The following is a 144179-nucleotide window of genomic DNA, read 5'->3' on the forward strand; positions in this document are numbered from 1 at the left end:
CCTAGGTGTGTGGTCTGGTGTAATTGGTGGAGTAGAATCCTTCCAAGGGCCCAAGAGAACCCGATTTTTCCATCTGGGGTCGTCTACCACCCCTGTTGGTTCCTAGTGGCTCCCTTGCCCTGAAAATATATGTCCTTTTCCGCTATATAGGTTGGAGACGGAGGCAGTTCTGGGTAAGGGGCAACAGTCAGTAGACGTGGTGGGGGCCCCACTGGCCTTGTGGCCGCTGTTCTTCCCTCTGCATCAGCTCCTCGGTTTCCCTCAGCCTCAGGACTATTCCCTTTTACAATGAACAATAGCCAGATCCTTAGGCATCCATATGGCTTTGAGTAAGGCTAAGATCTCCCCCTTGTTCTTGATGTCCTTCGCAGCTGAAGTCAGAAGCCCTCTTTCTTTGTAGATAGCTCCATGTACATGTGCAGGGCAAAGGCGTATCAGCTGTCTGTGTATATTGTGACTGCCTTATCCTTTCCCCATCTTAGTGCCTCAATGAGGGCGACGAGTTCGGCCTTTAGAGCAGAAGTCCCATGGGAAAGAGCCTATGACCATCTGATAGTGCCAGTTAGAGTAACGACTGCTGCCCCAGCGTACCTCCTTCCTTCTCGCATGAAGCTGCTCCCATCCATGAACAGAACTTCATCGGCTTCAGGCAGAGGGGAGTCCTTGAGGTCTGGCCGCGAGGAACACACAGCATCAGTGAAGTCTATGCAGTCATGAATGGGGGTCTGGGGGTCTGGGTCTGGCAACAGGTTGGCTGGGTTGTTGACAGTAGCTTTGGAGAAGCTGATCCTTGGCTGGTCGAGGAGGAGAGCCTGGTATTGAGTGATTCTGGAGTTAGTCATCCATCGTTCAGGGCTACTGCGGAAAAGGGCCTCTACTGCATGAGGGGCAGTAATGTTTAGACTCTGCCCAAGGGTGAGTTTGTCAGCTTCTTTGACTAGGAGAGCTGTCGCTGCTATGGCTCATAGGCAGGGTGACCATCCAGAGGCCATCAGGTCTAATCTCTTTGATAGATAGGCTACTGGTCGGCGCCACAGGCCTAGCGTTTGGGTTAGGACCTCTTTGGTGATTCCCTTGGTCTCGCTCACAAAAATATGAAATCCCTTAGTGATGTCTGGAAGAGCAAGGGCTGGGGCTGATATGAGTGCCTGCTTGAGAAGGTCAAAGGCCTTCTGTTCTGTCTCTGTCCAATTGAGGGGCTGACTTCCTCCCGTAGCCGAGTACAGGGGCTTTGCGATCTCTGCGAACCCAGGAATCCAAAGTCTGTAATAGCCCGCCGCCCCACAGAATTCTCTTACCTGTCTCTTGGTGGTGGATACCGGAATCTGGAGAATGGCTTCAATCCTCTGCCGGGAGACAGTCTATTTTCCTCCTTTGAGGGCATACCTGAGGTAGGCCACCAACTGGGTGCACAGCTGGGCTTTCTTAGCCAAGACCCGGTACCCATATGCCTCTAGGGTGCCAAGTAAGTCCCTGGTTGCTGCGAGACAGATCTCCTCGGTTTCAGCTGCTAATAGTAAATCATCAACATACTGGAGTAACGTACAGTCAAGATTATGTTCACGGAAGGGATGGCCCCGCACTTAGGGCCTCATCAAATAGGGTAGGAGAATTTTTGAATCCCTCCGGTAAACGTGTCCAGGTTAGTTGGCTTGAGAATCTCCCCTCTGGGTCTTTCCACTCAAAGGCAAAGATAGGCTGGCTGCTGGGGGCTAAGGGAATGCTGAAAAAAGCATCTTTTAAATCTAATACAGTATAAACAGTTTTCTCAGGAGGTAGCAAGCTTAAAAGAGTGTACAGGTTGAATACAGTCGAGTGGATGGTTTCAACCCTCTTCTTCACTTCTCTTAAGTCTTGTACTGGCCGGTAATCCTGGGTACCAGGCTTCTGGACTGGGAGCAAGGGAGTGTTCTATGGTTGATTGGCATGGCACGAGAATCTCCGCTTCCCACAGCCACTGGATATGCTTCCTTATACTGATTTTGGCATCTTGGGCAATCGGGTATTGCTTAACCCAGACAGGGTTTGTGGTAGCAGTTAAACTCACTACTACCAGGGCTTGGTGCCTAGCCAACCCTGGGGCATTGTTTTCAGCCCATACCCCTGGATATTCTATCAGGAGTCTGTCTAGTAAAGGCCCTGTGGACGGGTCTACATTTTCTTCCTTCTCGTAGAGGAGGTACTCTTCAGATAGGGGACGGGTAATTAAGATAGTTGACGGGGCAGACATGGACATCTGAGGTGTATTATCTCCGAATGTAATAGTAGCCCTTAGTTTTTGGAGTAGGTCTCTACCAAGAAGTGGGGCTGGACATTCTGTAATTACGAGGAAAGAATGGGTCGCTATCCTTCGCCCCAGATCTACAGTCCTTTCAGTGGTCCATGGGTATTCTCGTACTTTACTCGTGGCCCCTTGGACAGTAGTCTTTCGTTTGTAGATTGATCCCCCGAGTCGAGTAACACTGAGTGGGCAGCCCCTGTGTCCACCAGGAAGTTAACAGTTTTGCCCCCAATTTTTAAGGCTACCCTGGGCTCCTGGGGGCTTAGTGTGTAGGAGCTCCGGCCCCGTCAGTCCTCTTCCTCACTGACAAGGATTTTAGTCTTGTGGTCTTTCGTGTTTTTCTCAGGACATTCATTCTTCCAATGGCCTTCTTTCTTGCAGTAGGCACATTGATTTTTTTTCCTAGGAGTGTGCAACCCTTACGTGGGCCTCTTTCTGATCTCCCTTGTCGTGCTCTAGTCTTTCCTGATCTCTCCTCCTGTATGGCAGCTACCATTATTTTAGCCATACCTTTGGGGTCATCTGGTGCCTCCCTGTTGTTGAACACCTTCTGGGCTATCTTAACAAGTTGGGACAGGTTCATCCCTGCAAAACCCTCTAATTTCTGCAATTTACGCTGGATATCAGGGGCTGCCTGAGTAGCAAAGGCTACATTAATTGCCTGCTGGTTCTCAGGGGCCTCAGGATCAATGGGAGTGTATACCCGGAATGCCTCCTGTAGTCATTCAAGAAACGCTCCGGGCAACTCCTGAGGTCCCTGTATAACTTCAGTTACCTTAGGAAGGTTGGTTGGCTGGCGAGCAGTCATCCTAATTCCCCCAATTAGAATCTGGTGGTACCCGTCTAGTGCCTCCCTGCCTGAGAATTGTGTCCCCAGTCTGGGCGGGTGGAGGGAAATTCCTCCTCAATCTGTTCCCCTGCTTCCTCAACTCTCCTCCCTCCCACAGCTATCTTTTGTGCTTCCGTCCATATGCGTCCATGTTCTTCCACGGTGAAGAGGGTAACTAAAAGCCATTGACAATCGTCCCAAGTGGGGTGGTGAGTCTGAAAGACACTTTCTAAGAGTCCCATTAATGCCTGGGGTTTCTCAGAGAAAGGCGGATTCTGTGCCTTCCAGTTGTACAGGTCACTAGTCAAGAAAGGCACGTAAACCATAAAGGGCCTGTCAGTGTGATGCCCCTGGGGTGGGCTTCTCAGAAGGGGAGAATGGCCGGGGTGGTGGTATTGGCCGGTGCCCGCCCCCGGAGCGAGATCAGGAGGCCCATAAGGGTTATCTGCCCGCATCCAAGGAGGTGAAGTGGTGCTATTGGGCCTCTGCTGTCCTGAATTATAGAGTGGGGGAAGGTCACTGTCCTCTGGTGGAGATTGGAGGACTGAGGGACTGGGCTGTCTTGGAGATTCAGTTGCTGCATGTTTAGGGGTACCCACAACTAAAACTCGCACCCCTAGAGAGAGGGCACACTGGCAGAGCCAAGGAGGGGTTTCTGAACAAAATTTAACCATTGATTGATGTAGGGAAACTGATCAGGATGTCCCGGGTCTCCCGTGACAATTTTCCAAACATTCCTCACCAAACCCTTGTCAAAGGAGCCCTCCGGAGGCCAGTTTACACCAAAAGACGGCCACTCAACTTCACACAATGTCCTTAGTCTCCCTGGAGAAAACTTTATGCCATAGTCAGCTCCCTCTACAAATTCTTTGAAATGTCACAGGGTGTCTTCGGTGAACTCTGGTTTCCCCTCATCGCTTGCGCAGAGAACACAAAACAAACACTCAGACAAGAACAATTACTGGGGTGTAGGTGGACTCAGAGAAGTTCGCCACCTACAACCTAGACAAGACCAAAGACAATAAACAGAACCTGTCAACAAGGCACAGGAGGCGGTGTCCCACGGCCTGGCCACAGTCCGGGAGATATGACTGCGTCCAGTCTCTCCCTGGACCCCCGTGACCTGTCAACGGAAACAGGAACAGAAAGGTACCTTTTATCCAGACGTCGAGGCCTCAGAGATTCCCGTCGGGACCAGGAACAAAGAGTATGTCCTAAAGGTTGCATCCTTGACGATTATACTGACCCCGTCACAGTATTCAAGGGCCCTGGAACATCTCAGGTTGGCCACCCCTTTGAATCCGCAGCAGGGACAGCAACTGCTTTGGAGGCCAGTCCGGTCTTAGATCCCAAGGCCACTCCCTGAGATCTCGCTGGGGCCTCCAAATGTTGTAGCCGCCAGCCTCCGAAAGACACACAGACCACCAAAAATCAGTGAGTTATAGGAAACACACTTTTTATTCAGCCAGCTGGGTCTGCCAGGGGCGCGTAGACCCCAAATTAAGCAGCAGCGAAATGTAGAAGTACAGGGTTTTTAAGCCCTAAATCCCATAATTAATAGCCTATGTTCTCATGGCAATAGCCAAACAGTAATTTCCAGCAAGTAATAAATTTTAAGCAGTAATCTTCCAGCCAACACATACTACATTGACTCAGTTGTTACGTGCTGTCGTTGCCACTTGCCCGTTTTTGAAGTTCTCTTACAGTTCCCTGTTTATCACCACTATCTGCATCTTTTTACTACTTCTGCCAAATATTCATCTCAGAGGAAGCTTTTTGTCTTACCTCTTCCCACTACGTCATTGTTTTCTGACCACAAAGACCAAGACCAAAGCTAAGTACAGTAATACCAATGGCAGTACTTGTTCACAGGTAGAAGGTTATCAGACTCACCTGATTGATGAATTGAAATAACTGCATCTTAAAATGTCTCTCTGTAGGCCTCAAATATTTAAAAATCTCAGAAGAATGAATAATTCATGGTGGAAGAACCAGTCTCACAATTTGGAATCATAAGATTATAGAATTTTAGAGGCGCACACTAGTGCGCATTTCAGGAATTATATTATCCAGCTCCTTACCGATAAAGCAACGGAAGCCTAAGAATATAACATAGTGACTGCGTGACCTCAGGCAATTTACTTATTTTCTCTTTGCCTTACTTTTCTTACTTATTAAATTGATCTTAGCAGTACCTATAACTCAAAGGATTATTGTAAGGAATAAAAGAGGTAATGCAAGTGAAGAACTTAGAGCAGCGCTTAGCCCAAATATATCATTCAATAAATGTTTGTTGTTATGGCTATGGATACAATAATGAACAAAGAGCCCTGAATCTGCTGTTAATTTGCAAAGAACTCAGAAAGTTCCTCAGGTTTACTAATCTGTGAAATGAGGTTGCACTACATCAGTTGTTTAAATTGTACCGTAGAGACCTAGGGCTCCCCTGAAGGACTGGAGGGAGGGCTTGGGGAGATTAGCAAGCAGGCATCAAAGGCCCGCCCTCCTTCAGGCAAAACTGTTTAGCTTTCATTTTACTTCTTATATTTTTGCTTGAATAAAGGAGTTTGCTAAAAAAAAACAAAAACAACAACTACATAAGGAGATAATCTTTAAGGTTCTTTCAGCTCAAGATTCTGTACTTTTGCAATGATAATGCTGTGTGCTGTGTCTCTCTGTTATTCTGGTTTCAAAATAAAGACAAGGGTTTTAAAATTTTAAAGGCACAGGGCCAGGACAGAGCTCTAGGTCTTCTGACAGTAAGGAAGAGACATGATAATCTCCTGAGGTTAATGAGAAGGAGATCCTCAAATGATTAATGCTTGGTAATGGTTATGGACATTCTTGTGTCCTGCTTATGGGGAAACAAATCCTGCATTTTTGCTTCTTAGTTTCCTCTTGAATTGTTCAAGGGGTGCATATTCTTTTGGACAGTGCTGATGACTATCTATGATTACCACATTTATTACTCAATCCTTTTCTGGGTAACTGAAGATTAAAAATTGCTGAATTATAGTCTATTGAGAAAGAGGACCTTAAGGAAAGATTTCACCATCACTTCTACTCAGATTTATTTTTTAGAAGGTCATAGGGTAGTTATTGCTGTACTATTGAAACATCTAGGTGAATATTTGTATATTCCAGATGCAATTCTCTGATATAGTTCTAATTTTCAGTGAACTCTCCCTCCCTACTTTCAAAGCTCTAATCAAAGAAGAGGTATAAGTATGTCAAAGTATTAAACGAGTAAAATTTTTTGGCACACAATAAGCGTACGGTATATTTTCTACTGGGTTATTACAGTAGTCTCGTTTTTGGACTTTCTCGGGATAAAAAAATCTTTAGATTTACAAGTACTACATCAGATTCTAGTATATAAATTCCATACTGTTCTTTCTTTCTTGCCCTTTCAAGTGTCTGTGAGCTAATGTTTCCATTGTATGAAATAGTTTAAAGAAATTGATTTTCATCAGACAAGAAATGTAACCCTAAAAGATATGCAGCTTTCTACTATGTAATTTTAATTCTCACATAGAACACGCCTGGTTCACACTTGCAGTCAGCATAACAGATATGAATATAAACAAAATAACATGCTTCTGCATTTTCATGAAGTTTTATTAAGCCTAAATTTCATATTAAATATTCTTAGATATTCACTTTTTTCACAAAACGGTTGAAGGTATGGTATATACAATGAAAAGGAAATGTTTTGCCTAGCAGGACCCCTGTCTCTTGGTTCTCCTGCCCAGACATGACCCAGTTTCTCATCTATCCTTTCAGAGATATATAATGAATTTCTCTGATATAAGAGAGCAGATCTTCAATGCACATTATTTGATTTGATCCTCACAAAAATTATGTAAGGTAGGCAAAAGAGGTGAAAATAAAGGCTCAGAGAAGTGAATCGATCATTATAACTGTTGTACAACTCATAAGTTGATCACGCAGTCAATTTATGTCTTTATTAAGTACCCCTTGCATCCAGGCATTGGGTAGAGAGACAGGACGCTAAGTCCAAATATATTATACCTCAATGCTATTTCTATTACTTGGAGTGATTCTTGAATGCTTCTGTTTAAAAGATTAAATGTTTTAAATTTTGGGGAGGCCTTCTTACAATGTAAACATGTTTAATAGAGAAATCTTAAGTCACAGAGTATAAAACACTCAACACCATCCTGTAATAGCCGAGGACAGTAGAAAGAGAAAAGGTTGGCTTTTCTAACTATTGTATTTGCCTACCTAGGCATCCAGATTTTTATTTTAAAGATTTCTTAGGAAACCCCAACTGTTACAAGGAAGTGTTGCTTTTGGTTTAATGTTTATCCTGCTAATGCACTCCACCCTTAAATGATCTTAGTGACTAATAGGACTGGCACCAGTTCTCACTTACCAGATGTGAGTTCTACTTACCAGCTTATTTTTTATGCCTTCTGCTGATTTGCAGTCATAGACAAAACTAGATTAAAGAAGTCTTAAAATAAATGGGAATAGGCAATGTTGCAGTTGCTCTTTAATTTTTAAATTGGCCCAGCATAGTGGCCTCCCCTAAAAGTCATATGGTCAGTCAGTCTGTCTTCTGTTCCCTGGCAGTTAGAGGGCCCTCCCCTGCCATCCACAGTGACTCAGAAGGCAGCTGCAGATAACAGGAAGGCCGGAGATTCATGTCACAAGCCATCAGGTTTCACCAGGGCAAACAAAGCTGGTGGGTTATCTTCTTGCCCCCCAGCTATATGCGGCATTGCAGGGATTTTTTTTTTTCTCTCCTCAAACTGCTCTGAATTTTCTCTTTGACCTAATTTCATCGATGAAAAAATGCTATTCGGAAAGGCCTGCTGAGATTTTTGTCTGAGCCTGCCTCACTGAAGAAGGCCAACAGTCTGTTTGCACACCAAGAATGGAAAAAATATTTCAGTGCTTCAGAGATTACTGAACACACTCTTTCAAAAATGAATCAGTTCCTTCCAGCAGGGATCATTTTCACTAGTTGGGAAAATGAAGCTGTCAATATTCAGTTGCCAACCTCTGGATTTCAAGAGACTACACATCCTCAAGGTTTCTTGTAGTTTTTCTTTGCCAGGTTCAAGTCCTTGTTTCCCAAAGTGTAGCCTAAGGGCCACCTATATTAGAATAAAGATTAAGGAATCATTATCTCTAGAGAAGAACCCAGTCTAATTTGTGATTTTAACTAGCACTACAACTCATTTTTACACAAAATTTTACACAAAATTAACTCAGCTAAATCAGAGTTCACAAGCCTGCATTGGTAACACCAAAGGAGACAGTCCTGGGACAGAGAAGGGTTAAAGTCTTCCCTTGTCTTCACTTCTCCTTTTCCCCTTTTCTCCTCCCTAACCCCCCCCCGCCCCCAAATTGTCATTCCTGAGACTGTCGTGTGGTCCCTATAGAAGGAAATAGAATAAAGAGTAAGAGCTAAGGAAAGAGCAATGTTCTTTCTTGATTGTACTGGCGTGGGAATGATTCTCTGGCCCGTGCTGGGAAACTGAGAGGTCAGACTCCCAAGGTGATCACACAGGAAAAGAGGAAGACAGACCAGGTCAGGTGGCCTATGTAGTACACATGGCACTTCATCGATGTTCATAGCTATATCAGAGCAATAATAATTCCCTAGCTATGTAGCTTTGGGTAATTCATTTCTCTCTGGAAGTAAATTTGCTCATTGATAGCATGAATTGCTTGGATACTGGTCTAAGTTCTCTTCTAATTCTAACATTGTTTCACTACCATATCATTCAATACACCGAACCAAACAAATTAATTTTTGTTCAGTTTTCCTCTCTGTTCACAGGGGAAAAGATTGTTTTTCTGTAAGTCTGTAAATAAACTTTTTTATTGTGCTTATGTTGCTACAAGGGATTTTTCCTTGAAAATAAAATATTGAAAATATAGACTTTTTTCTATTTGGCCATTAGATGTCGCTCAACATCCAGGAAGTGTAAGAAAGAAGGCATGAATTACAAAACTCCCATTTGGTCCTCCAGAGCCCGCCATTCCCACTGTCTGAAGCTGTGGTTTGCTTAGTCATGCATACAAATTTGAGTCAGTGTCTTGCCCTATGTAGCGCAAAATCCCCTCAGCCACCCAGATTGTCTTAATTTTGCCATTTAGGTCAACACATAGTTACTGAGCATTTGGCTTACTACATACTAGGATTAAGGCACTTCATGGCAGAATTCCCACTCATTCTTTGAGGCCTAGCTCAAATACCACCTACTCTGTTGGAGTCTTATCATATCCTTCTTCCTAATCCAGAACACTGTAGAAAAATCTTTGTCACAGGAATTTTGTATTGTGTTTATTTACAAATCTGCCCCTTTAAATTCTGGAAAAGATTCCAAATCTCCATAATAAGGGAAATATACACTAAAACTATGAAGAGAGGCATTTGCACTTAGGAGTTTGGCAAATATTACATTTTAAAATTACATATTTGGTTTAGAGTAACAGGCATTCTCATACCTTCTTGGGAATGTACACTGGTTTGTGCTTACTGGAAGACAATTTGGCAATATCCCTCAAAATTTTAAACAGCAATTTTTTAGATATTTTTTTTCTAAAGATATATAGTATTTGTACAGATGCACAAATATCTATGTAAGGAGTTATTTATTGAACAATTATCTGTGGTAGAAAAAGAAGTGACCTAAATGTCCATGAACAGGGGCCTGGTTAAATTGTGCATCTTACAGTGAATTACCATACAGCTCTTAAAAGGAGTACATTTACAGGTACCAATATAAAATGATCTGCAAAATATATTATTAGAAAATGGCAGGATGTCAGAATCATGGAGGAGAGACGTCCCTAGATCTCGCCCCTTGAAACAACAATAAACTGAACATCTAAAACTCAACAGAAAACACTCAAACTCCACACCAGCACATCTGAGTGTGGAATCTGCATATAAGAGCTACCACAGGTTAGAACCCCAGATGTCGGGTGGTGGACTGGGAGAAACAAAGAAGCTGCCTCTTGCAGCTGGAGCTCCCTGTAGGCAGAGGGGGAGGGGAGAAGGTGTGGTGAGTTCCTTGAACAGCCCTGCCTGAGAGAGCTGTGAGCTCCATGTGGCTGCCCAGTAGTGATCAGGGTAGAAGACAGAGAAACGGGGATAGCAGAAAAGCAGGTACAGCAGAGAAACAACAGTTGATTTTTACCAACCACGGTTGCAAAACAGGCTGAGCCGCAGCCCCCATCTCCCAACCCAGAGGGCCCCTCTCCCCATACCATCCGAGATGGAACACTGCGGAGTGCAGGGGAATCTGAGCAAATGCTACCAAAACTGTCACTAACATTGACAGGAACAGAGGGTAGCGAACATGATTAAACATCTATAAGAAAAAGAAAGACATTATTAAGACTTCATATAAGCAGAGATCCAAGAAGCTTAGACGCCACCTACTGGAAACCAAAAGAAAAACACCTTTGCAACAGGCTAGGGACCATTATATAATAAATCTTTCTGGGGCGGGGTGGTGGGGAAGCAGAATACACTTCCATTAATGTCCAGGTGGAGAAATAGTCCATTTAACACCATGAACAACCAAGGTGACGAGACATCTCAGAAAGAAAGAGAAAAATCTCCAGAAAATAAGTTTACATAGAAATATGAGACTTAAATGACAGAGAATTCAGGATGGCACTTCTGAAAAAACTCAATGAGATCTGAAACAAATCATATCAACAATTTCAGGAATTGAAAAAACAACTAGATGAGCAGAATGAGTTCTTTAGTAAGGAGATCGAAACCCTCAAAAAGAACAGAATAGACCTTCTGGAGATAAAGAAGAGTTGAAAAAATGAAATAACAAGCTTGGGAAATGGAGGAAAGGATCAATGATATCGAAGACAAATCTAGAAATAAATCAGAAGGAGGAAGAGAGAAACCGAAGAATGAAAAATAATGAAAGAGAAATACAAGAACTAGCTGATACCATCAGGAGAGTTAATATAAGAATAATAGGAATTCCCGAAGGGAAGGAAAAGGAACAGGGATTGGAAAGCATTTTCGGACAAATAGTTGACGAGAATTTCCCAAATCTAAAGAATGAGCTGGAGCTTGGAATTAAAGAAGTCAATAGAGCGCACAATTATCTCAACCCAGAAAGGCCTTTACCAAGACACATCGTATTAAAATGATCAAAAATCAACAACAAAGACAGAATTCTCAGAGCAGCCAGGGAATAGAAGACAGTAACCTATAAAGAAAAACCCTTTAGATTATTTTCAGACTTCTCAGCGCAAACCTTACAAGCCAGAAAGGAGTGGAATGAAATATTCAAACTATTAAATGAAAGGAACTACCAGCCAAGAATAATGCATCCAGCTAAGCTCTCCTTTAGATATGAAAGAGAAATAAAGACCTTTCCAGACATACAAAAATTGAGGGAATTCTCCACTACGAGGCCTGCATTACAGGATATACTGAAAGGGGTCAGCTTACCTAAAACAAAATGACAAAAAAATACATAATTATGAGGAAGGCGACTAGTAGGCAGATAGAAGCAAAGGAATGCAACCCTTATTAAGAACAGGGCATTATAAGATTAAACAATAAGAGATTTGCTATTGCAAGATAGTAATGAACATTCAGCATATATAGGGACAAATTGAGACAACAATAACAGAAAAGGGGGAAGATTCAAAGATCCAAATTCTCAAAGGGGAATGGAGATAAGTCACACTCAGAAGAAAATGGACGACTGTATTTATATATATAACTATCCTCTACATATTCGTAATAGTAACCACATGCCAAAGATTCAGTACTGAAGTATATAACATAAAACAAGAAGGACCACAGGAAAAATTCACAAAACCCAACCAAGATAGAAAAAAACAAAAACAGAAAACAGAAACACATGGACAAGGAAGTATTGGAAACACCAATCTACCAGAAAGCAAAAGATAAAATGGCTACAGGAAAACCTCATTTCAATAATCACCCTAAATGTAAATGGACTGAACTTACCAATAAAAAGGCACAGAGTTGCAGAGTGGATCAAAAAACAGAACTCAACCATATGCTGTCTCCAGGAAACACATCTCATTTCCAGAGACAAATATAGGCTCAAAGTGAAAGGGTGGAAAATGATATTTCAAGCAAATGGCATTCAGAGAAAAGCAGGAGTATCAACGGTACTGATATCAGACGAAATAGACTTCAAAATAAAAAAGATAAAGAAAGATACTGAGGGACACTTCATAATGATAAAGAGAATCATACACCAAGAAGGCATAACACTTGTTAATACTATGCTCAGGGAGCCCCGAAATATGTAAAGCAATTACTAACAGAACTAAAGGGAGAAACAGATCAAAACACTATCATAGTAGGGGACCTAAATACCCCACTGTCAGATATGGACAGATCATCCAAACAGAAAATCAATGAGGAAGTAACATCCTTAAATGACAAATTAGACCAACTGGACATAATTGACATTTACAGAGCCTTTCATCCCCAAACAGTTGCTTATATATTCTTCTCTAGTACACATGGAACATTCTCAAGACTCAACTATATACAGGGACACAGAGATAGCCTCAACAAATACAAGAGGGTTGAAATCATACCAACCATATTCTCTGATCATAATGCTTTGAAGCTGGAGATCAACTGTAAAAAGAAAGCATGAAGAACCATAACACATGGAGATTAAACAACATACTACTGAAGAACAAATGAGTCAGAGAAGAAATAAAAAGATCAAGAAATACATAGAAATGAATAATAATAATAGTACGACATATGAAAACTTTTGGGACACGGCAAAAGCAGTCATAAGAAGAAAGTTCATATCATTACATCTCAAAAAATAAGAATGAGCCCAAATTAACAACCTAATGCTTCATCTTAAAAAACTAGAAAAGGAAGAACAAATGAAGCCTAAAATCAGCAGAAAGAAATCATCAAAATTAGAGCAGAATTAAAGAAATTGAAAACACAAAAACAATAGAAAAAAATAAATGCAACAAAATGCTAGTTCTTTGAGAAGATTAATAAAATTGACAACCCCCTGGCTAGACTCACTAAAGAAAAAGGAGAAAAGACACAAACAAAATTAGGAATAAAGAGGAGAAACTATGACAGACACCACAGAAATACAAAGGATTATACAAGAATACTATGAAAAAGTATATAACACCAAATTTAATAACCTAGAAGAAATGGACAAGTATTGAGAAAGATACAACTTTCCTAGACTGAATCAAGAACTGGAAAATCTAAATAGACTGATCAGAAGTAAAGAAATTGAAACAAGCATCAAAAACCTACCAAAAGATAAAAGTCCAGGACCAGATGGCTTCATCAGTGAATTCTACCAAACAAAGAAGATTTAAAACCTATTCTCCTCAAACTCTTCCAAAGAATCGAAGAGGAGGTAATACCTTCTAACTCATTTTATGAGGCCAATATTACTCTGATACATAACCTGGTACAGATAATACCAAAAAAGAAAACTACAGACCGATACCTCTCATGAACACGGATGCAAAAATCCTAAATAAGATACTAGCGAACCAAATACAGCAATATATTAAAAGATTACACACCACAATCAAAGGGGCTTCATCCCAGGGACACGGTGATGGTTCAACATATGCAAATCGATTAATGGGCATTCCAGAAAACTCCAGCGAAAGCTTTACTATGGGTAAAGTAGGACACACACTATGAAACCCAGGAGAAGAAAAGTTCATGCCAGGTCAATGATTAATAGGTCCTAAGTTAATAGTCTGATAAAATTTGGAATAAGGAAGAATAACAGTAGCACGAATTCATTTTTGGTAGACCTGAGGAGGGGAAAGGTAATGTTGGCCTAAAGGAGGAGGGGTGCTCTGTTTATACTTGAAGAGTGCTTTAAAATCATTTTAGTTACTTGTACATTTTACAACCTGCACAGGGAAACTGAGACACAGTTGGAGACTTTCCTATGAAGTAGGCGTTCCAGCCTACTATCACATTTCTAAACAGAACCTTGAGTGTAATCATGGTTTCATGATGAGCTTTTCTTTCCTCAGGTGAAGACTGAATTTCAGCAATGCAGTTTTTCTTCAGCCACAAGTGAGTTACTTAATAGTTGTCCTCATTTTTATAAATTGAAAAAGCCCTTAAGTAAGAGGCCCTCATTTGCTTCTCATGCGGTTCTTGCCACAAAAGGAGAAACACGGTAAGATCCTGAATATTCCTTGCTGCCTCATATATAGATCTAATACAACAGTGGGCAGTAAGTAAAAATAGAATTATGAAAAAAAAACCCCACAATACTTATTTAGCATAGAACACTTAGAACCAATTTATTTTAGATGTCTCCAAAGCAGCTAGATATTTATTAAATAAACAGTTATTGAATACCTGACCTTTTAATTTTCCTCCTGATTTATAGTTAATAAATATATTTTGATACTCTGTGTTCCATGTGCAGGCACTTTTTTAGGCTCTGTATACATCAACTCATTTAAGCATTTTTCTAGCTTCCCACTTGTATTCCCCTGCTTCTCTCTTTTTCCTTTTGTAGCTGACGTTTTGCTTCTGATTCCTACTCCTTTCTTCTGTTATTTACTCTGTTCCCATTATTTTTCTCTCTGTTTAACCACTGTCCTTGGCATACTTCTGTTTTTTCTCTGTGACGCGCCACCCGCCCCACCACCACCTTTTTCCTCTTTGCTTGCCCTCTATGTATGTTGAAGAAAATTCAGAGGAAAATATTTTCTTAAAATACTGTTAAGCTCTAATTACCACTGAAGGAGATGTAAGTTTTTTCACCCTGAAACTGCCTTTTGGGATATTGATTTTAATCTGATTTTTAAGAAATGAAACACTTAGAACCTTTGACCCTTTCCCTTCCTAAGAAATTAAAAAAAAAAAAAAAATTTTTTTCAGATGGAAAAGGCTACTCCAGGAAGGGAATTTTAGCCTAATTAGAATTAAGTATGGTAAACAGGAAAGCTCCAGACACTTTTATATGTTTTCCTTCAGGGGCCTGTTAGCTAGATACCCTCTGTGTTATATTGTTTCTGAGCTATCTGGCAAGAATTTGTCTGCCATGTGTGTTAAACTCTTCCTCAACTATCTGTAAATCATCTATTCTCACTTCTAAAGTCTAATAGCCCAAGCCCCCCACCCTTTTCACCTTTGTCCAAAATGTCATATATACCCAATGTTGTCTCACTGTCTTAGGAATTTTCATGCATATGTGAATTTCCTATGTGCATGTATTAAAATTTGAATTTCTCCTGCTAATTTGTCTCTGTTAATTTGATTATTAGTCCCGTTAGAAGAACTTAGAAGGTGGGAGAATAAGTATTTATTTTTTTTAGCCCCCACACCACTAACAATGTATTAGTTTTTGGTGCTCATATCCTCACCATTTAAAAATTTTTTAGCTATTCTGGTAGGTGTGTGGTGGTATCTCATTTGGTTTTAGGTTGCATTTCCCCATCACTAATGATATTGAGCCTCTTTTCCTGTGCTGCAGACAACTTACTTATCTTCTTTGGGGAAATGTCTATTCAATTCATTTGCCCATTTTTAAAAATGAGCTGTCTTTTTATTATTGAGTTATAGGAAGTTCTTATATATCTCGGATACCAGACCTTTATCTTGTATAAGCTGTGTTAATTTTTTTTTTTTTTTTTTGGTCCAGTATATGGCTTGCCTCTTCATTTTCTTAAGGGTGACATTTGATGATCAGAAGTTTTTAGTTTTGATGAAGTCTACTTTATCAATTTTTCTTTTGTGGTCATTGCTTTCTGTGTCCTATCTAAGAAGCCTTTGTCTAATCCCAAATCATCCAGACACTTTTATATGTTTTCCTCTAAAAGTTTTATGGGTTTAGCTTTTACATTTAGGTTTATCGTCCATCTCAAAATAATTTTTGTATATGTTGTACATGTTGTTAATGGTTAAAATTTATTTTTTCCATATGAACATTTTCTTTTTCAGCATAATTTATTGAAATGACTTTCCTCTATTCATTGGGTTGCTTTGGTGCCTTGTTTGAAATCAAAAGGCCACATAAGGATGTTTTATACCTTAACCCTCAGCTCCCAGCCCTCAGTGTGGCCACTCCTGAACGCTTCTTAAGTTCATAAACAATCTCCTCAGGGGAATGTACTCTGGAGACCTCGTCTACACTCACAAGACCCTGATGACAAAGTCTAGAAAAGGGGAATAATAAACTCGAAGAGCTTGAGAAAGCTTTTCTTTACTTATTGGTTTAAGGTAAATGTACTTTGTAAAGTAACCCAGAGGGTAAAGGTGTCTAGGGCAAATGGAAAACTTTTTCTAGAATGAAACGATGTTCTGACTCCTACAAAGACTGACTGCATATCGGTATCTTAAGCAATATATCACTGCATCATGCATGACACTTAACACTCATCAGTTTCGTCTTGCACAACTTTTCATTGTACGTGGAACTACTTTGTTCTAGGTTTGAGTAATTTCCTGTTAAATTTTACATCTACTTTGTAGTGCTAAAGGTTCCCTGGTCTTATGATAAGATAAATGAATAGTTTAGCAATTCTATCTAGCTCTGAACTTTGATCTAGTTTGTGTTGTAATGATACATACTCCCTCTGTGAACTTTCACCTAGATATTTGATTCTCTGAAATTATTAATAGTTCTTCAAATGGGTGTAATCCTTTTAAAATCTATTAATATTTGAGATATCTAACTAATACATAAACATTATTAGCACATACATTTAAAGTTAAAACCGGTCTTTCATCTCAGTCATAGAAAATAGTACTTGCTTATTTTTTCCATCCTCTAGTAATAATAATTAATACTTATTGAGCCCTCACTACAAGCTAGGTATTGTTGTAAACCCTTTAGGTTAGGTAATACTCACAAGAGGTGGGTTCTGTTATTATTATTATCTCCATTTTATAAGCGGAGAAACTGAAGCACAGAGAAGTTAAGTAATTTGCTTGAGGTAATACTAGATAGCTACTAGAAAAAGAAAACTGGGATTTGGACCCCCTGCAGTCTGGTTTTGGAGCCCATACTGTCATTATGCCATACTGTCATTATACATGTCACTATGCCATGAACTTGTTAGGACACAAAGCCCTCCAGCTATTTTATTGCTACTACCATTTCCTAACTGCTCTTCTTGTCTTTTTGCCCTACATACAACAACCTCTGCCTTCTACTGTCTTAGCCAAACACTGGCAAAGCTGAGTTGGGGAACTAGCTATCAGAACACAGTAACCCAATTTCATGATGTACCAGAGTGTCATGATTCTCTGGCTGGGAAGTGGTAATATTACCTATGACTCTGTAATAGTTGAAAACATTTTGAGAAGTACGATAGGCCTTATGGAGAGGCCAAAATGCTGGTGAGGGAATTCAATACACATCCTGGAATAGGTTTGTGATATAGGGAGGGTCCAAGTATCAACCATGACCCTCAATGTGAGGTGGTGGTAGACCAGCTTTAGAACACTTGTTTTCCACCCCTGTCTTCTTGAGATTTCACATTTTTTCAGGGTTTCCATGGGAGCCAGGCAAACTAGTCTTTCTTCTTTTCAAAATAACTGTCCTTCCTATTTCTTGAATCCTCTATTGATTTCTCTCCAATCCATCCTCCGTGCTGCTGCCAGAGACCACATAATCCCAGTGTAAACTCTCCAAGGATTTACGAACATCACTTTCAGAATAAAGTTTAACCCCCTGAGCTCATCACACCAAACCTTAGTGATCTGATGGTCTCTACTTCTTTGTCTGCTACTCCCTCACACATACCCTTCATTTCACTCCCTTCCACACTGCAGTGGGTCACCCTTTTTCTAGCTTAGCCCCTTAGCATGCATTTCAAGGACATCTCAGAGCTACCTTTCTATCCTCGTCTCCTACCATCTTTAAATGTACCCTCTCTCTCAGACTCCCCAGACTAAGCTTTCCCCAAGTATGTCATGTACTTCATTAATACGGTTTTCTTCCCTATTCCTCACTTGTTCTTGGAAAACCTGCTCCAAAGCCACCTTCTTTATGAGAACAACTTTGCAACACTGCCTTAATTCCCTCCCCCACAACCCCAATCTTTGGAAAGAGCTGTTTTTTCAGCTATGTCCTCAGGGCATGATGCTCAGACTACACTGCATCTTCGATATGCTGCATTTAGTTGTTTACATTTTCTCCTTGAGATTGGTGACCAACACCGTATCCATTTCATTTCTGTATCCCTTTGCAAGTTCTAGTACAGTACCTGCCACATAGATAGTGTTCATTAAAAATGCCCTGAATAGTCTATAAAGGAAATACCAGGCAACATTCACTAAATAATATGTTTATAAGGTAAGTCAAAGCAAAAGGTGATGCTACTCTCTTCATTTTAGTAAATGAAGTTGTATGTTTCAGATATGCCTGAAAGAATCTAGAATGGTGCCACCCAGTATGGTAACCATAGCCATTTAAAAAATTTTGTAATCATTTAAAAAATTATTTAAAATTCCATTTCTTAGTCATCCACATTTTAAGTGCTCAGTAGCCACATGTGGCTCATGGATGTTATATGAGTAGAACAGATATAGAACATTTCTATCATTCCAGAAAGTTCTACTGGACAGTATTGATCCAGAAAGATTATTGACACAGATCAGCGAAGTTAAAATAAAGTTTATATACTATTAAGAAGCCATTCTTGTGAGCACAGGAGGATGACACTGATAAGAAAATCATCTTGGAGAATACCTGTGAATGCTTTACACTTGGAATATCCAACACTTGTTCAATGGACTCAGGCTTACAGTAGAGAAAGAAGAAAAAAAATCATTGGCAGAATATATATTAGAAAATGCTTTGAGGAAAACCTCAGCAATCGGAATGCTCTATCTTAAAAGTAACTAACGACTGTCAAAACCAGATCTCTGTATGTCTTTTGCAAGATATACAGAGAAAAAAGTAGGCATATATAAAGGCTGGGAATGTGAAAGGGTGTTCATTCATTTGTGAGTTTTTATTGTAATTCTCCTGACATGTATGTCAACTCAAAAAGTTGACATATGCCTCATTGACATATGACAAATGATATGCCTTTAAATAAGAGAAGGAATTTACCATATGTTCCAGTATATATAGGGACATTGTATACAGTGAAAAGCAAGAGGATATACATCCTTTTAAAATTCTGTTCCTTAATCACATAAATGTCATTTGCCCTGATTCCTAAGATGTGAACTTTTTAAGGCATTTGGAGAAGAGAGAAACATTTCAGAATGTTTGATTGAAAAATATAGAAAGGCTTTCAATGTGTCATAATTTACTATTACTAATGAGAACTGGTACTTTTCCCAGTCATTTCTCCTGACTCTTTCAGCCTACTCTCTAAATCTAGGTATTTCTCATGGTTTTCTTAGCCCCTCCTTTCTTTTCTTTTCAAACTCTCTCCCTTGTCCCCTAGCCATATCACACAATTCCTAACTCCAATTATCCCCTCCAAGGTAATGACTCCTAAATCAACCTTCCCCACCCTGAGCTCTCTGTGTACATAGGGACAATGTGTGGAGTCCGGCACAGCTGGTCTATGGACCATCTTTGAATAGCCAGGCTCTAGATGAGGCATTGACAAACCTTTTTTGTAAAGGACCATACAGTAAAATCTTTTACATTTTGAAGGCCATTCACTTTCTGTCTCAATTATTCAGCTCTGTCATTGTAGCGTGAAAACAGCCACAGAAAATAGGTCATCGAATGCGTATGGCTGTGTTCTAATAGGATTTTATTTGCAAAAACAGGTTGCAGGCAGCATTTAGTTATAGTTTGCCAGTCCCTGTTGATCACTGATTTTTGAGCAAGAAGCCCCTTCAGGATCCACTTGGAGAGAAAGAAGGGAATAAGAGGGAAAGAAGAACTGAATGCTTTCCTCCTATTCACTCCAATCAGTGCAATTTAACTTTAATCCATTTTGTTTACACAGCTGAGTAAAATTTCATTTGCATGAATGGCCCAAAAGTTTGAAAATCTCTCATCGACATGTTCTCTAAGGTTCATTCTATGTGTGATTCTGTCCTTCGATCCATCTTCCCAGCCAAAGTCGTAATACAATTGCCCACTTCTAACCATATCACTTCTCAACCTTCGGTGGTTCCATGAACCATTTCCAACCTACCTCCTTAATCTCCCTCTATTGTAGATCGGCCACATGGGACTCTGTATGACACTCCTTAAAGATGCTTTTACTTCTGTCTTTCTGCATGTTCTCCCCTTGCCTAGGATGCCTGGTTCCTCCCAGCCACGCCTCCCTTCAGTGATTTCCTCAAATGTTACTTGCTCCATGAAATCATCTATGATTTCGACACCTAGTAGCATTCTCTTCTATGTTCCTGTGTATTTTTTTATGGGGTTTTATGTGTCCAGGTCTCAACTTTCTTGCTAGATTAATGTTCCTTATGGGCAGGAATCAAATTTACAGCTCTTTCTATCCAGCATAGGCGCAGCTCAGTACCATATCTATAGCAGCCATTTAAACTCTTTACTTGGTTGAAAACAGTGCATGCCCTGGCAGAGTGCATCCTACCTGTCCAAATATGTCTTCACCTGCCTGCCATCTTCTCACTTACCCCTCCCTCACTGCCTGCAGAAGGCCACAGTTAGAATGCACAGGTATTTCTCATTGTTCTCAGAAGATAAGGGCACCTGGTTGATGCTTGGGAGCTGAGAGAGTAAGATCTGGCAAACAAGCAGTGAAAGGGACATGAGAAAGGGACTGAGAGGGCTAAATAAGTCTAGAAGCCTTGGGTGACAGACAAACATAAGGCCTTTGGCCCAGGTGGGTAAAGTCTAGGCTGGGGCATTTGCCAGGGTTTTCAGACCTAGTGTCATGCAGCGGGAAGAGAGCAGCAGGCTTTGGAAAGGGACACACCTATGCTTAAAATTTATAGCTCTTTGACTTTGGGTGGATTTCTAACTCTCTGAGCCTCATCTACACATTAAGACTAAATATATCTTTTGATATGCTCTGAGGGTTAGAAATGTCTCTGGTACAGAGGAGGGGCTCAACAGGTGGTATTACAGGTTGTGAAGAGGGAAAGGAGATCTAAAAAAATAAAGAGAGGAAACGGTAGTTCTTAACATAAATGTCATTAATTGCTCTTTTTTTTTCATCTGGGATTTCACTGACCTCCTTTTTAACCATGGCTGAAGTAAAAATGTAGTTGTCTGGCATGTGCATAGGAATCACATGCGGATCTATTAAAATGAAGATTCTCATTCAGTGTGTCTGGGTGGACCTGAGATTGGACACTTGTGACGTCACGCTGCTAACTGTGAAAGTGTTGTTGATGCTGCTGGTCCATGAACCACACTGTGCGTAGCAAGGTGGTTGTCCATGTAGACTATTGAGATAAAGAAAGGTATATGTGTCTGCTAGGCTGTCTGGTCTGCTTCTCTCACGTGTCTAAAAACTCCTGATCTTTTGAGGAGAATGAGGTCAGCTAAGGGAGGTGAAAGTGTGTCCGGGAGAGAAGCACCCCGTGGGATGACGGGCCAAAGGGCAGTTCTCTGGGGCTTATCTACAGTCCATATTTGGACACAACAAACTAGATTTAAATTCTACTCAGGGAACTTTGATCTCTTTGGACCTTGCTTGAAATGCTGGAATAGAAAATGAGTAAATGGGAGGCAAGATGTGGCTTTTGCAACAAAAGCCACCTTTTATCACCTAGCAAAGTAGTATGATGAGTCGGAAAAAGCACCAACACACAGTGCCAACTGAGTGAATTTAGTTAAACTATCTAGACCATCTTACACAGTTTCTCCAGCAATAAAATGGGACTAATAACTAAAGCTAATACAGCAAATGATTAACTGTCCAATTTAGGTGATGATTGTATGGGTAGTCACTGAACAATTCTTTCAATTTTCCTGCATGTTCGAAAATCTTTATAATAAGGTAGAAATGAGAGAAATAGAGCACAGTAGATGTATCTAAATAACATTAGCCTAAAATGGTGTCTGAGGTGAATAACACCAAAGTTTTGAAGCATTAAGGCAGCAGAAGTGGGGTACCCCTTTGGGGGGGAGGCAGCAGAAGTGGGGTACCCCTTTGGGGGGGAGGCAGGATGCCAATAAAAAGTTCAGAGATTATTGAAAAAGAAAATAGAAAAATAACATTAGCTTAGTCTGAACAGTGGATACTCTCTGAGGGACTTTCTGTTAGCAGTTTTCGAAGTTACTTTGTAGGTATAAATATACATAAAATATCTCTGGAAGGATACACTAGAAAATGATAACATTGGTTCCCTCCAGGGAAGGAGAACTTTGTGGATAGAGGGCAAGAATGACAGGGAGACTTTCACTGTGTTTCCTTTGGTAAGTTTTGAATATCAGATGAAAAGTACATAATATCTATTTGAAAATAAATAAAATAAAAAACACAGAGCTCTCAAAGTCTAACAGTCTGCCTCTTTTCCAAGTAGTATAATAAGTGTTATGTTGCAGAACTTGCCGGGCATGGTTCTTGTTTAGCAAAGAATTCACTGTCCACCTTCATGAAATGGGGCTGGACCAACCCATCAACAATCAGCTGGCTCCATCTAGTTGAGGATGTTTTTAGCAAGGAGCCAAAGGACAGCATTGTCCATTTCTGCCTTCCAGACAGGGCTGGGCTCAGGAAATAACTCAGTTGGGAAGCCCAGAAGAATGAGGGATACAGAGGTAGACTAGAGGTCTGGTCTACTGCTGTAGGCTTTCACTAAAGGAGGCAGACAGAGATAGGGAGTGAGGAACTATACCTCATAACTGGGGCAATAATAGTTTACATACTCCATACTTTAGAGTTTACAAAGTATTCATAAACATCACCTCCTCTGAGCCACACAACTGCCCTAGGAGTTAAGTGGGCATGGATATTGTCCTGTTTTACTGAAGAGGAAACTAAGTGTGGTGGCCCTGACATATGCCTTTCAGATAACCTCCAACTGCAGGAAACAATCGACCAGGGGCCCCTGCTGCGTTCTGAAGTCCATCGATGTGTTTTAGCTGCGGTCATGCTACCTGTGGGCTGCTCCCAGCTAGTGGCAGGCTGTTGGAGGCGTGGGACTCTGATGGCTTGAATGCTCCCCCACAGCCTTGGTGAACTTGTTAGAGTACACTGCAATCAAACATGCTTCCACCCAACCGCCTTTCCTTCCCTCTCTTCTTCACTCCTGATGAGGCCAATGTCACAGTCTGATGGCTCTCCCAGCCTCTCCTGGCTCCCTCCCATTTCCTCTTAGAGGAATTTCCTGCAAGTTTAATACTGTTTGGGCATAAAACAGATCTGGGTGATTCCAGGCTGTACTTCTAATCAATGCACTATATTGACTTTCTTTTCATGAACTTCATGTCAACTTGAATCACCCGATGGGCGCTTCCTTTTTCCTATCATTTTAAATATTTTATTATTAAAAATACTTATGTGTATGTGATTGTGTCTGGTGTATTACATAGACATATAAATGAAAATTATTTTAATCTTGTCAAAAATGTAATTGTGCATTATTAAATTATGTAAACTTTTTAGATTGAGTTCACAAAGCTATCTGTTTAGTTTATATGCAGATTTTGAGGTTTCTTTTATTGTTGTTTTTTGTTTAATAATTTGTACTCTACCATTCTCTAGCTCCATTTTTTATTGTCCTTTAGAGTGTACTAGGGTTTATAATTATCTGGCCAACCTAGAGATTTTAGGAATTTATGTAGGCCAAACAAACTAACATTTGCAGGTAGCCCTTATGGTCTGGCAGGGAATATCAAAAACCCAAAAATGCTAGTCTAAGGAGGAAGCTATTGAATTGGTTATCACCAGAAGAATGAGGACACTGTAAGCTGTGAACAGGATACATTTTAACCTAAAGTGGAGAGGAGGCAGAGGAATCAGCAGGCTCTTACTTCTAGATTCTTCCTGGAATTGACTGGCAGCAATCTGGCTGGCTGTTTGCATGAGTTCCTGGGACTGCATGAGGAGATCATTATGAACTCATAGAATTATTTTCTCAGAACAATTAGGTCTTCATTTCTAAAGTGTGTTTGGCTGGGAAAGAAAGCAGGGACCTCTCAAGGGCCAGTTGGAGTGATGCATGAAAGAAGGACTACAGAGTGACAGTGGAGAGGATTTTGAAACAACTCGAATAAATTGAATCTTGTGGAAGCAATCCTCATTGGCAGCAGACCAAATCATTATAATGCTTACCTCCTGCTCATCTGTCCTTATGGAGACAAGAAGTATGGCTGGAGAGTAGGAGGAGAGTGCCAAAGTCAGAAAGGCCTAAGGAAAGCGAGACCTTGAGCAACAGTACTTGATTTGGTGAAGAAATAAAGAATATCTTTAAAGAACTGTATATGTAAACAGACTGGTGATTAGCAGGAATCAGTAGGAGGGGGGATGGGGACAGGGAGAGAAAGAAAACAATATTATTTTGCCTGTTTACAACAGTTAGAATGCTCAGATATTAATTATATTTTGGGCTCTTCAAGAGCAGGAGTTGTGAATTTTCTCTCTGTTGTGTCCCAGTGTTTCCTAGTACAAAGCAGCATGCATGGCAGGGCCTCCTTGAATACAGCATCTTGTTCTTTGGGATGTCATAGAAAATGGGTCCTTGGCTCACTGTCAATACGCATACCCAGGAGAACAGAAGTTCCCCACTTCAACTCCAACAGTCTTCCTTCACATATTTTGAGGTCTCTACCTAACAGTCTAGTTCTAACACAAGTCTTTGACTAAACATGAGATTTGTTGTTGCCAGCAGCCAATGCTAGGTTAAACCCCTATGGCCATTAGCCACTTTCTAAACAAAAGGTGTGGTGTGGAGAGTGGGAATAGGTGATTGGGGGTGGTGGTGGGCAAGGACCTGAAGGGAAATTGTTCTTTCTGACAGGCGAAGACAGTGCCTGCAGACCCAAGAGAATGAGTCACAGGAAAAGGAAGCCCTGGGGCTTGTACTTTTTATAAGATTGGTATCCTTATAATTTCCTACCTATTCAGAGAATTAGTAAAGAGATGCCAGATTTTCTCAGGGACTCCCACAGCTGCTTGAAGATTGTACTAGGGATTCCTAAAAATAGGCAGGAATATCACAAGAATATCTAGCATAAAGTTAATGATGGGAATATGTGATCCATTGCTAAGGGATATGCAAGCTGCCTTTTGTATGTTAACCTTGTATCCTGTGTATGTGAGGAGAACAAACTTTCCTCTGCCCTCAAGGTTCTTATGGCTCATCTAATAATCAAATAGACATGAGACAGATTAGCAAGAGAAAATAACCAAACCTAATTCATACATATGTACGGGAACACCATACACGTAAGGGAATCAGAGACCTCATATACATGAGCGGTTCAAAGATAGAAGCTGGGGTTGAGGAGTATAAGACATTCTGAGCTAGGGATGAGCTAATGTGCCTTGGGGGCTTCAAAGGGTCATCACAGAATGATAAGAAGAGCAGATATTTAGAAAATAGAAATTTGCCCTGCCATATAGGTGAGTCAAAAAGAGATTATCGCTGATAATCTCTTTTTATGGGCAAGGCCCCTAATTCAAGTTCTTCTAGGTAGTTAAAGGAAGGAGAAGTTTCTCTTAACCCTGAAGCTAAAACTACTCTTAGCTCAAAACAATCTCCATGCTACAGAAGCACATTTTAGGGTAACTAGCTCTGAATCCCTGCATTTGCATTAATCTTTGCTATAATCTCTTATTAGTTGCAGAAATTCTTTTGTCCATTCTTTTGAATTTTCTATATAAACTGTCATGTCATCTGTGAACAGAGACAGTTTTATTTCTTTATTCCCAATCTATATATCTTTTATTTCCTTTTGTTGTCTTTTAGCCAAAACTGCCAGTATGATGTTGAAAAGGAATGGTGAGAGGGAACATCCTTACCTTGCACCTGATCATACTGGGTAAGCTTTAAGTTTCTCACATGGCGATGCTTTTTGTTCTTAAATTTTCTCTGTTATGCTTTCTGCTTACAAAAGGAGAAATATGGGCTCATTAAACATTTGCAAATGTTTTAAGAAATATATATTATGAAAAGTGGAAGGTTTTTACAATCTATGCCTGCCTATCCCAAATTGCCAGTTATATGGTATGTCTCTCAAGTGGTATATTTTGTGATTTTGAAGCAGATAGTGTCTTAACACACAATATCTCTGACCCCCCCACACACAAAAAAATAATTGTACCACAAACTGAGATTCCTTGGCAGTTTAAAATTTATGTATCAAGTCGTGTGTATATTCGTGTGTAAAAGAGAAAAAGACAGAATAAATGTGATGAAATCACCCCTACTTCTTTTCTGGGAAATGTTCTTCAGTTCTTGATTTTTATCTTTCATGGGAAATTGTGTTTTGTATTAAGTATTCAGATCATTTCTTTACCATGAATGTGTAAAATTTAGTTAAATCCCAGAATGTTCTAATCAGAATTATCCAAAAAATAAAAAATAAATAAAAATAAAGGACTGTTTAAGAGTTATGAGCCACATGTGCACTCATCGGTTGGACAGCTGTCAAGAACATAGTGGCCTGAGTGTAGTTTCTGCCCAAGGACCTCCAAAGTTCTTATGAGCACATGAAGGGAAGGAGCCATGTTTTATTAGATGCCCAGCAAGGATATCCTGGAATGGTGGTTTGAAAATTCCATTTATGAATGAATGAGAATCTGTCATTTAAACTTGGATCTCATATGGAAGCAAAACCTTTGGGGATGTATCACCACCAAGCAGTTTCAACGACTGATGCTGGCTAGTTGGGAATGTGTGTTGCTTAGAGAAGGCAGGTGTAGAAGCCCAGCAGGTATCTAGGAATAAGTCCTGTAACACTATAGCTGCCTCTGCTTAGCTTAGTCTCCCATACTCACACTCATGCTTTTTCAGAACATTAGAGAGACTATGTCTTGATTCATGAATTAGGCTTGAAATTTTGAGACCCCCTAACTGGCCATCTCTAAGCAGCTGTGGGACTTCCTGACTCAGGTTCATGTGTGGAAGTTCACAGTTGAATTTTCTAGAACAGGTGAGCCACGCCCAGTTACATGCTTTCTGTAATCGAGCTGCTAGGTAGAAATCAGCAATCATCAGTGACTCCTCTGGCTAATTGTTTAGTTTTTGAGCATTAATTACAATCTAATAAAAATCTTCATTAAAAAAAAAAACCTTTTTATTCTGTCACAAGTAATGTATGTTTGTCTTAGAGAATGGAGATAAACAACAAGAAAAATGAGCTGTAATTTTTCTACCAAATGGTAACTATAATTAATATTTTGGTATAGGTCCTTTTAAAATCTTCATATTTTAATAAGCTTTTAATAAATAGATATTTTATAGTTACACGAGAAAGTTTCGCTTTTATTTCAACTTAGGGATAGCTATTATGTTTCTTGTCTCTTTTTTTCTTTTCAGAAATACGTTATTACTTGCATTTTTCAAAAACATTTGACCATGAATTATTTTTATTCAATCCTTAAGGCAACCTCAGAAGTTTTAGATATCTGTGTCCTTATCTTCTGGACACTGAGAGCTACTAAGATTTCATTTCAAAAGTATGACAATGCATTCTATTAACTGCAGATTGAGAAGCAGTTAAATTTGTTTACTTTGGGTATTTCAGTACACATTCTGTCAAATGGCATTCTTTTTTACTTACATTTTTGGAAGAAGGCCATGTTTGAAAAAGCTTTATATTGATTCACAGAGCAAAGTTCTTGGACCTTGGTTAGTGTTGCTTTAGTTTCATCCTTAACAGGACTATAACATTTCTATCCTCCTTGATTATAAGTCTTTTGTCTTAAGAGGTATATTCAAATAGTCACGCTGCTTAGACTGGAGTTATGTGGGTGACTGTCAACCTGAACACACAATTGCAGAATATTTACTGTTCATGACACATTTAGCGAAAAAAACCTCATTTTTATGAAAATATAAAATTAGTTGGAAACATTGTCTTAGAAAAAATATGGGAATGCTATAATCCAAAATATCAGCAGCATAGTTATGGGTGATGATTATTATTTCATTCATGGTTGTTTTTAATTTTTTTCTTCCATATACGTGTTATACTTTTCATATATTATTTATATAATCAAATAAAATGTTGTTTTCTGTCTTTACTGATCAAAATCAAAATGATACTTCAATAAAGAAAATTCCATTTATCTCAACTTTCTCTCCCTCCCAGTGTCTCTCCTACTTATCTAAAACATTTGTCAAGCTAAGTGCTATATATTTTCCTCTGAACTCTGAGAGGATGATTTTGAGAAGCAAAAATTATGTAAGAAGAGTAGGTGGGAGGAGGAATAAAAAACCAGCATATATTATGGGTATGATGTTCAATTTAATTCACTTCTGCATTACCTAGGTACATATAGATCTAGTTATTGGTCTGCTTTTCCCAGATAATATCTTGCAACCTGTAAGGCTAGCCTGAAGCTCCTTAATGTAGGAAGAGGGGAGTGTTTTTGAGTCCATATCTTAATACCTCTCTATTAGTAATATCTAATCAAATTCTAAGTGATCAATGTAAATGAGGGCAGTAGCTAGCTGTGCCCTAGGCCATTTTATGCACACAGAAGCACATAGGGACTCACTGGGTTAAATAATCAGTAGAGTCTCTTCCTGCTCTAAAATTCTAGGTTTATCATCTGGGCTTTTTGGCCCTAAATTAAAATGACCTGACAAGGATTCTTAATTCTTGAGAACAAGAGGGAAAAAGACATAAACGTGTTATTCACGGGCCTTTGAAAACGGATCAAGCCTTGGAACTCACACATAGGTAGCATATGAGAGACGGTGTGTGCTTGTGTGCTTATTTGGGGCAGACTTGCTTAACTTCACATAAGCCTTCTTCCCTATCTACCAAGCACAATTCTCTTCTGGTGTCCTAAGGAAATGCCTCTCACTTTTTTTTTTCTTCTGTTTATTTCATACTACTTCACATCCCCTTGCTCTTTATTTTAACATTGATTCAACAAACATTTACTAGGGACCATTAGACTTTACCCTTTAGAGACAGCATGATATAGCTGAAAAAACTTTGTCTTCAAGATTGTAGGCCCAGCTCTATCACTTACAAGATGGGTAACCTTGAACAAGAGATTTTGAATCAGAGCACAGAATAAGAATAGCATGTTTTTCCTACTTCGCATATGTATTTTGTAAACTGTTTTGAAAATTTCTTTTTATTAACTTCTAAAATGCCCCTAGGAGAAGTAAAAGCTAAAATAAATGAATGGGACTACATCAAACTAAAAAGCTTCTGCTCAACAAAAGAAACCATCAACAAGGTAAAGAGACAAACATCAGAATGGGAAAATATATTTGCAAGCAATGCCTCTGCTAAGGGCCTAATATTCAAAATATACAAAAAACTCATACAACTCAATAACAACAAAAAAAAACAAATGATTCAATCAAAAAATGGGCAGAGGACCTGAACAGACATTTCTCCCTAGAGGACATACAAATGGCTAACAAATATATGAAAAGATGCTCAACACGCTAGCTATTAGGGAAATGCAAATCGAAACCACTATAAGATACCATCTCACACCTGTTAGAACAGCTATAATCAACAGGACAAGTGATAACAAATGTTGGAGAGGATGCGGAGAAAAAGGAACCCTCATACACTGCTGGTGAGACTGCAAATTGGTACAGCCGCTATGGAAAACAGTATGGAGGTTCCTCAAAAAATTGAGAATTGATCTACCTTTGATCCAGCAATCTCTCTACTGGGTATTTACCCCATATCCAAAAAGATACTTGCACACTGATGTTCGTAGGAGCATTATTCACAGTGGCCAGGACATGAAAGCAACCGAAATGTCCTACGATAGATGATTGGCTAAAGAAGCTGTGGTACATATATACGATGGAATATTACTCAGCCATAAGAAGAGATGAAATAATGCCATTTACAGCAACATGGATGGACCTCAAGATAATCATACTAAGCAAAATAAGCCAGACAGAAAAAGTTGAAAATCACATGATATCACTTATATGTTGGATATAAACCTAAAAGCAACAAATGAGCAAGACAAACAAACAGACTCATGGGCATAGAATATAGGCTAATGGTTACCAGAGGACTATAGACTAGTGGTTACTAATGGGGTGAGGGAAGAGAGGGGAGGTAGACAGGGTAAAGGGGGTCAAATATAGGGTTTAGGGGGAGGGTGAAGTGGGTAAAGGGGATCAAATATATGGTAGCTGAAGGAAACTGGACTTTGGGTGGTAAACACACTCTAGAATATACAGTTGTCAAATGATAATAATGTACACCTGAAAATTATATAATTGTATTAACCAGTGTTACCCCAATAAACTTAATTTAAAAATTTTAAATAAATAAATAAATAAATAAAATGCCTCTAGGAGAGATGACTTAATAAACTAGTCTTTAGCATTTTGGTTTAAATTCATTTATAAAGTGAATTTGACTTTTTAGTTGAGAGCACAAGCTTGTTAGGATTGGAGTGTGTTGGGGACGATACTGTAACAGGGAGACTCAAAGCAGGCACAAAACATTAATGCACCTAGGGAAAGGAGGATTCTATAAGGAGGAGAAAAGGAGCTAAAAAAGTGAGGTTCCCTCAGATAATACTTTGCCTGCTTTGAATTTCCCGTGGTCAGGCCCTGATTGTCAGTGTGACTTGGATACATAGTAGACTGTAGCCCCTAAGCAGAGCTTTGTAGGTTACCTAGGACAAATGCCATTTATTCTACAAAGCGAACTGCCATGCTCCAGTAACTGCTGGTGAGGTTCTTAGGCCTTAAAGTTGGAAATTTCTCTTTCTATTGTTAGGGCTGGCCAGTACGCTTGAGTTAGAGTGTAGGTTATAAAGGGCAATTCTTTAGGCCAAAATGATTTGATGAAACAGACTAATTGTTGAGTTGTTTTGTTGTATACATTGTAGAAAGGCCATAGAGTCAGGTCAGGCATCTCAGATTCTGGTTTCAGCTCTGCCAGCTGTGATGCCTTAGGCAAATCACTCAGCAGCTTTGTTCCTCAGAAGAGTCTGGTGAATACAGTGTTTCTTAAAGTGTAGTTCTTTGTTTACCTGCATCAGAATGTCCTAGGCTAGTTTTTAAACATTTCTGGACTTCATAAATCTGCATTTTAACAAGTGTCCTTAGGCCAATATCGTGTACACAGAAAACCACTGGATGGGACCATCTATAGGATCTCTTTTCTTAGTTAGCTTTAGTTTTTTATGAACAAAGCAAGATTAAAAGAAGAAAGAAAATGACATTTGCTAATAACCTACTGTTTGCCTGGTGCTGTGTTTGGGACCTTATACACATTATCTGATTTTTCTTCACAATAACCCTTTGAGGTAGGTATTACCATTACCACCATAGTATGCATACATTCGAAGTTGAGTCTCTGAAAACTTCTAGTTAAAGGATGAATAAGTTCTGGAAATGTAATATATAGCATGATAACTGTAGTTAACAATAATGTATATTTGAAAGTTACTAAGAGAGTAGATTTTAAAAGTTCTCATCACAAACACAAAAATTGTAACTGTGAGGTGATTGATGTGTTAACCTTATTGTGGCAATCCTTTTTCAATACATACATATATAACATCACTACATCGTACACCTTAAATTTATACAATATTATATGTCTATTGTATCTCAATAATGCTGGAAACAAAAAGTTGGGACTCTGATTTTAAAGTTAATGTTTTTTTTTACCCCCACAGTATCAAGTGTAATAAGAAACTACACTTGATCTTAGCCGAAAGACCAAGAAAACAAAGTAAGAAACTGCAAAAGAGCTTATAGTAATTGATAAGCTCCAGCGTAGTACTTTATCTGCATACAATAGATTACTATTTTAGGAACTGTTTCTTCATTCTTGTTGAGTCACTGAGTTTCTCTTATTGTGAACATTAATTACCTTCATCTTAATTTCTCTTTGCCTTATTTTTCTTACCTATTTAAAATTTATTCTTTCTGTATTCTATAAATTTTAAGGCAATTTAAGTTCTTTGTGTGTGATGGGGAATAAATTAGATATAAATAACAAAAAGCTTTATTATAAATTTATTTAAAATTGCATTCACTTAAAGAGAATAGAAATACATGAAATTGTGACAGCCCAAGATAATTTCAGTTTTAAAATTTCAAAACTATAATGGAGAGGAAAACGGATTAGATGGAAAATAAATTTGAAATTTGGCAAGACGTATCTTTTGATTGCTTTGACTTGACTTAGCTATATTTACTTCATCTAGGGAAGGGAAGGGGCCATGGCGGGCTAAAAGATCTGAAGTTCAGTTGGACAGAGGAGGTTGGTCTGTTTGAAAACTGAATCAAGATGAATTCCGTGTGAAGGAGAAATTGCCTTTTCCTCTCTAAGGTATTTAGAAGGGAATAAAAGAAGAATGGCAGAAGATCAAGGTTTGGGGATGATTTGGCAGGTAGATTAATTGGATAACCCAAGAGATTCTTCCTGCTGGTGACCAGTTGGCATGGAGTTTGAACTGGTCAAAATAGAAATCATCTTGCCTCATGACTCATTACTTGTGACCCATTCTCTTTGTCTCTGGTCCCTGAGAAAAGTAGCTTTATCTAATTTCAATCTCAGGTGAAAAGAAATGAACATAGAAATATTTCCCCTGTGTTTGGATAGAGCTGTCTTATGACAAGGGAGTAGGAAAAAGTATCTGTTTGGTTTGAGATAATAATTATAGGAAGGGCATCGTGAAACTAAACAATGTAAGGTATTATTGCGGGTGCGGATTAGGATAATACAGCTGGAAGGAACACTAGGTATCATCTAATTCCTTCATCTTACAGGCACTGAGGCCTATGAGAGTCAAGTGTGACCAATAAGCTGAAAAACTAGTACAATGAACACCTATATATCCTTTACCTAGAACATGAAGGCAAATTATTTTCATTTTATAGATGATGAAACTAAGTCAAAGAGAAGTTAGGTAATTAGCTCAGGTCATGCCTCTGGGATCCAGTCTTGCCTAGCTTGTGGCTTAATAATTCATAAGACTATGGACAAATTCAGTCACTTTCCTGAGACTGTTTCTTTATTTTTAATGACAATCCCCATTCCATTGAGTTTTCAGGCTGTTGTGAGGCTCAAATCCGAGGAACACGTGAAAGTGTTTTGTGAAGAGTAAACAGTGGTGGTATTCAAAAGGGATATTGTTTAAAATGCAGGTTTCTACATCTCACCCCTTGTAGATCCTGATGCAGTAAGTTTGGAGTAGGAAGGAGAATGTTTGAAAAGCATGCTAGATGATTCTGATGTACTAGTTCCCCTACCAACCTATGAAAAAACACTTCTGTAAAACAATGGTTCTCTATAAAGACTATTGGAATCCCTTGGAGGACTTGGGTATTACTCTTGCCACAAGTTTCACATTCTCACAGATTCATGAAAAGAAAATTGCAGCTATAGAACTTGGTGTGCTATATCCTCTCTGGGCATGGAGAATCTGTACCTAAGATTGGTCCTTGGAGCCCTCTCCTTCACAGAGAAGTAATAGACAAGCAGAAGGAAGCTTGCTCATCCTTAAAGAGAACAAGTGACTCACAGGTTTAAAACAAACAAAAAAAGACTGAGGCATTTGTAGGTGAAAGGGCAAGAGTCTTCTGTTGCAAAGAGGTCAGATAGTGAGAAGTAAAAAAAAAAAAAATTACTAAAAATTCCATACATTCCTGTGTCAGGAATAAATTAACTAAAGGCACACCAAACCTCTGCTTAGAGTACCAACAAAGCCAGAACAGCAAAAAAAGGAAAAGAAAAAAGTAACTATTTAATTGCTTAAAGCACTGAAGATGTCAACATGGGCGAGGGGAACTATTTTGGACTTCCTAACGTTTATTTCATGGTTTAATATTGTATTTTGAGATACATGGGAGTGGGTAGAAATGAGATAATTGTTTTTCTATGCTGAGGGCCTATAGATGTGTTCAGCCGTGTATAAGGCAATCATTTTTAATCGGTCAGGTTGGAGCTTTAAATATGATAAACAGTATCTACATTCTTGCAACATTATGTTAAGGGTGGAAAATTTTCAAGTGAGCAAACTAGCTAAGTCAGCTACAGGGAAGAAATATCTTTAGATATCAGAAGTTGTCCTACTTACTTGTGTGTGGTTTAGGAAGTGTATTGTATAAAATATGTAGATGGCCAATGTCTGCTTCTGCAATCCATTTACTTGTTAATTAAGGGTGTTGTTCCGGGCAAAGATATGCTAAAAGCCAACTTCCACTTCTGTACTTCTGTAATCTGCTGGCTTGTTCAGGAGACCACCAGGATATGGTCTTGAGCTTTATCAGCTGCCTGCTCTGAAAGCTCGGGGCTGATCTCCTCTAACCCTGAGTGGTAGAGAGTCAGTCACCAGCCGGCTAATAAAGGCTCATAATTAATCTCAATTGGCTCCGTGGGTCTCAGAATCGTTCATGCCATAACAATTAGGTAAGTAATTGAGGTGAACGCCTTTAAGGTCTTCTCACATTTCAAATTCCGTATTGGCAAACAAAGCCAGCCTCCGGGCTCTAACTCATCGCCAGCTCCCCTTGCTCAGCATTTTGGAGGGCAGAGGACCTGGCGGCCGCCCCTGACACTTCCCGTCCCCCAACTGCCCAGTCTAGTTTACCTTCCCAAGAGCTAGACCTGTAAAGGCTGAGATCCCCGCCACTCACTTGGGGAGAGGTCCACGGAACACCTACCTACCCCGCCCGGGACGTTTGCACAACATGTTTGCTCAAATCGTGTGGTTGAAGTTCCAGAATTTTACACAAGAAAAACTGAGACTCAGATGTTAATGACTCAAGTTTCTTAAATAAATAAATAAAGTGCATAACTCACATTTTAAAACATGGCCACCTTGTAAAACAGACATAGGCCGATTCGGGTTTAAGTTTCGCTGGGAAAAAAATAAGGGGACCAACCAGTGGTAATCAAAGCCTTTTTTGGAAGCTCTTGATTCAACTTTAAATTAGAAATATGTATGAGGAATTGCCTTTAAACTCAGAAGAGCAGTGAAACAAATCTCTATAGGTCTGTCATCGGGTTAGAATTTTACAAAACTTTAAAAGTTATTTGTTTGCTATTAATAAGTCTAGAATCCCTGTTTGCGTTTTTACAAAGTTCTATTTTGAGGACCGATACGAATCGGGTTAGTGTTAATTTGTTCGCGCGACTCCCCCACCGTCTTTTACAAAACACCAGAGCTGACCCCGGCGCTGGCTGCATTTTGCCACGAGCCTTCCAGGACCCCCTAACTCAGACAGAGCCCCGCACTCAGGCAGGATACTCCTTCGCCCAGACATGGGGCCCCACTGCCGGAGGCGGGCCCGAGGTGGGGGAAGGGCGCCGGGGCGAGCCGAGCACGATGCTCGCGCTCGGCCGCTGCGCGTTCGGGTCCCGGCCGCCAGTCACGTGCTGCGGGGCGGGGCGGGGCTGGTCATATTAGTCGGGTCGCCGGCGCCTCCTACTCTTTGAACGCCGTAGGTCCTGTGGACACTGGGAGTGTGGGGTTCGCTGGATTCTCGCGTCTTGGCTGCTTTCGGTCGGTGGGTGCGCGCCCCCTGTGGTCCGGTCCCCTGCGAGGCACTAGGTTGGATGGCGGGAGTCGTGGGCCGTGGGGCCTTCGTGGCCCGTGGGTCCGGCCTTTCCGCCCCCAGGCCCTGGTGGGAAGGGGCGGTCTCTTGGGCCTGCGCTTTTGACTTTTGCTTTATGTTCGTTGAGTCTTTTCTGCCTGCTGCTCTAGTACCGTTGTAGTTTCTTGGCGTGGTTGCAGGATAACATTTTCCATTTGTCCCGAAAGGACATTATTTAAAAAGAAGTGCATTGGAACATCGTCTTACAGCGGAATTTTATGGGGTGCGCAGTAACAGCAGGGCAGGCGATGCTGGCGCCTGACTTCCGCCTTCAGCGCGGTTCTTTTTTATTGTAAAACTGGGATCCTCAGTGGCCAGACAGTGAACTGATTGGTCCAGAAGTAGTGGACAGCGGGCTGTGCTGGTTCTTGTAATTTCCCAGCTCTACTGCTTAGCAGGGAGGCAATATTGCGTGAATGTGGGTCGTTGGGGACACTAAATTTACATTTAAAAGTGTTTTGAAATGTTTCTCAATTCATCCGAGCACCTCTTTCCACCTGTGCTTAGTCACCACTAAACCAGTTTCACTCCTTTGACAAAGGGGAATAAATCTCTCCCAAATGCTCCAACTTGTTAGTCCTGACTGCCGAAGATGTCTCCTGCTTGAAATCTCTCTTTAGTTTTAACATGGATTTTAACTTGATTAGCATTTGTGTGTACAGATATTCTCCTTCTACAGGTATCCTACTCTCCTGGTGGAGAAACAAGACAAATATATCAACAACTTTGCTTTTCCCTTCAGAGTCTCTTTTCCATTGGAAATTTACACAGGAGCTCTGAAACCTTGCTTCAGAAGAGGTTTGGCCAGGGGAAAACCCTCAGAGCTTGAGTGTGGGAAGAAGCAGAGAAGACATCTTGATTTTTCTACTTGGAATTAGCTTCGCTTGGGTTGGGAAATGAATCTGGGAAAGTTTTATCCTAGAGTCGTGAAATAAGTTTCTCTTCCGCAGATTTCTTCTTTCTCCAGGAAGGAAAATGGCATCTGTAGCAGTTGATCCACAACTGGTATGAATTTTAAATCGCTGTTTCTTGATTCTTATCCCTCTCCGTGTGTTTTGAGAAATTAACTCCTCACCTTGGTTTCAGAGTGTGGTGTCTAGGGTGGCCAACTTACCCTTGGTTAGCTCAACGTATGACCTTGTCTCCTCCGCTTACGTCACTACGAAGGATCAGTATCCCTGCTTGAAGTCTGTATGCGAGATTGCAGAGAAGGGCGTGAAGACCATCACCTCTGTGGCTGTGATGAGTGCTCTGCCCATCATCCAGAAGCTAGAGCCACAAAGTGAGTTCTCATTTCCTCCTCAAGATTTAGTTCAATGGACCTGTCAGGAGTGAGCATGAAGCTGGTTTGAATATGGCAAATGCCAGCTTAATGCCCTGAGCACACAGCAGCAACCTTAAGGAATCTTTGGATTTCTTAAGGCACATGCTGCCTTTGTCTAGAAACCTCCAGGTGATCCTCATTGTTATAGAAGGCCTGCTTTTTAGCAATGGTGGATGTTCATGATACTTGTAAAAAATCCCCCGGAGATGCTTCCGTGTTGGCATTGAGAGTACTAGGGGAACTAGTGGGTGAACTGAAATAACTGACTTCCTTGGGCACAGACAGTGTACATACACTGCTTAAAAAAAAAAAATTATTGAGGTATAATTAACACACCACACAATTGACCCACTTAACATGTACAATTCAGTGATTTTTTAATATATTCACAGAGTTGTGCAGGCATCACCACAATCAATTTTAGAACATTTTTATCACCCAGAAAGGAACCTCATATCAGTTTGTTTGCATGATGAAAAGTTCTGGAATTGATAGTGGTGATAGTTGTAAACATCGTGAATGAACTTAGTGCCACTGAATTGTACACTTAAAAATAGTTAAAATGGTGAAGGCTATGTTATTTATATTTTACCGCAATTTTTAAAAAACAGAAACCTTGTACCCATTAGCAGTTACTCTACTTTTTACTCCTCCACCACAACTGCTAATCTACTTTCTGTCTTTTATAGATTTGCCTATTCTGGACATTTAATATAAACAGTCATAAAATATGTATTCTTTTCTCATTTGCTGCTTTTACTTAGTATAACAGTTTCGAGGTTTATCTATGTTGTAGCATTATCTCAGTATTTCATTCCTTTATTGTGGAATAATACTCCATTGTGTGGATAGATCATATTCATCACGGTGGACATTTGAGTGCTTTTTGGCGATAAAAATAATGGTACTGTGAACATTTGTTCACAAGTTTTTGTGTGGACATATGTTCTCAGTTCTCCTAGTATATAGGAATGGAATAGCTGGGTCATATAATAAGTGTGTAAGATTTTGAAGAACTGCCAGACTGTTTTCCAAAGTCGCTACACCATTTTATATTCCCACTAGCAGTGTATGAAGGTTCTGCACGTTATGAATCCTTTTGAATGAAGATTTAAATCATTTGCTGAAATGGTTAAGTTATGGACTTTCTGGAGTATAATAAATATTTAGAGACCAGTTTTCCACTTCTGCTACTTCCCAAATAAATTTGTGACTAGTGCCTGGCTTGGTCATCATTAGGGGAAAGCTCAGACTAAAATCTAGGCCTTGTTAGGAAGGTCCAGGGTGGTGTTAGTATATACTGTTTCCTGGTGATAACGCAAAATACATTGCCACCTATTGAATTAAGTGTAGGTAGGTGTTAAACTAGCATGGAAATGTCACTTTTCAGAGTTTTAGATACTTTATTTGCTGAATGAGAGTTCAGGTGAGTCTTGGCTTCTCTTGGCATTACCCTTAGGGGCCAGTTGATGAGAAAGAAGCATTTTAGCCAGCTTCCTACGCAGCTTGTCACATTCTCTGCCTGTGGCTCCCCCACCCCTTTATTTCCCTGTCTGTACAAGAAAGTTGCCAGCAACCAGCCAACCCTCTTCCTGTCTGAGTTAGAGCCTAGGCAGTGCATTGTATGGTAAATGAAGGTCAACATTCCTGCTGTTTTTTTATAACACTGAGTGTTTAAGGTATAATAGTTGGTGTGTTCATTCTATACGTACATTGTTCATTTTCCCGATTTTAATTCTTCTAGTTGCTGTTGCCAATACCTATGCCTGTAAGGGACTAGACAGGATTGAGGAAAAACTGCCTATTCTGAATCAGCCAACAAACCAGGTGAGCTTGCAACAAAAGTGCTGAGGCTTTCCATCTCACATGTTTTTGGGTTCTACCTGTTTAGCACAGGCTGGGCATACCATAAACAGAAAACATTTAATTGTTCCTTCAACCTGGATATATTTTTGAAAGAGCAATGGCCACTACAGTACTTCCTGAACTGTTTGTCAGGTTATGCCAAGAAGCAGAGATGAATTAGCCACCTTTGAACTAGAATACTTTTAGTCTGAACTCTATCAATTTGTGGCTTTGCCTCTGCAAATGAAATTGTTCATAAATGACTTGATTACTATGTGGTACTGGATAAATGCAGAGGTGTTATATAGAACCTTTTCTCACTTGGTATCTGAGAGCACATCCAGCAGGATGGAGAGTATGTCTGCCTATATGGTGGCCTTCTGGGGCTGTCTGTATGCGGCCAGGTGTGCATGGTACCTATGTCTTTGCTCATAGGCATGCATGAGCTGCTCTCAGTATAAGCATGTCAACATGGAAAATGCCATTCTTCTCTAGAATACTCCTTGTATCTTTCTACAGGTTTACCTAGTTTAAAAAAAAATAACACCCTGACAGATTTTATACCTGTTTATCTCATCTGCTTCTCCAACAACTCTTAAGTGGTAGCAGGTAGGGCAAACATACCTGATAAAGAGATTGAGGCTTGTCAACTCTTAGTGACCTAACCAAGACTAGGGAGTGGAAGGGCCAGAGTCCTTCTTTAACTCTTCAACTATGCTGCCTTAGGTAAGACCTTAAATATGTATTTATGCTAGTGTTTCTCACCAGCTAAGTGATCTGTTCTTCTACTTGTAGGTTTTTGGCAATGCCAAAGGAGCTATGACTGGGGCAAAAGATGCTGTGATGACGACTGTGACCGGGGCCAAGGATTCTGTGGCCAGCACGATCACTGGGGTGGTGGACAAGACCAAAGGAGCGGTGACTGGCAGTGTAGAGAAGACCAAGTCTGTGGTCAATGGCAGCATTAACACAGTCCTGGGGAGTCGGATGATGCAGCTGGTGAGCAATGGCGTAGAGAGTGCACTCACCACATCAGAGCTGCTGGTAGACCAGTACCTTCCTCTCACTGAGAAAGAACTAGGTAAGTGGATTTTTGTCTTGAGATAATGTTTTTTACTTAAATCAGTCTTTTAAAACAGCTTCATTGTGATATACTTATGTACATAGTAAGTTTTGAAACTTTAGGAGAAATTAGCCTAGAGAAATATTTCCTATAGGTGGATTGTCTTTAGTGGCCTGCTTTATAGAATCGTTAAATGTTTAGTGTCGACTATATGCCAGGTAATGTGTTGCCCAAGAAGCTCACTCTGGTGGGAAGAGATGTATGTAGATGAACACATCAGATGCAGTGATACGTTCTGGGTAGTCAAACCTAGCAGCAGACATGAACTGTCTTGGGAAAATGAGTATATAATTGCTAGGTGGTTGGGTAGAATTTACAAAATCAAGATCTAGGTTAGATTCCAGGCCTCGTCACTTATAGCTGTGATCCCTTATGGTGACTGTTCCTTCTTTCTAACTTCAGAAAAAGAAGCAAAAAAAGTCGAAGGATTTGATACCGTTCGGAAGCCAAGTTATTACGTTAGGCTAGGATCTCTGTCTACCAAGCTCCGCTCACGTGCCTACCAGCAGGCCCTTAGCAGGGTGAGAGAAGCTAAGCAAAAAAGCCAAGAAACCATTTCTCAGCTCAATTCCATTGTTAACCTGGTGAGTAAAAGTTCACTTAAAGAGATCTGAAGGGAGTTCATTTATCTAGGGAGATAAGAATAAATGAAATGTAATCATGAAACCCAAGAATTTTAATCTTACCTTATGAACAACCCTATAGAAAAAAATAGGTGAACATTTTTATATAACCAGCTCACAGAAAAGAAAGTATAAATAGCCCATATATAGGAAGTGATGTTAATCTTATTCTGAGGAGTCACTTTACAGATGCCTTTCTTGTCCTGTCACACTGGCAAAGTGTGAAGTTTGAGGCAGTGGTGTATAGAGAAAGAGGTGTATTATGGACTTCTGGAGGAGTCCAGGGATGGTTCTCGGAAAGTCATAAACACATATATGCCTCTAGCAGTTTTACTCTTAGAACTTTATCCTACAGACATGAATAGTTGTTTGGAGATGCAAAAGACTGTAGACAGTGGGTATCAACTAATAGGAAACTTATTATATTGATATATCACAAAAGCCTATTGTGTAGCCATTAAAGATTGCCAAGTTATGGTACAGTGTGTTTTGTACGGTACGGTGTGTTTGGTGCTGCCATTAGAAGCCCATTTATTCTTGGAAGGGGAAATAAATGGCTGGCAGCAGGGAAGAGGAAGTTTGAATTCCTTTCTCTTTTTAAATTTTTTTCTTGTATTTTACTTGTATTACTTGTATTTACTTGTATTAAATTTCAGTTGCCTTACCTGTGCTAAACTGGAGATAAATTTAGAGACTTTTATGAATTAGAGGCAGTAAAGAACTACAATTACTTCGTAATAAGTAACAGTGATAGCAGGGATCTCGCTCTCCTTAAATGCTTAAGGATATTCTTGTTTTTTTATGCTATGTGATTTACATCATAGATCTGAGAATAAGCTAACATAAATGTCTCACTAATTTGTTTCTTTGTTTGATTTCAATGTGTTCTAGATTGAATTTGCCAGGGAGAATGTGCACTGTGCCAACCAGAAAATTCAGGGTGCTCAGGATAAGCTCTATCTCTCCTGGGTAGAGTGGAAGAGAAACATTGGCTGTGATGATACTGATGAATCTCACTGTGCTGAGGTGAGCCAGCTTGGTCAAAGTCATCCACTACAGTTTCTGAAGTTCTCCCAGACTTTTCAATTTTGGTGGTATTCCTCTTAGATCATTCGAGCAAAGGTTTAAAAAATACTGTGTACATAGGTTGCTTATCGTGTGACAGAAAAGCAAAACTGTGCAATAACTTTGTCTATCCACCTGCAGTTATGCATATTGCCCCCAACAGGATTCAGCTAAATGAGAAACATGGGCTTTTCCCTCATCATGGGTACAAACTAACAGGAGATGTAGATAGGCATTTATACTGTCATAGTGTTTTTTGACAGCATAAAAATGGATTATGAGACTATAGAAAAGGTACCTAATTTGGTCTTGGATTGAGGATGGTTGAGTCAGATGACTTCCTGGAAGAAGTGAGTGCTAAGCTGAGACCAAGGGGGAGAATAAACTCGGTGAAAGGGCAAGAAAGGGACTCATATTCCAGACAGAAGAAATAGCATGTTGTAGTCCTAGAAAGTGGTTATTTGGGTTTTAAAAGTTAGTATGTGTATCTATGAATACTGCTATGTGACTAACACTGCTGCATTCAGAGTTCTTGTGAAGATTTTTTAAAAAGTCAAATCCACATATGTGATGGTCACATACCAGCTTCCTGTAATTGAAAAAATTAATACATAGCATTGTTGGATCCACTGCTAATTTTAAAACTTGTTTTATTTTTAGCACATTGAGTCACGTACTCTTGCTATTGCCCGCAACCTGACTCAGCAGCTCCAGACCACATGCTCTACCCTCCTGTCCAACGTCCAAGGGTTACCGCAGAACGTCCAAGATCAGGCCAGTCACTTGGGTGCGATGGCTGGAGACATCTACTCAGTGTTCCGCAATGCTTCCTCCTTTAAGGAAGTATCTGACGGCTTCCTCACTTCTAGCAAGGGGCAGCTGCAGAAAATGAAGGAGTCTTTAGATGATGTGATGGATTACCTTGTTAACAACACACCCCTCAACTGGCTGGTAGGTCCCTTTTATCCTCAGCTGGCCGAGTCTCAGCATACTCAGCACCAAGGTGCAGAGGACACAACCAGCCAGGAGGCCCAGCAACCTGAGCACACAACACATTAAACCTGTTCCTGTCACCAGTGCATGGTGCAGCCAGCCAGATGACACCTTCTGTTATGTTAAAATTAACCTGCTAGACAACTCTAAATTGAGGAAGCAGCTGGCTAGAAAAGAGGCCCTTAATTGTAGTAACTTCCAATTAGATTAAGAGCTTTAAAGTGTCTGGCATTAGCAGATGAGTTCTGTTTACCTGGCTGGTAAGAAAATGAGTGGTCTTGCATTTATGGTCTTAGTCTCTTGCTACTGTTGCTATCTGTTTGTATTGAATAAAAACACCTTCATGTGGGCTGTGGTGTGAACTGGCGTCTGCTCCATTTTGGTCTGAGCAGGTGTCATCACTGGTTTTTCTCACAATGCATGCTTGTACAACTTTAATTTTTTATTTTTCATAAAGGAATGCCGCTTAAGAATTCAATAAAATTCACTGCAGAATAGATCAGTTTCATGTTGTGTGTTCCATGTGCTTTGTGTGTTGCTTTCATAGAGCTGCTTCGCTTATATGACAGTTATTAATACACATACATGAATTCCAGTTGGCCTGTTAGGGAATTTGGCAGAGTAATAACAGTGGAAGATTAATGTCAAAAGTAGAATGTTTGATAACAAGTTTTAAACAAGTTAAAAGTTAATGTGCATATAAGAATTTTACTGGGCGACAGTTGTTGCCTTCATTTTTGTCCATTTACTGAACCCCTGATAGTGGGTTTTTAAGCTAATGGAAGGACCTCATGGCTGACTGCCTTGCTAAAAAGGAATCAAAGCTGAAAGGAAGCAAGTGGGTGACTGTTTGCATCAGTCTCATGTAAAGGCAGTAGGCATTTCTTGCCAACAGGCCATTGAGTTCTAGAATGAGATTGTTCAGTGTCCAAGCTCAGCTGGACTTAACTTACCATGTTCTCACTTTGGGAGAAAGTCACTAACACTTGATGAGATACCTTTAGAAGATGGCATTAGAATAATTATTAGTAAAAAGACTTTTGGACTTTGGGTTCTTAATTTCCTGCCTAGGATATTCAGACTTCTAGCCCCCTCGATGTTGGTCAATTATTTAAGATATATAGATCGCCTTATTATAGCTGCTGGCTTCCAGACTGTTCAAAAAAACAAATCTTAAATTTAGTGAAATAGAACTACATGCTTCTGCTTATCGTCCTGAAAGGTTAGCAAGGCTGCCTTTCAGCAGAAGCAAAGTCTAAGTCTAATTCTTCTCTTTCTACTCTGGATCACCTCCCCATGAAAACAAGGAAGCAGCACATAACTTTATATGCACCTTGGGGGTGAATAAGTTAAAGAACTAAATTTTATCCCTTGAGGTAACTCTAGGAATCAGCAAACAGGTGAGTTGGATTGGAGGGTAGGGACTCACTGAGATTCTCGAAGCTAAGGTGCTTTTAGTTTCTGGAAAGATGGACTGTCACGATTTATGAGCTTCCAGAGTGGAGCCTATCTATTCACTTGCCTGCCTGCCCCCAGTGACTGGCATTTTCTAGCGTCTCTGTCTCTTAAAACTGTTTTTCTTCTAAATCCAAATTGGACATAATCCCGTCCCTCTTTACCTCAAAACTCCAAGGCTGGTATTTTGTGGTTTATTCTAATTGGTTGAAAAATTCATACAGTATAACTGTGCAAATGCTTTCTTATCCTGAACATAAACTTTTGCATTTCCCCATCATAAGAGTTACAGTGCCACCTGAATTGCTTGTGAGAAAGAGACATGTTTCAAAGCTTTTCTTCATGAGTGAGACAATATAAAGGACAACTCTTAGCTTCTAGAAGAACACCACTAGCCCTTACTTTCTGCCATGAGCTGTGCACATTAGTGGTGGTTTTATCTGTCTTTGTGTCTCAGCGAGTTTCATTGTCCCTTAATACATTTTGATCTATTATCAACATGTCTTAAGATTTGTGGCAGTCTTGCGTATTAAATTTTATTGTATAAATGGGCAGTTTGGGTTTAACACACTCTTTCCCAAAGAAGACAATTCTTTTGAGGAAAATGCTAAACCTAGCACAGTAACTATGGCAGGTTTTTAATCATTTGGGTACACGAAACCTGGCATCGTGTGCCTGAGCGTTCAAGGATGCTTTTTCCTTTGTATGTAATAAAAATATGGACTTCTTGGTTCTGAGTGAAAAATCAAAGTGACTTGCTTTAATCTCTTAGCCTTAGTTTTCTCATCTCACATAAAATTAATGATGCCTCAGCAGATGGAAGTGGAAGTGTTTGAGGATGGACCGTCTTTCAATTTTGCACTAAAGGCATAGGGATACTATCTGTGGGACAGTCACATGTAGTATCTGGCAAGTTCAGATGTAAGTAATAGAGGTCATGATTAGGAAAATATATCCACTTTGATAAGGCATTATAGATATTGAAGATACCCACCTTCCCTAAAGTATCCTAAAATGTAAGATATCCTATATTTCCACGGTAACCATTTGATAAGGAAAAAATAATAATAGCACTGATGGGTATCTAAGTTTCCAGTCTAACCTGTAGCAGCCTACTTCATTTGGAGAAATTGGAAAAGTAATAGCATCAAACTATTAAGAGAGAAGAAGAAGTTTTCAGTTCAAGGCTAGCTTAGGCTGAAACAGATGTTTTATGATGTCTTTCCTGTTCCCCTTGCTTACCTTTGAAGATTCTGATGTCACTCCCCCATGTTTTAGAAATTGCTGATTCCTGGAAGAAATGTCAACTGACCCTCACTGGGATAGGCCAAGGTCTTATTTTTAGGGCTGGTGAGAGGTGAAGGCTTTGGTCATCATCTAGCTAGGGCTGAGTTGGGAGGCATGAGTGGGGAGCTCATCTGGAAAAGGTCGAATAGGAAAATCACACCCTCTGTTGGTGGTGAGGTGATAAGACGCAAGCAGCCGGTTGGGTTTAACTGTGAGATTGCTGATTAATACAATGCATCGTTAGTGGTTAAGACTCAGTAAGATGACTTGTAAAATGATAGGAAAGCAGTGCGAAAGGCAAATGTTTGGAGGAGGTGGGACAGAGTTGCCTGGGTTTCCTCCTCCATTCTTAATTCACTTAAAAGGCCTGCAGATGAGAGAAGCAGGTTCTAATATAATGAAAGGCTTTGAATCTCATAGGAGAGCCTTCTCGATGTAGAATGGACCTTCTTGGTTCTTTAGCTTGTTACTGGTTTTATGATAGTGCTACTTGAGAGCTATGTAAAAGATATTAGAGCCATAACATAATATGTACATTTCAAACTAACACTGAAAAAACTTAATTGGTGCATTCATTGGTTAGAGACAATGTGGATATGTAGGTAGCTACATTATTATATACATGTGGTGGCATTAAAAAATGATTCAATTCAATATTTGAGTTCCTAATTATATCATACATGAACTCTGCCTTTCTGAGAATATAAACACCAGAAACTGTTTTGAAGAGACTTTTATAGTCTTAGAGGATGTTTGTTGATGAATATTCAAATAATATCTTGGTATAGAGCACTATTTGTCTCTCGCTTTTAATGGCCCCAGGCTGCTCTTTTTTTTAACTTTTAATATGTGCAGTTTATTGTCTATCTATACATCAATATAGCTATAAAAGAAAGAATTTGAAAACCCTAAGAAAAATGAAAGGAAAGAGATACCAGTTACAACTGGTAAAGCATTATAGTACAGTCTTGGTATGATGTCTGCATTATAGGCTGCTCATTTTTAAATTCCATACCTTTATTACAAAACTAACCTGCCAAATACGACTCTTCAGCATAAGGCAGTATAGGGATGGCAGGGCAACAATTTCGGTTTTAAGTTTTATTGACCAAAGCAAAACAGAACACTAACTTAGATAATATCTCCTGTGAGAGGAACAAAGATCTAATATCTTCTAGACCTTAAGAAAGTGAAAAAAGTAGTGGAGAGTGTTATTAATTGACATTTTACAAAAGTAATGAATAGATGGTGCTTTTCTGTAAATATCAGTGATGAAGAAATGGTTACTATTTAAATTGTTTTCATTTCTCTTGGGTATATACCTAGGAGTGCAATCGCCAGTGGGTCATATGGTCACTCTATGTTCAACTGTTTGAGGAGCTGCCAGACTATTTTCCAAAGTGGCTGCACCTTACACATTCACACCAGCAGAGTATGAGGGTTCTGATTTCTCCATGTCTTCACCAACACTTATTATCTGACTTTTTGATTCTAGCCAACCATTTAAGTTATAAATTAATACGAGTAGATGTTGAATAGTATGAATCAAGCTCTTTTCCTTTCTCATTGTCTACACAGGTTAGAGCAAAGGAAAACTCAGCTAAGGAGGTAGCTCATATATCTATCTGTCAGATTGACTCCATTATATAAAGTAGCCCAAGTAAGCTCTCAGCATGGATAAAACTACATCACCTGTCAGGGAGTCTTCCTCTACCCTCTCTGTCTATGCCAGGGATTATTAACTGGGGAGCCCTGTAGATTGGAATTCCTTTTATACAAACAAATTCTTAGTTCTTTTCACTTCCTTATTTCTTTAATGCTTATTCTCTATTTCAAAATAAATCAATTGTCATGTTTAACAACACTGCATGAACACTCACCTTTACTAGAAAGTTAAATTCCCACAGATGGTGTTTTTATTTCTGTAGTAGCCTCACCTATCCAGGGCCCCAGGCTGCCACTGGCCTACCTTTATGCAAATTAAACAATGGCACCTTATCCTCAACATGTATAGTGCCACCTGGAAAGTTGTCATAATAAATGTGCAAATCAGTGAAGTTTATAACAGGAAAGGTGCCTCCTGTGGTTATATATGGTGAACAACCCACAAGCAGTACACAGGGTCCCAGGAATCCTAGCATGGTCACCTGATTTTCTTGAAAAGAATGTATTGCTGGTTTCCTGTCCTTTTCGGGGAGGGACTGTGGTTATCAGTTTCACAGTAAGCATCAGACTCTGAGTTTGGCCTCCACTGATGGGCATTGTCAGCAACGGATTTCTTTGATACTTGTTCATGTCAGTGAAAAGGAGATTTATTTTATAAATTAGTGAAATGATTTCTCTTCTGCCACATTGCTAAAAACCCTGTGAAGATGGTCAAACACAACCTCTACGTTTTAAATTAAACTCACCATGGAAACTCGATAGGCCATGGCTACCTCCTAGCTACCCTGCCCTCCTCTATTTCTTTCACAGCCCCTAAGTAGGCTTTGAATTTAGTAGAAATTAAATTCTTTCTATTAAGCATTTAATAGAAATTAGACACTTTGAATCATTCTGAACATATGGAAGGTAAATTATTCATATGGCCCTCCTAAATCATCTCAGGGATTAGAGATACTTTTTTTTGATGATGGTGGTGATGGAAATTTTTCTCCTAAAACTCTGAGTGTGGGATCTCCAACTTTTGCAAAGAACTCCATTTTAGGCCAATAGTTACCTGGCCTATAGGTGACTTTTAGAGTATATGTGTGTGTTGGTATTTAAGAAACTAATGAGAATAAAATTTACTGTTTATTGAGTATCTTTTACAAGTTAGGCCATACTACCTTTATTCTTCATCTGCAACCCAAACAGGTATTTTCCACACCTGAGAGGTGAGGAAATAGGGTGAAAAGAGATAACTGGCAAGGGGGGGATTTAGCCCATTGCCTCACTAATGTCAAAGTGTATGTATTTTTTTTTGTTCTAGCATGCTAGGCCTCTGATAGAAGAAAACTGCATCTTGCTTCCTTGTTTGGGGCCCAGAAAATCCCTCTGTCCATATCTTCTTGTGTTTGAGCTTCCTGTTCTAGTTTACATTTATTAAAACAAATGAAGCGATAGCGGATGTTAAAATATACATTTACTAGAAATAGCTCAGAAGAGAGAGCTAAGCAAGATATGCTTTTAACCTAAAAAGGCTAAAATTAAAATTGTTGACTTGCCTGGTTGATGCTCTGAATCTGTTTGTATAATATTGCTGGCTTTTGTGGATGTCAGGTTGGATGTTATCTTTGCAAAGTGAACATTTATGAGTAGCTAGAATGCAGTTCAATCTTGCCAAACTGAAAGACTCAAGAACAAATGGTAGAAGTTTGTGCTCTGACCAGACCTCTGAGCACCTGGTTCTTAGGGAAAAGTGCAATAAGGGCCACAAACAGCCAGGTAAAGGGTCCCAATGACCAAAGCGAGATCCTCTCCTCTTGTCTTTTTTTTTTTTTTTTTAATATTTAAAAATTGTGGTGAAATATACATAGCATCAAATCTACCATTTTAGCCATTCTTAAGTGTAAAATTCAGTGGCATTAAGTCCTTTCACAATGTTCTGCAATCATCACTACTGTCCATTTCTAGAACTTTACCATTATTCCAAGCAATAAACTCCATACCCATTAAACAATAACTCCTCATCTCCTGCTCTGTTTTTTGATGAATTTTTTTAGTGACTTGTTTTGCCTCTGTTAAGTAATCAGCTATTTTTTTCCCTCTGCTATCAAGGTTCCAGCCTTTAGTAATTTATTATACCTTACTAATTTTCTGCTTCTAAACTGATTTTAGCTAAGAAACATTACTTAGCTTATCAAAGTAAAGTTAAGAGAACTTCTTATCCCTAAGATCCTTTCCTATGAAGAGAAGAGCTAAGACTTTGTCATGGCTATTTCAACTATTAAAAGACCTTTTGCTTCCTCAGTTCCAGACATTTCCCAAAGAGTTTATATTATTGGAAGTTGGGCTTATGGAAAAGTGGAATATTATTGTTTTTAAGAGAATAATAGATTAATAGATAAATATCCAGAAATGCTTTATATCTTGTATTTTCAAAAAAGCTTTCATTTAGTAAGTCCACCACTAGTTTCCTTAATGCTTTTATAATATGAGTGAATTTGGGGAAAATGATTGTCAACACTTTGTCAGAATGCACAACTATGGACAAAGTAAGATTCACTCACATGCAGTAATTAATGTTTCCGTGAGCTCACCTAACAGTTTACTTCATTAGTATTTGTTTTACTATCCAAGATTCTTTTTTTTACAGGTATTTGATTTAACTGCCATAGACTTGACATCTGAGACTGATGAAATTCCAGATATTATAGCTTTGGAAGAAGAGTATGGATCAAATCATTCACATGCTAATAACCCTGAGCTTTCTCAGGGCAAAAGATTGAATAGCTAACAAGAAAATACTCCTTTGGCTGAACATACAATTATGTCACATAAACTTCATGTTTGTTCATGTGTTTATTCCTGTGGCTTTGGGGATTAATCTATTGGGGGTTAGTCTATTTTTTTTTGTTACTCATCTTAATTGTAATGAAATTCTGATCTAAACTTTTGTAAGAGATCCTAGTTCTGTATTATATATCATTTTATATAATTCTACAAAGTTTAATCCTTGACATGCCTTTAATAAAAATTGGACTGTGTAATCTTGAATCAGAGTGTGTGTGTTAAGTACTGATAGATATACTATCGGTACATTTGTGCACGTGCATGTGTGTATGTGCATGTGTGTGTGTGTGTGTGTGTGTTTTGTTATTTTGGCCTCCCAGGATTCATTTCTTCTTCTTCTGGCAACAGCACCTTTGTGTCTTTGGGTGAGGGGGTCTCAGTGGGTCTGCTGGTCAAAGTTTTTTGCTTTCCTCAACACTAAGTGTGGGCATATGACTGAAAACAGATCAAGCGGGAAGGAGCATATCACAATGGGAAAAGGCTTAGACTCTGGGTTCTAATCTCGGCTCTGCCACTGTTTGACCTTAAACAAGTTACTTAATTTCTTTGTACCTTGATTTCCTCATCTGTAAAATGGGGATAATAGTAGGTTCATCATGAAGAATCAATAAATTAACATTTGTGAAAAGCTTAGAGCAATGCCTGAGCTTTTTAAGTAACAGATTAGCCTTACTTAAGTATTAGTTAAGTTGTAGAAACAATGGCCAATTTGGTAGCAATAGACATCCCTAGTATCTAGATTGTAGTTTTGAAATACCTTTTCCCACTAAGAGAAATCAGTGCTTTTTGAAGAAATGGCTGATTCCAGGTCTGAGGTAGGAAATGTACAAAATGAGCCTTGAACTCCTTGTTATTCCAGATAGCAAGGAAGCTAATTTGAAGAGGTTCCCATTGACCAAAGATGGGCAATTTGAACTTCAGTAAGGATAATTTCAATTGAATGAACCCCATCAAATGTGAACCCCATCAAATATACAAATATATCATTATACGTATAAACAACATAATTGCAAACCAATTCATTATCTTAAAAACTGGTAAATAAAGGGAAAGAATCAAGAATTTATTCTTATTCATATTTTTTTACCACTAGGTAAACAAGCACAACATGAGGGAAAACATCTCTTGTGAAAAATAAATGATACCTTAGTCAGTTTGAACTGCTATAACAAATTACTTTTGACTGAGTGGTTTAAACAACATTTATGTCTCACTGTTCTGGAGGCTGAAAGTTTCAGATTAGGGTGTCAGCATGGTTGGTTTGGGGTGAGGGTCCCCTTCCAGGTTACAGAAAGTCAGCTTCTCTTTGTATCCTTACTTGGTGTAAAGAGCAGAGAGATGAAGCAGACTCTCATGAGATTCTTATAAGGGTACTAACCCCATTCATGGGGGGCCTGCTCTAATGACCTCACCTAATCCTAATCACCTCCCACAGACCCCACCTTTCAATATCATTACATTGAGGAGCAAGGTTTTAACATATGACACAGGCACAAACAGTCCATAACAAATGATAAATTGGAATTTCAATATTTTGCAGTTCCTGGTGAATTAATGGATCTAGGTATTTAGCATTAATGCCTATCAATGTCATAAAAGACATTGATATTATGTTCTGCCTGATGAAGAACATATACCAACCATCACTTAGTCTTGCTAAAGAGACCATGGAGTTTGATCAATCCTCTGGATCCAGGTGTCAATTTGAAAATTTTGGAAGACAGAAACAGTGGAATACATTGAACTGCATCATGAGGCTGCAATCAGTAAAACCCAGACTATGGGAAACTATTCTGGTCAAATAACCCCAGTCCTTCAATAGGTAAACTATAAGGAAAAAAAAAAGGGAAAGGAAAGAAGGATTGAAGAAAACCTGCATATTAAATTACCACACCCCTCACCCCCAAAAAAGCCTAGATAAATATAAAAAGGGCAAGACTAAATTACAGTGTGTAGGGAAGCACACCTGGGTGGTAAAACTTCAGGACAATATAAGGAAGTGATTATTATAAAACTGACAGTGGTGGTTAGTTTTTGGCAAAGGAGGGATGACTGCGGCTTTATTTGGACATGAGAAATGTCCAAAACCATAGAGAATTTTTATAAGAGTTTATTTGTGCCAAACTGACAACATTGCCGGGAAGCAAGATCTCACAGGCTCAGGAGAATGACAGTTTTGCAGTTTCTTTTACACATCTGGAATTAAGGAGGGAATGTAAGAAAGAGTACATGAAAGTGGGAGAAAGCAAGGCAGAGAAATCTCTATGATCGGATTACAGGACAGTTAACAGGATTACGTACTCTTTTAAGGGATGTTATGCTTCCAAGGTGTCAAAAAAGGGGCATTTCAAAGGTGTGTTAACCTAGATATACAAAAACAATGGACGAGGCTTGCTTAAGGCAAAATAACCTTTTATTTGGGAATTTATAGGTTTGAGGTGTGACCACCCACCATTACCTGCTCAGTTAGCAGATCACCCTGTGACATTAGATTTGGTTAGATTTATTACTGAGTCCCCTTTTCGTCCACAATTTCTTGTTCTGGATGGTAGTTACAAGAACAATCACCTATAATAATATAGTAAGCTATTTAGAAGAAGCAAATTGGATTGCCTGAAATATAAATCTTGAGTGGAGTGGCACGTGGGCCTGCTACTTCCTGCACCTATTCTCTGGTCTTTTCATTCTTTATTTATGCTACTCAATATCCATTTAATAAAACTCCATCAGAATCAGTTTTGTTGCTTGCAACCAAAGAATGCTAATTGATGCAAGTGGCCTTGGCAAGTTCCATGAGTGATGAGGTGTGTATAGATAACTTTTTTTTGAGAAATTTTGCTGTAATGAGAAATGGAGTAGTAGCTTGAAAGGCATTTGGGTCAAAGGATTTTTTTTTAATGATGTAAGATATCACAGCATGTTTGTATACTGATGGGAAGAATTGATAATGTAGGACAAAGCAGAGGACAAAGCAGAGGACAAATGCTGACACAAACTTTTTAAGTAGGAGAAAAGGAGTATTATCCATTGCAAAAGTGAGAGGACTAGTCTTATGTAGGCACAACTTTATTCATCCAGATCAACAAGAGAGAAGGGGGACAATATGGAAAAAGATATAGGTAGATTAGTAACTTGTTGATGGAAGTTATTTTCTAGAAGCATCTATTAACTAAGAAGAAAGGACATCATTGAGAGTGAGGAGAGACAAGAGGTATTGGAAGTTTAGGGAAGGGAAGACGATGTTGTTGCAGGAAACGATACCTGACGGAGGAATTCAGACGCTCAGACAACTTTGTCAGAGGAAAGAGAATTTAATGCCGGTGGAGAGCCTGGGGCATTCAACAGACCCAAAGCACGATCTCCCTTTGGTTAGATTTCTTATAGCTTATATACCCTCGCAGTGTCCATGCAAGGGGTGCATGATTCCTTTGTCTCAGGTTTTACATGTCCCTCCTTACTCAGAGTAGGTTGAGGGAGCTTTGGGTGGGAGGCTGCAGGGGAGGAATTTCCAGACCCTTGGTCTTACAGGTCGTTTGTTTTGTAGAGTCTGAGACCTTGGTGTTATCAGCACCTTTATTGGATTCTTGAACAAAAAGACGAGACTCTTACCTTACACACAGGGACCAGCATTCATTGATGTCATGCCCACTCAGCTGGTTCCTTATCCAAAGGCTGAGCTCTAACACAACAAACTGTTCCCCACAGTCTTGACATTCATACACAGCTACAGAGATAGGGAAGGTGCTGGAGAACCCTTGAGGTAGGGGATGCAGCTGTGGAAAACATGTTAACTGAAGAGCACAGGGCAGAATGGAGGAAGAGAAAGCAGTTTTAACCAGCTGAGTCAGTTATTTCTGCAGGCCCTTTGCTTTGTATCTATTTTTACTTTCAAATGCCTCCTCTCCTCTCTCAATATGAATAATAGTGTGCAGAGTGAAATTTGGGAAAAATAATAGGGTGGAGAGGGCAAGCCTCAGAGTTCACTTGAGCTTTTATGAATTTTGAGTGACTGCAGGCATCATAATTGTGTTGAGCTGCTAAGCAGCAGGTATAGAATAGGCTAAGAAGTGGATTTAATAGGGATTTGGGTTCTGCCAGTTAAATCTAGCAAAGAGAGAAGAAAGGGGCTAGGGAGCTGAGAAGAAGTCAAGAAATTGAGAAGCCAAAGCATCGGAAAAGTCACCGACATGGATTTTGAAATTACCAAAAATCATCCCAGGAGTAATGTTGGAGAGACAGGAAATTAGGTGCTAAGTCTTCTCAGAATGAGGTGCAGTAACCCGGAGCTCTTACACATGACCTCCACAAGAAAGAGTTATGGGTGATAGCATAAGCTTCAAAGTTGCTGGTGGTTTTACTAAGGCAATGAGTGTCAGGGGTGGCAATGAGAAATAAGTAGGATACTCAGCCCATTTCTAGGCCTATTGGACATGGGGTGTGGGACAGAACAATTATCAATTCAGGGGGCTGTGGAGGGAAGCTGTATGCAGATTTCTTATAGCAAGATGAAAGGAACATTCAACATTTGAGGAAAGAGATTTTAGTAATAATAGAGACTCAGAGATTAGTTGACTTGTTTAGGGTCGCTGAGGATGGAACCCAGTGCTTTTCCTCCTACACCGAGCCACAGTCCACAATCTTCCATCCATGGTTTTTACCTAACTTAATAAGTCTATACGAGTAAACCTAAACATCAGACAGTGCGAAGCTGCAGGACTTAAGCTACCGCTTGAGTGTACGCATGCGCAAAAAGAGTCTGCTGACCACGCAATGCGCTCTGGGTCTTGCAGTCTTTCGGATGGGCATGGCGGGAAAGGACCGAGAGAAGGGCGCATTGCCTGGCGGGAGACATTGTCGGCCGTGGGAGTCCCGCCTCCTCCGGAAGCCAGGCCGCGCGCGCGTCCCGCTCTGCCGGAAGCGCGGGAGTCTCGGTTTGTGGTAGCTTAGGTCGCTGTACTGTACTGCCATTAGAGGCTCCACTTCCCTGAAACTTTACAGCCACTTGAAGCGAAATGGCTCTGGGCTTGAGAGGAGTAGGCAGTGGCAATGCAAGGTTCGTCTCGACCTTAGGCTGCCCGTAGGGAAGGAGCCTGAGGACTCTCTGAGTGGTTTGGGCCTGTCCCTTTTCCCTTTGTAGTGACACTGCTTACTGCGAAGATGAGTTTGGCCTGGGTCACCTCTTTCGAGAAGGAGCATCTCTGGATGTATCTGCAGGCGCTTGGCTTCGAGCCAGGCCCGGCGACCACTGCTTGCGGAAAGATCGTGTCGCACACGCACCTCGGAGTGTAAGGAAGCCGGGGCTGGCCGGGTGGGGGAGTCTGAGCCTGGACACGCCGGGGGACCCGCCCTTTCGCGGTCCTCGCAGGTTGATGAATCAAGAAACCGAGCGGTTACCGGGTGCCAGGCTACAAAGCCTCTGCTCCCAGGGGCTGCCAACCTGGTGACAGAGACTATCAATTACAGAACTGTGCTGGGAGCGCTTTGTAGGGGAGTAAAGTTTGCAGTTGTCTCCAAACTAGACAGGCAGCTTAATCCTGCTTTGGTGGCAAAGCTGCGTGGTATGTGAAATCGCGGGAAGAATGGCGAATTGGTAGTGGAAGGACGTGAGAACAGTATGTGCAAACGCCTTTAGGACTCAAGGGAGCCCTTCAAGTGGTTGCTCTTTATAATTTTTACTTTTTAAATCAGCAAACTAAGGCGTGCCAAGTTAGCAAAAAACAGAGAAGGGTAGTAAGATGAAAAGTAAAATCCTCTTCCCTGCTTTGCCACCAGTGTTAAGGTTATGATCATAAATCTAAGTATTTTTGTTTATATTTCTATGTCTTAACTTACCAACTTTAGACAATATCTAAGTTTCCTACAATAGGCCAAGGGAAATTTGGGATACATAGACTTATGTCCTGCTCTCAACTTCTTGACTTATTTCAGTTCTAGTACCAGTGTTTTAATATGTGCTTAGACTTCTGTCTTGATGTATCAATCTCAAAGGTGTCTCTTGATTCCCCACTGTGTAATTTCACAATGAAGGTAGCTATTATTTATAAAATAACTAATTAGCTCACCTACACTTCCCTACCCTCCTCTGCTTTCTCTTCTTGACTGTTCTCAGCTTTGTAATTACCGATTTACTGTCAAAGTTTAGAGCTCTAATTAAGTTTTATTTGGTAACTCTGTTTAGAAGTTACTACTGTTTACATGTAGAAGTGCTTTGTCTAGAAGTCTATTCTAAAAATTGACAACCGGTGGGTAGCATTTATCAAGTTATGATTATGTATTAATAAATACTCCATTTATCTCACATGAGTTAATGACCCATAGCACCGTCTCATTTTCTTTGTACTGGCAGGGAAGCTTAAAGCTTCTCCAGGCCTCTACTGAGAATGGTTCCCATTGTCACTGCATCCTTTTCTCTAGTGTTTTAGCTGTCATATTTTGCTCTGTTCTGGTTTATCCAGTTGCAGTCTGCTTTCTGCCTTTGAAAATTAGTTAAAATCTGTCAAGTTCCAGTTCAGTGATGGCAGTTCCCCCCCTCCCCCAACACTTACTGATTCTTTTTTTGTCCCCTGTGTCTTTAGAATCATTTCAGTGGGTTATTGGGAGGCATCTGCCATTTTGAAACAAATGTCCCCTTTGCTTTAAAAATGCAACAAATTTATTTAAATATTTTTTCTTTTTCATTTATAGTCATATTTGGTAAATTCTTTTTGGTGTGCAGTTCTATGAGTTTCTAGTTTCTGTGAGCATGTGTTCTGAGTGAACACAATAAACATAAACTTTCACCTTATAGAATTTTAGTCTACTGAGTGAACAAATATCTTCAACAAATATCTTATTAAAAATTAAAATAAGTGTCTAAGAAAATAGAACAGAATACTGTGTGAAAAAATAAGTTTTTGAGAGGATAAGGAGGTAAGAACTTCATTTGTATTTGATGAGGAATAGAAACATTCCAAGGACTGTTGTTTGACATATGGATAAGCATGGGAACTTTTTTTTTAATTAAAATTTTTGTGTGAATTTAAAAAACTTATTTGTAATTATTGTTGACATACAGTGTTATAGTTTTAGGTGTACAACAGTAATTCAACATTTATATACCTTACAAAGTGATCACAATAAGTCTAGATAACTGTCTGTCACTGTAAATTGTTTTACTGGGGGTCCCCAACCCTGGGGCCTCGGACCTGTACCGGTGCATGGCCTGTTAGGAACTGGGCAGCTGGAGTGAGTGGTGGGCAAGCACGTGAAGCTTCATCTGTATTTGCAGCCGCTGCCCCACACTGGCATCACCGCCTCAGTTCTACCTCAGATCATCCGGCATTAGATTTTCATAGGAGCACCGGTCTCTGGTGCCACAAAGGTTGGGGACAACTAATTATAACATGAGAGATTTAATGTTAACTCTTTTTTTTTTCATCTCAAGATAATAGCTTTATATTCATAGAAGGAATACTCACATCTATTTGTCATGCATTCCAGTGACTTACAGCCCCTTTTTTAATTGCCCAACTCCTAAACCCAGTTTCTTTTTAGGGACTGAAAACAAGGAGTCACCCGAGTGAGATAGCCCTTCCAATCATTGTTGAATTAAACATGAAAATATCTCATCCCTATTCTAAATGTTAAAAATGTTTTATTATAGCAGAGTGAGAATATTCTTAGATATATTCTATTATGTTCTAATGAGTTTTTGTTTTTCTCTGTATTATAATGTCTTTACTTTCTTCTGGAACCTTTCCTTTACAGTTATTTGGTTTTGTTGCTTTTAACTTCTTTTGATACTCCATTTGCACCCATGCAAATGCCTTTTTTTTCTTTTTCTTTTTTTTTTTTTTTGCAAATGACCTTTTTGTATTAGGGTAATGGAGGAGCACACATAATTTTTTATATGATAACTTTGAAAGGTTCTTTTTTTTCCTTCTTGAGTGTAAAGATTAACTTCTTTGGAGATTTTTGTTCCATTTTTATTGTCTTCTTGCTTATCCAGAGACCTTACATTGCTTTTATTTATTTTCCATGCTACTTCTTACAATTCACTGCCAGGACTCAATTCACCGCCAGGACTTTGAAAAATGGTGGCTATACCTTCATGTCAAGTTTGACTTGTTTTGCCTTGGAAATTGCCAAAGTCAAAGTTAAAATTTTGCAGGTGTGCCATGCAGCAGAGTGTAGTGTCTTAGGTGGTTCCTCTCTGTCTGCAAGTTGCTGCCCTAGGTGAAGTTTAGAAAACTCTTCTTCCTATTCCTGGCAGTACCCAAAACCTGAATTTCCTACTAGACAGCTGCACAGTCCCAGGGACTGTACAGGAATATGAGGAGATGACACAAAGAGAAGTATAGAGCAGTGACTGGCCTTGGAGGCTGCCATGCCGCCTTCATGTTAACTCTTGATTCTTTGTAGCTCTGTGACATTTCCTACAAGGTTTAGTTTTTTTTTGTTTTTTATATATTGTCTATTTTTAATGTTCTGTCTTGATTACTTTGGGAAATTAGCACAACAAAAACTCCAAGGGACTTGCTAGGATTACATCATTAAGGATGGTTCTAAGAATAAAATGTAATGGTAAAGACCCTGGACTCTGGGTCAGATGACATATTTTAGATCACTGCTCTTATACTTCCTGGTTATGTGATTTTAGGCAAATTAACCTCTTTAAATTTTAAATTTGCTCATCTGTGTAATAAGGTTAATCAAACTGCTTTCTGCTCTCATTAGGATTAAATAAAGTAATCCATGTTAAAGCAGCTAGCACAGTACTGAACCTCATATAATTGTGGAAATTAGATGAGTTACTGTCTGTAAAAGGCTTATTTAATACCTGACACAAATTCAATGAATATTAGCTATTTTTACTGTTATTCAGTAAACGTTGGTTGGTATCATCATATCATAGACCATGGTTTTTTCCACCTAATTAGCCTTTTCTTTTTGTAGAACGTTCTCATTGCAATAAAGCAAGTTCTATCAGTTTTCTTTTATTTGATCTCTATTTTCAGAATTAGAAAATAAAAGCTTGTATGTTTTTTTAATTGGTTATAAAAATGTACATGAATGAGAAAATGAATTTGCCTCAACCACTTGAAGTGAATGAAAAATATTAGCGTCAAACTCTTATACAGCTTTTGATGATATTTAGTTTTATTAACCATTTTCTTTTTATTTTTCTTGCTTCTATTTCTTCTTAAACCATTAGGAACATGTTTGACAAGCTGAACCGTGATGCCTTTCAAATAGTTTCTTATTTTTTGTTTCAAACCCTGGACCTGTCTCTCACCAAAGAAGTTTTCAAGTGAGTAAAAATTATTTAATTTTCTTTTTGTTAGTGACTACTTCTCAAATTTGAGAAAAGACTATGCCTTGATATAAGCCAGAATTTCAATTTTGGCCTTTAAATATTATTTTGAATGGATGTAACAAAATTCAGGTTTGAGTCTTACAAATTTAGTGCTTAACCTTTATAAGTCTGAGTGATTTTTCTTTGGCACTTATCTTAAAATCATTGTATATTTCACAGGTAAGTTGGATTTTGTTTTATAAATTAGTTCCTGCATTCTTCGTAGTCTTAATTATTAGACAAAACAAATAACTGGTCTCAATTTATCTATGCACTCATTTTGCTTTACTTTTTTTTGTTATTAATTACCTTCTTGTCTTATTCCTTTTCTTGTAGGCAGTGTTATTTTGTCTCTTTAGTTTCTAGGTCTCTGTAAATCCTTATTATTTTTGGTAAAGTGTTAAATGCTGTAGGTAAAAATTTTTATTAAGGTTAGTCGATTATTATATACTGTTGAATATTAAATAATTTAAGAAGGAGATAAAAATGTGAATACCCACTAGCCTTGGTTCCAGGTTATTTTACATGTGATTAGGGTTTCTTCTGTCAGAAAGAATGTTCAAATTTGTTTTAATGTTTATATTTTGCCATCATCCTCTTAACATAGAAAAGCAGTAAGTCTATTGCTTAGGGTATTGTTTTTATTTTTGATAACTTATTCGTAAAATTTTGCCTTCAGTTAAAGTTATGAGTGACCAGGAGAATAGATATATTTGAAACATTTTTTGAAAATCCCTATCATTATGGTTTAGGGCTTTGTCTGCCCCCTCCCCCCAAATAGATTTTCTGAAATTTTCCCCTGATTATAAACATAATACAGCTCATTTTAAACAATTCAGAAAATACATAAAAATGTAAAGAAAGGATGTGGTTCCATAGTGTAGTGGTTAGCACGTCTGCTTTACATGCAGAAAGTCCTGGGTTCGTGCCCCAGTGGAGCCACAGTCCATAGTCTATGGCCATGCCACCCTGAACAAGCCCAATGTCTGATCTCGGAAACTAAACAGGGTTGGTCCTGGTTAGTACTTGGATGGGAGACCACCTAGGAAGGCCAGGTGCTGTAGGCATAAATAGTAATTAAAAAAAAAAAAAATGTAATGAAGGAAGTAGAAATCACTCCTAAACCCACCAACCAGGGAATATCACTGTTGATATTCCAGCCTTCCAGTCTTTTTTTCTGTGCATATGTAATTTTTTCTATGAATATAGAATTATGTTTTGCTATAGAAATATAAAAAACATAGGGCCCTAAACAAATAATTATGCCTCAGGATAAAAATTTACAGATAAAACTGATTATCACGGGAAAGCAATAAGTAAATTTTAAAGTCTATTATTTTTAACTAAAGCTGAGGCAAAGCTTTTTGTAATAATTTTATATCTTGTTTATCCACAAAACAATAGTATCCACTGACCATGATATAGGGTTATCTCCAGGAATCAAGCTGTCATGCCATTCCTTGTCCTGTGCTCTTCATTTATAACCATTTATGTTTCTCTTTTTTTTTTCAGGCTTAACATACTGAGTTATTTATACCATATTTATGTATTAGTCCAGTGAATCCATTGAGAGTGTTCTCATTTTTAGCTGATTTTTAGTAATTTTAACATTTAATATATGTATTTGTTGATTATTTGCATGAAACTGAATTCAACCCTGTAGATCTTTATAAAGAAAAAGACCCCATTTCTCACTGGTTGGTGTCTCTTTAGTTGAAATTTACAAATGTTAGCCTTGATTCATTTAGCATTATTGTTTTTCATATAGGAGATATATTCGATGTTTTTAAATTTTGCTCTTTTGTTCATAATTCTTTGCTCTTATTTTTGTTTTTAAGACTTTGTTGGCCTCCATTTGACCAAAAAACTGATACTGAATTCCGGAAACATTGCTATGAATGGTTAAAAAAGATTTCTGTAAGTATTCTCTTTCTGGAAGATGGACATCTTAAGAAGTTAAAAACTACATTATTTTTTTTCTAACTTTATGGAGGTACGATTGTATATTTTTTAGAGGTGAAATATTTTTAATGCTTTTATGCTAACAGTATAAGCAAGAAAATATTAATTAGAACAATACTTTTTGCTGATTTTTGGTTGGGATTCTACATATTTCTAGGAAACTGGTTTTGCTGGCTATGTGCATTGGAAGTAAGTTTTTGAGTTCCTTGGAGTTTGTATCACAGTTTTTATTTAAATAAAACTTTTCTGACCATACATTATTTTAGCTTGTGTCCTCAAATTATATCAATAATTGTCCTCACTTTATATTGTAATTATTTTTTGTGACCAAGTCACCCAAGAATTTAGAAAGATTCAAAAATTAAACTTTGTTCAGATGGAGTCATCCTAATTAATCTTATTATGCTTCAGAAACAGTATGAGGTAAGTATAAAGGTTATTGTTGATAAGGTCTTCAACTCATCTTATTTCTTTTTCCCATAGGCTGAATGTGGAAGTAGCTTTCCTCAAGTTGTTGGTTCACTATTTCTTTCTCCTGGTGGTCCTAAGTTTATTCATCTGATGTATCATTTTGCAAGATATGTTGCAATAAAATATATAAAAACCCATTCTAAAAGTAAGTTAAGCTTGTAGTAGGAAATTTTTTTGTTTTGATTCATAAATTTGTATTCTTCATAGTTTGTAAATTATCAAGAGATTTTCATAAAGCAACATAAGATAAAAACATTACCTCAAAAGGCAAATAATTAATATTCTACTGGAATTATAGTTTGAAATCCTCTCATAATGAACATAACACTTGATCTTAGCCAAAAGGCTGAGAAGCAATTTTAATGAACATAAACTATTCAGATTATTTTCTTATGTTGTAATACAGGGATTGGGAAACATTTTCTATATAAGACCAGATAATAAATATTTTAAGCTTTGTAGACCACTCAGGATCTCTGTCACATATACCTCTCTGTTTTATTTTAATTTTTTCACTTTTAAAATATAACCCTTTAAAAATATTGAAAGGATTTCTAGATTGCTGACCTCAGAAAAACAATCAGTGGGCCAGATTAACCCTGCAGGTTATAGTTTGCCTCTAATACATTGTATTAAATGTGTTGAATTTGTTTGAGATTTATTTTGGCTACTGGAACTTTTTTTATTAGGAGTTGCATTTTTAAATGGATTTGATCTATTTGCTAATTCATAGAAACAAAATATGTATTGGATATTTAAGCTAAGACTTAAAAGAATGCTATTTGTAGCTTATTAAATATATGCTGCTCTGTTTAATTGGTTTATACTCATAAAATGTGGACAAGAAACTATAGAAAAGTTGGTGCAGTAAACTCCATCTTCCAGTTTCTAGAGACAGCCATTGCTGACATTTCTGTTTATTTTCTTTTGTTTTTTTTTTGTATGTATTACAGCTATACATTTCAATTATTTTGAATAAGTACTGTTTCTTATGATTCAGAAATCAAAATGTGAAAAGTCTATCTTCTACCTCTATTCTCTGACTTCCTAATTTCCCTTCTTTCAGCCACTGTAATCAGTAATACAAGCAAATATGTATATATTCTTTTTTTTAAACCCTAAACCCAGAGATGACATATATCTGGTTTTGAATCTTGTGTTTTTCACGTAACAGTATATATTAAAGATCATTCCATGTCAGTTCATAGAGCTTCCTTATTCTCTTTTTCTCTGGGATCCTTGTTTTCCAGAATATCCATCTTTATTGTACTAAGCTATCTTAAAGTAGGATTTATTAGACTTACATGTAAAAACTTGGACTCTGAAATGTTTGGTTGGATTGTTTTCAGGGTCTGCTTTGAACTTTAGTAACATAGCCAAGAATTACTTGGGAAATGGTAACTGATTTTATTTGGTTGTCCTGTCTTGTACTTACTAGGAAGAAAAGTAAGCTGATGGAAGCAATAGAGGTGATATGATCTCACCTCATCTATTTTAATTGATTTTCTTCCTTTGTTGTTAAAAGATCTTATTAAGAAGTTGCTCATGTATGACAGTGTATTCATGGATATATTAAGCTATGATAAGAATTATTTTGGGCAGATGGACTATAAAAATTTTTAATTGTGTGAAGCAACTTCAGATATCTTTTTTTAGTTTTCTATTTTAAAAATAGGTCATCCTTGCTTTTGTTGAAATTAGTTGTATCTTTTTGTGTATGTGGCATGTCAGCCTTTAAAGAGTTGCCAGTTCCATGAGGTTGTTAATCTCTTTAAAAATTAATAATTTATAAATAATATAAATAATAATTAATAAAATCCAACATTTTTTGATATTTATTAGCTTATAAGTCTAAGTTTTTTATGATCTTATTTGTGTTCCATGTAGATTCATCCATACGGTTTTCGGAGACATTTAATACAAAGCCACAGGATTTGCACATGTGCGTTGCCAGGTGCCATGTAGCACGTAACAAATTTTTACAAATTTTACAAAGAGAAGATTTCGTTTTTCAAAAATATCAGGAAAATGCACAGTAAGTAATACTTTGATATTTAGAAAATGAAAATTTCTTTCTTTTTGAACAAATGTCATCAGTATACCTTCAATGGCAATAATCCCTTGCTGTTATCTTTTCATTTTAAAGCTAGATAATTTCTGAATAAAATGTTTTAAATTTTAGATACACTGTAAATGAAAGTTTAGAGAAAATGAAAAGATCACTTTAGTTCAAGAACTCAGTTTTTTAAGGAAGTTTTTCTTTTTATGGCATGAAAATCTATTTTAAAGCTGTATAATGTTCATTCTGTTTTGTATCCTTTTTTTCTCTTAATATTCTGTAAATTTTTCCATATTGCCATACTATATTACTTATATTGTCTACCTGATAGTCTGTCGAATACCTACTAAGTAGATATTCGTTCAAGTAGGTATTCTGTAGTTTCTTTAACCATTTCATACTATTTTATATTTAAGTTCATCTGTTCAACAATTTTTTTTGAGTTGCTTCCAGATACTGTTTAGGCACTGGTCCTGCAGCATTAAACAAGACAGGCAGGGTTCTTACTCTCAAGAAATAGTGTCTAATGTTTTGCCGTTATTAACAACTACAGTAAGATAACTTTTTAAATGCTATTATCTATTACAAAAGCTAAAAAATCCTTCGAAATTGCCTTACAAATGCAATGTTGCTTAACTCTTTTAGTTAACATTTAAATTTATGCCCTACGTACGTGAGACAAGTGTAAGAGAGCAGAGTAGTCTTACTAAACAGCATTTTGACTCGAAGTCAGAGAGTATATGAGCGAAGAAGTGCTAATCCATCTCAATAGCAGCCTGTATGTTAGATCACTCCTGTAACTCTAAATGAGAGTGTAGAGTCCTTTAGCTGGCAGCTGGGTAAATATGGGAGAGGAGTCTTCAGAAGCCTTGAGCAAAGATATGAAAGGGGGAAAATATTAAAGTGCCTGTACCATTTAGTTGTAATGGGATTACAGATGGTCCTTGACTTATGATGGTTAGACTTAAGATTTTTCAACTTTATGATGTCGTGAAAGCCATATGCATTTACTAGAAACTATTTCGAATTTTGTATGTTAGTCTTTTCCTGGTCTAGTGATTATGTATTATAATCCTCTTGTGATGCTGGGCAGTGCAGTGGACTGAAGCTTCTAGTTAGGCAAATGATCACGAGGGTGAACAGCCGACACTCTAACAGTATACTGTGTGGCTAGCATTTTTTGGATATCGTGTTTTGCGTTTTCACATTGGTCATATCTATAAAATGCCCATCTGTGTCTCCTGTTTATGGTGCGAAGAAGGGGGAAAGCAATTACTTTTGAGAAGAAAGTCAAGATAATTGCCCAAGTGTAGGCTAATATGAGTGTTCTGAGCACATTTAAAGTAGGCTGGCTAAGCTCTGATGTTAAGTACTTGAGGTGTATTGAATGCATTTTTGACTTAATGATATTTTCAGCTTGTGGTCAGTTTATTGGGATGTGATCCATCGTAAGCATCATAGTTGTCATTTTGTGTGTTTTCTTGCAGATTGTCACTTAAACAAGTAAGAAATTTGAGATCAGAGTATATAGAACAGCAAAACCAAATAAAGTAAGCAGCTTTTATTTATTTATTTAATTAAAAAAAAATAAGTGACTTTTTTTTTTAAAATAAATGACTTTTAGAACTGAAAGTTGCCATGCATGTTAGTTTAGTGCCTGTATTCTACAGATAAGGAAACTGAGAGTCCCAGAAACATAAATAATGTATCAATAATTATATGATTTTGATGTAGAACATAATTCTGAGCCCTAGTCCAGTTCTTCTAATAAATTATTGCTTTGAGCTATAATTTTATTTGTTTTTAATTGGAATGGTTGTTTGTGGGTTTGGAGATCAATTAGCTCTTTGGTTGATAAATTATGTGATTTTTTTATTTTGAGTGACTAACGAGATTGTTTAATTTTTAACTAGAACGGAACCTTTTGAAGACGAAGGTAATATACAAGAGAAAATTCAAAAGGTGAGAAAACTTCGGAAGAGAGAAATGTAATTTTTCATATTTTTGTGCAGTGTTTGCTGTTTGCTTACTTAATTGGACTCTGTCATTTCTTTTTGTAGCATTGTTACTTTTTTTTTTACTCATGATATCTATATGGAAAGGTATTAACATGGTGATATATATATGGAAAGATATTAACATGGTGCCTCTAAAATGTTTGAATATGTTGGAAAAAATTAGCTAATGATATATAAGGCTAAATTTATACAAAAGCAGTTTTAAATACGGTTAAAATCTTTCATGCCAGAAACAAAATTTAGTTCAGTATGATTATATCTTAATCAGTATTTTTATTTATCTAAATTAAACACATTCACTGAAAGGAGATAGTAAGCAAGGAAGAAAAATGAGTTACATTGAGTTACCAAGGCTGGCTTGGTAGTAGGAGGAATCTGGCAGATTTAATGGTCTAAGGCTTTCAGAGGTTGGCTTTGATATGGGACAGGAGTGTTTTCTTAGGACTTCTTTGTGATTAGATGACATCTCAAGCCCTTTGTTCTGATTCTGAGTATTAACGTGGCTTCTCAGGCACTTTGTCACTGGAAAAGGTGAATCCTGTTCTTAGGAAATAATGTTCATTCAGTGAATATTGATCACCTTCCATGTGCCAGACATTCTGCTAGATATTAGAGCTACAGCAATGAAAAAACTGGCTAAGTCACTTTTTTTCATGGAGCTTCCAGTTTAGTGAATATGAATAATTCTATTACTGAATGCAGTATCTTTGTAAATTTTATGGGTTGGTATGAAACCTGTTAAAGTTTTCACAGCAATTTCTCCTGAGTTTGGTTAATGTTCAGTTTCAGCTTTGAGCCATTGACAAGCTAAAATTTCTAGACTTGAAAATTCTGAGAACCAGATCCTGGATTTTTTAAGTTCATCAAAAAATGCCATCCCGTAAGACCTCTAGACTGCCTTCCAATGAGTCTTCCTTTGGACAACTTTACTTTACAGTATGGGAAGTCAGACAGCCTCATGGGTATAATTATGGTATTTCCCTCCCTCCCTCCTACTTTTGTAAGTTCTGTTGAGGAAAAACATATAAAAAAGTTTAAAAATCATAAATGTTATAGCGTGACAAAATATCACAAAGTGACACATTTGTGTAACCAGCATCTAGTTTAAGGAACAGAAGGTTACCAGCATCCCAGAAACCTCGAGCCCCTTTTCATTCATAGCCATTTCCTATATCCTCAATTCTCATACAAAAGAATAGTTTTACCTATTCTTGAACTACTTATATAAATTTATATATATGGAAAATATTTTGTTTGACTTCTTTCACTCATGCTGTTTTATACATAGTGTTGTGTGTATAGTTGTAGTGTGTTCATTTTTATTGCTGTATAGTGATCTATGAGTATAGCACAGTATACTCTTTTTACTCTAGGTAGATTTTTGGGTTGATTGCAGTTTTTGGTGCTTTTAAAGAAGTGTGTTTTTTCACGTTTTAACTTTTTAAAATTTGAATGACTTAAAATTCATGTGTAAGGTTTTTTTTTTTCTCTCCTGAAAATCTTTTATTATTTCTCTCTGAAAAATCTTCATTAGATTGCTGGCATGTCAGAATACAGGAAATGCTAATTTTGTCTTGGTCGTATAAATTTTCTTAGATTTGTTTTGAAAATCTTAGTGGGCTAGATTTTTCTGAGAAATTCTTTAGTTTTAAAGCCCCTTCGGAAGTACTGTCTGTGCTTTTAGACTTTTATGGTTAATTTTCTCACCAGAAGCCATTCGAGGAATACTCGATTTCTTCTCAAGAGTGAGCATATATTTGTACTTCACATTTCTTTAATATATGTACAGATTATGTATAGACTTTAATATTTTGTTTGTTTTTGTTTTCAAAGGTTCGGTCTTTGTGGGCTTCGGTGAATGAAACACTCATGTTTTTGGAAAGTGAGAGAGAAGTTGTTAGTTCAGTCCTTAGTCTTGTTAACCAATATACTTTGGATGGAACCGATGTTGTTATCAGTGTTCCAGGGCTCTTACTTGACAAAATTGAGAAACAAATGTGTCAGGTAAGCATTTGATACTAAGGAATCTTTTGAGAAAATTCCCTTCGCATAATTATATATTGTTTTTTTTATAGTGTTTTTCTACTGTTTTCAGACTTTATTTTTATGAATATGTCTAGTAAAACTGATGAAGAGGGGTACGATTAAGAGTGTGTATATTTATATTCATCAACTTTTATTATTGTCCATACCTTGTATGATGTTACATCATACATAGTTTAGAGAGTAGGAAGTTACTTAATAGAAAGATTATTTGGTATTTAGTTCTTTATAAATTCTCACATAGAGCAATAATGATCTTCTGATTGCTAAATGTCTTTGTAAAAAGGCTCTGTGCTCTCTGGTTTCTCTTTCATCTTGATGTTATGTATTTTAGTCTTTTCTTCCTTTAGCTTTTATGACTTCAGTATCTCTTCACCCTTGTGGTTTTTCTGACTGCTGTTCTCAGCTTTTCCATTGATTCCTTTTTCTCTGACTTTTAAATGAGTGTTCCCATGGTTCCTTTAAGGCCTCTTTTGCTTTCTCACATTACAAATTCATCTATATTGTCTTACCCAATTTCATGACTTCATCAGCCTCCTATACACTAATATTCTCATATTGGTGTTTTCAGTCTCTCTCCTTTAACCCAAACTATATCAAATCATTTCTACTTGCTTATGGGGCATTTCTGTCTGTTTTTTTCTTGGTAAACTTACCATTTATTAAGTTATCTACCGTATGCCAAGTATTGATTGTAGAATAGGAAGTACAGAGATAAAATATTGTTGTGACCCTGAAGAGTTTTCACTTTAATAGGTAACATGACAGGCACTTCAGATTCGGAGTACATAAAGATCAGGATCTGCAAACTCAGATTCCTGTAGGAACTAGGGAGGTATTATGTATAAATGAAGTACACTAATTGTGTGTAACAATAGGGGTAAATTGGAAAGTGATGAGGTCTTCAGAAAAATAGTAATTTTTATGTGAAATCTATGATTGTAAAAATATTGGCAACTAATTCAAATAATTTTAAAACATTGGAACTATGCAGGCCAAATAAACATTTCTAAGTTTGGATGCAACTTTAGGGGCCATCAATTTGCAACTTTTGTTAAAACACGAATTCATAATCTTGCTTCAAACCCTTTCTCAATCTTTATTTTCCTTTCCATTCGCATTTCTTTTATTCTGGTTTTCAACTTTTTGCATAATATAAAAATGTAGTCTAGCATGTTAATTCTTCCAAAATGATTTTCTTTGGACCAAAATTATTTACATAGTTTTATTTTGGGGTAGACAATTGACTTTTTTCATTCTTCCTTTGGTAACCTTTTTATTTAATAGTAAAAAACACAAATGTCTTTATGTAGCAGTTTATTATGTTAAGAACTTACAGTTCACTTTTTTTTCTCTGACTTCTTAGTTGCACATAGGAAACGTTTATGAGACTGGAAAACTGAACCTTTTAACAGTTATTCAGTTATTAAATGAAGTCTTGAAAGTAATGAAATATGAACATTGTCGGGCTGACCAAGCAAGACTGGCAATAGACCTTCGCTTCCTTGAAAAAGAAACCAAATTTCAGAGAGAAAGATTATCGGATCTGAAACATATGAGGTACACTAGTAAGATTTTTCATTATTTTATTGGGGGAGGAGTAGGATGGTTTTGATAATTTCTCATCACAACTCTTGTGTAGTTAACAACTCTTTAGCTTTGGCAAACAAGTGTGAAAATTTTACTAGTACTCAAAAACCTTATGTCATCAACTCCCAGAGAGATACATGAAGTAGAAAGAAAAAGTAAGGTAGTTTTCTTTTTGTCTGGAATATAATATTAGCCCTAAGTTTAATTTTTTACGAAATAATTTTAACTTTTCTGTAGCTTTTCTTTGGTAGATTCTACTAATAAAACTATGGCTTAGAAAAATGTTTTATTTGAGCAGAGTGACTGGGAGGTATGGGCTGCCTTTAGGAATGAACAGAGAGTGAGAACAGAATTCCTACTAGAGTTTGGAACCAGGAAACAAAACTGTATTTTAAAGATAAATGGAGTAATAAATGTATGATTGCTTTCTGGTTTTAAAAGAAAAAGTGGTATTTTAGGTTCTTAGTGTTCATTGTGAGAGTTTATTCAATTTATATGTGATGTATTGGTTGATCTTTCAGTTACATTCTTAAATTTTACTTAATACTTTTTTATATACTCATGTTTTGAATAAAGTTATTTTTTTATGCTGTTATAGGCATAAATTGAAAGAAGATCTTACAACTTTAAGACATTCTATTATTGAAAAACAAGAAGAATGGCATAAAAAATGGAAAAAATACCTTGGTTTGTCTCCTTTCAGTCTAATTAAAAGTTGGACTCCAGTAAGTAATATCGGCTTGCCTTTTGGAGAGTAGTTTAATGCAAGGAAATCTCTCGATTTATCATGTTAGAAATGACCTAGAAATGCTGTGTGTATGTATGTTTGTCATTTTTGCATCTGAGCCTAAAATTCAAATGTTCAGTTTCTGTAATTCTTATAAATACATATTAAAATATTCATCAAGCTGCTGTTGTGATTTATAGTTAATACTCTTAAATTCAGAGGAGTGTATTAAAATGACAATGAGACATTCCTCTTGATGTTTGCTGCTATTACATGTAAGGCATAGCTGGAGGCAAAAAATAGTTTTCTTGTTCCTAATATTGTATGTTTTAAAAATAATTATAGGATAATTTATATGCAGAGTGATTCTGTCTTTGTTCAGGGGGAAAATCATCCATTCTCAGATTAATTTGGTATTGTTTTTGTGGTAGTGAATAAAATGTGTACATTTCAAAATTATGAATTCTTTGTTTTAAGGCTGTGGATCTTTTACCACCTATGTCTCCCCTTTCGTTTGATCCTGCCTCAGAAGAAGCATATGCAAGAAGTATTCTTTTGCAGTATCCTGCTTCACTTCCAGGTTGGTATTTTTTTCTCTTTTAAACTTTCCTCTCATCAATATTTCTCACTACGATAACTGTTCCTTTACATTCTTTCTTGTTTTTTTTCCCTCCAATTATTTTTTAGTGTGAAATGAACATCATTTCACTCAGGCAAAGTATACAACTCTGGCATTTAGTAAATTCACAAAGTTGTACAACCATTACCATTATCTAGTTCCGGAGGATTTTCATTACCTCAGAAGGAAACGCTGCACCCACTCCGTATCCATTAAAAGTCACTCCCCATTTCCTCCTGCCCCAGTTTCTGACAACCACTAATGTACTTTGTCTCGCTATGGATTTACCTCTTCTGGATATTTCTTGTAAATGGTGTCATATAAATATGAACCTTTTTGTGTCTGGCTTCTTTCACTTGTACAGTTTTTCACTTTGCACAGTGTTTTCAAGGTTCATCTAAGTTATAGCATGTATCAGTACTTCATTACTTTTTATGAATACATTCTAGTGTATGATTAAACCATATTTTGTTTATTTATTCTTTGATGGACATTTGGGTTGTTTGCACCATTTGGCTATTATGAGTAATATTGCCGTAAACAGTCATTTACAAGTTATTGTGTAGAAGCCCACAATTTTTAAACATGAAAGAATGTTAGTTATTACCTGAATACTTACTACCTGTTTCAACAATTAACATTTGGCATATTTGCTTTAACTATGAATGTTTGTATTTTTGCTAAACCAAGTCAATTCTAGACAGTGTAATACTTCGCTCTGTTTCACCATGCATTCTCATAAATGATGTTTTCCTACCATAGTAATTCCACACCTAAAAAATGAACAATAAATCTATAATGTCTTATTAAGCTTCCTTAATTATCATACCAACATCACACCTAAAAATTAACTTCTCTATAATATCTAATATCCATTTCGTATTCAGTCTGCCAAATTGCCCAGTACTGTATACACGAAATTGTTAATGGGTTCAGTAAATGTAAGACGGATAGGTAGAGGAATAAATGAATAAAAAAAGCATATGAATTATATAGCCAGGATGGAACAGGTAATAAGTTTAGTCCATAGTTGAGTTCAGGCAGGCTGGACGTCATGGTAGGACTTAGGAAGAAAATGGTGAACACAACTGGTATAGGTGATTGGTTTAGGAGTCAGGTATATATGGGGCAGACACTGGTTGGAAAAGAGAGCAAGGCTCAGAATAGGTGCTAGCTGAAGAGTAGAACATTTTGACTGCATGGTTTGATGAATGAAAATGACCTCAATAGAACATTACTTATGATAGAATTTGATAGCTCCTGGCATGTATGGTTGGCATTGTGTCCTCACTTCAGCTTGGAAAGGACCTTTGCACTCTTGTTAGAATTAATTTAGGCTCTGTAAAACCATGAAATTGTTCTCATGTCCGTTCAGAGATCTCTGTCTGCCTTGAAAGTGAGGGCCTATTTGTGTCTGCTTAAGTCTAGTTGGAAGTCCACATTTTAGAGGTGTTTGATAAGTTCTCTGGAGGTAACCCTGTCTTCTGACATTGCACAATTTGTACTCTTGGGACTCCTTTTATTTCCCAAGGGCAGAGCCTTATTCTGAGCTGGGGAACTGTAACATTTTTTTTATACTTTTTTGTAGTAAAACAACTTTTTTCTCTCCTATACCTTACATAGTATGTCTTAGTCAAAGTAATTTTCGTTTAAGTTTTTTTTTAAAATTGTATTTCAGCATATAAGAAATGCAGGGAATAATATAAATACCTGTTTACTGAACATTCATTTGACAAATCTTTACAATATTTGCTTTAGATTTTTTTAAAGTAACATATGTAGTTAAACCTTGGGTATCTGCCATTTCTTAACCTCATTCTTCCTGCATTTGCTGAGATAATTACTATTCTGAATCTTATATCTATTCTGATGTGTGTTTATAAAAATTTTACTTTATCTGTATGAATCTAACAATACATAGTATTGTTCTTCCATTCTAAAGTTGATGAATAAAATGTCTCTTATGCCCCAAAATGTCCAGTGAGTGCTCACTCATTTCATTTGGTTGTTTTGTTCTCTTACTCACTTTTATTCTAGAATAATTCCCCTGCCCCCACTTTTTAAAAACGACATTATAGAAATTGTTTTTAACAATCATTGTGTTTAGATTTACCAACACATTTACAGATTTTCTTTCTTTTGGTTGCTATTACTTCTGTACTTTTTTTCTTTCGAGAAGTGTATCTCGAAGTATATCCTTTACTTTTAGTAATGGACTCTGAAGAGTAGTCTTTCGTCTTTCTGGGAAACTGTCTTTATTTTCACTTAATCCTGAATGATAGTCTGACTGGATGTAGGATTCTAGATTGACACTTTATTTTTCCTTAGGACTTTGATATAATCTTATTGCTTTCTGCCTTATGTTGTTTCTCAGACATTTACTGTCGATCTAATTGTCATTCATTTGTAGGTATGGTTGCTTATAAGACTTCAATTTATTTTTGTATTATGCAGGCATATTCATTGAGATGTGTCTAAATGTAGATTTGTTTTTATTTAGCCTGTTTGGGACTAGTATATATTTATTTAATGTGAAGGCTCATATCTTTCTTTAGTTCTAGAAACTTACTCACTGATTTCTAATATTGTTCCTCTCATTCTTTTGACCCTTTGATTCTGTAACTCCTGTTGGGACTTCTGATTCTGTCTTTCATATCTCTTAATTTCTCATTCATACATAATTTTGTAACTCTGGGCTGCATTCTAGGTATTTTCCTTGAATCTCTACTATGGTTTACTAATTATCACTTTAGTTATGTTTAATTTCATTTTTGACTTATTCCTTTAGTATTTAGTTTTCGTGAATATACTTTTCATTTGCTTCTTTTTCAAAACTGTCTATTTTTCATGGTATCATCTTTCCTTATGGCTTCTGTTTCTTTTTTGCTAATCATTTAAAATGTACTGATTTTATCTTTGTCGATTTTTCTTATATCTCTCTGTTTCAGATACTCTGCTCCTATATGCTCTGCCTACTAATTTTCATGGTGGTTTGCTTCCTATTGAAACACTTGACTATGATCTCAATGACAGTCTCCTCACCCCTGGAAGAGTCACATGGGCCCTGAATTGTAGAAGGGTCTCTACAGAGTGGCCTAGGGACTCAGGAGTTTCCCTTGAGCTAGGCCGGTTAGTATCTCTGGTTTGGGATTCCTACAATAAGTAGTTAGTGTAAGTTCGGATTTCACACCTCCTTTTCAGTAGGCTAGGTTTTAAATTTCCTTCCTTCCTTTCTCCTTCTTTCTTTCCTTTTTTTTCACTCAGGACTCCAGGTTGACAGCAAGCTTCTCTGCTACTTTCCTAGTCCAGTTGGCAGAATTTTTATAATCTCTTCAGAGGCTGAGCAGCCTTTACAGTGTTCTGCCTTATGCCAGTCTCTCAGATTCCAGCCTGAGTGATCCAAGATGATATTTCTTGTTACCATGCAGCCATTATGTCTCCGGTGTTCAGCCTCTGGACCCTATCTCACTGAGCTTTCATTTCTCAGTGTGAGCTTACTGTGTTGATCATGCTTTCCATCTTTGGTTTTGGCATGTGATGATTTTTATTTTCTTCTGGGCATTTTTTCCCCTTACATTTTATTTAGCGGTTCTCGTGTTTATGGTAGGAGTCACTGTCTGCTTCATCTTGGTTCGCTTTGTAGTGATGAGTTCAGTTTTTCTTTTTAACCTCCTAAATGCCCTGTTATGCCTATCCCCTCCTTTGCTATCCTTACAGCTTAAGTACTGTTTTTGTCATTTCTTGCCTAGAATTGTGTTATAACTAGCTACTCTGCCTCCAGTGTTTTGTTTATTCCATATTAAAAGTGGCTCTCAGTGGTCTTTCTGTAATATAAACATGGTCCTTTTCATCTCCAGGTATAATACACATCAGTGGCTTCCTGTCACCTATTACCTTTAGGAAAAAGAAAAAGAAAAAAGCTCTAAGCACTTTTTCACCTAGCAACTTTTACTTTACAAACTCTTACATACCAGAACAAACGTGCATCAACTGTGCCCACCACCATCAGATATTGTTTATAGTTATGCATAAGCGTTTTAGTTTGTGGTTGTCAAGTTTGTGTTATTTGTGTTCATTTTTATAACGTTTTATAAATCTCAGTAATTCCGTCATAATTAGTAGCCGCAAAAGCATAGGGTATTGAAAATGTTATAAGATGGCATACTATTATGATGGATTAAAAGGAAAACTTTATGTAATATCCATTGGCTTCTTCTATAGTATCACTTTGGACACATGTGTAAATAGTCTCTCAGAAGCTAACATGTTGAAAGAAGAAGAGCCGCCCCTGGAATATCAAATCTTCTGTAATCTAGCCATGGTTTTCCTCATAAGTTTCATTTCTTACCAGTACTTTTACTAGATATACCCTCTGCTACTCCATACCAAACTTATACCTTATTCTCTCAGTACTTTTATGCCTTCTTCACATTCCCTAGTCTGGGGCAGATGCCCTTCTGCCTCCTTGCATACTTCTATCATAATACTATAGCAGTATACATAATTTTCTACTTATCAAGTTTTTTCTACACTAACTCCTTGAAGGTAGGTCTCCATCTTTTATTTCTTTCTCCAGTTTTTAGTACAATAATAGCTCGTAGTTCTTCAGTGATATGTTGAAGAATAAGTACATAGGTTGAATGAAGTCATAGATGCTGAGCTGAAATATGCTAAGAACTATAACTTTTTGTTTTTGCTGGTTTATATGGTAATTGCATGATCTGTGTACTTAAACATGAAACATAGCTATATAATGCTGGAGAAAAATGGACTGTCTCTTTTGGAAACTTAGTGTTAGTTATCAATCTTTTTAGAAAAGCCTATTATATATTCTTTATCACTGTCCTACTGTCACTTTATACTTAACAATTAAATAATTGTCTTTTCCTATTAGCATTCTTATTATTCTGATTTTTTTGTTTCCTTCACTTAAGAAGTTGTAGAATTTCAAGAGATCTGCCAATATTAGAATGTAAAAACATAAATAAAGAGTTATTAATTTTTCTATTTCTTTAGATATACCTAAGCAACATAACCAGGAAAATGATTGTAGAAGAGCCACTGATACACTAGGAACTGTATGTGATCTAGCCAACAGGTAAAACAAATTTGATTTTCATATTGATTTTTTCCTCCTTTATTAATTTTTGTCTCATTTTTAGCTAGTTTTTAAGCTTCTCTACTATGGGATAGTCCATAATTTTCTTCTCTTAATCAGACAGTATTTTTCCACTGCTAATCTATATTTTCAGGAAAGACTCAACATTTCTGATGCATGGGCATATATTTTTTCTATTTTTCTATTATCTAAATGTTGGGATTCATGGGGATCATCTAATTTTTGAAGGAAAAAACATGGAAATTATCTGATGAAAATTTGAGAATTTTTGTTTTTTTATGTATGTAAACTTCTTTGAAACCAGTTGTAGCTATTGACTAAATCCAAGAGTTCAGGGACTTTTGAGATCATCTACTCTGGTAGTCTTCAGTCTGTATTCTGTTGTGCCCTTTGGTTCTGTGAATGAATCTAATTTAGCCTGTGGGCAGTCCAACCTTTCCTACTTCAACCTGAACAGCATATAATATCTGTATTATATTTTGGTGTATTTGTATTACATTTGATATAATATTATATATGAAATATGCCATTTGATAAAAAAGAGTTCTCAAAAAAAAAAGACTTCTGATTTAATCAGATACCAAAATTTAACATTTAAAAAACCTGAACTTACTTAGTTTATTGTAACTTCCTTCAGGAGCATTCTCATTTTCTTTATTGCCTGTTTTCTCTATTATCCCATTTTGGCCCCTGAAACTGATGGCAGGTAATATAAGGGAAAATCTCTAAACTAAATATATGTAATCAGCTTGCGGAATATATTTTTTTAAATTAAGTAGCAATCAAATACAGACATACTAAACAGATTCTTTTATTTTATTTTATTTTTTTCCTGTTACCCTTTGTCCCGAGTTAGGTATTTTTCAGTCCAATTTCCCCATGTAAATGAGGCACAGATTTGGAAACAAAATACTTAGAATAATTCTAAAAGTAAATTCTAAATTTTAAATGAATTGAGGTCCTTTTTATACTCTGAATAAGTCGAAACACCATAACATGGGTCAAACTTATACAGTAGTACCCCTTTATCAGCAATTTCAGTTCCTGCAGTCAGCCATGTTCCATAAATATTAAGTGGAAAATTCCAGAAATAAGTTTTTAATTGTGTGCTGTTTTGAGTAGCAGGATGAAATCTTGGGCCGTCTGGCTCTCTCCTGCCTGGGATGTGACTTATCCCTTCTTCCAGAGTATCCTCACTGCCTAGCCATTAGTAGCTGTCTTGGTTAGGAGATGAACTGTCGGGGTATCACAGTGCCTGTGTTCAAGTGACCCTCATTTTATTTACTAATGGCCCCAAAATGCAAGAGTAGTGATGCTGACATTTTAGATATGTCAAAGAGAAGCTGTGAAGTGTTTCCTTTAAGTGAAAAGGTATGTATATAACATACCTGTATATAAAACATGGTATGTATAGAGTTTGGTACTATCTGTCATTTCCGATATCCACTAGGGGTCTTGGAATGTATTTCCCATGGATAAGGGGGTGGGGCACTACTGTATGTGAAATTGAGCTATTGGTAGTTTCCTCTGCAGTAATTTTTTGGTTCAGAGGAGGTCAGGATGAGTTGTGGAAGAATTATATTTTTATTCTTAGATCTGGATGTGATGTTGATTTTCTGAGTACCTAAAGACATAATGAAATCTGTGAAGACTTGATATTGAAGAGAAATAGTGGAGTTATTAGGCTTTTATCTTCTTATCACAGTTGATCTTAAAGCATGCTAGCGGGGAATAGTTGGTGCCTCCCAATCTTAATTATGTTTTTGGTTTGTCTTCCTGTGAGAGAGCATATTAAATATGTTGATTAAAAGTCTCTCGCTGGACTAAAGATTGATGGAGTTAGTAGATTAGTTAAAAAATCAGATTTTATTTATGAACTTTATTGAACTTTAAGATTCTTTCTTGAAGTAGAATTTTGTACTAAGATGTGTTATCAGAATTCTACAGGAGCCAGACACAGCTTGTAAGAATTTAATTTAAATGACTTCTCTTAATATGGGAAAAAGAAATCGTATAAATATATTTTGATCTCCACATTTGTCTTCTTATCCTTTTCCTAGCTCATGGATCTTTTAATTATCTTTTGATACTTTAATTATAGGTTAGGATATTCAAGGGAGGTAGGGGAAGGGAAGGCTTTTGATGATGAAGGATAAGTGCTAAATGGGATATGAAAGGTTATTACTGCCTGATGGCAGAAGAGAGGTGAAGAGTTGAGTTACTGGGATGTGGAGATAAACTTGTTCAGAATTCTTTACTATAAAAGGTATTTTATAATAAAATATTTTATTAGTAACGTAATGTGGGTGGATTGTATGTAAAGAAAATAATGCCTTTTTTGCATGTAGTTATACTAAATTATTATACTAAAAATTTTATTGGCATCTTATATCAGTATCAATGTAGTTAACTGGAAATTCATATGTGGATATAATCAGTATAACTCTTCAGTTAAAAAACATGGAAAGAATATAGTTTTTAGAGTGTATTATTAGCCTTTTCACATGCAGTTTTCATTCACAGGTACTAAAATATAAATAGTCTTCTCTGTAAATCTCATGTCTGGTTTTGGTCAGATGAGCTGATGGAGGCTTCACCACACTTAAAACCAGAATTCAGTGATTGATGATGCCTTTATTATATACTGTGGACACTACCTCTTTTTTCAATAGTTTCTGGAAGTGAGTTCCATGATATTTCTAGTAATGGTGATGTGATTATTTTTAGACCTTTAACCACTATAGTTTCTCCTTTACTGCATTTCAAAGATAGGGCAGTATGATCTTGCATGCCTGTCAACAAGGTATCCTTAGTCTTAGAAATTGAATTTCAATATTATATCTTTCTCTTTTTATAAACCTACTTACTATTTCTGTTAATTGTAGACATATTGTAACAATACCACCAAATAAAAATGAAAAATTGTTAACCAAAATTTTTAATAAATCGCTTGTCAGATTATTTCCTCAGGATCATTTTTAGGCATTTTTTTACAATCATAAATTTAGTTCTAATCAAAGCATGGATATAGTCTTGTATTATAAAATACAAAATTTCCTAAATATTACCATAGTATAAATACAGTTTTTTTAGTGTGTTGTATGTTTACTTAACATTACCAATTATTACTTGTAATGGCTTTGTAACATTTCATTTATTTTTAGACTTAAGTTTTTCTAAAATTTTTACTCCTAAAAAAAGCATGTCATTTTCTTTTTTTTCTTTTGGAAGTGCTCTTTCCTTAGGAGCAAGTCCCGCAATGGGATCAGCACCCTTTCTTTTGTTCTTGTACCGTGCCAGAATTTCATGGGCCTCAGTTTTGGCAAGTAGATTGAGAGTAAGGACTGAGCCAGGACTGCCTTAAAGTTGTTTTGGATTGAGATATTAGCAGTGCCGACCGCATGTTGCCAGTTCAGAAATGAGAGAGAAGGTATAGAATATATTTCCATTTTTCTCTATTATGAGGCTTTGCAGGATAAAGTAGAAAAAAATTTGGTAGCATCTGTAAGAACCTTATCCTTAAGTAACATTCATCGATCAAGTCAATCTGTCAGTCAGTTACAGATATGTGTTGCATTATCAAGTATCAGGCACTGTTAGCCCCTGGGGATAGCCTTTAGAAAGACATAGTCTTCGTCTTCAAAGAGCTCACCATCTCGTGATGACATCTTAATGGCCTTGGTTCATGGGTTGCTGGCCCTGCTTCAAAGGGCTTTTGATCATTTTAATGTTAAGTTTTTGGAAAAACTAAGATAAAATTGCAGTAGATAGTTCATCTTTTGCCTTTGATGTATATAGATTATGTCCTGTTGAGGTGAAGCTGAAGCTTGAGCAGTTTTAGTGCTTTTGCATTGTTTGGAAGGTAGATGATGATTCTAAAAAAGACATATTTGAAAAACTTTGAAAAAGCATATTTGCTATTTTATAAAATATCTGAAAAGCTGTTAATTTTATATTTCTGGCTGTGAACAGAAGCAAAGCCCTGTCATGGTTGATGTTGAAAGTGGTCTCTGGTTATCCTGCCTTTTATATTACCTAGAATAGAGAAGCTTTTGGCCGTGAACAGACCCAGTCCATGATTAAATTTGATGAAGATGAATGGTTAAAGTTATCATTGCTTTGAAGGCTTCAGAAATTTAATAACTTATTTTGTAATTATAATGAAAATATGCATAAGGTTTTTATGTTTATTCAAAGGGACAAGATAATCTAAGATTAAAGAATACTATGTGTAGAATGCAGCATACTGAAGTTGAATAACTGACTTTATGGTAAATGTAATTATTTGCTGTCTAGTAAAATTCAGCATAAGATACGATTTTGGATATGAAATAGCTAAAGAATCTTAAAAGAAAGAACTGCTACAATGAACTATGATCTAAAGCCAGAAGACATTATAATAATGTGATTCTAATTAATTGAATTTGTTCTTACCCTGTACTCAAGTTCTTGAGTGTTCATCAAATCATTTAACCCTTGTAAAAAAATGCTCTCAACCTAAAAATATACAGCAGGTAAGGCAAATATTCATAATTTGGGAGGCTGATACACAAATTGGGCTTAAGTACTGCTCTAATTGTCACCATACCTCCCTAGAATAAACTGCCTTTTGATGACCGGGACGAATTGAGTGAAATCGTAACGGACAGATACGGGGCAGACAGTGTCTTTAGAATATTCAGATACATCAAGTGAATGGTATTTTTTCCTACTCATAACTTGGGTTGTTATCTTTTTTTCTTTTTAGCCCTGCTTCTTTCCTGTTGCAGCCAGTTTCATCATCAGATAGAAAAAGTGTTACACTATTTGAAAAGGTACATTTTAAAACAATTTTTAATTAATTCTGACCATACTAACTTATGATAAAATATTAATTATTTTTATTGATATCCCAATTAAATTTTAATTTTCACATGTGCCAGTATTTGCACATTAGTACCATTTCTATTTATATATTCACTGTTGCTTCTAAATGAGAATATGAGAAAAGAATCTCTAATGAAGATGATGCATGATTATTAAGGTTTTATTTTATTTTTATTTATTTATTATTTATTATTATTTATGCCTACAGCACTTTTCTTCCTAGGTGGTCTCCCATTCAAGTACTAACCAGGCCTGACTCTGCTTAGCGTCCAAGATCAGACATCGGATTTGTTCAGGATGGCATGGCCATCGGCCATGGACTGTGGCTCCATTGGGGCACAAACCCAGGACCTTCTGTGTGTAAAGCAGACATGCTGTCACACTATAGAACCATGTCCTATTAAGGTTTTAACAGTATATGTCTATCTTCTTCAGGACACGAAGATGAGAACACCTAGAAAGGATAATGAAACAATTTCTAAGAAGACACTGGAATTTGAAATGGAAGACCTCCCATCATCAAATACTGCAAAGAATGTAGAGAGTAGTGCATTTGGAGAGCCCCTGCCAGTTAAAAAAAGTGATCCATTCCAAAAAGAGCAAGATTATCTGGCAGAAGAGGTTAGAAAAGGATTTTAACAAGTATACCAAATTATCTGTTATTTCTTCTATAGTGTTGTGATTATAAGTGAAGTACAGTTAATTATTGATTTATTAGAGATAATTTGAGAAAGGAGGTCAAGATAATAAAAATGGTTAAAGCAAAATTGGTCCTCAAATGTAGAAATAGATTTCTTATAAACTTATTAAGAGTACATCCATGGTTTAGAACTCATGTCCCATCCTATAAATATCCAGAAGTATAAAAATAATACATCTATGATATTTTTGAGATTAACTATTACATTAGTTGTTGGGTAAATATAATCAATTATACTCTGTTAAATACTCTGTGAATGTTGTCTTTTGCTTAGCTGAGCTTCCTTTTTTTTTTTGAATATTAGATCAAAGACTACAGTATCACATTATTACTGAACAAAGGTTTTTGTCCTGCATTCTAAATTTTTTAAAAACTGATTAATTACATCATTGTTCATGATCTTTGTTTTCCTAACCAGCTTTGTTCCTTCATGCTATTCTACTTTATTGGCAAGTGACCACATGATAGTACTATTGCTCAGTAGTAATACTGAACTCAGTTTACACAAATTAAATGCCGAAGCCTTTTTTTTTTTTTAGGGGAAGCAACCCTTGGTTGACCTCATAGATTGCAAGGACCTTGTCAGTTTACAATCCCTTATTTTTTTATTTTTTTATGCCTGCAGCACTTGGTCTTCCTAGGTGGTCTACAAGCCATTCTTTAATGTTACTTATATTACAGTTTCCTACAACATCACTTAGCATTGTTTGAATTTGGATAAGTAGCCAGAGAGTAAATTAGCTACTTTATATTCCTGAGAGAATGAAAGAAAAATTTGGTTTAGTGATTCAGGTATTGGAGTTCCCTTCTCTATCTCAGTTCTATCTCAGTTCTGATTAAAGTAATGAATAGTGTCCAAATAAGAGAGCTGGATGTCAGTCATTTTTCTTGGTTGTAACATGAGGAGGTTGGGCAAGTTTCATGGTCTCTAAATATTCTGTTGTTTCTCTTTGTTAGTTGATTACAGTAAAGAAAAGATGGTCAGTTGGTCTTTTTTTCTTTTCTGATATGGAAGGAAAAGAACATTTTTTGGTTAAAAGAATGTTATTAAGCTCAAAGATGTGGTGGATAGTAGTGTAGGTCACTGTGTAGTCAAAACTATCTCTAAATCTTCCCAAGTTTCAAGATCCTTATCTTTTCTTTTCTTTATAATGGGATATATAAGCGAGGAAACATTGTGTTGATTTCTATTTGGCTTTTAAGAATTGTGCCTAGACAGTCTTTAGGGATTGTCTGAGAGCTATATTGTTGAGCTTATTTTTGTGTCATCTGTTACGGGAAGGTTTGCTGACTGAAGTGCTTTTTGTTATTATCAGGACTTTTCTTGCATTCTACCAATGAGCTTAATTTGGGGGTAATTACTTTTTCTGTTCTGTTTTAGGTTGCGAGGACAGTTTTATCTGATTCACCACAGCTCTCTACAGGAAAAGAAGTAAAACTAGAGCAACTGATTGATTCTTTAGTTTCTAACCCGTTCTTAACAAGGAACCAAATTCCTCGAACTCCAGAAAACTTGAGTAAGTTTATAATGCTTTCTGTCACGTTTTTTCTTAGACATTACTTCTATTAGAACCATGGTCTGACAGATCTTCTGGAAGTTCACTTTAAAACTCTTTTATATCTTTAAGTTTAGTGGTAGTGGCTCCTTGTTTCGATGTAAGGGACTTTTTATTGAATTATTAAATGTGGGCACTCTCACTTGTATAGCAGTCCTCTTTAGCAGTATTATTTTGCACTGGTACTGTACAGTTTTGTTTTTGTTGTATAACTTGACTCTTTCCTAGAAAATAGTTGATCACTTTTAAAAAATCCTTACCTCCACATCTGATCTGTGATCACATTTATAGAGTATAGAGGCTGTTTTCTCCTAGTCAACAAAGCAGCATCAGCCAAAAACTACGTATAGAGATCTTTTCTACCCTTCCTAAAGCTAGCCAGAATGTCCAGAACTTTTTTCTTATAACCTATAATTTTTGTCAGCAAAGTTTTGATATTGTTGTCCTTATGTAGGCACATAATCATGGTTGAGCGGTTAAATATAATTTCCATTATGCTGCTAGAAATGACATATTTAAAGTGAAATTGATTCACTTCAAATAGAATCCACCACAGCCTGATGGTGGTCGGCAAACTTTAGCCTACAGAACAAATCTGGCCTGCCCTGTGTGTTTTTGTAAACAAATTTGTATTGAACACAACCTTGCTCATTTGTCAACATGTTAATGGCGGCTTTCATGCTGCAATGGCAAAGTTGAGTAGTTGTCATAGACCGGATAGCCTGCAAAGCCTAAACTACTATCTGAACATTGGCCCAAAAATAGCTTTTTAATACATGCAATTTGTATATGCTGTGCGAAAATATATGCACATTTCAGAACAGCTTTTGTTATTTGTGTGTTATCAGTTGGAGATGGAGTTGTTTGATGTTGTTGGGCTTTGGTATATTGTGGGAGCCTTATCATCCAACCAGCATATCTATGGAACATAGTAGCTTTATCTTGAGCACTAGAAATGAAATGTTTAATTGCATGCTGTGTTTGCGAATATTAGTAAATTGTGTTTTCCCTCCCTTCATTTAATTAGTAAGTGATATTAGGAGCTCATGGAGAAAAGCTGTTGAAATGGAAGATAACAGAAGTACAGAACCAGTTCAAATGGATACTGAACATAGAAAAATATTGCCAGAATCCTTACGTGTGTTGCATAATCAAAAAGAATTTAGCATGGCCAGTTTTTTCTCAGCAACCACTGAATTTGATTATAGCCATTCTCATTTGCCTGAAGAGAAAATTGTTTCAGATTGCCTCAAGTGTTCGCCTCAGAAACGTGTGGTGACCAGTCTCATAGATAAACCAACGACACAAAGTCAGTCAGATTTGTTAAATAAGAAGATAATTTGCAAGCAAGATTTGGAGTGTACTGCTTTACAGAACAACCTTCTAGAAACTACCCAAACAGAGACGCTCTCTCCTGCTGTAAGCAGTAGGAGAGATGTGATAGGTAGCAGTGAAGGTGAATATATTAAAATATTGGAATACTCGCCAGCTTCTTACAAAGAACCTTCCATGCATAAAAGTATGTTATGGAATTCTTTTCAGATATCAAGTGGAATTAGTTCCAATAGTTTTAAGGATACTGATTTTGGCATATTACATGAAACTCTTCCAGAAGAAGTTGGCCACTTAAGTCTTAATAGCTCCAGCAGTACAGAAGCCAATTTTAAACTGGAACCAAATAGTCCTATGCAAAGTGGCATTTTTCCAGAAGATGTTGTGAGAGAAAGACAGACGACTCCAAAATCAGATTTAAATTTACAGGCCATTTCCAGTAGATATGAGGCTCTGAAAAAATCTCTGTCTAAGAAAAGGGAAGAAACTTACCTCTCTAATTCTGAAATACCTGAAGGACACAAACCACAATTGAGCCCTACTCCCTCAAACATGCAAACAGATGGTATGTATAACTTTTTGGATACTCATGATTTGCACATTGACTATACAAAACCATCTTTACGCACGTCCCTTTCACCACTAATTAAGTTTTCTCCAGTGGAACAAAGACCGAGGACCCCAATATCATGTAGTCATGGAGAACTACCTAATTTAAAAGGTAAGATAAAATAGATCTGTACATGTTGATCAGTTGAAGTTTTCTCTCAACTTTTCATAAAAATAGTGTGCAGTGAATGCTACATGAGCTTTGTTAATGTGACAAAACATTCTCCTTTCAACTAGGATGAGAAGAGGGAACCCATCACTTTTATGGTTACTTTCAGAATCTCTAGTGATGTGTAGGTAGTTTACAATTGGTATGAGACAGGATTGGAAAACAAAACCAAAACCCCGAAATCTGTTGCTTTTGTAATACAAGCTACTGAAATCTCGACAGAATCTTCTTGGCTAGTGGAAGGAAGATGGTTCTAAAGAAGTTGAGAAACACTATGTTAAATATCATTTTTGTAATAATATCTATGATTTGCTTTGAAATAAATTTGGTGGGGGTGGGGAGACAAAACAAGTTAGGTGAGTACATTAGTTTTCTAGGGCTGTGGAAACAAAGTATCTGGAACTGAGTGGCTTAAAACAATAAAAATTTGTTGTCTCTGGAGGCAGTAAGTTCTGGAGGCTAGAAACCAACATCAAGGTGTTGGCAGAACTGTGTTCCTTCTGAAGCCACCAGAGGAAAATCCTTCTTGCTTCTTCTAGCTTCTGGTAGCCCTGGGTGTTCTTTGGCCTGTGGCATCATGACTCGATTCTCTGCCTCTGTCTTCGCATGGTATTCTCCCCTTCAGTGTCTGTGCACTTTCTTACTAGGATGCCGGGCATGCAGATTAAGAGCCCACCGTACTCCAGAATGACCTCACCTTAACTAATTATATCTACAATGACCCTATTTCCAATAAAGCCACACTCTGAGGTCCTGGGGTTAAAACTTCAATATACCTTTTTGGGGGACACAGTTTAACCCATTAGCTATTAATAATAAATAATTATTGAATTATTGAAGCTGGATGATGGATACATTGGGTTAATGATAATCCTCTTTTGTATATTTTGAAAATTTTCATTGTTAAGAGTTTAAAGCATGTTAGAACACATATAGATCTGGTGATACTCTTTACATATCACTTTGATTTGCCCATGATAATTAAATACTGGTATATTGAAAAGTATTCTAAGAGGGATGTATTGATATTTTCCAGAGAGTATCTGGAGAATACCTCAGTGAGAATAATGGTAATTATATCATAGTTAAGTATTTGTATGTGAATTTTTTACTTAAGAAAACTGAAATTTGCTACTAAGAATCTGTCCTATTTTTTTTTTTTTGCTTATCCTTTTCTCCTTTTTAAAATCAATTTTGCAGAAGAAGAAATCTTAAATAAGAGCCTTGATACAAAAGAATCTCCATTCGACTTGATGAAGCAGTAGCCCTGTTAATTTAACTGATGTCTTCAATTGAAGCAGGCTGATTTAAAAACTGATTTATAATTTAAATACACATTGGAAGTGTAATTCTTTTTTCAAGGTCTAAAAAGACTTAAACAGTGCCTTTTAGCTTCCTCTAATGTTTTTAGGTAAGAAGATTATGTTTGGATTTTCTCTTTGTATTATTGTATGGGGTTGAAATGTGAAGTATTTGGAAAGTAAACGTCAAGTTACATGAAGCCATTTGATTTCTTGAATCTTGTAAGCATTAAGTAAATGGCAAAGTAGTAGTTTAATTTATTAGTTTTAATTTCAGTTAATTAAGATAAGGATGAGTGGTTTTTGATGTACTTTTATTAAGTGGTTAACATAATAACCATTGAATACAATGATCTTTCATTTTAGGGAAATATACAACTTATTGTTTCTTAATGGAACATTCTGATACTAACCAAAAAAAGTGAGAAAAATAGTGCCTTGAGATGTGTAGTCAAAATGACTAAGTTTAAGTTTGAGAAAGCTCTAAATGGGCTTAATGATTACTCAAGTAGGTTGATCCTGAAAAATGTTTGCTCGAATGAAGTGCATGTGATAGTAAGTGAAGACTGGGGCAGAAGGAATTTAGAGAAAAGGAAAAAGGTAGAGAAGGAGATGACTATACACTTTTAAGGAACACTAACTATAAATCCATTTAGTGGGTTGTATAGCAGATTTATATTTAGTCTAATTTAGACTTGGAGAATTTAACTCTAGTTTTATATTTTAACAAAAATAAAAATTAAAAAATTTATGTGTCGTTTGGTTTTTTTGGGGGGGAGGGTAGTGTTTTGAGGGAGAGGAGCTAATTTTGATTATGTTACTTTCCTCGTAAACCATTAGTTCCCCGCTGCCTACAGAATAGCCTCAAAATAACTTGAGGAAACTGAATTTTGGGGTTAAGTAACTTGTTCAGTGTCACGCAGCTAAGTCAGTGGTGAAGCTAGGATTTGATCCTATTTTCCTTCAGTAATAAATCTCAAGACCCCATAGAAATAACTAAAAGGCCAATAGGATATGGCTGCAGGGTTGGCCTCCTGTAGATCTTCTGGACTCCGAGTGGGAGTCAGATGTGAGGCCTCTTGTATAGTATCCTGCCTCACTTATGGCCCACAGCCAAGAAAAGAGCTTATCTCTAGCATCAAAGTGAATACATGCCATGGCCCTCTGAACCAAGAGGAATGAGCACACACTGGAAGCGTGATAGCACCTACAGTACTCCTCTGTAGCCCCAACTTTTAACCATCAAAACCTTTTCCCTTTGCTAAGAAATTGGCAAGGAGAGAAAAGGGAAAGGGAGAGTTCTGGAAGTGGATGGACCTAATAGTTGATCTTCCTTCACTTATTTTGGGCCAACTGTCTCTCAGTTGTTTGTTCAGTCCCAGTTTGAAGGCCAGTTTTTGTTGTGTGTTTGAGAAAAGATAGCAGAAAAAAGCACAAACTTGCAGTGGAAAAGAGGAAAAGCTCCTAAGGTGCTGTATTCCTTTATTAATACAATGAATAAAGGACTCTACAGGTAAACTGGGAAACTAGTCTGCCTTAAGAAAACTGAATCCGATATTAACATGTTGGAGAGGAGGTAGAGCCATCATTATCTACAGACTGCCTGGGCCATTCCTACCTAGCTACTTAATACATATAATTTCCTTTAATTCTTATAACTGTAAGATAGTAGAAGGAGTAATAGAGGAATCTACATAGGGGACCTTCATATTTGAACTCTTCTGGAATTAGCAATGTAATTAATGGAATTTAAACAAAGAAGTGACGTGATCAGAACAGACCCTTGAAGTCAAAAAGCTGCTATGTAGGCAATATTGGAGAGGGAAGGTCTAAATACAGCCAAGTCATAATCAAAATGGTTTAGGAGAAAGTGAAATTTGAGATTTTTAGTGTTACTGAAATGCTTTAATGAGTATGGCTCTCTAGAAACCTTAATTCACAAATCTGAAGCTGGAATACTTTACCTTCGTCTTCCAGATTATCACAAGTATAGCTGTCCTTGAAGACGCAGAACAAATCTCACTTCCACCTTGAAATCTTCATCTACCCTTTCCATGGGCCTATCCTTTCTCTGAAATCTGTGGTTTATCTTAACTTTTATTCATTTAGTATTTTTCACTTAATTGTTTTTATTATACTTTCTTTTCCATGGTCGTGTGTGCTCTCTAGCTATACCGATTATATACATAGCCATATGTACACCCGTGTAGATGTGTGTGGGAGGATGTGTCCACACATGTACTCAAATGAAAATACTGAACTATTGGAATTATTTTCTTTGCCTCTTCTGTGATGGAAGTAAAGGTAAAGAGGGGTACTTTATTGTTGTAAACATACTTTTTCTCATTATATACATAGATTACACAGAATGTACCTTGTCTTATTCACTATTTGTAAAATAAAGTTGTGTAAACTGGCTTCTCTGTCAGTTTGAAACTTTGGATAATGCCAAAATGTCCTAACTATTTTAAATGTTTAAAGAGGACAAGCATGTGATGTTACTTAACATTAAAAATGTTATCTAGTAGAATAAAGACTATTTGAGGTTAAAAACATTTGGGAGTAATTTAACTGAAAACAAAAATATAAGTGTTTTGAAACCATTCTTTTCCATGTGTTTCTTAACCATGATCTATGAAGTCAGTTTTATCTATAGGAAAAACAGGAATTCCTTGTTTTTTTTTCCTACTCTAAGAATACTAAAGGACATTTTAAGGACATTTTCCTCAATGTAAGAAAAGTATTTTCTAAAGCAAAATTCTCTTCACATTAATTGCAGATAGTTTTTTCCTCATGTGCTTGAATGTCAAGTTTACATCCTAAATTTAGTATTTGTGAGTCCTCTATGGGACTATTTGTAAATATGTTCTACATACTCATACTCTAGTCTTGAATAAACATTCAATATTATACCACCTGGCTCTGGAATTTCCTGTACATCAAAAAGAATCGTGCCCTGCGAATCATAAAACGATCACGGTCACATTTAAAGTATCAGTAACCTGATCAGCAGAAATTTGTGAGGTTCAGTGATTCAAGTTAAGAGTGTTTTATTACTGCCATTTTAATTACTAGATTTACTAAATGTATTTTAAAGTGATTTTAAAGAGTGCATCTGTACTTCAGAGTGTTTTTCTGGAGTCTTTATATTTATTGCAAAAGGCCCTAATTAGATGAGTTTAATAATCAGGTTGCTCTGTAGGTAGGGACCGTCATCCACAGCTGCTGCTATAGTGTTTAAAAAATGTTAAAATACCTTTATAAAGCCTTGGAAATTCTAAAGTCCTATCAGTTGTATTTAATGTCTGTATACAGAGCTAATGTCTCATTTGTAAAATGATCAGGTTTCTTGGTTCTAAAATACAGAGATTGCAGTTGAAACAATCTTTAAGGCAGCTGGAAAGGGACATTTTAGGTTTGTTTTCTGATTTCAATATACATTGTCAATCCAAATTAGGAATCTCAGAACCCTCCCCCCGAAGTAGGTAACATAATCTGATTCATTATTATCTAATTTCCAAATAAACAGATGGGAAATTGATTTTGTCCAAAGTGAGTAAAACACAGAAGTCACTTCACCCTTGACTTCAGTTTCCTCTGCCTGTAAAGTTAGGGGAATTATATAAATAATATACATCTAAAAAAATGCTAGGACTTTTATGATTAACTTTTGTCAGTAGAGGCAATAATGGGGTTGTAATAGAGGGGGAGGATCTGTAATCAAATTGTCTAGGTTCAGCTGTATGTCCAATTAGTCATAGCAGTTTTCTCATGTTTAGAGATAAAAAGTAATTTACTTCATAGGTTGAGGATTAAATAAGAAAGTAAACATTAAGTATTTAAGAGTACCTGCCATTTAGTAAGAACTCAAATATATAAGTTCCATGTCCAGTAATTTTGGGGTTGGGGGCAAGAATGGCTCAGTCAGTGGTGGTGATAGCTGACAGTACTGAGTATGTGCCAGGCACCATTCTAAAAGCTTTCCATGTTGTTTTGAATCCTAACAAGCCTATTTTGTAGTGCTATTACCCACATTTTACAAATGAGGAAACGAGAAATAAAGTACTTCACCCAGTTCACAGCACTAGTAAGGGAAGAGACTAGACTACTTAACTCAGGTCAGGTGGTCTAGCTCTAGAGCCAATACACTTAATCACTCTGCTACAGGTGCTATGAAACACTGCTGACGGGCCAAGATCACAAAAGATAAAATTTACCAGTTAAGCAATACTTGTGGGCAGAATCTTGAGATTTACATATTAACTACCTTCAAATTATTTTCAAATAAGACCATATTTTAAATTGCTAACAGCAAATGTTTATTCATGATTGAAGCCAAGAATTTATAAATGCATTTTAATACCTTGCTGATAAAATAGTAACATTCCATCTTTGCAATCTTGTAAGGAATACAGGAAGATATTGTAAAGGCTTAGATTTGTCTATTATAACCAGGTAATCAGAACACACACACACCACCTATTTTAGTGTTACACCATACTAACTTTTCAGAAAGGCCATCTTGAAGCTCTACTGGATAGCTGAGTAAATAGCGTCCAAGGTTTAAAGACTGGGGAGTAGGGAAGAAAGATGGAGTAGTAAGCAGCACACATTTCAAAGCCCACTTTTAAGCACACGACATTATGAATACTAAAAAAAAAGATGCGGGGAAAAAAGGCAATTAAGCATTTTCAGAAAGCTTTTGGCGATATTCAACGCATAAGGAGGCTGTGCTTGGGACCATCCACTCTCTCCAGCTTCTCAAAGTGTTTCCTGGCATTGCGAATGTTGATCAGAGTAGCTGCAGACGGGATAGACGGATCGGACATAACCACCATCACGTACGTGTTTGATGTGAAGATGTCGATGAAAGCAGCGAAGTTAGAATTCCTGACTTCCATGCTCTGGAAAGAAGCGGCCAATTTACTGCAGCTCAGCTTGAACTGCTTAATGATGTTGCTGATCTTCTCAAATCGGTGGACGTCACGCTGCTCTTTGCATTGGTAATGGGAAATGACCAAGAACGTAGCTCTCTCGAACAGCAGAACTTCGTCGGCCTCAATAATTTGGGCAAAATTCCTTAGGTTCATCTCCAGCTGCTGAACGTTGGGAATCAGCTGATAGACAATACTGGACCAGGCTTTATAGAGCGTTTCATCCCAGATGGATGTTCGAAAACAAGCGCACTCCAGGGGGCGAGACAAACGCCTCAGGTCTTCCTCTCTCTCTTTAAAAATCAGGTCACGCTGATCCTCCTGAACCAGATCCATTTTGTGCACCAGGCAGAAGATTTTGGCATCAGGAGAGTTCTGGAGGATGGCCTCCAGACACGACTGGTAATAATGCATGTCCTTTTCCAGTTCGCGGCTCTCCACGTCAAACACGTAAATCAGCACTTCGACATTACGGAAGATGTTGTCTCGCTGGCTGGTGAAGTAATTTTCCATGAAGGTGTCCTGACCGCCACAGTCCCACAGGTTCAGCACCAGGTTGCCCAGAAATCGGACGTGGGAGTGCTCCACATCAATGGTGGCACCCAGGCGTCGGGTGTCACGAGCAATATAATTTGCAAAGATAATCGACCTCATGCTGGTCTTTCCCGACCCGCTCTTCCCCATCAACAGCACCTTTTTCTTCATGGCTGTATTTGGCATCACCCGCCGGAGCTGCCGCGGACTGGGCCTTAGAGCGCGGCCTAACTGCAGCGCGGAGGGCGGGAAGGGTCGGGCGTTGCGGGGCCTCCGCAGGCTGGGCCGCGCAGCTGTGCAAGTCCGGGAAGCCGAAAGCGCGAGTTGGGGGCTGGAAAGGCCGCAGCCAGGCGAGCTTTTCCTCAGAGGAGAGTGCACTGGGGAAAACGGCTGCAACAGCTCGAGAGGACCGTTCGCCTTCCGGAGAGGTGAGTCGCGGCGTCCTCGCTGCCACCCACTTCCGGTGGCGATCTCGCGATAACTTCTGCTCTGGGCCGTCACCGCCTAACGAGCTTTGATAAACTGCTCTTTTAATGAAACCGAGCAGGCCTCCTTTTCCCCCCGCACCCCCCGCCCCGAGAAAATAGAAGGAGAACCCAGGATTCTGGTGTTCGGTTCTCCTCTTTCAACCGGGTTTACGGTTGCAGGGTGTACATGTGTGATCAGGAGAATGCTGCCATCTCGCGGCCAACCCTCTTGCCTCGACACCACAACTGGCATTATGAGCACAGTGTGCCTGGATGGTTTTAGGCCCGGGCAGCAGACAGGTGAAGGGGAGGAAGGCATAACTTCTCAGCCCAGTTAGTTCTCCTGGTTTACTGAGTACGAGGGCAGGACAGATGAAAACTGTACGGATGAGAAAAATGAGACTTTGAGAAGTTAAGTGATGGCCCAGTGCTACACAATTAGATGGTAGTGAATCCCTACTGGACGGTGTTCTGACTTCCAGTTAGTGCTTTTTCCACTTGGGAAGCAAGTTCCTTTCTTACACCTGCTTTCCGGGTAATCTCAGACTTTAGAATTTATAATAAGCATCCCAAAGCTGAGGAAACTATAATGTGAAACCCATGCATTAGCTCAATCTTCACAATGACCCTTTGAATAAATAACCAGGTTTTCAAGTGAATAAATTGAAGCTTAGAGGGGTTAAGTAACTTTCCTGTTACACATCTACTAAGTGATGAAATGCAATTTTATTTTAAAAATATAAACAATATATCTTTAAAGTGTACAACACAATGATTTGGTAGCACATAGCGAAATGATTATTACAGTCAAGCTAATTAATGTATCGAATATAGTACTTTTCTTTTTCTGTGTGGTGAGAGCATCTGAAATTTACTCTTGAAAAATTTCCAGTATTCTAAACAGTGTTAACTATAGTCATCATGCCGCTGTTTACATCTCTAGACGGATCCATCCAATGTAACTGAAACTTTATACCCTTTAACCAATGTCGCCTCTTCATCTCCCACCTCCCTGCCCATGGTTAACGACCATTCTACTCTCTGCCACTGTGTATTCGATTTTTTTAGGTTCTACACTTAAGCGAGATCATGCAAACTTTTTTCCTTTCTGTGTCTGGCTTATTTCACTGAGCATAGTGTACTGTATTGTAGTTTCATCCATATTGTTGCAAATGGCAGGATCTCCTTTTTAAAGGCTGAATAATATTTCATTTGTTTTTTTAAACTATTTCTTTTAATGTAAAATATTTTAGGATTTTCTGTTTAAAACTAAACACGCATTCAGTTTTATAAGCCACCATGAATATTCTCCAACGCCATGTTCTACAAGTAGGTATTGACATACATTTTAGCTAAAATATATCAATAGCAGAATTCTTGCTGTCCCATAGGTAAGTTGAACATTTTTGATTTTTAGCATTTAATTTATTTAAATGTTTCTCATTTTTATATTGGATTGTAGTGATGATTCCCCCCCCAGTTTTATTGAGATATAATTGACATATAACGCTGTATTAGTTTTAGATGTACAACATAATTCGATATATGTATATATTGCCAAATAATTACCACAATAAGTTTAGTTAACATCCATCACCTCGCATATTCACAATTTTTTCTTATGATCTGAGCTTTTAAGATCTATTAGCAAATTTCAATATATAATACAGTATTATTAACTACAGTCACCATGCTGTACATTACATCTTTAGAACTTATAAGTGGAAGTATGTACCTTTTGACCGTCTTCACACATTTTTCCCACTCCGCAACCTCTGCTTGTGGCAATCATCAGTTTCATATACCTATGAATTTGGTTTTTTTTTTTTTTTTTGAGATTCCACATATAAGATCATACAGTATTTGTCTTTACCAGTCTTATTTCACTTAGCACAATGCCTTCAGGTTTCATCTGTGTTGTTGTAAATGGCAGGATTTCCTTTTTTTATGGCTGAGAAATGATCTATCACATTTTCTTTATCCATCCATTGATGGACATTGGGTTGTTTCCATGTCTTGGCTATTGTAAATAATCCTGCAATAAACATGGGGGTGCAGATATCTTTTTAAGGTAATGATTTTGTTTCCTTTAGGTATATTCCCAGAAGTGAGGTTGCTGGGTCATATGGTAGTTCTATTTTTAATTTTTTAAGGAAATGCCATATTGTTTTCCACAGTGACTGCACCAGTTTATATTCCTACCACCAGTGTACAAGGATTGCCATTTCTCCACATCCTCACCAACACTTGTTATCTCTTGTCTTTTTAATAATAGGCATTCTAACAGGTGATAACTCATTGTAGTTTCGATTTGCCTTTCCCTGACAATTAGTGATTTTGAGCATCTTTTCATGTACTTGTTGGCTATTCGTATATCTTCATCAGAAAAATGTCTATTCAGTTCCTCTATTTTTCAATTTTATTTTTTTTCTGTTGAGGTATATGAGTTCTTTATATATTTTGGCTATTAACCTTATATCAGATAAATTATTTGCAAATATTTTCTCCTATTCCGTGCGTTGACTTTGCCATGAGAAGCTTTTTAGGTTGATGTAGTCCCACTTGTTTATTTTTGATTTTGTTGTTGTACTTTTGGTGTCATAACCAAAAAAAATGTTTCCAAGACAATGTCAAGGAGCTTTTTCCCCATTCTTTCTTCAGGAGTTTTATGGCTTCTGGTCTTATTTTCGAGTCTTTAATTTATTTGAGTTAATTATGTGTATAGTATAATGTAGAGGTTCAATTTCATTCTTTTACACGTGGCTGTCCAGTTTTTCCAATATCATTTATTGAAGAGACTATCCTTTCTCTATTGTGTATTCTTGGGTCTTGTCAAAAATTAGTTGATCATATACACCTGGATTTATTTCTGGACTCTTTTTTCTGTTTCATATGTCTGTTTTATGCCAGTACCATACTGCTTTGATTACTATAGCATTGCAATATAATTTGAAATCAAGAAATGTGATGCCTTCAACTCTGTTCTTAAGATTGCTTTGGCTATTTGTGGCCGTTTTTAGTCCCATATGAATTTTAGAAGTATTTTTTTCTATTTCTGTGAAAAACACCATTGGCTTTATGATTGCATTGAATCAATAGATGGTTTTGAGTAAGATGGACATTTAAATAATATTAATTCTTCTGATCCATGAACACAAGATGTAACTCCATTTGTGTCTTCTTCAATTTCTTTCACTATTGATTTATAGCTTTTAGTGTACAGATCTTTCACCTCCTAAACATTTAGGAATAAATGTTTAAATTTATTCCTAAACACTTTATTATTTTCGATGCCATTGTAAATGGGATTGTGTTCTTAATTTCCTTTTCAGATAGATTATTGTTAGTGTAAAGAAGCACAACTAGTATTTATATGTTGATTCTGTATCCTGAAACATTACTGAATTTGTTTATTAGTTCTAACAGTTTTTTTTTTTTGGGGGGGATGGTTCTATAGGGTTTTCTACATTTAGGATTATGTAATCTGCAAAGAGTGATAATTTTACTTTTTCCTTTCTGATTTGGATGCCTTTTATTCTTTTTGCCTGTTTGCTCGTGCTAGTATTTCTAGTATTATGTTGAATAGAAATGGCAAGAGTGAGCATCTTTGCCTTCTACAGGATCTTAGAGAAAAAGTTCAGTAAGGTTAGCTGTGGCTTTTCATAAATGGCCTTTATTGTGTTGAGGAAATTTTCTTTTATACATATTTTGCTGAGCGTTTTATCATGAATGAATGTTGAGATGATTCTGTGGTTTTTACCTTTCATTCTGTTAATGGGGTATATCACATTGATTGATTTTCATATGTTAAATCAGCCTTGCATCCCAGGGGTAAATCTCTGTTGGTCATGGTGTATAATCTTTTTGATGTGTTGTTGAATTTTGTTTGCAGTATTTTATTGAGGACTTTTGCATCTATGTTCATCAGAGATATTGGCCTGTAGTTTTCTTTCTTTCTTTCCTTTCCTTTCCTTTCTTTTTTTCTTTTTTGTGATATCTTTATCTGGCTTTAGTAGCAAGGTGATACTGGCCTCATAAAATCAGTTTGAAAGTATTCTCTTTACTTCTTTCTCTTTTTTTGGGGAAGATTTTAGAGAAGTATTGGTGTTCATTCTTCTTTGAATCGTTGGTAAATTCAGCCATGAAGCTATCTGGTTCTGGGTTTTTGTTGTTGTTGTTGTTGTTGCCGGGAGGTTTTTGATTACTACTTCGACCTCCTTGTTATTGGTAAGTTCAGACTTTCTATTCTCAATTCAGTCTTGGTAGGTTGTATGTTTTTAAGAATTTACCAATTTCTTTTAGGTTCTTCAATTTACTTGCACAGAACTGTTAATAATTGTCCCTTATGATCCTTTTTAATTTTTGAGACATCCATTGTAATGGCTCCTCTTTCATTTCTGATTTCATTTATTTGTCTTCTTTTTTCTCTTAGTCTAGCTAAGGATTTGTTGATTTTAATTTTTCAAAAAAGCAACTCAGTTTTGTTGATTTTTTTTCTCTCCTCTATTAGATTTATTTCTGCTTTGATCTTTAATATTTTCTTCCTTCTGCTAACATTGGGCTAAATTTATTCTTTTTTCTAGTTCCTTGAGGTGTAAAGTTAGGTTGTTTATTTGAGAGATGTTTACCACTATGAACTTTTCTCTTAGTACTGCTTTTGCTTTATCTTGTAAGTTTCAGTAAGTTATGTTTTTGTCTCAAGATATTTTTGAATTACCTTTTGATTTCCTCTTTGACCCAGTGATTATTCAAGAGTGTGCTGCTTAGTTTCTATGTACTTGTGAATTTTTCTATTTTCGTTCTGTTACTGGTTTCTAGCATCATTCCATTGTAACTGGAAAAGATACTTGGTATGACTTTTATCTTCTTAAGTTTGTTTAGATTTATTTTGTGGACTAACATATGATCTAACTTGGAGAATGTTCTGTGTGAGGAGTGTGTATTCTTCTGCTGTTGGGTTATAAATTCTGTATATATGTCTTTTAGGTACATAGTGTTATATGTCTGTTTGGTCTGTAGTATTGTTCAAGTCCACTGTTCATAGATTGTCTGTTTGGATGTCCATTATTGCAAGTGGATATTGAAGTCTCCTATTATTGTAGTGCTGGCAATTTCTTCTTTCAGATTTGTCAATATTTGTTTTATATATTTAGGTGCTCTGATGTTGGCTATGTATTTGTAATTGTTGTATCTTCCTGTTGTGTTGATGCTTGTATCATTATTCAATGACCTTCTTTGTCTATAGAGACAGTTTTTGACTTTAAGTCTACTTTGTCTGATATAAGTATAGCTATCATGTTTTGGTTACCATTTACATGGATTATCTTTTTTCATCTTTTCACTTTCAGCCTATGTATGTTCTTGAATTTAAAGTGAGTTTCTTGTAGACAACATACAGTTGGATCTAGGTTTTTTATCCTCTCAGCTACTCTATTTTTTTTAATTGGGGAATTTAGTCAATTTATATTTAAAGTAGTTGTTCATAGGGAAGGATTTATTATTGCCATTTTGTTGACTGTCTTCTGTTTGTCTTGTAGTTCTTCTGTCCCTCTTTCTTGCTGTCTTCCTTTGTGTTTTTTTAATTGATGCGTTTTGATTCTTTTCTCTTTATTTTTTGTGTAACTTCTATAGGCATTTTCTTTGTGGTTAACAAGGGGCTTACGTAAAATATGTTATAGTTATAACAGTTTATTTTAAGCAGATAAGTTCACTTGCATATAAGAACTCTCTGCTTTTACCTCTTCTCCCCTCACATTATATGCTATTATGTCATAATTTAAATCTATTAATAGTATGTATTAATATAGTTTAGTTATAGTAGTCAAAATAGAATATGAACTCATATAGTGTAACTTCTGGGTCTACTTTCCTAGTTATAGGTCACACTGTCCCCCTAAAAATATAGAATGGTTCTGTCTTTGGTCTTCAAGTAGATGAAGGAATCAGTGTCACTCAGTATCCCTCATTTGGAATGAATCATTATCATCAGGATACTGAAGTTCCCTAAGTTAGGATACTCCATATCTGCTAGAAACACATTTATCATAGTACTATACCGTACAAATTGAGGTATTCCATTCTTCCATTCATTCAAAAAATATTTGAATACCTACTATGTGTAGGACATTGAGTTAACATGTGTGCAGGATAAGAAGTTAACAAATGGTCTTTGCTCTAGTTTATGGAAATAAAATGTACAGTAAAATGGCATAATACAAAATAGTGTGTGGAATATCTCATTATGTTCAAACTTGATTTCATCTCTTGTTGACACCTGTTCTGGAGTCCCCAGTATTTACTTCACAGGTGCACTGATCTTATTTCATTATCACTCTATGGATGCCCTTCATCTTTCTCTTAAGTACCCTTTTTCCTTGATCCCACATGTTCCTCATTTTTGGCTTATTCACTTGTTTGGTGGAACACAATTTTCCAGTAGCTTCCTATTAATGAGTATGAGGGCAGTAAAAGTTTTAAAACATTGCATGTCTGAAAATGTATTATTACTCATACTTGATTGGTTGGAAATAATGTTCTCACACAGTCTTGGAGGTGTGCTCCATTGTCTTTTAGCTTTTAATAAGTCTGATGCCTGCTTTTTTGTATTTGACCTATTTTTTTCCTCTCTAAAAACTTAGATTTTCCCATTATCTCTCATGTTCTTGAAACTTAATGATAACTGGCATCGTTGAACCCCAATTTTCATTGTAATGGGCTCTCCAACGTCCTTTAATTCTGGAAAATATTCTTGAATTTTTTGATAACATATTTCTTCTATATTCTGTTCTCTCTTATCGATACTCCAATGATCTGGATTTTGAATCTCACTGACTATTCTCTAATGCTCTTATATTCCCTTCCTTATTTTCTACTTGTCTTTTTGTTCTACTTTTCAAGAGATTTTTCTCATCTTAATTTTCCAACTCTTCTTTGAAATTTAAAATTTTAGTATCATATTTTTAATTCCCAGACTATTTCTTATTCTGATATTTATATTTTTAAATTTAAAGTTATCTTTTAAAACAAATTTATTTATTTAAATTAGTTTTAAGTATACAGTATGTTGGTTAGACAATGTTCATAAAATGATCCCCCTTAAAGTTATTATTAAAAATTTTTAATTATGTTTATTGGGGTAACATTGTATTTTTAATTAAGTTTATTGAGGTTACATGTAATTATATAATTATATAAGTATATAATTTTCAGGTGTACATTATCATTTGACAACTGTATTTTCTATTGCGTGTTTACCATCCAAAGTCCAGTTTCCTTCAGCTACCATATATTTGATCCCCTTTACCCACATCACCCTCCCCCTAAACCCTATATATGACCTCCTTTATTCTATCTACCTCCCTCCTCCTCCCCTACTCCACTAGTAACCACTAGTCTATAGTTCTCTGGTAACCACTAGTGTATATTCTATGTCCATGAGTCTCTGTTTGTTTGTTCTGCTCATTTGTTGCTTTTAGGTTTATGTCACACAGATAAGTGACAACATGTGATTTTCAACTTTTTCTATCTGGCTTATTTTGCTTAGCATGATTATCTCGAGGTCCATCCATGTTGTCACAAATGGTAGTATTTCATCTCTTCTTATGGCTGAGTAATATTCTACTGTATATATATATATATATATGTACCACAGCTTCGTAGGACACTTCGGTTGCTTCCATGTCCTGGCCACTGTGAATAATGCTGCTATAAACATCAGTGTGCAAGTATCTTTTCGGATATGGGTTTTTAAGTCTTTGGGGTAAATACCCAGTAGAGGGATTGCTGGATCAAAGATAGATCAATTCTCTGTTTTTTGAGGAACCTCCATACTGTTTTCCAGACCAATTTGCAGCCTCACCAGCAGTGTATGAGGGTTCCTTTTTCTCTGCATCCTCTCCAACATTTGTTATTACTTGTCTTGTTGATTATAGCTATTCTAACAGGTGTGAGATGGTATCTCATAGTGGTTTGGATTTGCATTTCCTTAATAGCTAGCAATGTTGAGCATCTTTTCATATATTTGTTGGCCATTTGTATGTCCTCTAGGGAGAAGTGTCTGTTCAGGTTCTCTGCCAATTTTTTGATTGGATCATTTGTTTTTTTGTTGTTATTGAGTTGTATGAGTTCTTTATATATTTTGGATATTAGGCCCTTATTGGATGTGTTGCTTGCAAATATATTTTCCCATTCTGATGGTTGTCTCTTTACCTTGTTGACGATTTCTTTTGCTGAGCAGAAGCTTTTTAGTTTCATGTAGTCCCATTCATTTATCTTAGCTTTTACTTCCCTTGCTTTTGAGGTCAAATTCATAAAATCTTCTTTAAGTCTAAGGTCCTTGAGTTTAGTTTCTATGTTTTCTTCTATGCATTTTATTGTTTCAGGTCTTATATTTAGGTCCTTCATCCATTTTGAGTTAATTTTGGTGTGTGGTGATAGACAACAGTTTAGTTTCATTCTTTTGCAGGTGGCTTTCCAGTTTTCTCAACAACATTAATTGAAGAGACTTTCCTTTCTCCATTGTATGTTTTTTTGCTTTTTTATCGAAAATTATTTGCCCATATAAATATGGGTTTACTTCTGGACTCTCGATTCTGTTCCACTGGTTCGTGTGTCTGTTTTGCTGCCAATACCATGACGTTTTGATTACTGTCGCTTTGTAGTATAATTTGAAGTTGGGCAGAGTGATGCCTCCAGCCTAGTTCTTTTTTCTCAGGATGGCTTTGGCAATTTGAGGTCTTTTGTGCTTCCATACACATTTGATGATTTTTGTTCTATTTCTATTTTCTAAAAAATGCCAATGAGATTTTGATGGGGATTTTATTAAATCATATAATGCTTTAGGTAATAAGGACATTTTAACTATGTTGATTCTTCCAATCCAAGAACACGGAATATCTTTCCATTTCTTTGTGTCTTCTTCGATTTCTTTTACTAAGGTCTTATACTTTTCATTATATAGGTCCTTCACTTGTTTCATAAAATTTATTTCTAGGTATTTTATTCTTTTCATTGCAATTGCAAAAGGAATTATTTTTTCCACTTCTTTTTCTGACACTTCATTATTAGAGTATAGGAAAGCTATGGATTTTTGCACGTTGTTTTTGTATCCAGAGACTTTACTGTATTTGCTTATTGTTTCTAGTAGTGTTCTTGTGGAGTCTTTAGGGTTTTCTATAGAGAGAATCATGTCATCTATAGTGACAGTTTGACTTCATTTACTATTTGGATGCCTTTTATATCTTTCTCCTGATTGATTGTACTTGCTAGGACTTCCAATGTTATATTGAATAAGAGCGGACAGCCTTGCCCCGTTCCTGATCTTAGAGAGGTTTTCAGTTTTTCACCATTAAGAATAATGTTGGCTGAGGGTTTGTCATATATGGCCTTTATTATGTTGAGGTACTTTCCTTCTATACCAATTTTGTTAAGTGTTTTGATCATAAATGGATGCTATATCTGTCAAAGGCTCTTTCTGCATCTATTGATATGATCATATGATTCTTATTTTTTAATTTGTTTATGTGGTATATCACATTAATTGATTTGCATATGTTGAACTATCTCTGTGCCTCCAAGATGAAGCCCATTTGATCGTGGTATATAACCTTTTTAATATGTTGCTGTATTAGGTTCGCTAGTATCTTATTTAGGATTTTTGCATCTGTGTTCATGAGAGTTATTGATCCATAGTTTTCTTTTTTTGTGTTATCTTTACCAGGTTTTAGTATCAGGGTAATATTGGCCTCATAAAATGTGTTAGGAAGTATTGCCTCCTCTTTGATTTTTTGGAAGAGTTTGAGGAGAATAGGTATTAAATTTTCTTTGAATGTTTGGTAAACTTCACTGAGGAAGCCATCTGGTCCTGGACTTTTATTTTTTAGTAGGTTTTTGATGATTGTTTCAATTTCCATACTGCTGATTGGTCTATTTAGATTTTTCCAGTTCTTCTTGATTCAGTCTAGGAAGGTTGTATTTTTTTAAGTTCTGATCCATTTCTTCTTGGTTATTAAATTTGGTATTATATACTTTCTCATAGTATTCTTGTATGATCCTTTGTGTTTCTGCGATGTCAGTCATAATTTCCCCTCTTTCATCCCTGATTTTGTTTATTTGTGCCCTTTCTCTTTTTTCTTTAGTGAGTCTAGCTAGGGGATTGTCAATTTTATTAACCTTCTCAAAGAACCAGGTCTTTGTAGCATCTATTTTTTCTATCTTTTTTTTGGTTTATTTTCAATTTCATTTATTTTTGCTCTGATTTTGATGATTTATTTCCTTCTGCTGACTTTAGGCTTCATTTGTTCTTCCTTTTCTAGTTTTTTAAGATGAAGCGTTAGGTTGTTTATTTGAGCTCATTCTTGTTTTTGGAGATAGGCCTGTAAAGATATGAACTTTCCTCTTATGACCACTTTTGCCATGTCTCGAAAGTTTTGATATGTTGTACTAACATTATCATTTGTTTCTATGTATCTATTGATCTCTTTATTTCTTCTGTGACCTAGTTATTCTTCAGTAACATGTTGTTTAATCTCCATGTATTTGTGTTTCTTCCTGATTTCTCTCTGCAGTTGATCTCTAGTTTCAAAGCATTATGATCAGAGAATATGGCTGATGTGATTTCAACCCTCATATTTGTTGAGGCTATGTCTTGTCCCAGTATGTGGCTGATTCTTGAGAATGTTCCATGTATCCTAAAGAAGAATGTATAAGCAGCTGTTTTGGGATGGAAGGCTCTGTAAATGTCAATTATGTCCAGTTGGTCTAATGTTTCATTTAAGGATGTTATTTCCTTATTGATTTTCTGTTTGGACGATCTGTCCATATCTGACAGTGAGATATTTAGATTCCCTACTACTATAGTGTTTGGTCTGTTTCTCCCTTTAGTTAGTAATTGCTTTATATATTTTGGAGCTCCCTAATTGGGAGCATAGATATTAATAAGTGTTATGTCTTCTTGGTGCATGATTCCCTTTATCATTATGAAGTGTCCCTCAGTGTCTTTCTTTACCTTTTTTATTCTGAAGTCTATTTCGTTTGATAATAGTACCACTATTCCCGCTTTTCTCTGAATGCCATTTGCTTGAAATATCATTTTCCACCTTTTCACTTTGAGTCTATATTTGTTTTTGGAGCTGAGATGTGTCTCCTGAAGGCAGCATGTGGTTGGGTTTTGTTTTTTCATCTATTCTGCAACTCTGTATCTTTTTATTGGTGAGTTCAATCCATTTACATTTAGGGTGATTATTGAAATATGAGGTCTTCTTATAGCCATTTTATCTTTTGCTTTCTGGTAGCTTGGTGTTTACATTGCTTCCTTGTCCTTATGCTTCTTTTTTTCTTTATTTTGGTTGGCTTTTGTGGGTTTTGCCTCTGATCCTTCTTGTTTTATGTTATATACAACTGTTCTGAATCTTTGGCATGTGGTTACCATTATAAATATGTAAAGGACAGTTACATATAGTCATCTATTTTCTTCTGCCTTATCTCCATTCCCCTTTGCGAATTTGGATCTTTGAATCCCCCATTTTCTGTCATTGTTATCTCAATTTGTTCCTATGTATGCTAAACGTTCATTACTATCTTGTGATAACAATTCTCTTCTTATTTAAGCTTATAATGCCCGATAGTCACTTTACTCCTAATTATGTATTTTTTTTTGTTTGTTTTAAGTGAACTGACTCCTTTCAGTATTTCCTGTAGTGCAGGCCTCATAGTGGAGAATTTCCTCAATTTTTGTATGTCTGGAAAAGTCTGAATTTCTCCTTCATATCTAAAGGAGAGCTTAGCTGGATACATTATTCTAGGCTGGTATTTCCTTTCACTTAATAGTTTAAATATTTGATTCCACTCCTTTCTGGCTTGTAAGGTTTGTGCTGAGAAGTCTGAGGATAATCTAATGGGTTTACCTTTATAAGTTACCGTTTTTTTTCTCCCTGGCTGCCTTGAGAATTCTGTCTTTGTTGTTGGTTTTTGATAATTTTAATACAATGTGTCTTGGTGAAGGCCTTTTTGGGTTGAGATAGTTGGGTGTTCTGTTGAATTCCTGAATTCCAAGCTCCAGTTCATTCCTTAGATTTGGGAAATTCTCGTCCACTATTTGTCTGAAAATGCTTTCTAATCCCTGTTCCTTTTTCTCACCTTTGAGAATACCCATTATTCTAATGTTTCCTCTCCTTATGGTATCAGCTAGTTCTTGAATTTCTCTTTCATTATTTTTCATTCTTCAGTTTCTCTCTTCTGATTTATTTCTAGATTTCTGTCTTCGATATCATTGATCCTTTCTTCCATTTGGTCAACTCTACTTCCTAAGCCCTCTATTTCATTTTTCAACTCTTGCAGTGTGTTCTTCATCTCCAGAACTTCTATTTGGTTCTTCTTGAGGGTTTTAATCTCCTTACTCTGCTCATCTAGTTGGTTTTTCAATTCCTGAAATTGTTGATTTGAGTTGTTTTGGATCTCATTGAGTTTTTTCAGAAGTACCATCCTGAATTCTTAGTCATATAAGTCGCATATTTCTATGTCTGTAAGCTTATTTTCTGGAGATTTTTCTCTTTCTTTCTGAGATGCCTTGTCACCTTGGTTATTCATGGTGTTTAATGGACTATTTCTCCACTTGGGCATTAATGGAAGTGTATTCTACATTTTTTCCAAAAAGAAGATTTATTATACAAAGGTCTCTCTTTAGCCTGTTGCAAAGAAGGCACTTTTCTTTTGGTTTTCAGTAGGTGGCGTCTAAGCATTTTGGATCCCTGCTGTATATAAAGTCTTAATAATGCTTTTTAAATTTTCTTGTAGAGATTTAATCATGCTCACTACCCTCAGTGTCAGTCCCTGTCAGTGTCAGCGACAGTCTTGCCAGTGTTTGCTCAAATTCTTTTGGGGCTCTACGGTGTTCGGTCTTGGAGGGTATGGGGGAAGGGGCCCTCTGAGTTGGGGTTTGGGGACTGCGGCTCAGCCTCAGTTGTGCGGCGGGCAAAAATCAGCTGTTGTTCCTCTGTGGTCCCATCCCGCTTCTTTGTTTTCTGCCCTGATGATTGTGCCCTGCCGTTGGCTGCGTGGAACTCACAAACTCTCCCAGCCAGGGCTGTTCAGGAAAGTAGCCACACCTTTATCCCTCCCCTTCCTCCAACAGGGATCTCCAGCAGCTGTGAGAGGCAGCTTCTTTGTTTCTCCCAGTCCACCACCCAACACCCAGGGTTATGACCTGCGGTAGCTCTTATGCGCAGATCCCACGCTCAGACGTGCTGGTGTGTGGTTTGGGTGTTTTTTGTTGAGTTTTAGATGTTCAGCTTATTGTTGTTTCAAGGGGAGAGATCTGGGGATGTCTCTCACTCCACCATATTTCCAAAGATCCTCTCTAAAGTTATTCTCTTAATTAAACATCTTTTATGTCTCTGAGGGTATTAGTAACATTAAAAAATTTTTCCTCTCTGTTTAGACTTGGTGTGTTCCAAATCCCTTTTGTTCTTTTGTATTGATTTTTCTTTTTTTCTCTCTAGAAACTTTTCTCAGTTGTCTAGTGATCTTTGGCTGTCTGCTCCTATTTAAAGTTATTTAAAGCCTGTGAATAGCACTGGCAGATGTTGAGGTTTATTGAAGGGTGATCTGGCTGGACTTTTTTTTTTTTCTTTTGAGGAAACTTCTGCTGCCTGCATCTTTAGATTTTTTTTCTATTTGGTTGGTATTATTCTCCCAATATTTTTCTCCAGGGCCGGGGTGAATATAAGCCTGATAAATAGTATTCTTTTTATTCTGGGGGAATTAAGTTAGGTTCCTAATATTCAGTTTATAGGCAGATTTCACTTAATCCTCCTGTTTTCTGTATGGTAACTCAGTCCTCAATGTCCTTGCTGTTCCCTCAGTTCAGAGACCATCTGTTTTACTCTTTCCATGGAGTAAAAACTACTAGTCTTTGGTGGGAGAGGAGCAGTTGCCTAGCTATATGGAATTGGGAAGGGATCTGTGAGTCTAATCACTTCTTAAACAGATCTTCAAACAATCCTGTTTTTAGTGCAATCTTTATTCCCACTGATGCTGCCAATTCTTAAATATTTTGGAAGTTCTATGGTAAAAATAATGCTTCTTTCTGGCTTTCCCTACCTCTGGCTAAGGATTCAGCTTTCTTGCATCAGCTAAGTCAGTTACCATTCTTCTTTGTGCTTTTCTGCTTCCTCAAATTTGATGCTATTATCTCATATCCTATCTTTGTTCTTACACTCTCATCCCATTACTCTCAGTTTAGTGGATTTTTGGAGACAGAAAGATAAATCCATGTGTTTAATCTATCACTTTATTTGGAAATGAGGGAAATCTTGACTTAAATTATTCAAAACTGAATAATATTTTGATGATACCGAGAGAGACTTTTTTCAAGGGATTTTTTTTTTTTTACTTAAAAAAACCTTTACATACTATAAAATCATCCACTGTGTGTAAGTGTACATTTTCTTCACCACAGCTCAGTTTTGGAATATTTCTGCCACGCCCCAAATTTTCTCTTGCCTTTGTTTGCCATCAATCTCCTCTCCCACCCTGAGACGCAGGCAGCCACTGTTCTGCTTTCTGTCTCTACAGATTTGTCTTCTTTAGAAATTTCATGTAATTGTAATCATACAACATGTATTTTGTATTATACTTCTTTCTCTTAGTTTAAGGTTTTTGAGTTTTATCCATATTGTTCCATATATTAGTGCTTCATTTATTTTTATATTTTTGCTGAAAAGTATTCCATTATATGAATATACACTACATTTTGTTTGTTCATTCACCAGTTGCTGGCAATTGGAATGTTTCCAGATTTTTATGCTATTATGACTAATGCTACTATGAATGTTCATATTAAAGTTTTTGTGTGGACATATGTTTTCATATCTCTTGAGTAAACATCTATGAATGGAATTGCTGGGTCATCTGGTAAGTATATGTTTAACTTTTTAAGAAACTGCCAAACTGTTTTCTAAAGCGGCCGTACCATTTTACTCTCCAATGTGTGAGCGTTTCATTTTTTTCATAACCTTGGCCACAATGTTGGATTATAGCCATTCTAATAGATATGAAGTAGAATCTCATTATGGTTATGATTTGCATATCCCTAATGATTATCGATGTCATGTATTGTGTTGGGGGTCCTGAAGATCACACCCAGGCTCAACAATTTGTTAGGAGGACTCAGAGGACTCAGCATGGAGTCACTAATGGCTATGATTTATTACAGTGAAGGGACTCAAGCAAAAGCAGCAAAGGGAAAGGGCAAATGGGGTGAAGCCTGGAGGAAACCAGGCACAGGTTTCCAAAAGTCGTTTCCCAGTGGAGTCACACAGGATGTGCTCAATCTTTCCAGCAATGAGTTGTGACTACATGTGTGAACTGTTGTCTATAAGGAAAGCTCACTGGGGACTCATGGCTCAAGGTTTTTATTGGGCACATAGGCACCATTTACCTAACATGAACCAAAATTCAGGTTTCCAGAAGGAATGTAGGTGCTCAGCATAAACCATATTGCTTGAACAGTTAAGGCACAGCAAGCTGTTATTATCAGGGAGTGATGGGAATGCTCCAGAAATCCAAGGGCAATCCTTGCAAGCAAGACTTTCCAAGGATAGCAGTTTCAGGTTTGCTTTGTTAACTCCTTTCTTCGCAAATATCTTTTCATGTGCTTTTGAGGCATTCGTGTGTTTTCTTTGGCGAAATCGCACTTTTTTAAAAATTGTATTGTGTTATTATGAGTTGTAACAGTTCTTCGTTTATTCTGGACACAAGTTCTTTATCAGATAAATAATTTACAAGTATTTTCCCAGTCTGTACTTATCCTTTCATTCTCTTAACAATGTCTTTTGAAAAGTAAACTATTTTTATGAAATCTGATGTTATTTTTATGGATGATTTTGGTTTATATCTGTCCAACTGATGGTCACTAAGATTTACTTATTTGCTTTCTTCTAAATGTTTTATAGTTTTAGATTTTACATTTAAGTCTATGATGCATTTTTGAGTTAATTTTTATATGAGGCAGTGTGAGAGTATACGTTTTTCTTTCTGCATATAAATGTCCAATCATCTCAGCATCATTTGCTGAAAAGACCATCCTTTCCTAATTGTCTTGTCACCTTTTTTGGAAATTAACTGACCATAAATATAAGAGTTTAATTATGGACTCTCTCTTCTGTTCCTTGGCCTATATGTCTATCTTTAGCCAGTATCATACTGTCTTGATTACTTTAGCTGTAACTTTGATAAATTTTGAAATTTCTTCTTTGTTCTTTTTCTCAATGATCTGGCTATTCTTTTTATATAAATTTTTAGGCTCAACATGCCAATTTCTATTAAAAATAGTTTGCTGGGATTTTGATAGGGATCACTTTGAATCTTTAAATCAATTTGGGGGAGAAATGCCTTCTTAACAACACTGCGTATTCTGATCTATGCACTTGGTATATTTCTCCATTCATTTAGATCTTAATTTCTCTCAGCAATGCTTTTTGCACCTTTCACTGTAAAAGTCTTGCACTTACAGGATTATATTTATTCCTAAGTGTTTTATTCATTTTGATGCTATTGTGAATCAATGTGTTTTATTAAAGTTTGGATTGTTTCTTGCTAGTATATAGAAATTCAATTGATTTTTGTAATTAATCTTGTCTCCTGTAACCTTGCTTGTTTCTTGTTTCTAGTAGTTTTTTTTTTTTTAAAATAGAGTCCTTAGGGTTTTCTGCATATAGGATCATGTCATCTGAAATGCAGTTCTTTTTCCTTTCCAATCTGTATGCCTTTAATATTTTTTATTACATTGTTGGTAACCTCCAGTAGGGTGCTGAATAAAAGTGGTGAGAACAGACATTTTGTCTAGGTCCTCACATCAGAGGGAAGCATTCACTCTTATTGCTAAGCATGATGGTAGTTGTAGCTTTTGTAAATGCCCTTTATCAGATTGAGGAAATTCCACTCTTTTCCTGATTTGGTGAGAATTTTTATCAAAAGCAAGTATTGGATTTTGTCAAATGCCTTTTCTGAATCTATTGAGAAGATGAAATAGTTTTTGTCCTTTATTCTATCGATGTGGTGTATTACATTAATTGATTTTCCCAATGTTAAAACAATCTTGTACTCCTGGGATAAACTCCTCTTGGTCATGGCATATAATTCCTTTTATATATTGCTGGTTTCACTTTGCTAATATTTTAAAAGGATTTTTACATTTATATTCATGAGAATTATTAGTCTGTAGGTTTTTGTGTAATAATTTTGTCTAGTTTTGAAATTCATTCTGGTCTCATAGAATGAATTGGGAAGTGTTCCTTCCTCTATTTTTTTAAGAGAGTGTGTGCAGGGTGGGTATTATTTATTCCTCAAATGTTTGATAGAATTCACTGTGTCCCCCTGTTTTTCTTTCTTGATACATACAATAATTTATAGTGATTCACTTCGGCAATATTTTGGTCATCTGCTTCTTCCTCTAGATTAAGTTCCATGAGGGTGCTGTCGCTTATTTCCATCGTTCAGCACAGTGCCTGGCTCATCTTAGGGGACCTTTAAGTGTTTGTGGAATAAATGAATGGTTGTGGTAGAGGTCCAATTTGTGTTATGATGGGCTAGTTTTCTATTGGTGCCAATGAAGTTTAACAATTTAAGTAGTTAAGAATGCTAAAAAGACAATGTTTTGCTAAAGAGCTTTGTGTTCAGAGAAGTAACTATAGATTTTTAATGATGTTCTACAAAGAGTAGATTTTCAGATAGTACAAAGAGTAGATTTTCAGATAGTATATAGCAATGAGTTTGGGGTTGGGTGGGTTATAAGGCCACAGGATAAAAACTGTGTAGCTTCACAGTGTCAATTTTCTGAAAAGATTTTTTAGGAAAAATATTAAATAAAGATGGCCATATAAAGAAGTAAAATATTAATATTAATATTAAATAAAGATATTAAAGATGGCCATATAAATAAGTAAATGTAAAATATTAAATAAAGATGGCCATATAAAGAAGTAAATGTAAAATTTTAAGGTAAAATATTATTTGTCATGTTCTGTAGATCTTCAGCTTACTGATTCATTTTTTTTTTAGTTGTCCTTTTATTTTCTCAGGTGGCAAGGTGTCATCTTGAGTGAATTACCTCCTAGCTTTGGTGTTCTGATTTATATATAGGTATGATAGATTTGTTAGTTCTGAGAGATGAGAGAGCTTATGGGAAAGTACATAGAGTGTTTGATGCATAGCAAGTGACAGTAAATTCTTCATAGGCAAGGACATTTTGGAACAGGGTTAGAGAGATGTCTATATGAGAGTTGGCTGGAACTAACAAAACATGGGCAATAAGTATAACAAGGGTATGTGTGGTGGGAGAGGTTGTCCTGTCTTGATGTTTTGTTCACATCCTTCTTTATCTTTCAAGATCTCCACCCTCTGTTCAATGCAGGGATGGGAAAAGTTGGGAGTGCCATGGGTTCAATACGAGGCTGCTATTCACAAGGACTGATTGATTAGGGGGTGGTTATCATCAAAGTCTGGGGACATGAGGGGGACATCCTTCTTCTGGAAGATTCATGGAGAATGTTTAGGTAGCTGTCATGAGAAGGCTGGTGTCCAGCACTGTATTTTCTCTGTAAGGGCCATGTGGTGCTCCCTCTTGTCAGTGACAAGGGATTGCATGCAGATTTTGCCTTCCCTTCGAATAGCTCTCTTCTCTCCATCTTGTCTTCCAGGTTTCCATCCTCCCTTTAGAACTCTGACCTCCTACCAGGAAGGCAAGGAACAGCTTTCAACCCCCAGTGTTCTTAAGAATAGTTAATAAGCTTTGTTCCCTCCCCTCTGATCTGCCTCTTTGACTTGCTAGAGCTGGGGTTGGCAAACTTTCTCTGTAAAAAGTCATATAGTAAATATTTTCGTTTTTGTGAACCAAGATACGAAATCAGGATATTTCCACAAATTCTTGACAAATTTCAAAATTTTATTTATAAACAGTGAAAATTGAATTTTGTTTCATGTGTCATATAATCTTTAAAAAATTTCAACCATTAAAAACTGTAAAAACCATTCTTAGCTTGCTGGCCATACAAAAACAGGTAGCCAGCTGAATTTGGCCTGCAGGTAATAGTTTGCTGACCTCTGTTTTGGAGCCTATCATGGAAGACTCCCCTGTCCCCCCCAAAACTATTAAGTATTAAGTTTCCTGCAGTCTAAGAATCCTCTGATTGACTCAGTCACTCAGTCACTAAAACTAAGGGTACAGCCGGGAAGTGTGGGAAAGAAAAATAAGCATATGGGTGATTAGTACTTTAAGCTACCATTTCCCATAAACAGAAGTTATAATGTTTAATTCCACACAATATACCAGATCAGTGTCTCCTGGGCTTGCTTCATGCTCAGAGTCACCAGGCTTCTTTTTAAAATTAGAGTCCCAGATTAGAAATTTTGATGCAGGAGACTTCTGGGCTGAATCTGTAGTAGTTCTCAGGGTCAGGTAAGCTGAAGAAATACTATCCCAGGGGAAAGCTGGTTAGAGAGGACAAAAGAATCTCTAAAGCTCTGCTTCTCAGTGTGGTCTCCAGTGCAGCAGCCTCAGATGAGAACTTGTTAGACATGCAAACGCCACACCCCTGCCCCAGACAGAGTCAGAAACTCAGGGAAGGGGGCCTGGCAAGCATGTTATTATCATGCCAGGTGATTTCAATGCTCAACTAAAACTCCACCACTGTCCCACGGCATCATTGCCAGCACCTGGAGAAGTGAATGAGCACCCACCTGAGCAGCGAAGTCATAGGCGACCTGAAACTGCTTTATTTTCAAGAGTGCAAGGCTATGGGTGGCCTTGAAAATTCTGGAGATGGTATTTAAGGTCAGCCTTCTGGAAGTCATGGATGCCTTTCTGTAAGAAGGAGCGCCATGGATCTTAGAGATAGAAAATGCCACTCACTGTGGCGACAGTGGAGTTTTCAGCCTTTTTTGCACAAGTGATCATGGCATTTGTCGACTCATTCACCCACAAGCTTTCCAAGTCAGCATATCCTTCACCATTCTTCAGGTTTCTGCAAGGTCCAATGGGGGAACCTTTGCCCTGGGCCTGATAGGTGGGGCGCTGGAACTTCCTGACCTCACAAGCGGCCCCTGTGACTTCACTGCCACCCAGAGGCGCGCCTCCTGGCCCCAACGATGTCACAGAGGCCCAGGGAGTCCGCGGACGCACAGCTTTCAGCGCCAGGGCAGCGGCTCCAGGTGCACTCTTGGGCCTGCAGACGTGGAGGGAGAGGTCGCCGGGCTGGTGTGCTCTCCAAGCTCCGTGCTGTTTTGCGCAAGGCCAGCTCAAGGAAGGCAACAGACAACCAGACTTTGCAAAAGGGCTACTTAAGTTTTCTTTGGAGTACATATCGAGAACATTTGCCAAGTCCCTTGAGACTTGGTGCGCCCCCAGTGAGGCGATTGGGGTCTCCAAGGCGGCGACGCGGGGAATGCTTTGTGTGGACACCCACACCTCCAGATGGCCCTGGTGAAGAGGAAGTGCATCTGCGACCTGTGCTCCTGCGGGTAAGGTGGCCGTGCCCAGGCCAAAGACTCAGGAGCCTGGATTTTCAGCCTCCGGAAACTAGGCTGAGACCTTACCTTGTGCTGCCGCATCAGGCAGCAATCACGGTAGATTCATCCGCTTGTCACCTTTTTTAAGCTGCAGTGTTATCAACCAGCCTTTAGTGCGCCCCGCGGTTAATCAGTCTCAGTGAAGGTAGCTGTCAGGCCTTGCCTGTTCTTTCATTTCAGAGCAGCACGGAGGTTGCAAATGGACACAGCCCCCTCCCTGCAGCCCAGAACATGTCAGACAGGGATAGAAAACCCCTGACCAGGTCGGGAGGAGCCTTGCTGCTTTTATTGGACTTCTTGTGGAAGGGAGGAGGATGGGAACCAGGAATCTTTCACCATAACAGAGTTTCTCACTCAGAAATTATTGGTACTTTGTCAGAGAAATGGAAGGTGTTTGTAAAACTTGTTTCCACGCTGGTGTAGAGTTGAAGGAAAGGAAATTATTTTTGGATTTTCTTGTCCTGGTGTCTTTCCTGGCCAGCTCCTTAAGGACCATGCCTGGGAGAAGCTCAGTAAAGGCAGGTGGTCCTAGGGAGAAATCATGGGCTTCATCACAGTTCTGCAGCTGACTCCCCTCTTGTATCTCGCATGTCTGAGATGCTCCTCCCACCTGCTTCCCAGGACATTTGGGAGCTGCTGGGCTGGAGGGCAGCACAGGAGCAGCAGATCAGAGGGTGGGTCCTTGGGTCAGCTCTCCTGGGCTGTCACTGATTATGGAATCTTGGGCAAGCAACTGAACTTCTCCAGGATTCTTTAAGCATGAGATAATGTGTGTCAGACTCCTGCTAATGAGTTGTGCTTAATATATGTTATCATCTTGAAATCTGCAGAAAGTGCTTGCCAACTGCAGTATGCTACATGAATATAAAAAATGGCACCAGCAGTGAGGAGAATAAAAGGGCACCCTGAAATCTGGGTTAGCAGACTGACACAATTCTGGCAGCAATGGATGGTTCTCAACCCTGGCTGCTGATGAGAGTCACCTGGGGAACTTTTAAACAATATCAGTTGCCCAGGCTGTTAAGTCATTCTCTCTGAGGATGGGGCCAACTAGCAGTCTTTAGGTGATTCTGACCAGGATTGGCTAGGATTGGGAACCACCGAACTAGCTTGCATTACAGGCTTGGGTCTTGCTTTTAAGCTTTATTAGGTGAGACCAGAACAGCGTTTTCATCTAGGGTTAATTTTCCACACTGTGAAGGCAAACCCTCTATGGATCACTCTCCTCTGGGGCTTGTTACATCACCCCCCGCCTCCTCTTGAGGCACTGAGGTATTCAGGTAAGATTGGCGCTGGGTTTACTCTGCACTGTTGTAGGCATTGAGATTGAAATACGTGATATAGTCTCCATCTTTGCACGATAGACATTCTAGTTAGGAAGGCAGGGGTACTCATGTAAGAAGTGCCAAGTATAACAGTGAAACATGTCTCTCCCGTCCCTGCAGTAGGGGTACTACTTCCTGGATATTCTTTCTCTGAAACTGTTCCCCCTTCATCCTGTAAAGGTGCTATTTGCCATCAAAGGCAGACTCTGTCCTTGGTCTCTTCTTTCCTTCCTCCTCCTGTGTTTACCCCTCTCCTCTATGGTTTCGGTCAACAGTCTCTGGTTTGACACTCACATCTATCAGCCTCTACTTTTTCACTCTCATTTCACTTCTCAAAGTGCTTGTTGATCTGTCTGGCTATCTCATTAACCTCAACTTCAACACCCTTCCAATATTCACCATTTTTCGTTTCTGCCCCTTCAGTGGTGCCAGCAATCTTTTGTTTGTCCTGGGTTTAAAGATTCTAATCATGTCTTATCTTCCCCTATCTGCAACATTTAATCTTTTCCAAAGTCTGGTCCCCTCCTCCTTTGCAATCTTTCATGAATTGGTGTCTTCCTCTCCTGCCCCCTCAATGTTCCCTCTTTGGCTCTCTTATTTTTGTTTGGTAACTGGTCCTAACCTACCTTTCGGATTTTCTCTCCCATGATTTCCTTATATAAAACAGCTCAAATTGGATAGGGCTTCCTGGGATTCCCTGAGCAGACTACCACTTCCCCCCAATCTCTGTTTCTTACCTTTGCTGCCTTTCTCTAAAATGCTTGTGTCCCCTCCTGCTGCAGGACCTTTTAAGACTCCCTTTCAGTTGCAAGTTCCCCATTAATCCAGCCCTGTAGCTCTCCATCAGAGGAGGACCCTACTGTGTTCTTGGTTTTAGTTATGTGCATGCTTTCTCTCCCCTGTGCGATTGTATACTCCTGGGAAGCAGAGACCGACTGTATTTTCTATTTTTGTGTGTGCTGTATAGTGCTAACACACTATTCTCCATACAGCAGTCAAAACATATCTGTATAGTTTTTAAGGGTGATACACTGGAATGAATTAGGGAGAAGGGTCTACAGCTGTACTATCCAGTAGGGCAGCCACTAGTCTCACAGGGCAATTCCATCTAAATTGAAATTAAATAAAATTAAAATGCCAGTTCCTCGGTCACAGTGGCCAGCCATATTTCAAGTGCTCAATATGTGTAGTGTCTACTCAACTGGACGGTACAGACCGGGAACATTTCCACCATTGCAGAAAGTCACACCGAACACAGATATAGAGTCTCATTATTTGTAAGCGTTTGTCCTCTTCGCGCTGATCAGATCTGCTCAGGTGGGTTGTGATGGCACGAGAGGAAATTTATTGGCGTTTTCTAAGCTCTAGAAGTCGATTTTTGACTTTTTCAGCCTGAGGTTATGGGAAAAAGTGATGACAAATGACGACGAGCATCGTGAAGAGCTGTCAGAGGAGAGAGAGAGAGGCCTGCAGTGGGGGAGGGGAGATCAGGATTCTCAGCGAGTCGCTCCATCTCTGGGCTTCAGTTGCTCCGATATTTTCAATCAGGAAACTTGCGGAGGCTCTCGGGGCTGCCAGGGTTGGAGAGAAACCCACAACTCTCCCTCCTCTTTCCCACTTCATCTTCCTTCTAAGCCTCTCTTTCAGCAAAGAGTTCTTTAATGTCATTTCAAATTTAAGTTTGAAGACTTCGTTTTTGTTAGTCGGGAGGGTTGGGATGCATGGAGAGCTGGATCGGGAAGCTTCCTTTTGTTGGAGCCTATGTCAGAGGCTCAAGGAATGGGCCGCGCTCCTGGAGCGAGTTCTTACTTTTGGCCACAAGATGGCAGCCTTTTCCCAACCAACTTTATTAAGCCAGACCAGCCTAAATGGGAAACAAAACCTTGGAGTTCTAGGTTTTCCTTTAATTTTTTATAGATTGACTTTATTAAGTTTTCTAAAATGAGCAATTAGTCAGAGTTCAGGGCCCAGCAGAGCTCAGGAAGTGGTATACCTTGAGGAGTAGATTACAGATTACAAAGAAAGGTGTTTCAAATATCTAAATCTAACGATTCCAACCACTCATAAAACTTTTTTAATGAGCTTTGCTGGTTTTAAAAACCAGACATGTTTTACTGTATGAAGCTCAAGGATCTCCCTCCACAGTACTCCACTTGACAATCAAAATCTGGCAATCGAAATCATTACCATAAAATCATATTCTCTTTTCAGTACAATCAGTGCAAATAATAAATATTCATGAGTTGTAGAAATACAGTAAAGTGAGTTTTTTTTTAAAAAAAAAAAATCATACTACCACTCAATTATCTTGACGATAAAGCTACATTGAGGGGGTTTGAGTGGAATGATCCTACTTTTGTATACGAGAGAATAGTATTTCTAGTCACATTTGAATATTCCTAGCATTTCCTATTATTGAAAAGTGCCACCCTTCAGAGTTTTCAGTATTACACCACCTTATGTTTATCTACTGTCTTGAAAATTTTAAAAGCACTTTCTCATATCTTATTCTTACTGGGGGGTCCCTCAACATGGGAAGCATTGCTTAGTTTGAAAATTTGATTCTTTAATCTTAGCCTCCGTTTTTCCCTGGGGATGTTTCCTGTTTACTGAGCTATTCTTGTTCCAAATTACTAAATTTGAAAATGAGTAAGGGGGTTGGGAGAGAGCTGTAGATAAAGAAAAATGTTAATCAGCTTTTTAAAGCAGAAAGGGATCTTTCTGGTCTTTAGCGCTTTTATTTCACAGATAAGGAAATTAAAGCATTGAGACTGACTTTAATGTACAGGAACACATTTTGTTAAGCTTTAGGCACAATTTAGGTCAATTAAATTTTATTCATCCACTGTGTATTAGACACTGCTGGATGTTATAATTCATAGTCTGTGGTCTGTTTTTAAGTCACACTGGGCCATTTTAAAGTAGAGTACAATATGAAGGTTCCTGTCCAATCGATAAATATTATCTGATTAAAAAAAAAAGGTGTAATTCTAAAAGCCTTTTAGTAAGGTAATATAAATTGCAAATTTCTCTCCTGAGATTAAAATGTAGTAATGCTACTTTTTCTGAAATTCCTGTAAAAAAAATTGTAGTTAATCAAGGGATTGATATAGCTTACTTTTATATCTGATTATTTCATGGCTTGCAATGTGCTATTTTAAAGACTTTGTGCAGTCTTGCAGGAAATTCCAGGGCTGGGTAATGTATCATGAAATATTTATGTAGCATTGGTAGTATGTGCAGCATTTCATAAAAAAGGTAGTCCCATAGAGGACTTGCAAATTGCTGAAAAGGATGTGGATTTGGCCCTTTCACAGAGCTTAGGGAGGAAGGTGATCTCAGGGGCAGCCATGTATCTGCAACTTAAATCAGTTATGTTAACCAGGGAGGAACTTGTTATTTTAATTTTGGAAAATATTTTCTTCACATCGATGGAAATTTCCTTAACCTTAGATTTTATTTTCTTAGAGTCTCTGTTACAAATTAAGAAGAAGGAAAAAAATCGAGGAATTGGTTTGATATTACATGTTTCAAGAAGAATTCTTGTTTTTAACTTAAATTGGCTTCATAAATTTTGATTAAGAAAATAAAACAGCTTTTAATAGATGCTTGCTGGTGACTTTTTATCTTTAGCAGATTCCAGATAGAGAAGCCAAGGAGGCAAGGGGCTTTAACATTGTAGAATTTATGCACCTTTCATTGTTACATTACATGCTCTTTAAAAATTATGGCATGTTGTGATATCAGAATTAATGTTTAATTGTTCATATAGACCTTTCCTCTTATAAAATAAGTTAGGGTATATAATTAAATTTCAGATGTTTTGAAATTTACAGAGTATAACTTAGTAGTGATTCAAATTACAGCAGTTAAAATGATCCACTCAATCTTATAGTCCACAAATTGATCAGTTTAGAGTACCCCTGCTCTAATTCCATCCTGTCGTGGGCAATTTTAAACATCATTCCCTCCACCGATATTAAAATATTTTAGATTGACTTTCAGATGATTTATAGTTTATCTGGGCAGATGACTTGTCTCGGGTGGGGAAAGGACCTAAGCTTCAAATGAATGAGACCAATAAAATAAGTGATGTTGGTCTTCGGGTGGGATCAATCACTTTGGGAGGCAGTAGCAGGGAAAGCTCTAGGAAGGGGAAATGATGTGCTTGGGGTGACTAGGAAAGTGAGTGCTAGAGTCAGACCTCCTGGTTTCACATCCTGGCTCTGCCATTTTTCAACTATGTGAGCTTGTGCAAATCATTTAATTTTTCTGTGAAATAGAGATAATAACAATACCTTATTCTAGGGTGGGCGTGAGGATTAGGTGAGAGAGGAGCAAGGGCCTCTCATTCAGAGGTGAAGGAAAGGTTATGTTGGGGTCAAGGTTGTCCACACCAGCAGCAAGGGCTTAGAGATATCACATTCATGTGGGAGCTTGACCTTGATCATGCCAGAAGCTTCACGGAGGCAAGTTGCATGGGGGCCCTTAAATGCCTCAATGTGAACTCTGAATTTGAGCAGGTGAATAACATAGATAAAACAGTCTTCTCTCCAAAAGAAGAAATACTCAAAAGAGTAGCATTTCTCTCCACACCCCCCTCTCCCCGCCCCGTTCAATACTCAATATCTGAATTAGGTCAACTTTAAGTCTGTTACTCAATTAGAACTTCTGAATGAAATTGTAGTTCGCTAATATTTCCTTAAACGTATCTCATTTCCATTCCATTGTTTTTCTTTCTTTCTTCAACAAATAATTCGCTGATGATTTACCATGAGAGGCAGCTGAGTATAAGAGTTAACACAGATTCTGGAGCCAGACCACTTGAGTTCAAATTCCAGCCTTTCCACTCACCAGCTGTGTCATATTGAAGCATTTTACAGCAGTCTGCTTCTGTGTGCCTCAGTGTCCTTATCTGTAAAATGGAGATGATAATAGAGCACTCCCCTTCCAGAGTAGTGAGGATTGAGTCAGTATTAAGCAAGCAAATAGAATGATGCCTGGCATACATGGTTAGGTATGGATAAGTGTCAATAACTTGCCCGTCAGTTAGGCTCTGGGAAGAGCGAAGATCTCATGCAGAGCTTGCACTCTAGGGAAGAGTGTTAATTTAGTTTATTAACTGGCAGAGAATTAAAACAGGGTGATGTGTTTAAAGTGCTTGGGGCACTCAAATTTGGTCTGTAGAGATTTTATCTGCTCTTCACGCAGCTGGGAGGTCCTCTGCCCTCACAGACGTCTGCACTTGGGTCCAGCAGTGATCACACTTCTCAGGTTCAGACTGACATAACAAACATTAAGGTTAAGTTTCTGTTCAGTTTAGAGCTTTCCAAGTCTTAAAAACAATGACTCAGAGTTAAAGGCATCCTCATGGCCCAATATACTCACTCCACCATTCTGCTTTTTCGTCTTCTCCCCAGCTCATTCAGAGTAACTTTGAAGCATCTGTGATTGTTTCTCTGAAAGGAGAGGACAGTGTTTCTAATGGCTGTCAAGTTAACCACTTAGACAAATGTGTCCATATATTTTGGATATCCAGAACAACCAAAAGCCTCTCATTCTGATGTTAAGAGTTTATAATGTAAGGAATAAGTTACATTTCTGCCTGTGGTGGTCAGTTACTTAATTTCAGAAACATTATCCTTACATGATGATTATTTTTGAAAGTCAGAACTTTTCCCCTGAACTATCCACGTTCTCTTTTTTTTTTTTTCCACTTTCTCTTTCAAGTGAGATGTATTTCAACTCTTCTCCAAATAAAGTACATAATATCTGTGAACAAGAGCTCAGGAAGTGAAAAGTAGAGAATTAAGTACATTGTTTTATCCTGCTTGAAATGGGTAATGCTGGGGAAATAACATGGGAAAGTGAGTTAGAAGTTTGAATTCTAGTCCTGGTACTGATTATAAGCTTGGAGAAAACTTGTTCTTTACTATCTCTGGATTTTTAAAAATCAGTAATTATGACTCGTCTTTTGTGTTTTTGGTAATAGCCATCCAACAGGTATCATGTGGTATCTCATTGTGGTTTTGAATTGTATTTCCCTGATGATTAGTGACATTAAACATTTTTTCATGTACTGGTGTCTGTTCAAGTCCTTAGACCATTTTAAAATTAGGTTATTAATTCTTTTTGCTATTGAGTTATAGGAGTTCCTTATATATTTTGGAGATTAACCCTTTATTAGATATATAGCTTGCAAATATTTTCTCACATTCTATAGGTTGCCTTTTTATATTATTGGGGGGAATGCAGAATGGTGCAGCCACTATGGAAAACAGTATAGTGGTTCCTCAAAAAATAAAAAAAAATAGATCTGCAATATGATCGAGCAATCCCACTTCTGGGTATTTATCCAAAAGAATTGATATCAGAATTGCGAAGAGATATTAGCATTCCCATGTTCATTGCAGCATTATGCACAGTAGCCAAGATATGGAAGCAATCTAAATGTCCGTTGATGGATGAATGGATAAAGAAAATATGGTAAATACATACAATGGAATACTATTCAGTTTTAAAAAAGGAAATTCTGCAAAATGTGACAGCATGGGTGAAACTTAAGGACATTATGCTAAGTAAAATGAGCCAGTCACAGAAAGACAAATATTGCATGATTTTACTTATGTGCGTTATCAAACATAGTCGAATTCATGGAATCAAAGTGTTTGTTGATTTGTTTACTAATCAACAAACAAAGGTGAATACGTTCTGAAGATCTGCTGTACAATGTTGTACCTATAGTCACCAATATTGTATTATGCACAGAAAATTTTAAGAGAGTAGATCTCAAGTGTTCTTATAACAATAAAATTAAATAAAAAAATCAATGATCATCAGACAACGAGGTAGCCCCTGTCCTCTGTAATGGTGTTTTCCTAGGCCAGAGAATTTCCATCTCAGGGTTCTGAAGGTATCTGCAGAGGTCTTCTGGAGCCTCAGCTGGTGACCTCAGAAGTGAGGGAAAACTGGAGTGTGTCACTGAGCTGAAGATGGACTGGTGTTTTTCTGACTTTTCCGAAAACTATTGAATGGCTAGTTAGAATGAACGAATGTCTTTCTCAGGCCTCGTGGACTGTGGGTCCTGTCTGATCCAGTTCGCTCTCAGTTCTCTGACTTCCTCTGCCATCGGCCATGTGTGGCCGCCCTCGTTGTAGCTTAGTATCTCTTCCTATCTCAGGTAACCAAAGAGACTAATTAGAGTGCAGTGCATTATTTCCAAATTTCCAGAAGAAGACCTGGTTAGGCCACTCCATGATGTGGTTCCCCTGGCATCCAGGGTCCTTCCATGTGGTCCAGTCAGTTGAGCTCTTGGGCCGTGGGGTTGTACAATATAAACTGGGCATCCGGGAGAGGGAGCTGCTTTGTGTAATAGAGGTATGGGTGGAAAAAATGATTAGAAGAGGAAGTGATTGGCTTCTTGACACTTGCCAAAATATCCTTGTAGATAGAGTTGGTGAAAGATGGATTGGATCATAGTATAATTAGGTAGGTTCCCAGCTTATTGAACAAGCAGGCCCACAGAGTTGATTAATGGCTTTTGGCCTACTTGGAACAACATCACGAGCACAATGCTACAGGACTCCATTAGCCTTGTCTTGTTCAACATTTCTGTCAAAACTTGGACGAAGATATAGACATCACCCTCATCAAATGTACTGAAAACACAAAATGGGAAGAATATAGCAAGTGTGATAGATGATAGAATCAAGATTCAAAGTTATCTTGACAGGCTGGAATGCTGGGCCCCAAACCAAGTTGAAACTTAACAAGAATAAACATGAAGTTCTACGTTTGGGATGAAAAATCAATTATACATATTCGTAACGGGAGAGGTTTGTCTTGGCCATAGTTTGTGAAAAGGTCTTTGGGTTTTACTTAACCACAGTTTAATATGATCTGATGGCCTGGTGTGGTCGCTAAGAAGCATAACTTAGTTTTAGGCAAGTGGAAGGTGGGTGTCTGGGTCGGCAGATGGAGTTACTTCCTTGGACTTTGGCTTGGTCAGACCACAACTGAAGGATGCTTTTCCATTTGGACACTTTATTTTTAAAGGATACCAGCAAGGAGGGTCAGGTTATGGGGAATATATTCTGAAAGTGAGAAAACTTGATGAGATTGGGGATAGATAGATAGATGGTTAACTAATATTGAAAGGCTGCATTCTGCCGAGGAGGGCAGGTACTTGTTCTGGGTGGTTCAGAGGGTATAACTAAGACCACTGAAGGTCACTGATTTGGGGTCAAAAAAATGAAGAAGAATTTTGTAGCAGTTAGAGCCGTAGGGACTTGAAGTGGGCTGCCTCTGTTCCTCGAGCTGGATGTGTGCCTGCCAGGATGCTGTGGAAAGGATTCCTACACTGGACAGGAGGTTTGACAAAATGATCTCTAGGGTCCCTTTCAACACTGAAAACCCAGATTTCTGGAAAGGGCGAAGAGCATTTATTTTAATATGATGATTGAACTTGAAAGACTACTACGGAGCAAAGAACTATGGATGCCTGTGATATGAAGAATAAGCTGAGATCCATATGTGCCTGAAAAATTAAAGAAGTTAAGAGGGTTCTTAAGGCATTTATATTTAACACATAAAGCACATGTGCAGATTTCAGCTTCCTGTCTCTATTTACCGCTCCTACTGAACTTGCCTTTCTCTTGGTGCCCTGCTTTTCTGAGAGCCCTTCGATAACCTTTGGGTAGTATATAAAAAAACTTTCATGACTTTCTCCGATTATGTCTACATGTAGCTGGTCACGGTTAGGAGGCTTTTGTGGGCTAGCCTGGGACTTTAGTCACTATGCGAAGCAATGTTTTTGTGAGAAATATATTTCAAGCTTCCAACAACCAGTGTATGGACTTTCAAAACATGTTCCATTACAAAGCAGGAATGTTTCTCTCTCTCCTTATGCTGTCCCACTTCACACCACCTCGGAGCCTTTTCTAAACTGGGTTCTGATCTCAGAAGCCCTCCTTGATCCTTGCTGCCAATCATGGCACTTCCTGAAATTCTGACATTTCCATGAATCAAGCCTTCTCGTTTCTCTCCCACTGCTCTGTCTAGAAATGGATTTTATTAAGGTGCTTTCTTCCCCAAAAGGATTTTGAAGAATCTTAAATAACTTCACATAGCACAGTACAATAAACAAGAAAAACACGATTAAATAGTTCCATGTCTTCTATCCCCATAGTGCACTTGTGTGCCCGTCTGAGTCATCGTATGTGGATTTAGGGGGTTCTGTTTTGCTGCCCTGAGCTTCTCAAGCTTCTAATTCCTGCATAAGAAGGTATAGGAACTAGGTGTTGATATTTTTCAATATTAGTATGAAGGAAAGCTAGAATGGTTATAAAATTCAGAATTCTTGGTTGAAGCAACTGAAATAGACATTGGCTGGTTTAAGCAGATTTCAACAAATTAAAAACTATAAGACAGTTCACAGAATTGCTGGGAAGGCTGGAGAGCCAAGGGTGGAAGATGGGAAGGTCTAGGAGAGGTCAGGAGGCCGAAGCCACAGTCTGTCACTCTCCACAGACCACTGATGAGGATCCTGCCAATGTCTCCTCAGGACCTAGCATGCTGCAGCTGTAACTACTGCCACTGGACTCAGCCCTGGCCCTGCCAATGTCCCTGCCTGTGGAATAAGTTTTTCACTGTAACCTGCCTTTAAAACTTTCTTTTTTACATGACTTGCTCGACATTAAAATTTCCGGATGGGAGTTTCTGATTGGCCAGGCCTTGGTCACATGCTCAGGTCTCACTGTGGAATTGGGGGTTGGGAGGGGTGTCTTTCTGGTTTCTATTATGGGAGATGGGTACTGCCTCTCTCAAACAAGGGAAAGGCTTCAGATGTTAGGCAGCTAAAAAAAGTAAAAAATTTATGTTTAAATTTCTATATTAATTCATGCAAATAAAAGGGTGAACTTAGGTTAGAGCAGGGTTTTTCAACTGTGGCACATACTGACATTTTAGTTGTGGGGGCCAGTCCTGTGCAATGTAGGATGTTTAGCAGCATTCCTGGCCTCTGGCCACTAGATACTGGTGGCATCCACCCATTGTGACAAAAAATGTTTCCAGATATTGCCAAATGTCCTCTGCGTGGCAAAATTGCCCCTCGTTGAGAATCACTGGGCCAGAGGCTTTCTCACATCATGGATTATGATTTGATAGCCTTTTAACAATGGCTTTATCACAGGAATGAATCTTACGCTGTTGTCTTTGGAGAGAGAAAGCTTCCCTGGCACGGTGCCCTTCCCTACTGGTCTGAATGCCAGTGTTCTCAAACTTAAGTGTACCTAAGAATCAACTGGAGAGCTATTTGAAACATGCAAATTCTTGGGCCCTGCCTCTACAGAGTTGACTCTGTAGGTCTGAAGTTCAAGAATCTGCAAGTTTTAACAATTAATCCTGATGATTCTGATGCAGGTGGGCTATGGACCATACTTTAAGAAACACGTGGCTACTTTGTCGAGAGTATCGACCTCAAAAACAAAAGTCATGTGTTTCTTCAAGGCTTTCAACTCTTTCTCGTTGTTAATTAAAAAGAAGGTAAAGATGTGGTTTGTTCTTTGGAGTTTTTCGGCTGTTTGGAACCAGCCTTGATGTGTGATGCCGCCACTCTTTGCTCTCCATCACCATCGATGAGAAGTGTCTTCTGTTTTGAGCTCGGACTTGCCTCTCAGTCCTCCTTGGAAAAGGACCTTTAACTTTACCCCCACCCATAAATATTAGTCAAACCTCGCAGGAAGGTTTTAATGCTTTTCAGGTCTCACTGTTCTGCTTTGTGGTCTGTTCAGTGACTCCCTAACCACCACCTCCACCCCTAGGAGCGGAGAACATCTCTCAGCATCACTGGATTTACTTCCCCAGTGGAGGTTCCATGGTGGGACATCCCGCATTCTAATTGTGTACGGGGCAGAAGAGACATCTAGTAATATCTGCAACAATGCTGTGGCACTCTGAGCCTCCCTCTATGCTCCTCTATCAGAAAGCCTTAAATCTAACAAGAAGATTCCATCCACTGACAAAGCATCTTGTTTTCTACCATGTTTGGAGGTCTTACTTTAGTGTCTTGGTTCTGCTTTCAGTCCTTTAGCTGGGACTAGTCACAATGGTATTTCCGACAGCGGTTTTTCTAAAGCTCAGATCCTTTTAAAGCTCAAAGCCTTTGTGGCTTTGATTCGAAGCCTTTGGTAGTTGTCCATTGATCAAAGGACAAACTTCACACTTATTCAAGTCCCCACCCTACCTATTCAGCTATCTCCTACCATGCGCTCTGTGTTCCATGCTCCCCAAACTATGCTGTCACTCTGTATACGAACTGTTATCTCTACGCTAACTAACACTCTGTGTTCCAGATTCACCAGGCTAATGTGCAATGCCCAGTTTACTAACTGGGTGCCTGCCAAATATTTTTTTCTAAAAAGTGGAATTGGTTGCTAACATTATGCAGAATTGATTTTAGAAAGTATGGGCTTCCAGTTTCTCTTGAAATACCAGAAGATGTGACAGCACTGTTCCCAAATGGTAGCTGTCAGCTCTTGCCCCGAGATGCAGCATATTCCCTTCACAGTGTCCTTGGATGAGGTAGGGGAAGTACCATGAATCATGACCTTCCTATTTCCCACAAGAGGGCATTATAATCTCTCAAAAAGTAAAATGGACTGGTATTGTAAAAGCTGCTAGCTTGACTTTGCTACTGAGGTGAAAAAATTATTTAGGCGCCCACCTGTTCTGCGTGATGAATGGGCTTGCAGGATGCTCTGTGCTATTATTAGTCACACTTTCACAAACTCCTTTCATTAGGCCTGGTTCCCCTCCAGGATTTTAATTCATCTGAAAGCCATTTTGAGGGAAACATGTGCAAGTGGGGCCTCTAGTTAGCTTCTGGAGGCTGTGGAAGTTTGATGGAGGCCTAATGAGGCAGGATCGTTTCCCCGGAATTGCCTGATTGGCGAGACAACCTCACAGCCTACCGTTCCTCGGTGGTGCTTCTTGTTGGCATAGAATCTTGCTTTTTGTCAGCACCCTGAGAGCAGAGCAGTTGCCCGGATATGCCTTAACACTAACAAGGCCAACAGAGGATGATGTGTTAACCTAAATGCCTGTTTATTTAGAATGAGACATCTGCCGAGGGGGCCTAGACACTCATTTTTGCTGGCCAGAGCGTACTTTAAGAAAAATTAACAGTAGAAGCCAGAATATACTCATCAGTTTGCTTGTCTGAGTTCTGAGCAAGGGGAATGCTATGATTTGCACTTTTGGCGGTCCCGTTGTGATCTGATGCCCATCCTGACGAAAGGGCTGGATGAGTGGAACGTCTCTGCCAGGCCTCCTACGGGAACAGTGCTGTGAGTGCCTGCTATATTTGTCTCTTTTACTCTGTGCACCTCCACTCCCCCATGATCCATGCCAGATTTTACAAGTCAATGGATAATGCCACAAATTAGATTACATTCACATGTAGCATTTTTTTTTTGCTTTAGGTCCTGTTTATATTTTATCTATTACAGGTGATTTAATCCTTTAGGCCTAAGGATTTGGGCGGGTTAAGGGTGAGTTTCCTTTAGCACCTCTAAGTGTGCCTGAAGAGATCTCAAAGGTTTAAGAAAATAAAACTAGTTCTTATCCCCCATATGGTGACAGGTAAGTGAAAACAAAGGTTCCAAATCTTACTTTCTACTGGTTTTCGTCTCTTTGCTTGCCTTTGGTTAAAACAACAAAGCAACTCATATTTGTCTCATTTTTTCTCTTTAATTTCTAAAAATCCATCCTTAATGCTGGTAAGATTTGAAATGGTTTAATAAGAGTGCAAATATGGACAAGAGGAGGAGGCAGAGAAAGCACAAATGGTATAACTAGGTCTTAGGTTTTTAAAAAACTGGCTTTGGTTGTTAAAAGTCTTGTAAATTATTTTTTTTCTCTGTCAGTTGGGTTGAGTAACCTATCCATATTCCATTAGGTAAAGCTAAAAATAAATATATACATTTAAATATAAGCTTATGAATCCTATTTTTGACCTTAGTTTCTACTAATTTCTCTATAGTCAGAAAAGATATTGACTCGGTCTTGAGGCTTATAATCTAAGACTTAGCTCTGGGTGCATAAGGAACATGAATGCTCATTAGGGAAATTTTGGGGTAATTTTTATTTATGTACTCAGTTTAGTTGATGGGGAAGCTCCATGTGCTCCAGGAAGCATCTCCAGTCATGTTTTACTGTTAGAATCACCTGTGGCCTGGGCTTCCCAATGCAGAGAGAAGTGAGATGTGACTGTGGTGACATTGTACTCATCCCTGCCTCTCCCATCAGAAAGTGGCTGTGGGCTCAAATGCTTCCTTAGGTAGTTTTATAGGATTTGGAGAAATAGGATAGTTAAAAAAATGAGTTATGTGGTACTAAAATCCAGAGATGTATTTAAATGCCTTTTTAATGATCCAAACTTTGTTTTATGGTACAAGTAGAATAAATAGAAAATTTAATTCCTATTTTTAAGGAGTTTAAAATCTGTGCACTTGGAGCAGGTACATAGAACAATTAGATAGCAATATAAGACCCTATAATGTGGTGAACAGGTGACACACAACACTCTGAGGTTAGACCTGCATTTTTGAAAAATTGTTCTGAGCTTTAGTTCCTTAATATGCAAAATGAAGATATTGTAAAGATTATGTGAAGTAATGTATATAAAGTACTTAGCCTTGAACCTGGCATGTGGTTAAATATTTATTCAATGTTTGGTAGATAATCATAGTAATTGGGTCTGGTAAAAGGTTCCTTTATAAAGCTTATTGAGAAAGGTGTCCCATGTCCACTGCTCATGTAAATCACTTTGAAAGAAAATTTCCTAAAATACTATTACATACCTTCTTGATTTCTCTAATAAACTCTTTTTCTGATAACAAATATGGATCCACTGATCCTGTTTTCTTAAAAGTCAGCATTCCCGCATGTAATTGCTTTTTTTTGTACCATATTCTTTCTAAGCTGCTTCTGTTCTGGAGAATCAGAACAGAACAATATATATAAGAGAATAAAGAAAAGAACATGAACTAGGACTAATCAGTTAGGGATGTGGGACAGCCTCAGTGTCTTGGGTGCTAAGAATCCTTTTGCTCCCACCTTCTTGGCCATTTTCTGAAAGACTGGGGTTTCTAGGAGCGTGGAACCTGGCTGAATGGGGTGTGTGTTTAGTAGGACTGGAAGTGTAAAGAAACAGCAAGTAGCCCCTGGATCATCTTTACTCCCCCTCAGAAGTGAGCTTGATGGAAAGACTAATTCATAAGCAGGTAGGAGATGTGGGTTCCAGCCCTAATAACGAGGTGGCGACCCTGTGTCAGGGCTGCCTCTCCACAGAATGCGGCATTAGCTGCTTGAGGAGACCTTCGGTTACTGGAGCACTTTGGACCCTCCTGGGAAGAATAAGGTGCAAAATGAGTGAAAATGAATTTACCAGATCTCAACTTCATGTAAGTTTTTTTAAGTTACAAATGTTTGTTAAAAAAACAAACAAAAAAAACTTTAATGGACTTTACCTCTTTAGAGAGTGAATATTCTCTTTGGAGGTGATGGAAATTACATGAGTAAAGGAAAATCTGACTGGCTTTGGTACTGAAAGAGTGTGAGAAAGTCAGGATTTCTCACAGCTGTTTTAGTAGGCAGAGTGCTTCCACTCAGGGAATAACACCACAAGAAATCTCAATTTTCCCTGATGTTTGTTCCATTTCATTCTGTGTACTCCTCTCCTCACAGATTTAAAAACCAAATTACTTCTATTACTTCACAGTTTCCACCTGGGGTCTCAGGAGTTTGCACAGAGCCAAAAAAGCATGTGCGGTTCCCCTCCTCCTTTTGCCACATCTTATAACTGGGGACTTCTTTCTGAGCTGTTTATGTCATCATCACTATATCTCTGGGTAGTCTTAGTTTTTAGTTTCAACTGAAGCTGTAATCTCAGAAGTGGCAGTGCTCCCCACACTTAAAAACCACCATCATCTTGGAGAGTTTTCTCCTGTGACTGTTTAGGGTGACTTAATTTTGAAACTCTCTTTTTACCTTTCTCATCTCTTCTGGAATTTTCTTTATTTTTTAATTTTGGCAGATTTTTTTTTTCATATGTAAAGATTATTTTTTCCTTATAGACACAGAAAATAACTTTAGCGTAATCTCGTCGGCATCGGTCTTTTGTTCTTTCAAAACAGAAGGAAAATTACAGGCAACAAAAATAGATTCAATTCTGTGTGCCGATGCTATGTGGCACTGGTTAAAATGAAGTGGAGTTTTGTTTGGATATACAAGTTTGCTGCGTGTATGAATGAGTTTGGCCTTTTTGACTAAATTGATCCATCGATTAGCTAGATGATGAATTGTTTTCAATTTGGGGCTTATTAAATTTTGGGTGCTGTAATTAGCATTTGTCTGAGTTGCTCAATTGCATATATGCTGATAAATGCTCCCAGAGAACTGGCCTATCCTTGAAAAAGATCCCCTGCTGTGGCTGGGGCACCCTTTCTCCACCTTCTGATCTGTCCCATTCTTTACCCTGTGACACTGCAGATGGGCTGAGTGGGATTGGAGTGAGAACCTTGATGGTAGGTGAAAGGTCAGCTTGAACTTCTGAGAGGTTGGATGTGAGACCCAGAAACTTCTCTCAGCTCCTTGTTTTTGGTCCTTGCATTTCTTCTGCTTCCTGGCTCTCCGCTTCATCACTTATGTCCTGTGGCTGGCCAGAGACCTCCATGGAGACCCCAGCCCTGTCTACTCCTTGTGTTCTAGGCTTCACAATGACTTCTTCTTCGTTCTTGACTTCAAAACTCCCTTTTGCTATTTTCATGTTGTATTTTAATTGTTCGATGACTGATTCTGTTTTATCATCAATCACTAGGACTGTGGTACATAATAGGCTGTCAATAAACATTAAAACTTTTATTGAATAAATTTGATGTGTAACATTGTTAATTAGCATTCGAATACATTGATGAACAATTATTTTAGTCTTGATGGAAAGCAATCTGACTAATCCATATTAAAATATAAATGACTTTCTCAAATTTTTCATCAATATTATTTCAAAGAATTATAGGGAAGTTAGGCTTGAGTTTGCAGCATTTCGTACCATTAACTCATTATGTTCATTTCAGCAAGAAAAAAATTTTTAAAGGAAATACAAGTTCATGGGTAAAAACTTCAGATAGTCCTCCAGTTTCCTTTACCAAAAGCAACTACTGTTTTAGATTTCTTGTGTATTTTTTCTGAAAGTTTCTCTAAATATACAAGCATATGTTTATATATACTTTGATAATATGAGACATAATATGCCCATTTTCTTACCCATTGTTAATGGAAGGTCCCGACCAAATGGACTACCTGCCTCTTTCCCCTCAGCTATCCCCAGTTAGGCCCTGTTTTTGTCTTAAAAAATCTTTCGGTATCGTGTGTTTTAGATTAACTTAATCTTTTATTTATTTACATCACTGTAGTATTTAGGATAAGGCTTGACTGACTGTGTCAGAAAACTGAAAATATCAGTGGCTTCCACAAGATAAAAGTTTATTTTTTTTCACTTCAGAGAAGTCCAGGGCTGATAGGGTAGCTCAGAGTGGCTCCTTCTGTCTTGCTGATGTGCCTTTTCTAGTGCTTTGACTCATGATCCAAGATGGCTGTTTAATCTCCAGTCACTACATCCATCTTCTAGGCAGCAGAAAGGAGTAGTGTCTCCTATCCCCCACGTCATGAAAGCCCTTTATAAAGCCCTCACAGAGGTATCATAGACTTTCTGGCTGGCTCAGCTAAAAATTGGGGATTCTGTTATCATGGAAGATGAGGGAGGGGGATATGATAGCTATAGTGGGTTAGGTAGCTACCATTTTCTCCCACAACTCTTCAAATATGGCAAGTTCCCCCTCCCCCGCCTCACCAATTTCTTACTCACCATGGGCTTCAAAATTATGTTCTGCTCCTTTCAGAACTCTTCCATGTGATTTGTGGAAGTAAAAGTCAGTTTGGTCTGAGAATGGTCATGTTGTTGAGATCTTTAGAAAAAAGAACTGAGTGCTGTATTAGCTCAGTGGAAAGTCCAGTGTGGTTTGACATTACAGCTTGGCCTTTTCTGAGCTGATCATTTTGATCCAGGTTTGGTAGGATTTTTCTGAATGTTTTAGGCTTTGCAGGCCTAAAACATTCCTCTGTGTAGTAACTCCTCGGCTCTGCCTCTGTCGTGCAGAAGCACCATAGACAATGTATAAGAGAATGAGCATGGCTGTGTTCCAGTGAAACTTATTACACTGAGATTTAAATTACGTCCACTGTTCATGTGTTACTAAATATTTTTTGTCTTCATCTTTTCAACTACTTTAAAATGTAAAAATCATTCTTAGCCTACAAGCTATAAAAAACGGGTGGTGAGCCCAAATTTGGCTCAAGATCAGAGTTTACTGACTCCTAATTTAGATGATGATTGAAGAAATAAGCTCTAAGAAAAGGAAGTAAGTTTTTCCTGTTCTAAACAGAAGTTGGTCAACTAGGGTGAGACTCTGGAATGAGACAGAGGAAGGAGAACCTAGAAGTGTTTTGAAGAATTAAGTTTTGAGGCCATGTTTTAAAATGCTTAAAAATATATCACTAGATTAAGAAAATACCTGGTTATTTTTAGCGGCATTGTTTTTGTTTTTTTAAAATTTAATAACAACATAAAATTTACCATTTTAACCAATTTTTAAATGTACAATTTAGTGACATTTAGTACATTCACAATATGTGCAACCATTACTACGATCCATTTCTAGAACTTTTTCATTATCCCAAACAGAAACCCTACCCATTAAACACTAACTCCCTATTATTCCCTCCCCCCGAGCCCCTGGTAACTGCTTTTATATTTCCTGTCTCTATGAATTTGCCTACTCTAGGTACTATTTAAGTGAAATCATACAATATTTGTCTTTTTAAATCTGGATTATTTCACTTAGTATAAACTGTCTTCAGAGTTCATCTATGCTGTCATATGTATCAGAATTTCATTTCTTTTTCAAACTGAATAGTGGTCTCTTGTATGTATAATATCACATTTTGTTTGTACATTCATTCGTTGATGGACATTGGGTTGTTTCTACCTTTAGGCTATTGCGAATGATGCTGCTATGGATATTTGTGTACAAGTATCTGTTAGAGTCCCTGCTTTCTTTTTTTTTGTGTGTGCATGTATATACCCAGAAGTAGAATTGCTAGAGCATATGGTAATTCTATATTTTACTTTTAAAGGAACCTCCATACTATTTTCCATAGAGGCTGCACCGTTTTACAGTCCTACTAGCAATGTACAAAAGTTCCAGTTTCTCCATACTTGTTATTAAAATATTTTTTTGGTTAATAACCATTCTAATGGTTGTGAAAATGTAGTTTAGGTTTGTACCTCCCTAATTACTGGTGATATTGAACACCTTTTCATATGCTTATTGGCTATTTGTATATCTCCTGTATAGAATATCAATTTAAGTCCTTTGCCCAGTTTTAAATTGAGGGTTACTTTTTTGTTGTCGTTGAGTTGTAGGAATTCTTTATATATTTTGGATATTAGCCCTTTAACAGATATTTGATTTGCAAATATTTTCTCCCATTCTGTGGGTTGTCTCTTCACTCTCTTCATAGTACGTGTATTTGATGTACATATAATTCGACACACAAAAGTTTCAATTTTGAGGGTCTACTTTATTTTTCTTTTGTTGCCTGTGTTTTTGGTGTCATAACTAAGAAATCATTGCCAAATCCAGTGTTACAAAGCTTTCCCTCTATGTTTTCTTCTAAGTGTTTTATAGTTTTTATTCTTACATTTAGATCTTATTTCGAGTTAATTTTTATATATGGCGTAAGGTAAGCATCCAACTTCATTCTTTTGCATGTGGATATCCAATTTTCCCAGCACCATTTTTTGAAATGACTATGCCCCTGGTCTTGACACCCTTTTGAAAATCATTTGACTATGTACGTGGTGGTTTATCTCTGAGCTCTCTATTCTAGTCCATTGGTCTATATGTCTGTTCTTATACCAGTAACACACTGTTTTGGTTACTGTAGCTTTATTTTAAGTTTTGAAACCAGGTTGTGTGTCTTCCAACTTTGTTCTTTTTCAAGATTATTTTGGCTGTTTGTAGTTCCTTAAGATTCCATATGAATTTCAGAGTGGGTTTTCCTATTTCTGCAAAAAAAATGCTAGGCATTTTGATAGCAGTTGCTCTGAATCTGTAGATTGCTTTGGGTAGTATTCCCATCTTAACAATATTAACTCTTGTGTTCCATGACCGTGGAATATCTTCCCATTCATTTGTATTTTTAGTGTCTTTCAGAAAATTTTTTAGTTTTTAGTGTACAAGTCTTTTGCCATCTTTGTTAAATTTCTTTATAAGTACTTTATTCTTTTTGATGCTGTTATATATGGGATTATTTTCTTAACTTTCTTTTGGATCGTTCATTGTTAGTGTACAGAAATTCACCTGATTTTTGTGTGTTGATTTAGTACCCTGCAATTGTGCTGAATTTGTTTATTAGCTCTCATGGTGAAAAAATATTTTTTAGGATTTTCACTTATGAGATTATGTCATCTGCAAACAGAAATAATTTTACTTTTTCCTTTGCAATTTGGATACCTTTTATTATTTTTTTTTTCTTGACTAATTTTTCTGGCTAGGACTTTTAATACTATATTGAATAAAAGTGATGAAAGTAAACATCTTTGTCTTTTTCCTGCTCTTAGGGGTAAAGCTTTCAGTCGTTCATCGCTGAGTGTGACGTTAACTGTGAATTTTTAACATATAGCCTTTATTATGTTCTGAAGTTTCCTTTTATTCCTAGTTTGAATGTTTTTTTTTTTTTTTAGTCAAGAAAGGATGTTGAATTTTGTTATGCTTCTTCAGCAAAGAAAAAGGTTTGATGAAGCAAGTGTGGCAAAATCTGGATAATTGTGGAGAATAAATGATGCTGTGGGGATTTATTAAACTGTACTCTCTACTTTTGAGTATGTTTGGAAATTTGCATTATAAAAACTTGAAGAACTTTCATTCACATACTCATTTTATTATTCAAACATTATTGTTTGAACTTATTAAAATCTTCCTGATTTTAAAGTCATTATTATTTTTTTATTACTTTTTCCTCTCAGTTTTAGGAAATATTGTAATCTTTTGCAACATTCAACTATATTATGCTTTTGCTTTTTCCAAAGATAGAAAAATAATCTTTTTTTAAAAAATTATTATTTGTGAGAGTTTCACTCTTGTCTAAAGGGCCCTTCTCCCCTCTAGAAGTGGATAAAGTTGATTTTCGTGAATTCTTGGATGTTTAGCATGAATGTAGTTGTTTCTAAGCCTGAATTACTTGAGGGGGTTTCGAAAAAGTGTAGAACTATAGATAGATTCATCAGGCCTGGGATAGGACTTTGTCCCCAGAAGTTATTGGGATGAAGCCAGGTTTGGGAATCACTAAATATGAGCAAGTCTTCAGAAAAGGGCATGGGAGGAACATCCCTTTGTGCTCCCTCCTACCAGCCTGGAGAACATCCCCCTTTAGTGGGAGGAGAGCAGGATTTGGAATCAGAAGTTCCCATCCAGTCAGTAGACCTAGGTGACCTTGGCTGAACAGGTAACTTCACCCTCAGAAAAATAGGAGACTGAACTATACCATTGGTGAGCTCCCTAAATGAGTTATCGCTTGATGAGATTTTGGCTGATGCCAGCTTCAGCCTGGGAGAGAGATGTTGATCGCTAGAAATGATGGGATTAATGTAGACTAATCCTGTATACCCGAGGATACAGGATTAGTCCACATTTGTGTATCTGGATATTTGTGTATCTGTATTAGATTATTTTTTGGCAAATTGCTCAAGGGAAATAACAATAAATTCTCAAAGGGTTTTTCTTTTTTTGGGGCGGGGATAGGAGGAGAAGCTTGCTTTATTAGTTTGTTTTTATACTTTTTATTTAAATCAGCATAAGTAGTAGAAACGTAGCATTCTATAGTTACTTTCTACATTTCAAAAAGAAAAACTCAATCTCTTCTTGGATGGTCTAGTGGAACCACAACCTTGACATATTTAATAAAATTAACCATTATACAATGAGCTTTTCTTTCGAGACCTTCAAGTATGTTCAGATATGCCTTGTTAACTTATTCAAGCCAAGCTGGGAAGTTAGAAGATGCTGGCAGCCTTTTGGATCCTGAGGCTGCCAGGCACTGAGAATTGCACCAGCTCTCATTCAGGGATTATAGGGTACAACTGCTAGCAGATTCCAGTCTTCTAAATATCCAGGGATCTGAGAGACTTTGGTGCAGCCCTTCCTTTTACGGATGACAGAACTGAGGCCCTGAAAGGGATGGCTTAGCCAGAGGTGGAGCCCTCTCATGCTGAGACCAGTCTCTGTTAGGATGGCAGCACCTTCAAAACATAGAACATACTTCCCTGCCGGAAGCCACATCTTTCAGTGGTGACACCCAAAGGAGGCCCCCATGGTCTTTTGCTTGTTTTGGAAGGATGCAGCGTGACTGGTTTTGTTGTTACAGCACTGGGTGGTCTGCCAGTGAGCACACAGTATAAATAACAACTAATAAATAATTTTACAGCAAAGGTCCTAAATCTTTCCAGATAGTGCACTGGTGCGTGGCTGTCAAATGCCAGACAGATCCTAAGAAAACAGTAACTTTAACTTATCCGTCTTTTATGTACGTGGCACATTGTTGTCATAAAATTTTCCTAAGGTTTTAATGGCTTAAGGGAAAAAATGTACACATAAAAAGCGTACACAAACACACCCACATGTGCATAGCTATCCTAGCCGGCTACACGATAACTTCTGTTTTTAGAAACCAACTTCCATACCTTTCTGAGTTTTTCTTCTGCTTTGGCTAAACTATTTTATTTTATCCTGTGGTGAATTTGAGCAGATTTGATAATTTTGGAATAAAATCCCTTTGATTTTGCGTGCCTGACCGTACTTTGTGTTTTAGTTTCAGAAATGATAAGTCTATGAATTCGTTTTACTCATTTTGTAGTTTTCTCCCTCTTGAGAGCCAAGAACCTGAATAGTGTGCTAAGACCTTTGGGTTTCCTGCTGAGTTGGAGTTAGAATTCCGGCTTTGTCCTCCTCTCTGAAATGCCCATTTCAGTTTCTTCACCTGTTGAGGATAATAATACCTGTTGCACAGGGTTATTTTAAGAATCAAGAGTCATAGCTTCTGTGTGAGTCCCCAGTATAGGCTCTCCATACAGAGCTGTTAGTAGGTGTTGGTTCTCTTTGCCTTCTGTCTTATGTCTTGTATTCCTTTCTGTTGAAATTGAACAGAGCAAAGCCTGTTCTCTCCCAAAGCTCTCCTGAGTTGGAATAAAAGTTACGCTGCTCTGTATTTTCATAGTGCACTTATTTCGTACTTCTCCCATACAAGTTTCGATGTGATGTCTTTCACTGTGGTGATTACATCCCCCTATCCCCGCATCTTGGCTGAGCCTCTGCACACAAGGCTGAGGACAGAGGCTGTGGCTGGCCAAGTCCTGTAGTTCCATTGGAACATAGCGCATGCTGCACATGCAGCAGATATGATCACAGACAAGCCCTCAATATAGATGTTTGGGGCGGTTTTTAAAACAAATCAGAATAGTACATGCTTGTGAGGTGGTTGCTGTTTCTCTCATCCTTGCCGCTTCCAGCTCCCCATTGCTCTGTCACTTAAGCAGGCTTGACCTCCCAGAGGAGGTCAGGATTATAGAGTAGAGGTTAATCAGAGCCAGTTTGACTACTTAATAGCTGTGTATTGCGGGTGGAATTGTGTCCTCCAGAGGACATTGAAGCCCTAATCCCCAATACCTCAGAATGTGACCTTTTTTTGAAAACAGGGTCTTTAGAGAGATAATCAAAGTCACGTGAGGTCATTAGAGTGGGCTCTAATTCAGTGTGACTGGTGTCCTTATCAAAGGGGGAAATTTGGACACAGGCAGATATGTACAGAAGGAAGACGATGTGTAGGCACAGAGAGAACAACACCTACAAGCCGAAGAATGCCTGAGGCTACTAGGAGCTAGGAGAGAGGTGAGGAACAGATTCTCCTTCACAGTCCTCAGAAGGAACCTATCCTACCAACACCTTGATTTAGGACTTCTAGCCTCTAGAACTGTGAGACAATACGTTCTGTTGTTTAAGCCACTCAGTTCATGGTGCTGTGTTTTGGCAGCCCCAGGAGACTAACACACTGTGTGAAGCAGGCAAGTTTAATTAATCTTTTCAGCCTTTGTTCTATATCTGTTGAATGGGATGATGCGATAAATCATACCTGTTGCATAGGGTTTTTCCGAGCATTAAATAGTGCTAGTGTTTTGGAAAGATCTTTATTATTAATGGTATCCTTTTTCTGTTATTCCATAGATTCCTGGCCTTCCTCAACCCTGGATCACTTTTAAACTTAGCTCCTTGTTGCATTTCAGCCAGGTTCTAGTTTCAGTAGCCATGAGATATAGAAGCCTTAGTGTAAAGCAAATCATATTTTCCCATAGGAATCTAGTTTAACTAGGGGTTTCATTTCCTAACCAAGTGCTCAGCAACAAACAATCTGCAAAACCATCCCTCTTACCGGGTTAGAATGTGTTAACAGGCTGGGGCCTCCCCACTCTCAGGTAACCGTTTTAACTGGGAACCTCTTATATGTGATACTCTTTACCCATTGACTTCCTTTTTTAAATTTTTTTTTATTAGTTTCAAGTATATGGTACATTGGTTAGATGTAAAGATCTATGACTTCCTTATTTTTACAAGCCTGTCATCATAGGCTACAGGAAGTAGTAGGGCCTGGTTTATTTGGTAGGTGTTAGAAAAATTAAAATCTATGAATTTAAACCTATGCATCCTGCTTATTGTATGGGAGGTAGGCGGCATCGGGAGTGAGATGTGGGCTTCCCTCTGACACTTGTAGCTGTGTGGCACTGGGTCACTTAGTCTTTCTGAGCATCTGTTTTCTCTTCTGCAAAACTAAGGTGTTGATACCTGCCCAGGTGACTGTTTTAAGGTTTAAGATAACGTAGTAAAGAGACACCTTTTCCATGTGATACTCAAAGTTCTTTTCCTCCCATCTCTCCCATTCTTCAATGGCTCAAATTTTGGCCCCTCAGGTATGCGGAGGTTCCTTGGGGACAGATAAGAGCTTACTATGCCCCTCACATTGTCCCCCATTGAAAGCTGCCCACCAAGTGCGTGCTGAGAACCTTTGAATGACGTAGTTCATATTCAAAACCTCATTTCACCATGGTCTGAAGAGAATCTGATATTCTACTTATAGTTCTTTTGATAAATTGTATATCTCCTGAGTTGTTTATTTTAAAAAAAGCTTGAAAGTACTAAACAGTTGGAGAATGAGATATGAGATGGGTATATGTGTGTGCGTAAGCATGATAGCTAAAAAAGTAAATTTTCCTATAGCTAGTGTTCCTTAATTATGAATTGTCGTCTCTAGAAATTAAATGTATATTTCTGAAATTCTCTCAGATAAATCTACATTAATAACTATGGCTATTTGAGCACTTAGGGTTCAGATAACATCAATAACCTAAAAATCTCTAAGCTCTTTATAAACAGCAATGCAGACTGTATTAATATCCATATAAAGCAGGACTGCAGTTTGAGCTTAATCAAATTAGTCATTTGGTATTGGATGAAGAGTCTGCTCCAGTTTTACTTAAAAAACATTGGGGTAAGGAAAGAAAGAGGCATAGAATGATATGTTTTGGCATCATTTTATTTGTTTTATTAACTTTTCTAGTCTCAAAGCCATTCTCAGATGATTCCATTAAAAGGAGGTTGCCATTTTCCATGAAAGTAATGATAGATGATGGGAGAGAGATTATTCATGCCTTATAATTAATAACTTCATTCTATAACTGCTTTTTGTATACTTTAAGTCAAATGATCTTATTTCCTTCTAAAAACAAAAACTTATAAATTCCATACAGGCAAGTTCAAAACAAAATTTCCCAAGCTTTTATACCTTCCTCTGATTAATAATTATTTTCACAAACTAGGTTCAGGTAGGACCTTGTTTTGAGTAGTTATTTGATCTTGAAACCAGTGTAAAGTGAGTCATCATAAAGTGAATCATATTTCCCTGAAGGAATCTAGTTTTAATTAGGAATTTTATTCCTGACAAAGTGCTCAGCATCATATAAATCATAAATATGACCATCAATATATTGTGACAATAAAGATACAAAATAATAGCATTAGACTCCTAGTTGCATACAATGGGCATGTATGTAGTGTATACGTTGATTATCCAAAGGCCCAAATGCTTTATAAAATATACATTCAGCACATAAAATGCACAGCTCTACCATGATTTAATATATATGAAAGAACTTAATAAACTATAGAGTGCTATACAGATGTAAGCTGAAATTTTATTAGCTTTGTGCATATAGCCTAACATAATACATGTGCAATAAGACATTCCTAAATGTCTAGTTAGGAATATATTTGCTCTCCTTAGAATTTAGAAGGACCTTTGGGGGTTTGGTTGACTCACGAGCCAGTATATGTAGAGATGTTTGGATGCTTTTGGGGGGATTAATATTTCTCTGATTATATGCTTTGTTTCATAATATCTTTACATGTATTTTGGGATGTAATCCTCATGATCACCTTTAAGAGAAGATACCATTATCCCCATTTTGAAGAGGAGGACAGTGATAGTCATAGAAGACAAACGGCACCTTCAGATTCACTTTGTTACAAGGAAGTTGAAAAACCCAAGCTAAAGCCTGTTATTTATGACTCCTCATTCTCTGCTCTTTCAAATGCACCATAAGGACCCGACATTTTCCCCTGTAGTAAGCAGATGCTATTAATATTTCAGAACTCTTAGAGCAGTGTTTAAAGTTGGAGTCACTCTCAAAGGGAACCAGTAGTGTCTATGGAGTCCCCACAAAAGACTCCATTTGTGAGGGTTCAAGAAGAGAGACTCTTGAGTCTTTGCTCTTCTTTCAAACCCCACCCCCCAACAGCATTACTGAATAAAGATGGTCATGGTAGGCTAGGCAGGTGGACAACCTGAGGAGGACACATAGAAAGGAGGAAGTGGGGTCTCATGTTTTTGCCATGGTGTTTTAGGTAATACTAGTCAGTGTTGCAGTAACAAATAAACCCTCAAGTCTCAATAGTTATAACAAAAATTTATCAACCATACAAAGTCAGAGACTGTGCAGTGACTAAAGGATAGTCATCTTGCAACTTCACTGTCTTGAAGTTCCTGTTTCCAGGCATGAGCAAGAATAGGAGAAAACGTGTCTGCTTCTGAGTTAAGGGGCTATTGAGTCTACTGTTGAGTCTTTTTGAAATTCCTCGGATCTCATAATCAACTGTTGTTGTCTGTGCTGAGATTATTAGCTTCTACAGAAATAGAATCATGATGTCTTCAGTAACATCTTGGTTAATCACCTCACCTGACCATACCTAACAATCATCTTTTGTGGCTTTTTGTTTGTTCGTTAAACACGTATGGAGTGCTTGTGTGCAAGGGGTTGGGTTGGAAAGTTGATTCAAAGCAGCAATTTATTCCAAGGAATTACTTGAATTGTGTTTCACTTAGCAGTCATAACTTCTGCATCAGGGCCACTGTTAGTCCATACGAAGCCTTTGTTCACATTAGAAATAGGCACCCCTTCCTCAATGCATTTTACTTTCATCTGTCAGAAAATTGTCATGCTGAGTTTATTAGAGCAGTATCCTTAACTAATGTCTCCTGAAAAATTGTCAAAGTAAATATACAAAATTAATAATGTCTCTGAACTGAACAGTGCTCCTTTAGATGTGTCACCCTATCTCCCTTGTGCAGTACACAACCTGCTCACCTGTATGTGGCAGCCTTGTTCCTTTTGCTTCCTGCTATTGAATCTTTCTGACATTCTTCAGATATTCCCAAGTTAAAGTCTTTTCAACCTTTGAAACAAGTCGGGGCATTCTTTTTTTGGGAAAGATGATTTCAGTTCTCTTAGGCCACAGGAAAAAAGTGTCACTTCTTTTCATAGGTCAAATTTCTATGCCATTTTCTGAGACAAATATCATCTACCTTTAGTCTGATTTGTTTTAACATTATATCTACCTTCATCCATTGTTGGTGTCTCTGTTCTTTGACTGTTTGTTACATTTTGAAAATATGGAGTCCCCCCGGTACAATGGTTCCTTTATTTAAAAACTACTCAAATAAGACCTTAATGGAATATCCTCAGAGTGATAAATTCCTGCCCAGAGGCTAAAAATTATTGCCATTATTAGGAAAATAGATTTTCTGTTTGCCCGCATTTGAAATAGACCAATCCACCAGGCAAAGCTATGGTTTGTTAAATGAGCAAATGAATGGGTACATTGTGAAGGACAGTCTTAACTGTAAACCAATAGCTTTAAAAAAACAAAAACAAAAACAAAAACCCAAAAAACTTGTTTTATGACTGCACGTTATCACAGAAGGACCCAAACCTAGAAAAGTCCATTATTGTTTCTTTGAGTTAAGGACCCTTGCAAAAATGAAGGAGCGATCATGTGTGAAGAAAGGACAGTATGTTTAAAGAAATTCCAGGACTGGTCTAATTGCACTTTGATTACTCTCTCTAGGGAGTAATTCTTATTCCTTGGTAGGAAACCACGAGTAAGTCTGACCATTTGGTTTTGTGAAAATAAACTTAGTTTAATTTATTGACACGTTATACATACCTGCCAAATTTTCTCATGCTTTTTCCTTGACATGTGTCTTGCCTGATGGAGTCACTGTAATGCAGCCTATGTGTTTTTAAAGAAATTATGCTTTGCTAAGGAATGTATCAAAATTGTTAAACCATGTTGCACCTTGTTCTCATTAGTCTTTGGAATGCAGCTGCCGGAACAGAAAAGACAGGGGAAACAGAGTGGTGGCTGTGAATACTCTCACCTCCTCCTTGTAGGAGGCCTCTGGGCTCCATTTTGAGCTACAGGGTCTCAGTCCTCTTTCGGGCAGCTGTGCCAGGAGGCGCATTCGGGGATTCTAGTAACCGAAGCCCATTGCTGCTCTGTTTAGTGGACAAACCAAGTAACAAAATGAATCTCACCCCTCTGAAATTCAGCTACAGTCACCCTACTGTATGTAATTAAATTTCTAACATCTGGGTTTTCATTAGAAATACTTGCTAAAGGGAGGCCTGCCTGGGTTCGTTAACAGCAGTGGACACTGAAGGGTGTGCAGATCTTCCAAGTCCTGACAATTCTTGCTGACGTTTCCTCTTGTCAGTCCCTGCTTCCCACTTCTGATACCCCTGCCTGCTTTAGGATCCCATGAATCTTGCTCATTCTGCTACAGTAGCTTCCTAACAGGCCTCCCTGCTCTCTTTAATCTACCCTTCATATTGTGGCCAGAGTGATCTTTTAAAGATGCCTGGCCTTTTCTTCACCTCCTTGCTTAGTGCTCATCTAGAGTTTCCTGGGGTCCCCAACCTCTGGGTTGCAGACTGGTACTGATCCATGGCCCGTTAGGAACCAGGCTGCACAGCAGGAGGTGAGTGGTGGGCTAGCGAGCAAATCCTCATTTGTATTTGTAGCTGCTCCCCAGCACTAGCATCACCGCCTCAGCTCCACCTCAGATTATCAGGCATTAGATTCTCATAGGAGTACCTGTCCCTGATGCCAAAATGTTGAGGACCGCTGACCTACAGCACAAAATGACAACCCTTTTGTGTGTTGTCGAAGGCTTTACAGGGTCTGGCCTCTGCCACGTTGTCCAGCTTAATGTCCCAACACTTCTCTGTCATTTTATATTCCACAAATATAGGACCATTTATAATTTTGGAATTATACCTTGCTCTCTCACCCCTCTGTACCTTTCTTTGCTCTTGCTTTTCTTTCTTCCTTGAATGTCTTCCCTGCTAATGGTCCATCTGGCAACTCTTAGTCCAAATGCCACATCATCTTTGAAGCCCTTCCTGATTTCCTCTGCTGATTTAGTTGCTCACTGAGTTTCCACTGATCTTCCACTGATGGTTATATAAATACAACCATCAAAGCAGTTACTTACTAGCATAAATACTTGGTGGTCTTGACTGGATTCTGAGCTCCTTGAGGTTGAGGACTATAGCCTTTAATTTGTACCTTTATGGAGTATCGCAAACTTGGTTTATAGAAGTTCCATGAATGAGTTAAGGAAAGGTTACCAATGTATTGATTAGTGAAGCTAAAAGCTGTTCTTTTAGCTGTCTCAAAATCCAGCAAGTTAATTTAAGAAAATGGAGTAGCTTTGGTGGAAAAGTTCAACTGTCTCAATGAAATTTAGCCAAATTCTTTTGTGTACCTCTGTGCTTGTTGCTTTCTCTCCTGTGCTGATGTTATATACAAAGTCACACAAAGGAAGGCTCTGCTCAGGGCTCCCCCCGCCCCCATTGCCATGGTGACTGTTGGAAGTCAGCTAATGCCACAGGACTCTCAACCCTTGGGCCTTCCATCTTGTGTGTTTCAATGTACTTTGCAGAGGTTTTCCCAGGGGATGGGTGCCTGCTGTGATGTGTCAGAGCTCCCACCAGGGGCCCAGATTCAGGCTTCTTTGGGTGCCTCTGTGGAATTCCAAGACAAGTGACATCTCAGTCCATCAAGCTCCATTTGTAGTGGGTTGTATTCTTGTCTTGGTGTCTTGGGCTATAAGGTTCACGTTTTCTTTACATTTAGGGGCAAATATATTCTCATTGCTTAGGCAACTTCATATTGTGGCCTGTGGCCAGTTTGGGCTGAGCTGGATGGAGAGGGCTCTGTGTCCCCTCCCTGCAGGCTGCCCTTGTGAGTGAGGTTCTTGAGTCCTCAGAATGCAGCACTGCCTTCCTGCCGCAGTGAGGGAAACAGGTGACACATGAGAGGGGGTGGTCATAGGTACTGGTCTCCCTGG

The 144179-nt window shown here is 37.7% G+C and overlaps 3 protein-coding genes, 1 non-coding gene and 1 pseudogene across 7 annotated transcripts; 4 read left to right on the forward strand and 1 right to left on the reverse strand.

The window, feature by feature from the left end:
• Window positions 1-25975: 25975 nt before the first annotated feature.
• On the forward strand, window positions 25976-50173 carry PLIN2 (perilipin 2). 4 transcript variants are annotated; one of them, XM_039869935.1, is made up of 9 exons: window positions 25976-26023; window positions 36711-36765; window positions 36847-37042; window positions 38829-38911; window positions 39725-40010; window positions 40455-40636; window positions 41567-41701; window positions 42401-42691; window positions 49773-50173. In XM_039869935.1, exons 2-9 carry the CDS (start codon window positions 36736-36738, stop codon window positions 49911-49913), a joined length of 1344 nt encoding a protein of 447 aa, XP_039725869.1. In that variant the 5' UTR covers window positions 25976-26023; window positions 36711-36735; the 3' UTR covers window positions 49914-50173. The 4 variants fall into 4 exon arrangements, with proteins under 4 accessions (XP_039725869.1, XP_039725829.1, XP_039725940.1 ...); XM_039870006.1 differs by lacking the exon at window positions 25976-26023 and adding an exon at window positions 35527-35673; XM_039870094.1 differs by lacking the exon at window positions 25976-26023 and adding an exon at window positions 35541-35669.
• A 4698-nt stretch (window positions 50174-54871) lies between these two features.
• Window positions 54872-88892, forward strand: HAUS6 (HAUS augmin like complex subunit 6). Its single transcript, XM_039870258.1, has 17 exons — window positions 54872-55254; window positions 59163-59258; window positions 61142-61220; window positions 61749-61881; window positions 63624-63771; window positions 65283-65345; window positions 65709-65757; window positions 67647-67817; window positions 69223-69416; window positions 70045-70171; window positions 70651-70753; window positions 75809-75890; window positions 80659-80725; window positions 81213-81398; window positions 82859-82994; window positions 84061-85086; window positions 86344-88892. The coding sequence occupies exons 1-17, from the start codon at window positions 55127-55129 to the stop codon at window positions 86406-86408; spliced, it is 2853 nt and encodes a 950-aa protein (XP_039726192.1). The 5' UTR covers window positions 54872-55126; the 3' UTR covers window positions 86409-88892.
• LOC120596633 (uncharacterized) lies at window positions 60255-60370 on the forward strand (annotated as a pseudogene).
• On the forward strand, window positions 80447-80577 carry LOC120599074 (small Cajal body-specific RNA 8). Its single transcript, XR_005651806.1, has one exon.
• Window positions 88893-90739: 1847 nt separating the features above from the next.
• RRAGA (Ras related GTP binding A) lies at window positions 90740-92371 on the reverse strand. Its single transcript, XM_039870351.1, has one exon. The coding sequence runs from the start codon at window positions 92096-92098 to the stop codon at window positions 91157-91159; it is 942 nt and encodes a 313-aa protein (XP_039726285.1). The 5' UTR covers window positions 92099-92371; the 3' UTR covers window positions 90740-91156.
• Window positions 92372-144179: the final 51808 nt, after the last annotated feature.

Source organism: Pteropus medius, unplaced genomic scaffold, assembly GCF_902729225.1.
Source record: "Pteropus medius unplaced genomic scaffold, Ma_sr-lr_union100, whole genome shotgun sequence".
Taxonomy (NCBI): Eukaryota; Metazoa; Chordata; class Mammalia; order Chiroptera; family Pteropodidae; genus Pteropus; species Pteropus medius.

Bases quoted from the DNA above. Each gene is read 5' to 3' on its own strand.
- PLIN2 (XM_039869935.1), top strand. From the start codon at position 36,736: ATGGCATCTGTAGCAGTTGATCCACAACTG. The intron at 36,766-36,846 runs GTATGAATTTTA...CCTTGGTTTCAG, and splicing joins TAGCAGTTGATCCACAACTG to AGTGTGGTGTCTAGGGTGGC. The intron at 41,702-42,400 runs GTGAGCCAGCTT...TTTTATTTTTAG, and splicing joins ATGAATCTCACTGTGCTGAG to CACATTGAGTCACGTACTCT.
- HAUS6 (XM_039870258.1), top strand. From the start codon at position 55,127: ATGAGTTTGGCCTGGGTCACCTCTTTCGAGAAGGAGCATCTCTGGATG. The intron at 61,221-61,748 runs GTAAGTATTCTC...TTTTTCCCATAG, and splicing joins AATGGTTAAAAAAGATTTCT to GCTGAATGTGGAAGTAGCTT. The intron at 80,726-81,212 runs GTACATTTTAAA...TATCTTCTTCAG, and splicing joins GTGTTACACTATTTGAAAAG to GACACGAAGATGAGAACACC.
- RRAGA (XM_039870351.1), bottom strand. From the start codon at position 92,098: ATGCCAAATACAGCCATGAAGAAAAAGGTGCTGTTGATGGGGAAGAGC.